General features: G+C 40.4%; 1 protein-coding gene across 2 annotated transcripts; it reads right to left on the bottom strand.

The window, feature by feature from the left end:
- Nucleotides 1–3,681: 3,681 nt before the first annotated feature.
- On the bottom strand, nucleotides 3,682–81,379 carry rbfox1 (RNA binding fox-1 homolog 1). 2 transcript variants are annotated; one of them, XM_041956313.1, is made up of 12 exons: nucleotides 81,271–81,379; nucleotides 77,006–77,299; nucleotides 61,968–62,114; nucleotides 61,714–61,767; nucleotides 59,808–59,900; nucleotides 51,639–51,699; nucleotides 49,300–49,353; nucleotides 45,648–45,780; nucleotides 32,063–32,102; nucleotides 23,635–23,699; nucleotides 13,586–13,661; nucleotides 3,682–3,771 (listed from the first exon to the last, which is right to left on the bottom strand). In XM_041956313.1, exons 1-12 carry the CDS (start codon nucleotides 81,280–81,282, stop codon nucleotides 3,709–3,711), a joined length of 1,092 nt encoding a protein of 363 aa, XP_041812247.1. In that variant the 5' UTR covers nucleotides 81,283–81,379; the 3' UTR covers nucleotides 3,682–3,708. The 2 variants fall into 2 exon arrangements, with proteins under 2 accessions (XP_041812247.1, XP_041812246.1); XM_041956312.1 differs by lacking the exon at nucleotides 3,682–3,771 and adding an exon at nucleotides 7,976–8,145.
- Nucleotides 81,380–144,179: the final 62,800 nt, after the last annotated feature.

Below are 144,179 nucleotides of genomic sequence, written 5' to 3' on the forward strand. Positions count from 1 at the left end.
ATGAACCACGAAGTGATATGTTTTCAAAGATAGGAGTCTGAGAACAGCTAGTTAAATCTCTTCTAAGAAAAGGCAATACATGCAATGGCCCAGAAAGCAAATAATTTCCACAGCTTGGTGGTTAGGTGCAACCAAATTACAGTGACCAATAGGAATCCATTAGATGACCACTTGGTTTAAGAGGCATCGGGTGTAAAAATGTGTCCTGGCAGCTGCTGCTCACAATGCTTTGACTATGTAGATCTGTGAAATCCTATCACCAGACTAAAGGGATACTGGGTAGGTAAGGGTCGCAAAGGTCTTAGTTATGGAAAAGAGTTAACATGTGGTTAATGTTAGGCAACTAAAACACTAGGTTGGGTTAGACTCGGACAAAGAGAGCTCCTGTGTGAAAGTTGCATTCACTCATTGGATGTTAACAGGTTTCAAACGACAACAACAAATCGTCCAGCATTAAAATAGATAGATAGATAGATAGATAGATAGATAGATAGATAGATAGATAGATAGATAGATAGATAGATCGGAACAGACAGCTCGGAAGGTGGACACACAAGGTCATGCAAAATAAAAACAAGAACTACTTTCAAGTAATGGCAAGAACTACTTTCAAGTGATGAAAGTAGTTCTTTCATACTAAGCTATCCAGGATAAACATCTTAACATTTTGCTATCCAGGATAAACATCTGAACATCTGGCTATACAGGATAAACATCTGTAATACAGGATCAACATTCAAGCAGTTAAATATGTATACAGTAGTGCAGTTGTGCAAAATAACAGTGTGCAGTGGCTGGTTTGTCCACACTTGGGTCCAGCATGTGGATGTGTGTGTGTGATAAAGTCCAGCATTTAGATGTGTGTGTGATGGAGTCCAGCATATGGATGTGTGTGTGATAAAGTGCGTGTGTCCATGCGTGGTGTAAGTGTGTAGTGAGTTTGGAGTTGTTGTGTTGGTTACAAAATAAATAAATACTTTTACACTTGTACTTGTCTGGGATCTGAGGAAGGTACATTTTCTTGTCAGTAAAAGCTAAGCTAAGCTAACTTTCAACCATACTCTATGTGGTGTGTGCTGGATATTTCGTGTCCGGTTTAGACTCTTTTAATACAATCAGAATCGCTTGCTGCCAGAAAAGGGACAGTACACGTAGAAAATTATTACTGCCATGTCTTTTGCCCCTTTTTTCAACATCTGTTTGTTAGCTTGTCAAATATTCCAGAATAATATCGTGAAAACTATTTTAGGAATATTATCATGACATTTGCTTTAGGTATTCGTGGTCACAGAGGATGAACTCACTTGACTCATCCTGCAGTGCCACAATTAGGAGAAAACTTTCCTGAAAGCGTAGGTCAATGGAAAGGTTTGGCCAAATTCAGGCAGGATTTCAATGGAGTAAGCTTTGGATATTTTTGTTTCCAGAGGATGATTTATCCCGATTTTTTTGAATGATAAGCCCTGGAAACAGTGAAATCTGATGGGCATGAAATTTGCTAGGACATTTACTAAGTAGATATATGCTCCCTACAAGAGTAACTCTTCATGTTGGATACTCCATCATCTTTACTGTAGCAACAGATTCAGGTCAGTCTTGTCTTGCGACTGCGGCTCAGGAGGTAGAGCGGTTGTCCACCGATCTTGGCATCCTGCATGATGAACAATCCTTGGGCAAGATACTGAACCCTGTGAATGTGTTAATGCTTTAGTGAGCAGATGGCCACTTTCCATTGTGTGGAAGTGCTCTGAGTGGTCAGAAGACTAGAAAAGTGCTGTACAAATAGAGTCCATTTACAATGTCAGCTTCACATACAAAATATGATATCAAATTTTCAGTGTCAGTAGGAATAACAAACATTTCAGTATGATGTTTATTCTGAACTTTTATTTTGTGGTTTCACCCAGTGACATCCACGCCTTATTATTAATTTAAAGACAATTTCTACCTTTATCTGTAGAGAAATTCTATTGAAAAAACTGCTTTCCTTTTGTGGTCCTATCTGTCGGTGACTCTTTGAAATGATCTAGCTGATATTTAACATCAAAATCTCGATGGTCTATGGTCACATTACAAGTCACAGATACCCATATTACTTCTCATGTGATGTAGTTCTACGTCCAGAAGATGGTGCACAAAAACCAACTAAAGACAGTTTCTGCACAGACACAATGAAGGCATGCATCACTTCAGAAAAAAAATCTCAGACCAAGAATGATTTTATGCAATATATGACTTGACTTAGTTAAAACAAGGCAAGACAAGACTTTACAGTTTCAGAGATTTAATGCATCGTCAATGTTTTACATAACACTTAAGATGACTGAAATGTTGGAAGTAAAGGGTTAGTGTTAGTGTTAGAAACCTGTTTTACCACTGGATGGGGCTATAACACTGAATATCACAACCTGCTCATGTGAGCAGTGCCAACAATAAGGATCTATCGGAGCACTGGCTCTAAATGCTGAAACAAGTACTGGCACTGAAAATTAAAACACAACATTAAAAAATGGATTCTGATGTATTTTTCAGTGACAATCTTCAATTTTTTTTTCTTCATGTATATTTTCAATTCTATTTTTTTTCACTGTTTTTCCGTTTCAACTGTCTGTCATCGTTTTGGCTTGGAGAGGAGAGGTTTGAGTGAAGGGGCAAAGGGTGTAATTTATATATCTGCAGCCTACTGAGAAAACAGCACTCCTATTTGATTTTTCAGTGGAATATTCTTCAATGCCAGTACTTGTTTCAGTGCCAATACAATTTTTTCAGTGTTACAATGACTAGGCTCCCTTTTTCAATGCCAAATTTTACTCTCTGCCAAAATGTGAAGTCACTGTTCCACCCCCGTAATGTATGAAGATGAACCCAAGGTAATAAGGTATGTATGGCATTTGCTCGATGACAGTTTGTGCACTGTGTGGAAGCAGATTCTGGCCTCGCTCCGCTCTATCCTGCCAGGTCACTGTGAGCTCGGCTACAGGTCAAAAAACGTAACCGCTGACCTCTTACTCATTTTATCCTGATGATTGGTGGAGAAAGCAGACAGAAAGAGAGGTCGCACAACTTTCAAAGAAGATTTTGACTAAATTAAAAAATATCGTTTGGTTAATTCAGTGATATAAATATAAAGTTGTCCACTGAAAACATTTTGAATGTGTTGAAAATGTTGAAACAGGCAGCGACAAAAAAACTTGAGGTCACATCTCGATTACACAAACCTTTATTTATTTATTATATTGTTACACACACATACAAACACACACACACAAACACACAGTCATTATAGGGTTGATGTAATATACTGTGTGTAATGTGTGAATGTATGAGAAACTATAATAAAGTTAAATCCCTCATCTCAGTGTCTCTGTTATCAGAGGAGGACTTCAAGAAAAAAAAAAACCTCTCTTTCTCTCAACATTTTTATCCTGAATTGCAGAATTAATAAGTAGTCTGAATTATATCTCCAACACATGTGACCTGCTATGCATTAATTATTGATCACCTGTTTCTATGCTAGCGAGACATAATTACCTTCTGTAATGTGAACCCTTCATCAAATTTAAAGATTTATATTGCTTATCTTTCTGCCTAACCCCTTGGCAGAATTTTCCTAATTACACCAATCAAATTGAGTTGGAGAGTAATTCTTCTCTTCGCTTCAATTAGAAAGCAGGATGACATGCATATTTCACTTGATCCCAAAGTACTTCACTTCCAACAAGGAGAAATGATGAATAATGATGTCCCTCCTTCGTTTCGTCTGATGGTGCGCTGCAGGTTGGGAAAGCATTTGCTCCATAAATATAGGAAAAAGGACAGCTACATGCAGCTGCATTTATATAGAAAACACATTTAAACCAACAAACGCTCTCTCTAATGTTCAAAAAAGTGAAAACATTTAACATGAACAAAGTGTTTCACAATGAAATTGTAATGAAACTGCATGTCACACCAAAAATCAATCAGTGCATTTCTTAATATTGTCACAAAAATGTCCATATTGGAGAGGACTTTAAGCATTAAAAAAAAGAGCTCTGAAAGGTGTAGCAGGTTGAGGTGAAATGATGAAATATGAAAATGTCAGCTGTGATTGTTGGTTTGAGACGAGATGAGCCTCCAGTGTATCATAGTGGTGAACCCTTTTATAAACCATCTGGACCCCCACTCTTAAGATGAACATGCTCCCAGTTCAACTCCTCAAAGGGTTAGCGTTTATATATATATAAATAAAAGGATGACCCTTCTGACGTTCTATATTCCTTACTGTCAATTTCCATGAAAAGATCCAAACTAACAATGAACTGATGCTAACAAACTGTGTGTTTATCCTTTGAAAATGAAACTATATAATCATGATCTCTCCACAGATTTTCATTTCAGTTGGGTTTTGGGCTTGTAGCTGAGAACCACAGACAGGAAGTCAGAAGACAAACTAACACGTTTTTGATTTTGACACAGCACAGTGCTGGGGTTTGCAAGGGTTTTGAGGTTTGGCTAATTAGAAAACTCTAATTGTGAATCATCTTTGAGGTTCTCATCACTCCAAAACATTTAAAAGAGGAAACGGACAAGAACATCTTGAGAAAACAAAACTTTATTGATGGTTATTGATTAGTGGAAGAACCATAGTACATGCACATACAATGACTGGGTAGGAAGCCTTGTTTTGAACCACAACACCTACTGGAAGCAGAGCTTGTATAAAGTAGTTGCGGAGTCAGACATTCAGCATAGTGAGGACTATGAGTCGTCCAAGTAGTGATCTATGGTTGTCACACGCAGCACACAGGTTTGAACCAGCGGGGCCAAGTGGCCCTGAGGCTCTCACTGCGCCCTTTTTTATGATGTGTTGCATCTGAGAGTTTTTCCTATCTAATTTTTTATAAATACAAAAAGGGAGATATTTAACAACACCACTAATTGAGAATAGTTGTAAACAGAATGTGGCACAGGAAGGGGACCGTAGGCTGGCTTGCAATGCAGCCGTAGCAGAGCTCCTGTTGCCCGTGTAGTGCTTTTAAAACACACTACAGATTTATTCTATTAACTTCTATTTACATCATAGGTTAGCCTGTTCACAAATCATTTATTTCTCATATTCATTTAGTATTATAATATTCAAACAGTTAATTCTCAAAGAGTAAAGGTTGAGTTCTAGAAAATAACAGAAAGGATGTCACAGTAAGAATGACATGAGAGGAAAGAGAAAGAATCAGAAATGATAGAACGGATGAAAAAAAGCTAAGAAAAATTACAACTACAGCACTGATATGTCTCAGGTTTATGTGAAAATTACAAGTTGCATGTGCAAAACAGCACTTGACAAATAAAATTGATGAGTGTCTACATTGTGATTACATTATCTGTAAAGAGTTAATAAAAATCTGAATGATTTGATAGAAAATGAGATAGCTCTCCCTAACAACTGATCTACTCATCTAAATCTAAAACATTATACCATTGTGTATTTCATATAAGAGAACATCTTCACTGCACAGTTCAAATATAATACATTGTTGGATTGTTATACTTTGACCCCCTTCAATTTTAGTTATGAAAGAAAACAAAATGAGGCAAAATAAAATGAACAAAAAGATAAAATAGGCACAGTGGCACTGGCCACTGCTATATATTTTTTAAATCTCTCCTGTAATATAAAAATCATCCGTTATACCAATGAATATATTGGAAGTTTATATAAAAAAACATCCACGTCTGGATGGCCAACACTACTCAGTACGGAAGAGGATTAGTGCCACAAAAGACAACTCAGCACTGAAGAGGATTAATGCCACAAAGCATTTAATCTTCGAATTCTGAGTCAGAATTCTGTGAATATGGTTTGACTTTCTTCTCCAGGATCCCGACTTTTTCCTTAGAATTCTGCAAATAATCTAATTTAACTTATTAAATATATTTTTTTAAATTCATGTGGCCCTAATTCTTTTTCATATCACAGCATGTGGACTAAGCAATTAAATGGCTGAACAGTTTTGCCATGGCAATCCTTTTTTTTTTTTTTTCTTATCTCATAATTCATATCTATGTAGAATTTGACTATACACATAAACACGCCAGATATGTCCACCAGAACCTTTGGCTTGAAGTCATGTAAGATATAACCACATTATTTAATTCATAGATCTACAGCCTGAATAATGTGCTGACTCACACCATTCTTTTAAAAACAAAGCTAAGCTACATCCCTATTATCTATGGAAGCCGGGAGCAGCTGTGATTGCTAATTTTGTAGTCGCGTTGTTTAAATTAGAGATCGTGACTTAATTACCTCGCCATTTCAACATAACCTCTGAAAGAGATGACAACGTAGAATCTTGCTATTATGAAAATGCGTTCCATTCACAAAAGGAAAAAAAAAAGAATAACTATTATGACTCAGTATCTCATGATTACAAGATGTTTACAATGATTGTAATTATGAGTATTTACTGTTTAATCAATGCAACCACGCTGTCGGAGCTGGCTCTGTAGGTTATCATGCCTGCCTGGTCAGTGAAGACGGTGTACTTTGGGCTATGTTTTGGTGCAATGTAGTAAAAGTCTATGATCATGAGTTTACACAAAACTCACAACAGCAGATGCTATGATCAGCGATCAGCCATGTAATCACATCTGGTTCAGTCACAGGGAAACGTAATCACGTCAGTTCCTGCAGTTTGCGCTGTTATACAGCAGCAACCACAATGTATGTGTCTGCAAGTTTTAACATACTACACAGATGCCCATAGCAATCATTGCTATAGTTGGCAGCTCTCAGCAACTTTGTTTCGCAAACTGAGGAGGAAATATTGAATGGATGGAGTGCCTGTGGCTCACAGTGGGCATCAATCAGCCCGTAAGCTGCCTAAACATGTAGAATATGCAGAACATCACGAGAAAAATGTTAGCTTGGGCATTATGTACACACAATATGAGTTAGTAACAAGTCAAAATATGAATATTCATTTAGTAAGGCTATATTTTGGCCTAACCCTATACTAAATGAGACCAACCATAGCTGAATTTTCAATTTTCTGTTTTTAGCTGAAACAACATACATGATAGAATAATCTGATTTGGCCCAAAATCGATGTCATGGGCGCTGTTGTTTGGTGGGTAATGCTTCTACTTGTAAAACCAATCAGATTAAGTAATTATGAGATAAAAAGTCAAAAACAATGTAAACCTCATGTTGTACTCTATGAAATTGGACTATTGTTGTCTTTGTTTGGCAGAATAATTAAGAGCATGTGATAGTAAAGTTACAGTCACAAGTAAAGAGGTTGTTCTAAAGGAAGATAAAAAAAATAAAAAAATGTGATCTCAAGATGATGGACTTGAAAAAATAGAAATCATGGCTGCCCTGCTTCTCAAACATACCCACCCTGCCACACAGGGGAAGGTTTTGTCTGTATGCATTTTTTCCAAAGCTTCTTTACTTCCTTCCAAACCAATGAAAAAAAATATATCATTGCTAAACTGACAGAGGAAGTACCAAAGGAAGCTGAGAGAAGTAAAACAACAACACTTGACTAGCATAGTCACTTTAACACTCTTACAAAACATAAAAACCCGAAAGTGTGGCTATGACCTATCTTACAGGGTTGAGATCTATACAAGCCCTAACAATTTGAATCCAATAAATATTTCCTTTGTATCCTAATCATTTCTCTACCAGCTCTCTATTAGTACCATGGAAAAAAAAATCTCTACAGCTGATAATCTATGTTTAAATCTTTAGAAATTAAAAATCCACAATATCAAAATACACAGCACAAAATATCTGAGGTATAAGATGAAAAATATCAGCTGTCATTTTATTCTTATTCTTTTTTTTTTTTACTTCTCTCTTAGGAGATGCTGAAATGATGCACAAACTGCATGTATTGCAATACCCAGGCCTCAGTAACATCTCTCCTCGATTACTCGTTCTCTCTGTCATTCTCATTCGCTCACACACTCGGTTGCACACACACTTTGTTTCTCTCCTATTGGAAGGTGGAGTATATGTTGGAGGTGTTGCTAATAGGGTGCGAAGCGGCTGTAGCCTCCCCGGTATATACTAGCTTGGAGCGAGGACAGCACTAGCCCCACGTCGTCGGCATGGCTCCGAGTTTTGGCATCTGTCAGCGGGGCGAATGCATTCTGAAACACACACATACATGCATGGACAAACACAACGCCACACACACACACACACACACACACACAGGCATAGCCAACCACAAGAAAATGCACAAACACACATATATCCATTGAAACACCAACATAAACATACAAAAACACACACATGCATGCACGCACGCACGCACACACACACACACACACACACACACACACACCTCGTTAGGCCCCCTCAGTCCTGCACAAACTACAACTAAAGTTTCATCATTACATTACCGTTATTCCAGTGCAAACCCATGGGGGATGAAAAGACCAAAGACCGGAGCAATCGTCATGCAGCAAGCACAGCGAGACGCTTCATGCCGGGGGTGCATGCCAACAGCTACGTGAAAGAAACCCAGTTAATACAACCATGAACAAGTGGAGGAAAAGATGAATCAAAGAAATCAAGTCAAAAGGTGATGCTAAGCAGAATGTGAACCAGGACAGGCTGAATCTTTTGGGTGGATCATGCTGGTTTTCACTGGGAGGAGGTGATGGAGATTGGGGCAGTTGCAGCTTTGAGTAAGAGTCATTTTAAATATGTTATGAAGTGTGCTTTGTTCCTGTGAAATTCACAGCTGAAAACCGTTTCATCTGTGTGTGTCCACATCAAACGGCATTTATCAATATTTTCACCAAGCTTTTGATCAAGCCGAAAAGTTTAACTGGCCAAACATTTTCAGTGATACGTGTTTCCTCCTCTCAAAAACGTTTCATCAACTTTAATTCTCTACAAAATGAGCCACAATTTGACTGCTCTCGGCATGGTGATGTTGACTATGTCTTCTTCATTTGACGGTTAGGGTGCTTCCAACACTGGGCAGGAGAGGTCTCTCTCTGGCACAGGTAGCGTGTGCCTTACAGACAGCGTTTACTTGCTTTGGAATACAGAGTGAGGGTACAGGTAAAGAGGTGGGTGGTCTGGCACCCTGGAACACACTGTTGAGGCTTCTCTGTGTCGAGGGCCCAACTCAACAAACTCTGTAGACTTGCTTACTGAAGACATGAGGAGAGGTGCAGGACAAGATATCCCAAATGTTTGAGAGTAAGTGGAAATTCCATGCATACATGTGTCACATCAAACTATGCTTCAACCGACACAGTGATTTTCAGCCTCGTGTGACTGAATGGAAACGACGATGGAGAATTAAAATGTGTCCTCCTCTCCCTGATAGCTCATGAAGAAAAACATCTGTCTGATTTGTGAAAAAAGTGGTTTATGGTCCTTGTGTCAACCTGACCTGTGTCAGCTGACACCGATCCACTATTTTAACTAGGTGGTGAATCAGAACAAAGGCCGCTGTCATTGATGCTTCTCACTCCTCGCTCCTGAGAGCAGAAATAAGGGAACTGGAACGTCCTTCATGATGGTGGAAGGAAATGATTTCCGGGTCAAACGAGGAGCAAGGGACAATGAAATTGACCCACTGCAGGGCCTAATGATAGCCCAGAAAATCACTTAGTATTAGTAAAGGGCTTTAATAGAAACTCAATTTGTGGCATATTCCCCCATGTGTGTTGATAAGTGTTTGTGATGTAGCCATGTACTATGATGTCATGCCTGAACTATAAGGTCAGTTTAAATAAAACTTGGTTTTATTTAGTGACACATTATAGCAGAAGGAATAACGAGTGTTTAAAATGGTGGGTGTGGCACTGATTGGTGTATTGACTGACACTTTAAACTTCATTTGATGCCAGTAATTTTCTTTAGATGTCTGTTCGGTTTGGAGCGCGTTGTTAACCACTAAGTTCTGACCATCTTTCCCTCCAGTCCGCCCGGATTCCTTACCCACTTCTTTCCTCCCTCACCTCCTCCCTGCGGCGGTGGCACCATGAGGGATTTAATTATCAAAATGACTAATTATTTCATTACCAGGGAGTGCAGGGTGAGGTGGTATCCACCAAATTAGAAATATAATAACTAACATGGATTGGGCTGCCAAGGCATGAAGACATTCATCACCTTTTACAGACTGGATTAATGTGTCATTTGGACTGCCGTTAGCAGCACAGACAAATTCAATTAAGTTTAAGTGAGGAGATGTCAGCACTTGGAAAAGCTCACGCACAGCGACTAAAGAAGAGGAGAGAGGGGCGGTGTGGAGGAGATGAAGCATGTGTGGAGGGTTCGGAATGCAGCTGGCGAAATGTAATATGTAGCTAACATTACAACTGTTTCCAGGGTATGAACCAATAGACTAATTAAAAGGTTGAGTCATTTGGACACATCTGTATACATAGGCTGCATGTTCACAGTCACAGTCATGTCTCAAGTCTTCTCTGCCTTTGTCAGAGAGGGCTGTGAAAAGCCCAAATGTTAATTGCTAATTCTTTTCAATTCTTTCTATAATGTTGATGATTTCATGCACATTAAACAAGCTTAAAAATTGCTATCAAAATGAATGCTGGTCATTATGGAGCCTACAGTCCTGCATGTGATAAAGTCAAGCTTTTTGTGTTCAACTGTAAAGTAAACCAAAGTGGTGAAAACAGGAGGGGACCTTGTCTCTATTGTTTGAGGGTTAGTTTGTTCAAGTGCATCTTAACAGCAAGGCATAATTTCCACTGGGGATAGGGGAGGGGGCCTTGACACAGACTTTGTTTTTCCATTAGTCAAAGACCAGAGCATTTTATACTAAACGTAAAAATAAAACATCTGTCAGGAAATAGAGGGTGCATATTTCTTTCACTCCTTTAGTAGACAGATCAGAACAGCTGTAGAGAGACATGAGCTCCTCATGTCTTGCTCTGTCTGGGTGGTGAACAATGTGCTGGACAGATGTACCAAAACACAGAACAAGGTATCACCACGTGTACGCTATGTGTCGCAACAAAGACAAAGATCTGCTCTCTTAAGAGCCGTCCACCCCATGAATGATGTACTTTGTACTATAATAACTATAAATATGTTGTTTTATGTTCTTACGCAAGTGGATGGTGAAGTCCACAGCAACTATAGCCACAACGACGGTGGCACGTGATATTGTTGGAATCAATTTCAGAGTGATTTGATGAACGGCAAAAACACAGACAGCCAATCAAAATCCATCCGAATTTACACAATGTCATGTTCAACATGTCAGATCACATTACAGAGACACTTTCTTTCTACACACACTATCAAGAAGAAGGACATCTGGGATGCTGTCGAACCCTGCCCTAAAGGATGGATTAACTAAACCATCTTCCTGGGCACAGGCCAAGGGGCAAACGGGTGATTTCTTTTCAGAAAAAGTGACTGAATGAATGAAGGCTTTATTTTGAACATGTAACCGACAAAACAATACTATCTTAACATGTCCAAACAGGAGCAGGAAGAAGCATAAGATTATTTAATCCTACCCCTTTTCCATCACTCAGTTATAGACAACCATTGACTTCAACACTGTCTTTAGCTGTCATATGCATATATATATATATAGTGTATATGCCTGCACACCCATAAACATAATGTACATATTTACACAAGCGCATATATAACAAATACCTATAAATACCTATAAATAAACAAATATATCATATATATATCATATATCACATATATCATCTGTGAGAACACCCCTCTCAGCCTCTTTGGGAAAGCTTATGCCAGGGTGCTGGAAAACAGACTCTGGCCAATCGTCAGATCTTTGTTTCAGAAGGACCACTGCAGGTTTCATCCTGGTTGTGGAACAGTGGACCAGGATACTGCTGGTGGAGTTTGCCTAGTCCAGTCTACTTGTGCTTTGTAGTCTTGAAGAAGATCATGTGCCCCTGAGTGTCTTGGGGGAGGGGGTTCTGCAGATTATCAGGTGCCAGGGCCATTGTTACATGCTATCTAGGCTTTGTTCTACTAAAGTGTCCACATTCTCCAAGAAAAAACACGCCTGTTCCTGGCTCTACCAGGGTTGTGCCTTGTCATTGATTCTGTTTGTGATTTTCAGGGACAGAATGGATCTAGATTGTAGTGTGGTGTTGATTGTGGGGTCCAGTGCAGACTCAAGTGAAGCAGTTTAAGTATGTTGGGAGTCTAGTTCACAAAGTGGGATAAAATAGAAAACAACTACTGCAGGCGTTGTACCACACCTCTGTTGTGAAGGGGCAGCTCAGTTTACAGGCCTACAGGGCCTATTAGGGATGCACCCGAATCCTAATCAAGCAAAGATGTTATACCAAGAGCAGATTGTTGAGGATTGTGCAGTGCACAACGCTCACAGGGTGACATTCGAGTGTAGCCACTGCGTTTCCTAGCAATGTAGCATTGTGTGTGTGCTACGTGGTGTGTAAAAACTGTGCAGCTGTGTGTGTGTTTGTGGCTGCAGCCACTGCAGACTTTATAATGTTTATAGAGCTCCGTGTTGTCTGCTTTGTTGATGTTTTATTCTGCTGTTAAAGGGGCAGTTATTTCATTTCTGTAGCCTTATATTGCTTGTTGCACCCACCATGTTTTCCACAGCTTGTTTTATTTATTGTTGGAGATTTGTGTTTAATTAGGTTTTGTCCATTTTTCTGGTTATTTGTAGTGAGGCTATTCAGATTAAGGCTGTTTTATATTTCTAATTGATAATCAGTGCTATGCACAACCTTCAAAATCTGACTATAGCCTACAATAAAATGTATTGTTGGTTTGGACATCAGGGCATCAAGAAACTTGAGCGCATCATCAGCAGGGGTTCAGACAGTTCATAAAACTTAGCTTGGTTAAAAACAAAATTTTAAAAAAGAGAGCGAGAGAGATGAAAATTATAGTATGAGAAAGTGGACATACATTTCATAATTGATTATATGTCAGTATTAAATCAATTTCATTTGATTGCTTTGAAGGCACAAGAATTGCATTGCCAATGCATATTAGATTCGAAAATAAATTATTTGCCTGATTTAACGTGACTTCCAGTATAAACCATGCCCACTTCCGGTCTTCTCTCTGAATACAGATACAGAGGCAGACGCTTTGGTTGGTTTGGCCTGCAAAACCAAGGTGAAGCATCCGATAGTACTACATTAAGGCAAGAGATTCACTTAGCTCTAAAGATATGCTGGTTGGCCCTGCAGTTTGATACAACAACCTTTCGTGTTATCATATATCTTTTTGTGCTTTTGAATGTTTTAATATAGATATGGCCACTAAACAGCTCAGTTGGCATAATAACTCATCAGGATTATGTTGCCATTGCCAAGAAGTTAGAGTTAGCCATTATCCTCACTCCACTAAAGCCTGTGAACCATGTATGGCTCTAAACTATTTAGATGCAAACAAGTAACATGCACTGCAAAACAAGAGCTCAATTACAACATGTGTTTTGGAGACATATTTTTGGAGGTTAAAAAAAAAGGTGTGATTTCAGACACATTGCATAAGAGAAATGGGATGACGCGTGACGTGAGGAGGACCAGGAATGAGAGCAGAGATGTGTGGCAGGCATGATATTCTTACCATGGCACCAACGCTGTATGTGGCTGCTGGAGTGAGTGTGTGGTTGTAAGGGTCGGCAGCATATACTCGTCCGTAACTGTACAAACATATGAAACAACAGAAGATGGTTAAGAGACGTGTTCATAGCAATGTCAAATTCATGTCAAAAAAAAGTCTCTAGAAATTCTGAATACCAAATTCATAATGATTTTGCGGAAGTCAGTGCTCTATAGCTCCTTTCAGCTGTTCAGCTGATTGAGGCTCATTGACGCTCATCATAAAACCTCACTGGTGGTTGGGGCTGCAATGTTTATTACAATTCACAATAAAAGGTGTTGGAATGAACTAACAACACACTAATTTTGCTATTCTTCATATGGTAGCTCATTTCCACAGGGAAAACCAAAAAAAAAAACATGTACAACATACAAAGCATGTATGAAGTAAAATCAAGTGAGGTTTTTGACCTTAATAATTGCGAATCAAAAAGCGAAAATTGTGACTTTCTGAGTCATAATTTTACGTTAAGATAAGTGTTTAATTTTTGTCTTAACTAACAATTCATGAATTATTTTTCAAGAAGTCCTCCACATTAAATGCCAGAACATCTAGATAGAAAACTCCCTCACAGTTTGGGTTTAAATTACTACTAGGTTAGGGGAATTTCCAGAAATGACTTTTTTAGAGTTTAAAGTGTGCTCTGAGGGTGGTTTTAGAGGAAAGCCCATTAGAGGACATTAAAAATTAACCAAACATCAGACCTCACCTGACTTTTTGGAGCATTCCACAACTTTCCCAGTCTTTTGTTTCCCCTGTCTGAATTTGTTTGAAACGTGTAGCTGGCGTCATTCTCTGAGGAACATGAACATGCTCGGCAGTTTTTATGGCAATGAGCCATTTTTATTATGAAATTTTGTGCTCAGGGTTGGCTTTATAGGAGCAAAGTCTCACCAAATGTCAAAATTGTCAATGATTCATCCTGAAGGAACATTCATCATTAAAATCATGATATTTCCTCTGTGTGCATGTAAACTCTTTGGCCCAATAGTGGCACAGGAATAAAGAAAAGGGGATCATTTAAATAATTACAGATCATTCTCTAAGGAACATTGTTACAAAAAAATTAACAAAAAATAAACAAAAACAATAAAAAATGGCAATTTGGGCAGTAGTATGGAGATGTGCGGACCAGAGCGTTGGGTGGACCAACATTTTATTTGTCATTTTGTATCCAAGTCCTGTATACAAACCCATTCAATTTAATAATCTATCTTACTGAAAAATCAAGGAAAAAGTCAAAGGGAATCAAGCAAGAAAGACGCATAAGTTCTCATAATACAGAGAAAGAACAACAAACCACAAAGCTTCAGAGAGAATAGAGAAGAGAGTTTTCTATTTTTATAAGAGACTAGACAGCAGCATGGCCGCAGCAGTAAGCGACCATGCTGTGGCCAACCAGTCCATCTCCTCTTCCTCCCCTCCATGTCCTAGCCCACTTATGATAAGGGCCAATCAGGGGCCAGGGCCTGTGCCCATAAGTGAGCTGATTTGCATAGCAGCCCAGTGGTTGAGGCGATTAGAAGTTAATCCCGATTAGTTTTGGACATTGCTATTCACCATGCAGCCCCCTCAACACCCACACTCAGCCCAGCACTGCATTTGACCTATCTTATCTCACCGCGCAGAGCCCTAACCCATCATCAGTGCATGTGTGTGTGACAGTGTGCATGTGAGAGAGTGTGCGGTAAGCTGCAACTACAACACAAATTCAAATGCAATTTGAGTGAAATGCATTTTTAAAATGACCCTGGGGTGAAAAGATAAACATGGAAACAACATTTTCAACAGCTCCACAAAATGGTTGGGAGCTTGGTCAAATGCACAAGGTTTTTGATAGAGTGAATATTAATGGAAGAAAGGAATATTTCCAAAAATGTACAGTTATAATATTATCCTCAATAATCGAAAGAAACTACATTCTAATCACCTACAACAGTTTCCTTTGTCATTTGATGGAATAATAAACAGTTCATTATTTTCAAGAAATTTCCCCTTTAGACAAGTTGAAATCTCTTAGAGAAAGATGAGAAGTCTCCTCATGTCTCTGCATTATTTACAACGCTGGAGTCACATCAACACCTCTTTGCCACAGTGGTGCTAAATTCCAACATCAACATCTTACATTCCCACCATGCATGGCTAGAAATGTGCTTGAAGACCACAATCATTAAGGCATTTTGCTTGGTTAACTGTGAATTTATAGGTGACTAACGAAGCCTATTTCAGCATGAAAAGGTTGTCCTGCAATGATGACATGCAAGACCAGAACACATGGTCTGTGAGGACGTGCCAGTAGTTTTTGTTTTTTGGTACTCATTTGTTCATTACATCTAAGGTTTCTCTGCTGTTTAAGAAGCATGCCTTGAAGAAAAAACCCAAGAAAACTTCCATTAAAGTGAGGAAGAGTTGTGCAGATTTATCTTAATCCCTTATCCTGATCCACCTTCATTCAGCGGCAGAACAAGGTCAAGGCTGGAGTTACGGTGTAATCTTTTGTACTAACAGTATGCCGGTGCAGACACATATATGTATTGGGTACTGTGGAATAGGATGTGAAGTTATGGAATACCTTATAGAATACATTATTCCTTTATAATTTTTGGGTACCTGAAAGCACTACGGGGTGCATCTGTGTTTACCTTAGAACAAAGAACCTACGGACAGTGTATTGTTATCTACTGGCCTCTAAAGACTGTGCCAGCTGTCGTTCACCTCACCAGCAAATTTACTGGACACTTTTTTATGGCTTTGCCGCTCCAATTGCCATTAGTGGACATAATTCACCCACCCTAGACATTGCTTGTCTTTCGATGTAATCATATGTTGCTGTAACACAGGTGTAATTTTAGCTAGCTTGTGTAATTATCTTGTCACTTTTATCCAATGCTACTTCATCACCACTTCACACAGTCATTTTGGATACAAACACACTGGTAGGAGGGAGCACATGTAACAAGTAAGCTTTACAAAACATAACATAACATAATATGTGAGAATATATATGAGAGATCATCATGCTATACTGCAAAGATAAACTGGATTTTGTGTTCACAGATCCACCTTTTCAAAATTGACCCCATTTTCCATGTTTTTGTGTGTAAGTGACAAATGGGGACAACAATTTTGAAATTGGTCCACTACTGAAGGAGAGTGCTGCAGCCAGCAGCCACGAACCAGGCTGCAATATAGTCCCTCCAGAGGTTTGCACACCGACAATGTACATCCACTAAACATGTTTTTTTTGTTTTTTTTTTGTTTGCCCTTAACACGCTGTGTATAGAGCCAGAAGATTTTCCCATCTAACATAACAAATTAAGGATTTATTTTGACTGATTGTTGGAACAGTGGAAAGACAAGCCAAAAACATAGTTTTCGTGAGTTTTATTTATATACATCAAAAAAGGAAATTATATATTTATTTCAGATTTACAGTATATAAAGAATTTTTTTTTTAACATAACTTCAGTTTAAGTATATTTTTATTATCATTGATTTTATAACATTTACTTGCTTTTAATTCTACTTTGTACATATTGTGCTTTTGCTTGCTTGTTGTTCTGTTTTCTTTTGGCTATATTTGCTATTTATGATACTAAAACAACTTCTGTTATTATTATTTGCACTGTCAACACTTGTGCATGTATGCAAATGATATTTCATATTTTTTTATGTAATCTGTAATCATTGTGTGTGATTGTTTATTAAAAATGCTTTAACTTTCTGATGGCCCACCCGTGGGCCAACTGAATATTACTTCTTGTTCATTGTTCCTCCCATCAACTGAAAGAAACGCTAAGCTCACATTTATACTCATTCTGTTGGAAACATTAGATTTCTGTGAATTGATTGACGCAAACCACTTCAAGATACAATCACAACATGAGGCACAATTAGCAGGCAATGTGCTCATCTTCCACTTGTCTTCTGAATTTTCTGTGTTACAACTTCCGGAAAGTCTCAGGTTTCAAATGACACCAAACTTGACCAATCAAGATCTGGTGAAGATGAAGCTGAGCATTCAGACAGGCCTATAACAGTCTGAGTTATACAAAAGTCCTCCCTCGCTTCTCATGTGTGCAGATCAAGCCATCCACAGGCGATTTTGAAGAGGACTGAAGCTTCGAAAAGCCAATGAAATTCTGAAGATGGAAATATTCCACTTCAGCTGGTTATTTACAGCTCTGGCACCTCAAACAAAGGATTTCAGTGATAATAGAGATACTAGGCACAATTTCACATGATATAGTAAATGGACTCAATACAAAGATATATAGCCATAATGTAGATATAAATACCTTAAATGTGCATATAGATGGCACAATTTTTGGACTTTATGAATATAGATATAGATATTTATGCAGTATAAACATATATTGAACTTTTTTTGAGAACGCCTAAATACACCATTAGAAAAAAACATGAAAATATTTAGTTTCTGTGGTATTCTTATCAGCTTTTATTGAACTTGGACTAGGGACTGTGTTTTCCAGGTAGTAAGTCCCAGATATTGTCATCTGCAAGCATTTGGTTGGAGTGAAAAAAAACCCTTCTAATCAGTGTTCAAACTTGTATTACTTAATGCCAGTAGCACGTTGAATCATTCTGACTACTGGGGGTAAAAGTTCTGAGTGTTACATTTTAAAAGAGACCAAAACCATGCATGTATCCCAGATGGTTCAAGAACAGCACATTTTACTTTGGGGATGCCTTGTATCGGCATTTTAGGCTCATTTTTACTGGACTATATGTACATAAACCAAATGCCCCTGTGTGACAGTTAAGTACTCTAAAATTACGAATTAAGTAATGAATGTTCCCTGTTTGTTTCTAATGAGGTAATTTTGAAATAAAATCATATTAAATTTATTAGTGATGCAGAAGTCATCTTCCCTGAAAAGTCAGACATACCCTGTAATAATAAAATAGGTACCCAGTAGTTACAAAATAACTACAGTATAAGTTCTTTATAAAATCTCGAATTTTTGGCCCCCTATACGATAACTTCACGTCTTTTCCCCCAGCACCTACGTATACTTATTATTACACTGTACTGGTACACCATTAGTACAAAAGATTACACTGTAACTCTGGAGTAATTACAGCTGTAATCAAAAGCGTTATTAGCAATTGCTATTTGGCCTACAGCTGGTGGTTTGGGCCATGAGCACTGGAGCATGTCCTCATGCTGGTGGGCATTAGTACCACATGTTCAGGGGCCCTGGGTCCCCTGTACTTTATCCCAATTGGGGTAGTCAGTTTCCAGGTATGGTTATGGTGGGGCCCTAGGTATGACTTGCTGTCTGGGAAGCTTTGTAATGGCACTGAAAAGATTATGTGTTTGGCTCTCCTTTTGCATAACTGCCAGCAAGCATATTAAGTAATCTTATTCTAACTATATGTGTATCTAAAGTGTATTTCATGAAATGTTAAAATATTCTGTTGAAGGGAAACAGAATAACATCACAGAAAAAGCTCTCATCTTCTTGGGATAAGCCAATGGAGTCAAGGCAAAATGAACAGGGTCACACAGCTTCTCGGTGTATTTCATGTCTCCGTCTCTCTTCCTCTATCCGAATTTATGCTCTCCACAAGGAGTGTTAAATATCTGGACTGACCAGGCGCTGTCCAAAGATAAGATTCACAACACTGTCAACACCAGTTTCAAATGGCAGTGTTCAAGGTGATCTGTGAATGTGTTGGCGTGTGTTTAGAACTGAGACTTGACAACTATGATCAGGAAATGTACATTTTGTTTCACAAAGCTTGAGTACATGTTGTGTATATTTTTGAGGTCCAGACACTGGGATGGCAGGGGCCGTCATTATAAAGGCACGTTAAGTTATCATGATCAAATAAATGGCCTTATTACAAAAAGTGTCGACATGAGGGTAGTACTTAATTCCTGGATTCTGAATGAGGTCCTGCTCTGGTAAAGGACCAAAAAGTCTGTCTATGTGCATGTTCGTAGTAGTTTGTGGATGCTCATAATGTGCTTGGATGAGCATATCTGCATGAGTGACTGCTTTGCATTTGTATTGGTTTGCATGCCACATGAGCCAGACTGGGTCTGGTCAGGCCTCATGAAAGCAGCTGTTGGTGCTTCCCATCTGTGACCCTTGTAGCATGAACATGACCCATATGGTGCCTGTGTGGCCCTGCACAGATGGGCACATCAAGGTTACACAGGTACACAAGCAAGCCCTTAATGCACACCACACTCACACCAGACGGAGGTGAAACATCCAAACAGTCCTGTTGTAAGCCTTTACTGACGGTGTGTTTAAAACTCCATTAATTGATTATTTGGCCACTGAACACAACATCTGATATATTGTCACAAAATCATAAAATAATTGGTGAATGTGTTCCCAAGCAACTGCTTATTTATGCAACCAGCAGACACAGATACGGTGTCCCACTTTCAAGTTGAGTGTCCCAAGACTCAACAAACAAACATTCACTGTCAAACTGTCACCTTTCCGCCACAATTAGACTGATAATTAGAATATTATACTTGTTTTCTTTTAATGTTTCATCTCATCAACTTCATTGATTTTTGTAAATGTATACTTATTCTGAATTTGATGCCGGCAACACAGGGGTGAATGAGAGTTACTATGGTTATGGGCCTCCTCACTCTAAAACGTTCTTGTTATTTCCAATAATATTTTGTCCAGTTAGTATTGCAATACAAGATCCTGAATATAATTAATTGAGACCATCCTCATGTACCCTGGTTAGATTTGGTCTCCTGATTTAGTCTATGATGTCTGGAGGTTGGCGAGCATGCTAATCCGACCATATTTATTTGTGATTGACCGTGATTATTACTTAACATGATTATTATGACCCTGACCCCTGTGATGGGTTTTCAAAACGAACCGATTTCATGGATACCAAATCTGACTCCACACTAAATTGAAAGGCGCTCACTCTTACTCCTGCCTGCCTGACCACAGCGCGGAGGAGAGGGAGAGGCTGCTGCCAGCAGAGCCGCTGACTCTCGTCCGTCCGTGTGCTGTCAGTGTCACCTTTTCGTGTCATTATAAATTTGTCTTTTCATGCATGAGAAAATGGATGTGTGGCATGAGAGTGTGTGAAAAGTAGGCTGCATGAGTCTCCCGGTCAATGTGTGAGAGTTGGCAGCCCTTTGTGACTCATCATAACAACCGAAACTTCTCAGCCCAGAAAAAGAAAAAGAAGGGAATTGGTTTAATTGACTCCTCAGTGAACTGCTTCCTTGGCGGAGAACTGAGAGCATTTTCTTGTCAAGTATCTAGTTACTATGGATTTCCTAGGTGTTTTTACGAGTCTGTTCTCACTGATATAGGCTAAAAAACAACATTCATTTTGTAAGAAAAAATAATAGGCTAATTAGGCTTGTGTGTGTGTGTGTGTGTGTGTGTGCGTGTGTGTGTGTGTATCCAGCCTCCACTGTGTCTGCTTAGAAAAATTCAGACCCTTAGACAAATCTAGTTGAGGATACCTGGTATAGGATATTACTGCATGAGCTTGGGAACATTTCATAAACCAATTGACTGTAAACACAATTTGTTTGTATGCCCCAACACTTTTGGAATGAGGGTTGTCTCTTGCACAATGAACAATTTCATATAAAGTCGTGGTAATGAAATGTAAGCTTATAAATGATTGTGAATTACTTAATCCATATGTCTCTACATATATGCACAGCCAACAAAATATATTATTTTCATTAGATTATAATGTTAGTCGTACATACAGTACAATAATCAACAATGTAATTGTACCTACTTTGTCTACTAAAATATTAGCTGCTCTATTGTCTGAGGCCAAGGCCCTCTCTATAAGAGGATGCCTGCTAGTTCTGCCATGCAGCATTGTTAATTCAAACCAAGCTCACAAAAAAAAAAAAAATGAATTTGGGGAAAGTGAGGCAGAAGATGAATAATGAATCAAAAAGGACAGACATCTGCAAGTTCCATGCAATTATAAACCGAAATTACACGCCAGTGCTTACTAATTTAACACAAATTATTCATTGTGTTATGAATATATCTATTATTAATAAAATGGTGAGGGGCATATGGGAGATAAAACACCCTCAGATATCATTTCAGCCCTAGAAACCACTATTTCAACTCCAAGCCCTTTCCCAATGTTTGTGGAGCAGATTTTCTCTAATTAACCGGATCTATGACTCTATGTTGTATTTTCTATCATTTAGATGGTGAAGTCTTATGGGAAGGGAGTCTCAAGAGACTTTAACAACTAGAACCGGCGGTGCAATCCAAGGTATAGCCCTGTGATAAACTCGGTGAGGCTTCTCATGTTATGTTTTTGTTGAGCCTTTCTCAGGAAGGTATTGATTCAGTGATTCAACTCCATTGTCTCCATGCGTTTTGAGCCTGGAGGTAAGAAAATGAAGGAAGTGAAGAAAAGAACAAACATTATTTGCTGTTCTGCGATGGTAAGCCACTCCAGTCTCCATTTGTCTAGTGTGAATCTAATTCTGGGCTGGAGCCAGGCCACATTCTTCTACATATCTTTTACCGACAGTATAATTTAATATATCCCCATATTACTGATCTGTTCCTGTTTGAATATGCCAAACAAACACAACAAACTTGTTGTCCTGTTTGTTTAGTTTATTTTGTATGTTACCTGTCTAATAATGTTTATTTTCAAAAGGATTATTACACCATGGCTACTGGAAATTCTGGATTATGACTGACTGGAGGATATGAATGAACTATTAGCAAGTGAACACAGATGTTTGCAATTATCCATTAATGCACAAGTATACTGTAGTTAAGGACGGCAACAGTGAGGCTTAGCTTAAGAACTTGGTGCAAAGGTTACTTGTGTAGCCACCCCCACCACCAACAATAATAAAAAAGATAAAAAGCAAAGCAAAGCATGTGTGATATTTGCGTCAAATCAACTCAAGGTCGGAGGAAGACTGAGAGGAAGAATGTTAGCTTTGGTGAAGCTGGAGCCTGCAGGTCTGAAGGACAGCTGCAGGGGAGGGGAGGCAGGAAATGCGACCAAAGCAGAACAGAAAACACAGAGAAGTGGAGAAGTCTCAGGTAGCAGAGAGAATGAGAGACAACAAGAGTGCAACACGTATGTGACAAGAGGGAAGAAGAAAGAAACCAGACAGTACTGTGCATGTGTCAGGTATCATCTCTTCTGCATATGACATGCACCAATGCCACATACCACATCATTTATAGCCATGGCTTAAATGAAGCTCTACTATACACAAAAATCAACAATAAAATATAAACACAACAGCACAGGACACAGACAGTGATACAAGAAAATTGCTGAGGTGTGTATAGGAGAGTTTTGGTAGTCAAAACGTAATCCAAGTCCCATCAGTCAACCTCTTACTTATAACAAGTCAAGAGCAATCACAAGACACTTGAAGCTATAGTTCAGTGTAAGTCACATCTATAGCGTTTCATTAATGTTGATTTAGTGCATCAGAAACCTTTATGTGTTTATGAGTGTAGTCATAAAGTATTATGAATGCATAACAATTCACTATGGCCTTGTAATGTACTGTACATGTGGTCTCCATAGAAAGCGTTACTGACTTGGTTAACATGAAAAAGAGGAACTTGTCTGAAGACTGGAGTTTTGTTTGATGGTTCGCACTACTCTGATTACAAGTCAGTCAACTAGCTGTTTAACTAAATTTTGCTGTAGCTCAGAGAGGTAGTTGACTGAATTCAATAGTGGCGGATGAACTGTAACCTCATTTCCTTACATCTTGGAGATAAAATATAAAGGGGCATAGATGAGTCATAAAGGACCTTCAGTTTTAACGCACAGACAGTTTGCTCTGCCGCTGATTGTCCTTGTGAATGCAGTAAAAGAGTCACTGCTGTGTAAATAAAGGCAGTGCAGCCTTGGTTAAATGACACTTGATTACTTTACTGCCTGCAGGTCATTATATCCTGTCTTGAACATAAAACATAATAATAATAAATCTCATAATGTATCAGTGACTGCTTATATCTTACCTGTCACTGTATGCAGCTGCTGTGGCAGCAGTAGGCTGGGCATATCTGTAGGCAGCGTAACCACCCTGGAAACACACACACACACACCAGAATACACACACGAGTAAAGACTGTGAATTCAACATTATGATTATTCCTCACTAACAGTTTTCTATTGTACTTAATGCCAAATACAAACACAATGAGAGAGACACACCAGCAAATAAAACTCTGTAGCGCTATAAAAATCTGGGGATCCTTTTTTTTTTTTTTTTTTTTCCAAAATCAGGGTTGTAGCAAGGAATCAAATTCAAAGCTTGAAGTCTATTTTCAGTTGGTTGTATTTCTCAAAGCCTATAAGCTGTTTCAAAGCCCTCTTAACACTGACAAAAAAGCATTCTGATGAAGAAACATTGAATCATTTATTTATTTAGCAATTTTGTGGACCTAAACGTAATTAACTTCTGCCTTTAAGACACCAACTAAGTGTACTTTTTTAAATTCTACAACGTAACTCGAATTGTTCAAGCCCCCAAATTCCCTGCAAACGTATTGAGGACATGACTTGCTCTCGGTAGCAGCTACAGCCCAGGTGAAAGAAACCAATTAGCTTCCCTGATTTCCATAAATGAACCTGTGCCTCACTGTTGAGCTGCTGAACTCACTGATCTGTAAGACAATCTGATAAGGAGAAAATAAAGTAGGGTGATTTGGGCAGCAGTAACAGGACTTGTGCTTAAAAAAATATGATCAGTAACATGTGTCAGTGTGTGTAAAACTATTGCAGAGGGGTATGAGCCAGCATGACTAAAGCACAGAAAACAATCAGCAACAATCCAGCAGACTAAATGACAAAATAAAAGCCTTGGTTTAATCTAATTCAATGCAATACAATAGCTGAATCCAACCTTTGTACATCTGGTGAGTCTATCAGATCCAGCTCTCTGACAGTGGCACTATGTTTTTGTGCTGCTGCAGGTGAATGGACAGCTGGAGACAAACTGTGGTTGTGGTTGGCAGTGAAATCAGCTGCTGGAAAAGGTGACAGCCCCACAGGCTTCCACTGCAGTTCACTGCAACTGCTGTTTGACTCGCCGTGCCCACACAAAGCAGATCAGTTCCAGTCTCGGTTTACTTTTTCATTGTCCCCACGCACAGTAGCCATGGGATTGGTTAAGATTAAGTCATATTGAAAAGTTGAAAAGTATGGTTTTGAAAATCAGAATTTATTTGAAAAGGGGGACAGCATGATATACAGGACTGCATATTTCTGGGCTTTGTTTTATTATTAGTGGTAGTGTTTTTATAAAATCTTGGTTTTTATTGAATGTCATAATCACGTTGCACAGTTGTGTTGAATTTGATTTTCACTGAACCCAAATCACAATCAAATTCAGATTGAGGTCAATGAATGAATTTGCTGTTCTAAATATGTTTGGAGGAAATCCTTTGTGAAAGATCTTTTGTTTCCACATTTTTTTTTTATTTGTTAGCAGTTGTATTTCCTGATCACCTGTTCAACTGTGTATGCTTTTGAGAGTCAAATGGAAATGAATTATGTCTTGCCTGTTTTATTTTTGAGTGAATTTGTATTTATGTTATTAATAATGAAGTATTCTTTGTAAGCCTTCTTCTTCTGTGAGTGTATGTGGGAAACTAGCTGTAATAGTGTTTGTCAGCACTATGTCACACTGTAGTGCTGACATCGTGCTGCATACTGCATGACAGTGTTGTTTAGTGTCAGCGTCAGTGCCATCTAATATACAGACCTGCCAGATCAGTTCCCTCCTCTACACGTCACAAGTACTAATTAAAACACCAACTCACACACACACACACACACACACACACACACACACACACAACATGCCACCAGCAATAATCACACACAGCAGTTCTATGTTCATCCAAATTACAGCATACACACAAATAAATAAATAAACATACAACACAAGCCTGGTGGCCTACACTATCATTATAGAGACAAGCAGCAAACATTAAAGCTGCACTAGTCAATAACTGATGTTTCTATGGACAACAGATCAAATGATTATCTGTAATGTGAAAGGTGTAAGACAGGTTAGCATCAACTCTTTCTCTCTTTTAGCTCCTTTTAGCTCACTGTTTTATTCGTCTTTACTGCTTCTACTCTCACACCATTGTTTCCAGCAGCAGCTGTTGATGTGGCTTCAATGCAAGAGATCAGAGCAACACAAGCCTTTAGCAGTCCCATGTGTTTCAATCCAGAGGACACATGTTTGCATTTTAGCCACACTACTGGCATGCTGCAACCGGACAAAAGCAAGTAAATGAATAAAGCATTACAAACATGCAGCATATGTGTGCATACAGAAACACACTACAAATAATGGAAACACAAGCCAGTGCAGAAAGATGGATACATCAGATACATCAGACGTCAAAGACAACCATTCACCAAAGATGTTGGGAAAATGTAGTAAAGGTTGTCTTTGTGTTGCCGGGGGAACGAGGGGTAAAGATTGTTTTTGCTGTGCTTCGGTATTTACATGGTTTCGTTGCGGAATTTTCCCTGCAATAGCTGTTACTTAGAGGTAACGCTCTCAATTTAAGAGCAGCTCAAGGGTCAAACACGCAAGAGCGTAGGGTCCCGTGAGAAACTAATGACTGCTGAGGGGGCTGTTTTTCCCTTTGTGCAGGAAAAATATCCCTATAAACGTCAATAAGATACAAAGCTGGTTACCTGTGTCAGCAGAAGAGATATAATTAAACCAACAGACCAAGGTTGATGATTTCGTATTCTTGCTGACTTTTGTGGATTGGTAAAACGAGTGAGGTGTGTGATACCGCCACCACGCTGAGGGCAACACTGAACAGCGAGGCAGCGTGAGTGGTGATAAAGTAAACTGATCGAATCGTATCTTAATGTATGCGGACTGTTTCATTAAACCACGGCCATTCTGCATGCTTCTGCCTTATTTCGAGGGGAGATATGTTGAGTTAGCTGCACGCTGTGTGTCGGGAGCTCATGTAAGACAAGTACATTTCCTGGTGATCTAATGTATTTTACTGTAAGACAGCCATATAAGTTGAGTGGTTTAGCAGATATGTTTATTTGTGTGTATTTTTCTCTTTTCTTTATTTAGAGAATGAGTTACTGCTGGTGTCTGTAGAATGTCTCTGGAGTTCATGAGGTTGAGTTATTTGCTTGTATACTGGAGTTGTTCATGTACTGTTGTACCCTGAGTGGCATACCTGTACCAGTGTTTATCAGCACTATCGTGAATGATTTGGAGATAAGTGTTGATATTACCTACAGGAAAAGTAGAGAAAGCTCTGTTATCACTGTGATTCTAACCACAAATTTACAAAATGAAAGCTGTTCCTCATTGAGTGCAGACAAGCAATAAAAGACCCACGAAAGGATTTAGCTCTGTGTCAGGTCCCATCATTCGTATTTAGGCCACATTTGTTTCATCTGTAAGTGTTTTTAAACCTTTAGAGTTGGAGTGTAGACACTGGAGGCAGATGGGAAAAGAGAGAGATGGGGAATGACATGCAGAAAAGTCTCAAGTTAAACCAGAGTCATTCCAATCAGAGTCATCAGAGCCTGATACCCATGGGTCACCATGGCGGTCCATTTACTTTACTAGTCACATTCCAATTGGAAATATTAGTTATACACCTAGAGTTAGGCTTTTACTAATCACTGGCATGTCCTGTCAGTTTGAATCAGAAATCTGGAAACACGTCACATGATTGTGACTTCAGTCAGACTTGAGTCATGAACATTTGATTTGGATCGAGTTGATATTGTGAAAAATGAAGACTGATGTGTTACAGAAACTAGCTGCTCATTTTCCTGACCTCAGATACAATCAGCAGCAGCCAATCACAAGCCACGATCAGGAGGGAAAGATGCACAACTACATTTAGCTACAATTAAAAGTAGACGGCGACATGCAAAACATGTTTCTCTGGAACTGCAAATAACTGATCAGACTCTGCACAAAGGCCAACCGAACCATTTGCTTTGAATTGTTATAAAGCTTATTTGAAAGTGAGAAATCCTATAAAGCATTGCTTACATTTCTATAAAAAATTCAAATAAAGGACTTGAACTTGACTGCTTGTTTGTCTTGACCTGGGCTAAGGGGGGCTAAGCTCTGTCTGTAACATTTTAAGAATACACTTTGTTTTTTGTACTATATAAACACATTCGAGCTTGCTCGTCTTTCTGTTTTTATTCATGAAATCCAGTTGACTGTCGGATGGCTGAAAACCGCTGCTTTAATTTATCATTAAACAAAAGCCATTTTTCTCTCCTCCGGGCTCAGTGACAACTCCAGCACCTCTCACATCATTTCACCTTCCACCCTTCCACGCTCTATGACTGAGACAGTGTGTCTCTCCTGACATGAGCAATGTATTATTACCACTATAAACTGTGGAGGCGAGTAAGTGATACTTAGTGCGTGTGACGATGGGTCGTGGCAGGAAGATGAACAGGTTGGCCTGTGTTAGTCACCATCCACTGTGGACTGTCACTCCTGACTGAGTGACTAATGGCTCCGTGTGCAGGCATGTATGTGTGTGTGTGTGTGTGTGTGTGTGTGCATATTGTCAAGGTCTAGCCACTCACACATAATCTCACATAGGGAATGTTCCAATCCATCACATTTGCTGATTTACTGAAGGAAAGTAAGGCCCAGCAGGACTCCCCTTCCTTTCTGTCCATCCATCCTCACTCACTTTCAATGTTTTCCGCAACGAGACTGCAGGCTTACACTCTGCTACACTGTGCCACTGCCTTCTCGCAACTAAATACAGATGCAAAATCTCAAATAAATGCATTAATTCAAATAATGGCTGGGCTGAGACTTTTAGCTACCACCAATAAACTAAGACCTGTTTCCACAAATGGCCAGGTTAAATTGAAATTGAAATGTAAAACCAGTTCCATCAGTAAGATACCAAAGCCATGTCAAAGTACAGGTGTGGGGATCCCTGTGCTGAGCTGATCCATAAAATTGGGAGCATTCAAGCTGGTTTGCAGAAAACACAATAAGAGCCTGTAGTCTGCAGCTCTAAACTAACAGCTCACTACAGGTTACACTGCGTTTGTTTTCAAATATCTGGAAGAAACAATCCACACCACTTTGGAAATGAGAAAGACAGAAGCAAAGAAGAAGAAGAAGAAGAAGAAGAAGAAAAGTGAAATTGTCCTAATTTTATAATATTACATTTAGTAAAAACATAGTTTGCGTACTGCTACATGCAAGCAAGTAATTATAGCAGGGGTTGGTGTCAGGGTGGAGGGGGGAGGAGAAAAAAATGCATGACTTCATTCATTCATTTAGTCTATAATGGAGACATGAGAGCAGATAAAAGCTTTTTCGTATGTGTTGAGAAAAGTGAACTGAGTTGTTTTTAAAATGAGAATGAAAAAAAAAAAAACCCAAAAAGATGGAGATGTTTTCTGTCCATTGGTTTTCATCCGGACAAGTCAGCCTGACTGGATCGATCGCTGCGCACCTCCTCTGTGCATTAAATCAAGCGTTCATCCTCCCAGGACACTGGACAAGGTGGAATACAGAACTGCATAGTGAAAGCAAGGCTTATAGGGAACCAGTCGAAACACCAGTGCTGTCATTAATCTGTAGTCATTACATTGTGGAATCAACACTAACTTCATAAGGATAAGTTAAAGCCAAAAGCTTTTCTACTGCCAGTTTAACAAAGCACTGATATGGTTGTGTGAGTAGAACGAGAGAGGGAGGAAGCTGGAGTCTGAATGTATGAACAGAAGTGCAGCTACGCTCAGAATCACAGAGACTCAGCCGGAGGCTCCAAAGGTACTGACAGGCTTTTAAAAACAGAGCTTTCTCTCGAGTCTCGAGCACAGATGCATGTGTAGAGCCAGGACACAGCTTGGGTTTGAGGGAGTGGTCAGCCCTGCTACCAACCAGGACCACGCCAGCCTGGCTCAACACAGTGGCTTTCATTCACTACTTCTTCTTCTTCAGTGACTCATACTTTGCTTTTTTTTTCAATCGCTGTGAAGCTACCATGAACAAATCTTAACATTTCCTGCAAACATGTGTGCAGGAAGTTGTGCTTCACTGACAGTCGCTTAAAAGTGATCTTGCATGATTCATGGATGAGGACGCTTTAAGTCTGCCTTTGCCAGGGAACAGGAATTAGAAATAAAGGCCAGTCTGCAATGTCGGCCCCTTTCAAATAACAGCCATGGTCACTAGTAAAGAATTTATGGTATTTCTATTTTTTATCCACATTTTCCAATAGAGTGAACCTCTCTGGTATGTCTGAGCTCTTTTCTCCATCAAATCAAATCTGCTATGTGAATTTTTGTCTGGACTTACTTCTAAAGTACTGCTTTTCCAATAAACATAAACACAGCATCAGGGCTCTGGATCCCTTTGCTGATGAATATTAAATGTTCTGACTGCAGCATGGCAATCAAGCAAGGAGGTCGAATGTTATGGGAGCTATCGAAGCACCTACACACACACACACACAAACACAGAGTGCATCATTAGTCTGTATCTCCCTGAAGTCTCCATCATGTGTGTGTGCTTCTGTTTCTATTGTTGACCATTGCAGTAACTATTAGTGCATGAATCTTTTTTGTATTTGTGGTAAAAGGACTAAACCTGTATTTCTGCATGTTTTTAAGCACCAATGCTGTTCTATTTTTAAACCATGTTGAGATTTCTCATTTCTTCCTTCCTTCTATCGTCCACTCAGCATCGGTTAGAACATCAGCACTAAGACTGTTGTCTATTACAGACAACATGATAAGTGTGTTTAACAAAGTGAGCTCAGTGCAAGCTCAGCAGAAATGTATTTTTGTCAGTTTGGGCTTATTTCTGTTTCATGACACATCCTGGCAGGACTCCAGTAGAATGACGGTGGTGTTTTGGTCAGCAGATTTTTTTTTGTAATCTATAATTTTGTGTCTGTTGCAACAAGAAAACATTGATACTAAATTGCTTGTCTCACATGCATGTACCTTATTGGCTTTTTGTATTTTTATGAGAGATGTAATGCTGTGAAAATGAATACATTCATCACAATGAAAAGCAAGTAGCAAAAATGTGGCTATAGAGACGTCAATATACAGATACAATAATGTTGTACTGACCTTGAGAATGAAGATATTAGAACATGCTCATGACTCTAGTTAACAAAAATGAATCTATATAGTTAACTTTTATTTTCCCTTTCCAAGAGCATGAAAGTATAGAAAAGAATAAATGATCTATTTCATCTGTTTCTTTTAACACATATTTATACATTTAACCTTTTTACATTTTTAAATGTGCCAAATAAATTCATTAGTACATATTATATAATTAATAAATTATATGATAACCAGCAAAAAATTCTAGGAGGTCAAACAATAAGTGGTAATCCGTGTTCATGAATAGCCCATGTTCAGTTTAGTATATGTTTTTTTATTTTTTTTTATTTATTACAGTCACACAATCACACAGTTTCTAAACACACAGATTAATACACAGTGTACACAGTTTATTAAACCGCACACACTGATTGATAAACTGTGTAGGGGCTGGTAAACTACACAGTCCAGGCTCCAGACTGTGCCTCTGGCATTCAGAATGAAGGCAGAGAATTATAATTCTGTCAAGTAAAGCAAGTGAGCTGACCTTGTGTTGATGCAGTGTTTGATTTTGTTCATCTGTTTATGAAATTACTATTGAGTTATCCTTCCTCTTTTTTCTCTGTGTGAGGAGATGTTACCAGGATGCTCGGCAGTCTAAGAGCTACACTGCTGTACTTATGATTGACATCATTTCATTACAGGAGCTTGTATTATGTTTTGACCTTTTTGCAGTCAACACTTTCAAATATCAAGAATGCTTTTACCAGCACACTCTTCTGCATGTGTTCAGCCAGACAGTGACCTAAAAATGGATCAAGACCAGCTTCACTGCAATGTATATTTCATATTTCAGTTCAGTAGACTAACGGCATGGTTTGGCAAACAGCACATTGGAGCAAGAGCCTGAAAATAGTGCCTCTTTCAAGTTTTTGAATCAAGAAATGAAACTAAATGAAATCATGACACTCATAATTAGCTTCCAACAGAAGTAATTTTCCCTCTTTTAAAATCTCATCATGTTCATGTTCTCACCCCTGTGCTGGTGATTGCAGTATGTGTTATTGCACCAGTTTTGTTTGCTTGGTTAGAGTGTAGCCTGTGCCTTGCTCACACTGTCTGTTGATGTTTGTAGCCTATAGCCTCTTCAATGGGGCCATAATCTGAACTGCAGGCTGTAACGTGACCAGCTATCTGCTCCCCCAGCTGAATGTGAAGCCATGAATGGGTATGGAGGGTTGGGGGCTTGCATGTGCGTAGCAACAGGGCAGAAACCACGGAGATGGCGGTGTAGCATGCGATGTCATACCAGTAAATAATACTTACATAAATATCTGCACCATAAAATCCATCCTGGTAAACAACACTGCAGAGGATGCAAACACAAACAAACAGACAAACAAACACACAATAAAACAAAAACATCCATATTAGTGCATGTTGACATGCAAGCACTGGGCTAGCTATCAACCAACCCCCATCTCCACAATCCAACCACCCCCACCTAAGCAAAAAAAAAAAAAAAAAAAAAAAGACGCAAGAGTGCCAGAGGCAAAGGGGAAAAAATACAGCAGGCACCCCCCCTGCTCTCTAATGGCTGGTAAGGAGGCTGGGAAGGTCCAAACACACTCTCTCACTGAATGTGTTTGCATGTTTACAATTATAATACAGCTGGAAGCTCAATCAACAGCTCTAGATTTAAACTGAGATCTGTTTCTAAAAAAATATTCAAGGATTTTTCTGGTATGATGACCAAATGCAAGCCACTGGGGAAAAGTAGGCAACAAAATCCTGTTTGTATTTATCTTATTTTAATAACTCAACAACAAAAACATCTGGATTTCAATTAACAATGAATTTAGTTTATTTATTTGTTCCTCAAAATGTGTAATTTTTCATATTTTGAGGATTCTAGAGGGCAGGGAGCATTTGTGTCTGAATGCAGAGTCGGCAGAGTTTGAACTTGTGTTTTTGGGTTTGTGAAGGTGAATTATGGAGGTCAGGCTTTCAGGAGACAGGAGGGTCCAGCACATTTAATTTGTAACTGGGACGACAGTGTTTTTGTTGACATGAGCAGCTTAGCTGGGGTCTCTGCTACTTATCCCAGGTTTTCTGGCATCATGAGGACGGCTCGTAGATCGCCATAGTAACTTAACCTGCACAGCGAACCTGCTTCAGAGCATCAGATCAAACAAAGATCCAACAGCAGACATGAACATTCCTCGAGGATCCTGACATGGACATAAGTACTCAGTTGAAGATAAAGTCTTGAATAACCCAACATGACTGCTGACACTGTATGTCACTAGAGTCATGTTGATGTTCCAGGCTTTCCATTTCCGCTCTGGTTTTAGAACAAATAATCACATAGACCTCATCAGGCATTAACTACTTTTCTCCTCCTCTCTCCTCTCTGCTTTGGCAGCAGAAACAGTCTTGTATTAGTCTTATATTTAAATTTTTTTATGTGCATCACATATTCATAAATATGTTATGAAAAAAGAAAAACACACTCATAGCCAAAACTGTTTACGTAGCACTCAGTGTGTTATATAATAGCTGCTATAATGTCTAGAGGCATATGGACAAACTCAGACAGAGATCTATGGCTGTGTGTGGACTTATTACAGATTAAGTGGTATGGGCCAAACTCCAAAAAACACTGGACCTACATCTTCACTTCCTGTGATGCAACTTGATAGAACCTTTGTAACCGTTAACGTTTCTGTTTTAAAGTATATAATGTTCAGTCTCCAAGCCCAAACTGTGACAACGTTGAGAACATCACATCACACACCGGCACTGTTATTCTATTGATTTGACAAAGCTTCTCCACCTCTAGAGCCACAGAAGAGATAAACAACTGTATTCATGAGCCAAACCATCAACAAGTCAACTGACCTTCATCTGAAAAGCCAAAGTTAAAAAAAAAAAGTTTCAAAAAATCAGCAGTTAGCTGAGAGCATTTTAAACACCCACGGTCCCTCAGCTGAACACTGACTGCTGGCCATGAAGCTGCTGAAACAATGCACGACAAAGACATCTGATCACAATTTCACTTCTGTGTGTGTTTCTCCACTTGTGTGCTGATCTGCAGAGGAATCCCCCGTCCACTGATGTGAAAGCACTGTTCGAGCATTAGTGCATTAGTGCTGAGATTCAAACCCTCCCTCTCTGTGCACTGTGTGCATGTTAGTGTGTGTGTGAGAGAGAGACAGCGCTCGTTCTTGAGCTTCCAATAAAATGAGCAGGTTGCTGCTCTCAGCACTGCATTATGATGGAGCTCTGTTTAACATGAAGAGCTCCTCAGAGTCCAAGCTTCAAAATTTCACTCGCCAACAGGCTGATTTCGCACGATTCGTGCTACCTCTGTTAATCACTAACTTGTCAATGTCAAGGTAGCCCAGAGAGCCGTTTGACTCATTAAGACATATTCTGTGCAGCAAACTGCAGCAAAGCTATTTGCACATATGTCAGGCCCATTTACAGACATGAAGAAACATGACACAAAGCAAACTCAGCTTCCTGGCTGTGTCGCAGGATTTATTCAGTCGGCTCATTGCCACTCGAGACAGTTTTAATAAAAATACATCACGGTGCACATTAATAATTCACCCTCTGACTGCCACCAGGGCAATTAAGCGGTGCAGAAGCATTAATGAAAGTACAATCTGCAGCACATATCTCTTTGTCAATACCATGTCCAAGAGTTTACCCAAACACCTGTATTCATAATGCTATGAGATGGTTTCTGTGCTGCTAGAGATGCTCACAGTGACAGTGTTATTAGTGGGTGAAGGCACCATTCATTCATCCATCTGAAAGTCTTTAGAGCAGAGGCAAAGCCAGACACTGTAAACATTCGTGGCACAGCCCAAACCTTGGGGGGTCTGGGGACATGATCCTCAGGGAGATTTTTTTCCTCATTTTTGGCTGCTATGTTTTCAAGCCATTTGGGATGATAGAATGCCTAAAAACCTATGCGTCATTTGGGAAAAACATGGTAGCTGTCCAGAAAAAAATCATCCTGTAGATCTTATTTTGAATCTAATCGCTCTCCAACTTAATCAGTCTGAAACCAGAACACAACAAAATGTCGAGGATGAATAATTTTCACTCCTGCAACCTGAAAGAGGCAACCTGTCTGATGTTGCTGTTGTTAAGGTAAATAACATAGGTCGAATAGGAATTTGATGAAAACATCATTCTAATCGTTCTTATACTGTGCTGCAGTGGAGATCTCAGAATCAGGGCTTGTACGTACGTGGTACAAGTACGTGCTATGAATGAAATAACCACAGAACATCGCAATATGTGTGTGAGGCAAAGACTGAAACGATGTTAAATGATGTAACACTCATCTGGATTGGAGATTTGTTTTAAAACGCCATTTTTAAATGAAGATATAGACGTAGCCAGAGCCACGTGTTTGTGTGAGGTGAGACGATGGCATCACTATTCTACTTGGTAGTTGTAGTCAATCGTGCGTTTAAAAACTTTGTCATCGACTAAACAGAGTCCATACATCTAATACAAACGGCCACAAATAAAATTAAATAAAATAAAATAACTGAATTTTCTAACAATTTTCAAGCAGTTAGTTTTGTTACAAATGCCAGACATGTTTAAATGATACAGAATACTTGGTGAAATTAAAACCACAGGGTTTCATGCAAAAAAGCCATATCTTACTTAGATAGTCATCGTAAAAGTTCTAACTAGTTCTTCCCACGACATTTCATATCACCTATAGTTTTATATTGTGCACCAATGACTGAAACAAAAACACTTCATAGATAGATACTGTATGATCAATAGGAATATGATATTGTTTGCATGTTGAGTGGAATTTACTGAGATTTCTACTGCTCATTTGAAGCGTAACATTTGGATGTTTTGGACATAAAGACAATGTTTATCTGAAAACATTTGATGTTAAGGTTTGGATGGTGCCCTGTATGCAGCATTGTCAAATGCCTGTTTAGTTGATGAACTGCACTATTTGTGGCTGTTTTTAGAGGTGGTCAACAACGTTTTATTCTTGTGCTATTCTTGTTTTTTTTGTAGCACAAGAATAAAACGTGTTATGTGTGAAAAAACAAACGTATAGCCCTGCAGAATAACAAACTGACGAATCTGCTACATTTGAATCCATGCCATAATAATCTGAGTTGCTCTCATTGCAAATCAGGGCTCCCCAGCAATGTAAATATGGTCTGCAGAAGAATGGAACTGAAGAACATTTACTCAAATTATATTAAATTTATTTTGAGAATATCAAAGTAGGATGAGCAACATGAGCATATATCATGATTTGATCTTCTCCTGATCACTCTCTGGTCTCTCACACACAGCTCCACTCTTAACTTAACTTAAAATGAAAAAAAGATTGAATGCCTATCTTATTCTCTTGCAGTACATCTGCTCTTGGCACCTCTGCATACCTCTCCATCTCTGTTATCACTCCTTTCTTCTCAACACATTTTCGTGTCTTGTCTCCCTTCACATCTCATCTCATTTCTTATTCTCTCCTTCTTTATTTTCCTCACTTTCTCTTTCTCTCCTGTGCTGCCAGTGAACAGCAGCATCAGCAGATGGTGGATCCACTGTGTCGACGGTGGCTATGGATGGAGTTGGACTCCCCATGAAAAATATTGTTATGTCCATAGAGAATAAGCTAGTTAGCCAGCTCGCTCACTGAGGTGACACAACTGAATGAAACACAACACACATTACACAACAATGACAACTAACAACAAATCCCTGTCACAATGTGGCAAACGTTTGGCTGGCGATATTTCTCCAGGAACAGAACTCTTGCACCATTGATTTGCCTGTCCAATAAGAGAGAATGGGGGGAAAAATAGAGAAAAAACATTTATTTGTGGATTTTTGTAAATGGAAATGCAAAATCAACTCAGATCTCATTCTGCGTGAAATTATACACAATGCTATTTATGTTTTCAATTTATAATTCTTTCTTAATAGTGCAACTTGTTTTATTAGTGCACTTTTATTTTAAATGTAATGAAGTAAACAAGCAAGCAAGCAAAACTTGTTTGTCTAAGATTGTCTATGTTGTTTCTCTTGGAAAAACTAAACACAAAGCACATGTGGGTGTTGGGGAAAGATTGCTGCAGCTTGTAACTTGTTGGTGGTGTCCAGCAAGTGATGTGATTTTTGTACATAATTGGCAGATGTTTTGGGGAAACCTTGGTCTCATTAAGAGAGATGGCTGCATCACATTTGGACAGAGGTTTTCTAGTGAGCCAAAAACATGACAACCCTGGTCTCGAGACCACGTAAATTAGTTCAATAAAAGAAGATGACTTATACATAAAAACTGAATTAAAAAGATAGGAGAATTAAATGTGGGCTCTTAAACATCAAGGGTCGTATTCACAAACATCTGAGAGTACTCTCTTCTTTTGATTTAGGAAAACTCTAAGAGTAACAGGAAGGGACTTAAACTTTTACCTTAGTGAGGAGGCATGGTTGACCCTGTTGCTAGGCATGACACATCATTTTAAAAGGTGTGATTGGTTGATAAAAAGACATAACATTCTTAATGATAATGGACAGTGAAATAACAGACAGTGAAATAAGACATAATTTTACAAATAATAATAATAATAATAATAATAATAATAATAATAATAATAATAATAATAATAATAATAATAGACAAATAATTATGGATATTATTTTATGTAATAAACATTTATTTTGAATATATTGTAAGCCATACTTTAAAAGTTGGCTAAAAAATGTTTGAAAACACAGGCCTACTTACACAGTAATCTGTTCACATGCTGATAGTTGTATTTATTTTTTTATGTATGTTACCTTGCTGGTAATGTTCATACATGATCTATTTCATAGGCCCATTAATGGGGAAAAATGGCTCAGCTTTCATCCGTTTCTGTGATTGTTGGACAGCCTTTATAAGTAGCTGCGTTAATAGACATAACTCTACCATAAACATAACTCTCCCATCAATAACACCAACCACACTGGAGAAGCCCGCTATGTCCATGAATGCCCTTTTGGGAGCCTGCAAGGTGCGGACATCCAGTGGAGATGAGATGAACTGCACCACGACATGAGGCGGTGAAAGTGCTGTAACCGTTTGTGTGATCTATTTGCTGATTGAAGACCTGTCAGATGCAAGTCATCACTGCTGCATTTTTCCAGCTGCCAAATATGTTCTTGTTGTGATCACTTTCATTTCTGGCAATGATCTGCAATGTTAATGCGTCGGATGGAAGATGTGAGCGAATCTCGAATGGGATCGACCACAAACATCCCTGCACGATCTAATCTGTAGCATTTCATTAACTCACTATCATTCAGCATTTCGAAAATATTTCTCCTACTTCTTTCTCTTTCCACCATTTTCTCCTTTGCTCAAGAAACTCTTATGGTCTAAGATGCTTTGTGAAAAACGTCTAATTTTACCCCGATACAGTCTTAACTTTAAGGGGAAATTCTTAGAAAATGTCAAAATTGTAAGAATTTACTCAAATTTAGCCACTGAGACCAAGTCTCTGCACTCGGACTCTTTATAAATACAGCACCAGATCTCTTTCTTCTAATGCTGCATTAGTAAATGGTTTAATATCAGATTATACTCATTAATGGAATATTGGGTTCCAGCCATTTGTGACTCAAGCATATTAATCAACCCTAAACTCTATGATTAATGTGAAAACCTTGTTCCTAGTCTTTCACACCAAACCTTGAAAGCACTACAGCCAGTTTTTTTTTGTTTTGTTTTGTTTTTGTTTTTTTTTGTTATAGTGCGCCACATTGTACTCCATATTCAGAATTTTTATCTGATGCTTTAATAAGTTTAGTCCTTAAACCAGATAAAGTAATTTTTGAAGGTGATTTAATATTCATGTTGACATTGATAATGATGGCCTTAGTACAGCAAGTTGTTTGGACATGGCATTGAAATTGAACATTTACATTTGGAACAATATTATCGAGAATCCTCTTTTATTGGACCATCATTTAACAACTTTTGAATTGTTATTACTGGACGACACACCTTTTGGCAACAGTCTTACACTAGATGTCTAACTGATGGTGCTGTAGCTAAATTCAAGGAAGTTCAGCTTTTAATTCAATTCCTTGTCTCAATGTAACAGAGGACTCCTGGGCTAGATTTAGTCCTTCTCAAACTGATCATCTTGTCTATTGTCCTGCAGATTCACTGTGTGTGACACTCGACTTGATTGCCCTCAAAGAAAGAAGACAGTGAAACAAAGGAGATTAGCTCAGTGGTAAACCCCCAAACCCCCAGGAAACACTGCAAAACAATATGGAAGACTTTTGTTTAGTCTGGGAAGACTGTCTTGAAACATATGGGAAGGCCGTCCACAATGCCAGGGTAGCCTATGACTCATTGTGAATAGAGGAAAGTAAGATACATAACTATAGTTGCTTTGAAAAATTTTCAGTCAGGATTTAGACTGCACCATAGCACAGACAGAAATTGTCAAACTTGTCTCTACTTGCTTAGTTCTACTTATCAGATCAATGCATGCTAAAGTTAGTCACAGAGTTCCACAAGGTGGACTGATACTAGTCACCCTATATATGCCCCCTTTTGCCAGTATCATCAGGAAACGGGGTGCATTTCAGAGTCCAGCCAGGGAGTGTGTGTGTGTGTGTGTGTGTGTATTGGGGGGGGGGGCAGCAGGGAGTTATAGTCCAGGTTGAGTGTTTGTGTGGAGGAGGGGGAGGGCGGGGAGAGAGTTCAGCATCCTGACAGCCTGGTGGACGAAGCTGTCCCGCAGTCTGCTGGTCTTGGCCCGCAGGCTCTGCAGTCTCCTCCCTGATGGCAGCAGGCTGAAGAGACTGTGTGACAGGTGGGTGGGGTCTCTCGCAATGCAGAGGGCTTTGCGAGTGAGGCGGGAGGTGTAGAGGTCGTGGAGAGAAGGGAGAGAAGCACCGACGATCTTCTCGGCTGCTCTCACGATGCGCTGGAGGTTCTTCCTGCAGGACGTGGAGCAGGCGCCATACCACACGGTGATGCTGCTGGTCAGGATGCTCTCGATGGTGCCTCTGTAGAAGGTGTGCATGATGGGGGCTGGGGCTCTAGCTTTCCTCAGTTTGCGGAGGAAGTAGGGGCGCTGGTTCGCTTTCTTGGCCAGCGATGTGGTGTTGGTGATCCAGGAGAAGTCCTCAGTGACATGCACACCCAGGAATTTGGTGCTGCTTACCCTCTCCACCGTAGCACCATTGATGGTAAGGTGGTCATACTGGGGGCGTCTTCTCCTGAAGTCCACAACAATCTCCTTCGTCTTCTCCACATTCAGAGAGAGATTGTTGTGTTCACACCACAAGGCCAGGCGGCTCACCTCGCTCCTGTAGTCCGCCTCTTCGTCATTGCTGATGAGACCCACCACAGTTGTGTCATCGGCGAACTTGACGAGGAGGTTGGAGCTGTGGGACAGTGTGCAGTCATGGGTCAGCAGAGTGAAGAGGAGGGGGCTCAGCACACATCCTTGGGGGGCCCCCGTGTTCAATGTGGTGGTGCTGGATGTGTTTCTGCCGACCCGAACTGCCTGAGGTCTCCCAGTCAGGAAGTCCAGCAGCCAGTTGCACATAGAGGTGTTTAATCCCAGCTGGTCCAGTTTTGTGATGAGCTGTTGTGGGATGACTGTGTTGAATGCTGAGCTGAAGTCTATGAACAGCATTCTGACGTAAGAGTCTTTTTTGTCCAGATGTGTGAGGGCTGAGTGGAGGGCAGTGGAGATGGCATCATCGGTCGAGCGGTTGGGCCGATAAGCAAACTGGAAGGGGTCCAGGGAGGGTGGGAGGACAGTCTTGATGTATTTCAACACTAGCCGTTCAAAGCACTTCATGAGGATGGGGGTGAGTGCTACCGGACGGTAGTCGTTGAAACAGGAGGGCGACGACTTCTTCGGGACAGGGATGATGGTGGTGGTTTTGAAGCATGTGGGGACAACAGCTTGGCTCAGCGAGATGTTGAAGATGTCTGTGAAGACATCCGTGAGCTCTCCGGCACAGTCCCTCAGCACGCGACCAGGAATGTTGTCAGGACCAGAAGCTTTGCGAGCGTTGATCCTGCTGAGTGTCCTCCTCACACTGTCAGGGGACAGCGACAGCACCTGTTCGCCGGGAGGGGATGGGGATTTTTGTGCAGGTGTGCTGTTGTGTGCTTCGAAGCGAGCAAAGAAGTAATTTAGCTCATTTAGCAGGGAGGTGGAGCTGTCACAGGTCTGCGGTGGGGGTTTGTAGTCCATGATGGTCTGTATCCCTCGCCACAGGCTCTATCCCTGCTGTCGCTGAAGCGATGAGCTATCCTCCTGGAGTACACCTTCTTGGCCTCTCTGATGCCGCGTGACAGGTTGGCTCTGGCTGTCCTCAGGCCCTCCTCGTCTCCTTCTCTAAAGGTCGTGTTACGGGCCTTCAGCAGCCTGTGGACCTCTCCTGTCAGCCATGGCTTTTGATTGGCCCGGACAATGATGGTCTTTGTTACTGTTACATCATCGATGCATTTGGTGATGTAAGCAGTGACGACGTCTGTGTACTCCTGGAGGTCGGTGATGTTGTTGTAGGTGGCACCCTGTTTAAATATGTCCCAGTTTGTGGTGTTAAAACAGTCCTGAAGTTCCTCCAAAGACCCTTCAGGCCACACTCGCACCTCTTTCAGAACTGGTTTGGTGACTTTAACCAGTGGTCTGTATGCTGGCATTAGCATAACAGTGATGTGGTCAGAGGCGCCGAGGTGGGGGAGGGGAAGGGCCTTGTAAGCTCCTCTCTGGGTGGTGTAAACCTGGTCCAGTGTGTTATGTCCACATGTTGGAAAGTCTATGTGTTTGTATAGCTTCGGAAACATCCTCTTTGGGTCTGCATGGTTGAAATCCCCAGCCAGGATGAGGAAGGCATCTGGGTGGGCAGTCTGCTGCTCACTGACGTGTTGGTACAGTTCATTCAATGCCTCGCTCCTGTTGTTTTCATTGGAGCTCGGAGGGATGTAAACAGCCACAAGCAGTATGGCTGTAAACTCCCTCGGGAGGTAAAAGGGTCTTCATTTTATGACCATAAACTCCACCAGTAGTGAGCAGTGCTTGCAGATCACAACAGCGTCATGACACCAGTCATTGTTGATGTAAACACAGTCTTACCTCCCTCAGCGAGAGCTCTGTCTGCTCGATAGCAGGTTAGCCGCTCGAGCTGAATGGCGTGGCCTGTTACGCTGTTGTTGAGCCAAGTTTCCGTGAAAACATACACACAGCACTCTCCCGCAGACTTCTGGGTTGTCCGTAGAAGGCGTAGGTAGTCCAGTTTGTTATCCAAAGAGCATACGTTGGCCAGCATGATGGTGGGGATAGCCGGCTTGTGTGGCCTAGCTGCTTGCCTGGCTTGGATACCTCCGCGCTTACCCCGCTTCTGCTTCCTTTGACGCCGCTTGTGTCGCCTCCACTGTGGGCGAGGTGCAGGACTGGGGGACGGTGTTGTAGTAGGCCTCCGGAGCAGACCGCAGTCTCGTAGCTCTTCCTCTTGCACAGGGTTTAGCTTGTGAAAACTGGTCCTGTCGACATTTAGTAAAAACTCCCGACTGTACGTGTGCTTGTAGACAGGTAGACGCGACAAAGACGAACAAAGACACTGTGACTCGCATGACGAAAAACACAAAAACTCTGTCACAACGAGAGAGAGAGAAGCCGCTGCGTGTGCACGCACCATCTTGTCATGACGACAATCATAAGAGATCTGGAATGTATCTTTGATCAGGATATGTCCTTTTATTCCCATGTAGCTCTGCAGTCTCCCCTCCTTTTCCCTTTTGTGCTCCTGTGTTTTTTTCCCTCCTGTTGCCTCTTGTTTGTCTCTCCCCTGTCCGTCTTGAGTAATGGTATCTCTGCAGGGTGGGGCCGACAGGTCGGTCCAGCCTCCTCGCCAATTGAGCACAGGTGTGTTCAGTGAAGCAATCAAGACCCACCTGACTACACAATATATAAGCTCTAGGAAATCATCAAGTATTCATCCAATTCTACCTACCAGTGTGCTCACAACATAGACCTCCTTATGTGTCAGTCCTCAGTTCCCTGACTTTATTTTTGTGTTTGTGCTCAGGTGAATCAAATCACCTGCTCTCGTTTGTGCCATGCCCGTCTGCCCTCCCTGAAGAAACCTTGGATCACCCGAACCCCCCCTTCGAACCTCATCAAGACCCAGTCTGTCTGCTCTCCCTGTGGAAACTCGGAACTGAAGCTTCTTGGACTTTGTACTATTAAACTCATTCATCTTTTGGACTCAACTTTCATTGAAACTATTTTACTTACTCCTATCTTCTGTCTGCTCTGTCTGAGCTTGGTGTTAACAGTTAGAGTCTATTCAACCTGTAGAATGTAACACAGTTTTAAAAACAGCCTTTTTTCACCCATGTGACATTGCAAAAGTCAGGTGCATCCTGTCTCAAAATGGTGCATAAAAAATAACCCGTACATTTGTTACTTCCAGGCTGGATTTCTGCAATTCCTTACTATCAGGTTACAATGCTAAACCCTAAATCCAGAATGCTGTGGCATGTGTTCTGACAAAAACAAGGAAAGAGATCATATTTCTTCCGTATTAGCCTCTCTGCATTGGCTCCCTCTAAAATATAGCATATAATTTCAAGTCTTTTTCTTTACCTACAAAGCTCTAAATGGTCAAACCTCAGAGGACCCTATTACCATAGTAGAACACTGCGTTCCCAGAATGCAGGCTTACTTGTGGTTCTGAAAGCTTCCATAAACTGAATGGAAGCCAGAGCCTTCAGCTATCAAGCTCCTTTCCTGTGGAACCATTTTCCTGTCTTTTTTCTGGGGGGCTGACACCCTCTCTATGTTTGAAAGCAGGCTTAAAACTTTCCTTTTTTGATAAAGCTCAAAGTTAGGGCTGGCTCAGGCTTGCCTCGGACAAGCCACTGATTATGCTGCTTCATGCTTACCCGGAGATTCCACCAGATGGGGCTGCATTGCGTTCCAGCTGTGATGCGGTTTTGTACCATCTGCCACATGGCTTGAAACCCCACTGTGAGTGTTTCAGAAGCCTGCTCAGATGACTTGTCCAGACGTTGTTGATTTGGTCATTTTTTCCTTGATGTTTGTGCTTCCACCATGGAAAAATAAGCTACGTAGTTCAATGGTGTCTTTTTAAGCCTGTTCCGATTGTGTTTATTGTTGATATATGATCTGGAGTTTGCACAGGGTGTTTTATTTATGAAATTCTCTATTTCGTTCTTGTGCCTGACTTCCTGCCTAGCTCAATCTGCTCTATGCAGCTCTATGCGGCTCTGTCAACAACAGACTAGTCGCATGTTTTCCATAGAGCAGAGTGGAGAACCGCTTCTTGGATGCCTCCGCAACATGTTATGGCTTGACTGGTGGAATTGCAAGCGTTGTCCAGAATGACCACAATCAGAAGCAGCCGTGCCCAGAGTAATTTGGGGGTTTGATTGCCGAGGGATTTTCCTTGATAGACTGAGCTCCTTTCTCCTCCGCTTCGTCTCCATCTGTGCACATTCATGTCTTATTACTGCGTGTTACTAACTCTGCGTCTGGATTGTGGATCATGGTCGCAGCTACTGCTGTGGCCCTGCTTGACACCCACTGCAACTATTATTATTATTAGTCACTATTATATACATATTACTGTTATTATATACACAAACTATCATATATGAATAGTACAAAAGTGCCTGTACTATTATGCACATACCATATAAAGATATTATCATGAACTATTTTATTGTTTGCCATTGTGTTATTGTTCCTTACTATGCCTCTCTCTCTCTCAACCCAACAGGTTGAGGCAGATGGCTGCACACCCACAGCCTGGTTCTGCTCGAGGGTTCTGCCTGTTAAAAGTGTGAAAATTTTCCTCACCGCTGTCACTAAGTGCTTGCTAATGGGAGAACTGTTGGGTATCTCTACATTAAAGAATATGGTCTAGGCATGCTCTATATGGAAAGTGTCATGAAAAATCTGAATAATATTTAAATGACTTAAACATCACACAGGCTTGTATTCCACTGAAGAGATTAAAACAGTGGCAGGTGAACACATCTGATCTCTGTGGATTGATGAGGTGATTGTTACCTGTTATACAGCAGAGAAATGTCATAATTACATCATTATTGCCACATGACTTTCCATAATTTCAACTTTGACTGGAGAAATAGCACCACCGTTTATCTCGATGTGCTCAACACCTGATATTTGCAGAAGAGTAGTTGATGAAATGCTTTTGTAAATTATGCAAAACATTGCACTTTGTTTGGCTAGAAACTTGACTAGTATGAGTAGGAGATGAAAAAATGCTAAATCCTTGAATAGACTCCCAGCCAGCCTGCTTGGTGTCCATTTGCTTGCAGTCATAAAGAGCAAAATAAATGAAAAGAACTAACAGAAATGGCAAATCAGATCTGACTGTCCATAATACACAGCTCTGCTTGGCTCGTCTCCAGATCATTCAGCCATGGAGAGTCAGCCAGAGCTGCTGCTGAGTCTGGGAAGATGTTTTTTTTTCTTCTTTAGTCTTTCTTTTTTTTGGCAACTGGGTAAATTCCAGTATAAATTGAAGTGGAGGACCTCCCATTCCACCATGAACACAGCCTCGCTCAATGACGCCACAGTACAAGGCCAAATTGACAATCATTTCCCATGAGTCCGTGCAAAGGCACATGTCTTGGAGCATGCCTGTTGGTTGATTCAGCATGCTGTGGAAATGGGGGAGTGTGTTATTGCTGTGAGGTGAGGCTGGCATGCACCGCTCTGCTGACTCTGAGCACAGAGATGCAGGACTTGCCATTGGATAAGGGAAAGAGAGAAGGAGTGAACAAAGAGGGAGAAATGGCAACAGGGCAAGAGAAAGAAAGGATGCTCACCCTCCGTAAGCTGGAATGTGGGGAGGCGGAGCAGCCGCCCTGAATGTGTTGTACACGGTTCGTCCTCGACCCCGAAGGTGGGCTCCTCTGTATGCTGCTGCTGCACTGGCTGCTGGATAGGGAAAACCTGGTACTGGAGACAGAGAACAGAAAATTACGTCCACCATCTCTGATGTGACCGTGACCAAGAAAATAATGCACAATTTCCGCTTATGGTAGGTAATTTAAGTAGTATTCAGTGCGTGGTATAGCACAAAGAGCTGTACACGTGTAATTAACATTAGCATTTGAATCCTGGAGAGAATATATAAAGTATTCCCCCATTTACCGTTGTGGGAGAAAGGTGAGGAGAAAGAAAGAATAAAGAGGGAGAGTGGCAGTGGAGTGGAGCTATTGCAGTGGTATTGTTATTAACTTATCATTAATCTTAATGGAGGACGACTGACACAAAGCTTAATTTGAGAGCTGGGGTGAGTGAAGGTTGAGAAGGAGATCGAGGTGCCATTTCCAACCCTAATTATACATCTCTTCAAAAAGGAGATCTAATAAAATGCTAATAGAAACAGTGAATCATTCATTGACCTGATGAAAAATGGAAGGTTTAAGCCAAAGGATAAGAGTTTCTCAAAGAGAGACAAGGAGAGGAGTGAAGCTGGTAATTGTTCCTATTCATCTTTTGTCACCTTGATTTTAGGACTGAGTGGCCTGCCTACCCTTAAAGTCACACTGACGACTCTTCCCAACACGACTCCACTCTGCTTAAAAGGGAAGGACTGCTTGGCATACACAGACAGACAGCAACTTAGGACTCACTAAAAAGTCAGAGAGGGGTTGTCCATATTTACTATGACTGCACCAATATATTATGTTGGAAAACTGGACACAAATTATATGTATGCGTTAGTGCCAGACCAAGTCCAAGTCATGACTTAAGTCTGTTTGTAGAAATCTCAAGTCAAGTATTAAGTCCAATAGGGAGAGTTCAAGTCAATAGAAAGGGCTTCATAGGAAAAACTGCAAGTTAAAATGCAAATCTGAATGCTGACCATATGAGCACTTTTCTTTCTAACAGAGGCTAACCTGGGTTCTCACAACAAAAACAAAAGTATTGGCTGTTTTCAAAGGCTTAAGGCCTTGGAATATAACATAGTCCTCAAATCACTGAACAATCAATCACACCAACTTTATGCACCCATTTAGTGGGAGTGGTAGTAACACAAATCAACTGATAAAAATAGAGGTGATGAATGAGATGTGAATTGAAAAACAGACGTACAAAATGAATATAACACAGGGAAAATTATGAAATATGGCTCTGTTTTCATATCACGACAATTTTAATCAAATCAGCATTAAATTAATGATATGACTTGATAATTTATCACTCCATTCACACCAGTTTTTACCCCTCTATTTTTCAATTCACATGCATTTTAATCACCTCCATTTTTATTAATTAATTTTGCTACTTCCACCCTTCATACCCAGTGGGGAGGAATGCAGAGATGAAAGAGTGGGCACGCTTTGAACTTCTTTCTAAAGCATTCTTTTGTCAACCTTCACACGACTCCTTTTGTTTGTTTGTTGAACGCTGTTGTGTGTTCAATTATCAGCATTTGCATATATGGATGAACTCTGTGAGGACTTTCACCTTCAGATGTGGTTGGAGGACAGCTTTGTCTGAAGCATGCTGAGACCTTTAAAATGACCTGTTTATGTTTTCAAGCAACCTCTTGTTGTCCTTTCTCAAAGAAAGGCAGAAGAATTGTGAGGTTAATGACTGTCTAACTTGAAGTCCACTGTTCACATCCTGTCTCCTACTAACGGGAACATTCAACTTTGTTTCTTCTGTGAACAATATTTCTTTAACTTTGACCTGAATATTATAAGGTAGAAAATGATACCAATATTAGTATTGGCTATGGACTCTGCTTCCAATATTCAACTCCAACATTTGGCAAAGTCATGTAGTAGTGGGAAACACTCTTCTCCTAGGGTTAGGGTTACAGAAAATGAGATGGTGGAATTTAACTGGTTGTTCACTTGAATAATAAACTGAAGGGACTGATAATACAAATGCACTACATAAGACAAACTAGAGCAGACTGTATCTGCTGAGCAGACAGGTCCTTTGGAGTGCAGGGAGCAGTCCTGAGGACCTTTTTTGGCTGTGGTGGCACCAGCCGTCTTGTATGGAGTGGTCTGCTGGGGCAGCGGCATCTTGACTGCTGACTGGTTAAGAAGGCCAGCCCTGTTCTGGGCTGCCCCCTCAATCCAGTGGACGTGGTGGAAGAACGGACGATGATGGCAGAGCTATCATCCCTGATGGAGAACATGCAGGACAGCACCGACAGCTCCTTCAGTGACAGACTGCTTCACCCGCAGAGTGTGTGAAGGAGAGATACTGCAGGTCCTTCCTTCCTGCTGCTGTCAGACTTTACAATCAACACTGCTCACCAGACCACATACACCGAAAACCAACAAATTCGAGTGCAATAGCAATGTATGCTAAACTGTGTAATATCAGTATTCCAGTATGTGGATAATTTCAAGAAGACTGGAGTTGAGCATCTGTAAAATTATCAGCTGGCAGTCTCTGTCTCAAGACCCACTGCTCTGCATTTGTAAATGCAAGGAGGACTAAAGGAAGGAGAACACTTTCAGGGCTATAAAAGTCAGCAAACAAAATCTGACTATGTGTTTTTTTATTTGAAAGAGTTTTGACAGTTGACAAAGAAGATTTGTTGCAGTAATTTGGTGATTCCTCGACACTGCCATGTGGATTTAAACTGCTTACTATGGAAACATCTGAACGGATTAACCACACAAACAGATCCTGGCGTCTGTCCTGAATGGCTGCAATCATAACCTATTAACAGGATATAATAGCACAAATTAGTAATACAGATGCCTGAGAAGCTCCTCGCACATGTGCACATACGAGCAAAACACACAAATGCCCCAATGGCATTTTGGGTACTTGAAGGGTGAAACAAAGGTAAATCAATACAAAGCCATTTTGTAATTAAAAGAACGTGGGGGTGAATTAGGCAAACAACTGTCTGGAGAAATTGAAAATATTGATTTTAATTTACAAAATATATTTCATACCTTTTAATGTCCTTGCAGAAATGGACAATTAGATTTCCGTCTCTCTTGTCCTTTACTTTCCTTCACTCCTCCTCTCTTATGCCACACTCTTTTATCTGTCTCTGTTCCTCTTATCACAGAATCCAGGTATTTTTCACCTTAATGGCCATGGTTAATGACCGGGTGGGGGGGTTGCGCCGAGGTTACGAGTTGGGGGAGGTGAATGCTGGGGTGACCAAGACTGAAGATGTCTTATGGGCGGCAGTGGGAGTTGCAGAATGTGTGTTTGCTTTGCAGCAGAGATGACAGTCTATTGTTGCTTTGTGCGACTCAGCAGAGTTCTCAGGATATAAACAGACTTTGCCTGGCTGCATGTTGCTTGGAGGGAAGAGGAAAAGGGATAGGTGACGAAGGTTAAAATGAAGGAAGGGGCGGGGTTGGGTGAGGAGAAGGAGAAGGAGAAAATGAAGATGTCGAAGAAACTGAAGAACAAAACGAATGAGGAGGAGGGAGATAACGACAAAGGAGATGGTGACAGATGGAGAAGGGCATGTCCTCCTACCTGCATAGAATTCTGGGCTGTAGACAGCGCTGACCACTGGATTTAGCTTCCAGCCTGAAACAAGACAGCCGAAGAGAAAGAGACAAAAATGGGGAACAGTGTTTTATTGTGATTGGTTTGTACTCCCTGTGTGTTCTGAATAAACTTCCATGTCCCTGGGAATGTATTCAGATATTTAGAACTCACTAAGGTCAAATTAACTTTTAAACAAAGACTGGCTATTTAATGGCAAAAATGGCAAAACAATGCAAAATGTTTTGGTAACTGAATTTTTGAATTATTTTACAAGATAATTATATAACTTAAAATTATTAGAATATTAATAAGTGCACAACTAATGACATTCCTATCCAGTATGTGACCTGATGATGGTGCTAGATCAAAAGTTCTAGAAAGTATTAAGAAAGTGATTCTATTTCATCCAGTGTGAAACTTGAATGTCTGAACCAAATGTCTTGGCAATCAATCCAGTAGTTGTTGATATGCTTCACTTAAGAGCATAACTAAAGCACTAAAGGAAGCACTGCGCTGGTGTAAAACCTTCAAAGAGGACATAGTCTGGGCACCTTTACATTTCCCCCTTTAATATATTAGGCAGTGGACATTAGCTGCATATGAAGGCAATTTGTAGAGGACAGTGTTGTTATTTAAAATCAGACAAACTCAGGAAAGATGAAAAACATACATTTAATTATTTTTCGATCACAAGTCAAAAATAAAATTACAGTAAGCAGGTGCTGCTGGCTTCAGCAATGACAGTGACAGACTGACAGCCTGGCAGGACCACGAGCTTGTAGCCTAAACAAGAACATACCCGCTGCTTGTGTGCTTTCCTCCTTAGCACATTGCTCAGATTCTCCACTTTTGCCCAAGTTTGGAGTTTTTGACTCGATTACTCAGCAAAAGGGGTGGTGTGGTTTTCATTGCCTAAGTAGCCTTTTTTGTAAAGTATTTTTTTAAAAGAGCACATTTATTTATCTTATCTTTATTCTTTGTGTTGCAGCTTCAGATGCTTTCATAATACACGCTTTATGGTGACATAGTTCAGCATTTTTAATGTCTTCAGTTGTGTTAATGTGTCTTTACTGTTTATGTTTTATGTTTGTGCTTCATGGTGCCTTTGTGCTAAAAGAATTGCAGGACAAGCAAGATCTGAAGAAATCTTTGAAATTTTCAGGCTCTGTTTCCCAGGGAGATGCACAATGATAATGATGATTGAGTCAGTATTTAATAGATGCACCTTTGCTGGCGATTGCAGCCTTGGTAGTAGATAGGTCTATCTCAGCTTTGCACATCTGGACACTTCAGATTTCCCTGATTCCTCTTTATAAAACTGCATACCTCTGTCAGGTTGCATCATGAGTGAACAGCCTTTTTCAATCCAGTCACAAATTCTCAACAGGTCTGTAGTCTGACTCTGCCACTCCGGGACATTAACGGTGTTGTTATTAAGATATTCACGTGTAGCTTTGGCTTCATGCTTTGCATAATTGCCTGGTGGGAAACTAATTTTCTCCCTACTTGCAGGTTTCTTGCAAAATACATCAGGTTTCTGTCAGGATTTCACTATAATAAGCTATGTTTGACTTGCTCTCAAGTTTGGTCTGATGGAGAAAAAGGGCAATGTTGCTGTCATCAGACCATTGAAGCTTCCCCCGGCTGACCCTCTTTATTCTGTACAGTAGTTCAGATGTCATGACAGGTTTTTGTAAGAGTGGCTGTCTTTGCAATCTGACCCTCTGAAGCTTTGAACTCCTTCAGAATTGTCACAGGCCTCTTGGTGTTCTCCGTCAGTAGACTCCCTCTTGCTCAATCATTAAGTTTTTGAGGATTACCTGCTCTTGGCAGATTTACAGCTGTGTCATACTCTGACATTAAATACATTTTTTAATGATTGACTTAATTGATTTAGGAAATGCTCAGTCACTTGGAACTGTTCTTGCATCCATTGCCTGACTTGTACTTTTCACTCACTTTCTTGGGAGTTGCAAAAAAGCGACAGGAACAAAAGTTGGGCCTTCCAGATAGAGCTACACAAATGATATCCCTTTAACTACTTATGTGACTTCTAAAATCCCTTGGCTGCACCAGTGGTCATCTCTTTGTGTCTTATAAAAGGGGTTGAAAACTTACAAACTTGTATTTTGTAGCTTAAATTTGTAATTCATTTAAATCACTTGGGATCTGTTTTCACTTTGACATTAAAGAGTATTTTTCTGTTGATCAGTGTCAAAAGAGTCTGAATCCACAGTGATTCAATGGTGGGAAACAATAAAAGATGAAATATTACAAGGGGGTGAGTACCTTTACATGTAATGTAAGCATTTACTTGGTCTTACCATTTGCATATGGGTTGACAGTCTTCTTATTTGTCATTACTCGGGCTGTTGCATTGTTGACCTACAGCAGATAAAGAGAAGTCCACGAGTTATGAGACTTGTTAGTATTACGTGCTATACTTACTTAAATCTGCATGCAGAGTGTCCTAATGTAAAAAACAAAGAAAGCAGTACACTGCATCATGGCAAACACCCAAATAGTTTGTGTTTTTTTTTTTCAAAACTGCATTCAGAAACACTTAAGGACACATCCAAAACAAATCAGTTTACTTAATCATTTGCATATTTTCCGTCTTATGACGTTTCCCAGCATGCTCTCCCCAATTATAGTGACATTTCAGTAACATACAGACAAAAGTAAAGAAATAACAGGTGCACTTGGCAAAATTATGTTTTGTAAATGTAGAGATGCATGCGGTGGGGAGGAGGAGGAGGAGGAGAAATAAAATACAAAGAAAATGTCATTGGGGAAGGGGAGAAGAGAATATGTTGGGAGCATTATGCAACATCAAGTCAACCTTAAAACGGGAGAACTGTTGACACGAAAGCAACACAAAGCATTCACACTCAGACAACAGCCTTTCTAATTCATTGCAAGAATAATCATTAAGATCAAAAAACAACCAAAGAAAATAGATGTACTCAAATAAACCAACCAAGTCAGTCAATCAACCAATCAAATCATTCCAAATTGTCAACAACAGCTAACAGGGTAAATTAAAATAAGGGTGCATTGTCTTATAAAATAAAATAAATTAATGAATGGGTTTCCAACAATCTCAGATAGATGTGCAAACGAATTCATATCTCAGTCAGTTTCGCTCGCACACGCAGCTTCAGGAGAACACTTAGTGAATGGACACGCACGCCGACACGCAAGAAAATATGTATGTCAATATACAGCATCAACTTAACCACAATTCAAAAGAAATGTCACGTGAGTTTTAGCGTTGCAAACGTTCCAAAGAGAGAGGAAGAGAGAGAGGAAATGCTGGCAGAATGGCTTGCTCGCCCACACTTACCATTCCCAAACCTTTGGCCCCGCCCACTTGTTTGTGTACTGTTACCGATGTAACTGTGTTGGATGGGGCCCTAAACAAGCTACCATTGGAAGGATGGTGGGGGAGGAGGGGATGAGAAAGGAATAAGCAGCATCTTACTCAGGTGGCCAAGAATACTTTGCAATCATTCCACTGCACAAACTCTCTCTTTTAGCTCTCTCTATACAAGCAGTTAGCTGGTTTCTTAAAGCATAACTCTGACCATTTTGTCCAAACAAGTTGTCTCCATCCATCAAAATGATTGATTTGGAGCAAAACACTTCACTTGCTTCACTACAGAGATAATGACATAGTGGCTTAACTCTTAAATAGAGTCCAAAAGCATCAGTAAAGACTCTGAGGGCACCCAGAGCATGTGTCATCAACATGTAATTTCACTGATCTGCAATGACACACACAAATATGTAAATAAATGTTACCTAAAATCACATTTATCTTGTAAATGTTTGATGCTACCTGGGCCGTTGCTTTAGCACTTCTTTGTGGAAGCAGTGTGGCAGTGACATAGCACTTCATTACATCGGCTTTGAGTTTTCAGCTTTGGACTGACCAAAGAAGTCAAGACTGCAAAACACAGCTGAGCCACGTTAGATTAGATAGATCAAAAATGTATTGACCCAGAAGAAAATGTTTGGTATTGCAAATGTAAGGGCACAAATCGTGCTATAAAAAGAGGGCAGAATTCATATGGTTTTGTTGTTCTGTGTCTGAGATTCCTTATATGGCAGCTGAGGCAGAAACAGTAATCGACAGTAAAGAAGCGGAAGGCTTCTTTCTGTTTCAGAATCTTGCAGTGGGACTTTGAGGGAATACCTTGAGCTGATAGTTTGGCTAAGACCCCATTTTCCCCTGGTATGAACATGTGGCCTGTGTCTCAATAATTACATCTGACTGAATCTCAATATGCAAATAAGGTAGGCACTGACACCTAGGCACTAGAACTGGCAGAGCTGTCAACAAACATGGTGAGTTGCAGGTCAAAGTTTGTTCAAACTAACTTTAGCTCTGCGGGAGAAAAAACGCAGCCTCATCATTCATTTGAATAAGGCCAGTCTGACAACACAGCAGGGGTGCCAATACAAAGGGCTCCAGCAAAAAAACTGCAGGGTTGTCTGGCTAAAAAGTCTTGCAGGACTGTAATGTCATATCATTCTGCAAGATGCTGCTGTGGCAAATCAAGTGTACATAAGCGCACATTCCTTGTAAATTACTTTGTAACAGGAACACTGTATTTGTACTGTCTCGCCTGCGATTGTAGTGATGACAGATAAAACACAGCAATGCCGTTATAAGTTTCCAAAATCGAAACTCATGGCCACCTTGGAACTCACAGATGTGTTACTCCCTCGGCCACTGGTATCTAAAGCAGCATGCCCCCACCACCACAGACCCTTGCTCTGTTTCAACACAAGATTGTTTTCGGTCTGAAAGCCCACAAAATGATGCAGCTGAAGGGTTGTAGTTTTTCCTTTGCAACGGTGTGGGTCATCTGTACCTATTTGACAGACAGCTTGAGAGAGCAGGAAAAAGCAGAGATGCAGTCTGCCCGTTCCAGATGTGCTCTGTTCAATCTGATAGCATTCCATTTTTAATGTGTTCTGTGTATCTATACAGCTTGCTTTCACATGTGTTTAACCTAATCCAGACACAGATCACATATCAATACCAGGTGGAAATGGGTTGTTAAGGTCAGATAAAGATCAGAGTTAAGACTAGCATTGTAAGTGGGAAACAAGTGTTGGCTACTGTTATAGCTAACACTTGAAAAAGTGTGAAAAAGACCAGGGAATTGGTAGATGATACCTTTGGTAAAGCAGGTGTGTCAAAAAGGTCAATGGAAAAATCAGAAAAGGACACAAGGGCAATAGGAATATATAGTAGATCCCAATGACGAGCTGATTCTCTATATTTTCTCAAGGACAACTACCATTACTACAACTACAAGAGAGGTAATCACAGCTGCCTTTGTGAGAATGTAATGGGAGTATGGGGTGGTTGGTAGGTGTTATAGACACCCGTGAAAGAGTGACATTGGTGGTGCCATTGGTGGGAAGAAAAGGAAGGCTTGAAATGAAAAGGAAAAGCACTAGACCTTGGATTAAACCAAAGAATACAGTATGTTCCTTGCTCCAATACAGTGATTCACAAAGCCTGGGCCACGGTGGGCCATGAAGGTACTGCCAGTGGACTGCGAGAGGTCATTCACAGTAAATAAATAACAATTCTCTAATTTTCAATGTAGTAATTAATTTTGAAATAGCCATAAATAGGATTAAATATTTACATTTTTAAAAAAGTCATCAGAACTTATAAAACACAGCCATAGGATTTAAATGATCTGTTGTGCTTCATTTATCTGACCTATTTTGTCAAACCGCAGTTGACGGAATACCTCATTACTGTTGATGAAAGAGTTCAAATGGAGCAGTATCCAGTGGCAAAGAAAAGCTTTCAATGAAGAATGGCCCTCAACAATCATATCACCAGAAAATCAAAATGAATCCGTGAAAACTAAAAGGAGGACCCAAAGAAAATACTCATGTGAGTTCCTATCACTGGGATTTACAAATGTGGACCAGAAGACAATCCAGTGCCTGCCTGTGAGGCCCTGAAAACTTGAAGCTCCAATATTCATCCAAGCCTCGAGAAGTTTTCAAAAACAAGGGAGGGAGGGAGGGAGAGTATCTGAGCCACAACCAGCAGCTGTATCCACATGTGTCACTGGGGTGCTACTGAGCAGCAGAGCTGAGCGTAAACACACACCATTGGTGGGATTAGATTTTACTTGTAGCCAGAGATGGTTGGGTTGATTGGTGAGGAAGCTGCCAAGCAAGTTAAGGTGATTTCTTTGCCTATAAAGTGCTGTATTGATGGTATGGCATGATAGGAGTCTGTATCAGTGACTCCTAAACAGACTCCTAAAAACCATCAAAATCCATCATGATAAGTAAATGCTTTACAAGGAAATGCTCCCAGACCTCCGGTAAAGTGCTCAAAACAAAACCCACAGTTCAGCTGCCAATGAATGAGTCCTTATCGTAGGCCATTGGTTGCAAGTCTAATTTGTTGGACAGTTCTTAAGAATAAAAGGGGAAATATGAATTTATTTGTGCTGCTGTAATAACGACTGTGCATCAGTTTGACTCTCTTCTGCATATTCTGACAGTGCTTCAAGGATTACCTCATAAAGAGTGAGCACTACTGGCTGGTGTCAATCTGGAGCTCCATCCTGTGTCACATCCTATCTTTGCTTTTCCACACTCCCAATTTCTTTCTCTTATCTAACCTTCTCAGGCCCCTGTGTTGACAAGCTAATGGATGATTGTGCCATGGTCAGATTTGTCGCATTCTCTGTAGTTACTGTATTTCTCCACAGTTATCTGATGATCTCTGCTGCTTTTATGTTTATAACAAGTCCTCCTCATGTGTTATATATATATATATATATATATATATATATATATATTTCTCTTCCCTGCCTCTCTCACCAAAGTGGTGACACATTTTACAAAATACTGAATCCTTGCTCTAAAATATGAACTTCTCATACCAATGTGATGAGAAGCTCCTGGCCTTGTGACCAAAAATTGAGACAGACACTGTTTGAGTTTTGGCTTTGTTGGTGGCTCATCCATAGCTGACAGGTCCACTGGAGTCAACGAGGCAGCAGTGGCAGTCACAGTGGATGCGATCGATGAAGAGCAGATGGGAATGGACAAACATCCTTGAGAATTTGACTGACTTTCACTTGAGTAAAACTGGAGGTCTTGTCCTTCAGTTACAGCCTCTTCTGTTCTGCCAACAGAGCCCAGGTCCTGTCATAACGAGGCGCAGACAAAAGGGTCGATTTTTCAAACAGGTTTTTTTCGGCCGTCATCTGCTTTTGAGCACCCGTGTGCAGGCCTATAGGTTTGGACTGGGCCCATGTAAAATGGCCACACATTAGATGAGCCTAATAAATGTTGACTTTTTCTTTTTAAAAAGAGAAAGTATCTTAAAAGTATTTATTAAATAGCTTTAATATTTAAAAAAAAATGTTTAGAAAATAAATGTCCTTTTGAATGTACAAGTTCTGCGAGTGTGTGGGTTCAGGCCTGTTAGGACCACCCTAAACCACAAACATGGGCTAGGCACCGAAAATACGTGGTTTGGTTAAAGAAAAGATCATGGATTGGGTTAAAATAAGTATGTTTACGTATGTGATATAAGTTACGTGCATTACGTAAATTCACTTATGTACATATAACCCTGATAGCAAAAAAGTTCGGATGCTATATAAAACAAATGAAATCAAATATGATCATTTGCTTTTTGACATACAACAGTACAAAAAAAAGTAAATGATCCTAGTTCATGTAAATTAAAATAAACTGACGCTGACTTTTGGTTTCAAACAGTCTTGCTCTTCAGCATCTAACATTACCACGGATGGGTTTACATGTTTACAGTTAGATGACAGCCTGGTGCACAGCGGTGTCACAGCGGTGTCATGGTGAGGGGCATGACAAAACGTTGGTATTTGATACCTTGTGAATGAAAACATCCTGGAAAGGCAGAATAATAGAATAGAAGAGGATAATAGAATAATTTTCTGCTTTGCCAACTTCTACCTTCACACACTACAGCGGAACTGAGCTCCGGCCTTGGTGGGGAAACTCACTGGAGTTGTGAAAAGAGTCAAAGACGTGGCTCCACTGGTTGCAGCTGTCCACTGCAGTATCCAAAGAGAGGCACTGGCCACAAAGACGATGCCTGTGGATTTAAAGACGGTTTTGGATGAAGCAGTGAGAACAGTAAATTTCATCAAATGTTGTCTACTGCAATAACACCTGTTTGCCATACTATTGGCGGTGATGGGAAGCAGCAGCTTCTCCTGCCCACTGAAGTCCGGTGGCTTTCAAGTCGAATGCTCACTCAACTTTTTGAACTGCCTGTTGAAGTGTGGCCATTTTTCATGGACTCCCGGTTTGAACTGTGAAATCAATTCTGTCACTTTAAGTGGCCTTGTAAGTTGGCATATTTGGTTGCATTTTCGACTACTTAAATGGACTCCATCTATCCCTCCAAGTAAAATCAGTGACCATGTTTCCTGTCCACTGTAAAATAGAAAACCACAATAAGGAAGTTTGAGCTGTTGGACAGAAGAGTGGTTCAGAACCACAGTCCATTGACTATCTGTGTGAGTTTCTCAAGAAAAGAGGCAACGCAGGTCTCAACCTCTTTGGCACGTGCCTTCAGAGAGCACCCACAAACTTCCCTGTGCTCACCGAGCAACACACCTGGATTCAGAATTGATTTGCACCTCATAATGAGGATGGCATTCAATTCTCAATTCCAGGGAGCTAGACAGCCTTGTGGACGTATCTTGTGAGATATCCTGCAATGTGCCAAGTGCTTCTTCACACAGAAGCACTTGGCACATTGCCGGATGCATGTTTACTCGGAAGATACTGATCTGTCCAACAAGACATTGCTGATTCTGATTCTTTTTGCTACCACTTATCTGTGTGAAACTGGATTTTCACACATACAGCATTAAAGACAAAGTACGGGAATAAACTAAATGTTGGGCAAGATCTCTGCCTACAGCTGACATCCATTCGGCCAGGAAAAAGAGTAGAGTAAAAGATCTGTGCAAGCTTCATGTGTCATTATGGAGACTGTGTGTAAGGACTTCAAGTATTCCATGTTCTTGTAGATGAGCGAGTATAAGATGAAGGTGCTGGTTTGGGGTTCTGATTAGGGTTCTTCCTGACCCTCCTTTCTTTCCATGTAGGTATTCTGGAGAGGTCCATTTGGGAGGAGACCCCAGTGAAAGACCCAGAGCAGACAAGAGGGATTATGTATCCCATCTGGCATGGAAATGCCACAGGATCCCTCAGAAAGAGCTGGAGGATGTGGCTAGTGAGAAGGACTTCTGGGCTACCTTGCTTAGTCTGCTGCCAATGTGATCAAGGTGAAGTGACTGAAAGTGGATGGATGGATGGATCTATTGATGGAGGACACTGGCTGTGGTGTCAGGGTATCATAGTATTTGTCAGGGTACAATCATAGAAATATTATTTTATAACTGTAGGTACAACAGCCAGGCAACATTGCCTGGTATGAAGGATTAGCAATGGAATATTGAAGCTGCAATGGGTTACATGGTAGCAAAATAAAAGTAAAAAACAAACAAACAAACAAACACTTTTGGGTTGAATGGTCCCAACGTGTGACTACTGTACAGTGCCATGTGTGCCCAATCCATGCCCCACAGTGCAGCCCATGTAGTAAATCCTACATGGTCCAGATTTCAGTATGGACCGTCTAAACTCCACAACGGTCCACAGTTAAAATGTGTATCTGACCTCTGTCAGGTGTTTGGTCTAAAAAGCTATCTGCACCAGTCCTGATTTAATGTATTGACATTGTTATGTTCATACTCAGGTCAAAAATGGACAGAGTTATGCTTCAAGGTTGGTGGTGTCTAGCTGAGTGGACACAAGACATTGAAATATCACTTTGGTTTTGTCATGCTACTGAATCAGGTTAGTTGTGAACCTTGAATTTCGCTGTCCAGGTGTCATGAAATTCTAAGTACTCCCTCTGCCCATAGATAAGTAAGATTTTCAGACTTTCTCTGGGGGAATGCTAATTTCTTCACTCAACATATATAAGAACTTCTTTTCTTTTGAACAGTTATGGCCAAACTCCAAAGCAACATTGCACCTTCTTAAACACAGGAGAGTGTAAAAAGTGATTGTCACTTTTAAACCTTTCATAAGATCAATTGCCTTGACAGTACAAAATAAAAACAGGAAAAATAAACAAAACAATTGAACAAACAAAAATCAAAACAAACTCTCACATACAATAATCTTGGACTAGTTATGTTGACATTTATTTGTGTCTGGGTTAATGTAACTGCACAAGGAAAGGGAAATGATGAGGCTTAGATGACTCGACAGTTTAGTTGACGTCATGAGAAAGATGGCGAGGTGGGTTGTGGCTGTAGACTGTGAAACGCTCAGACGCACAAACACACATAAATATACAAACACACACAAAGAGGAAAAGGAGGACAGGGAGAAGGAACAAGTCGAAAGAAATATTTGAGAACATGCACCTCTATTTTACGGCCTTCTACCACGGTGCCATGTAATTTCTCTCTGGCCCTGTCGGCGTCCACGCTATGCTCGAACGTTACGAACCCAAAACCCTGCATGCAGGACGGAAAGAGGCAAGAACAACATGCACATTATTTTCAAATATTATACTCTACATCACAGTAAACAACGACTTGGTTTTAATAGGAACACAGTCTATAACACCATTTTCTGCGTATACTTCAGTATTCTATATTAATCAATATCCAATAATATCACACAAGTCTGAAAAAAAAAGCAAATTTATTGATGATGAGAGAAAGCTGACCCTTTTCAAAGCCTTGCCCCTAGCATGGCATGTATTAAGTTGCATTTTAAGGTCCCTATACACAATGCACAATTCTGTTAGTACTACATTGGGTGCCTGAAGATTTCAGACAGAGGTAGGTAAAAGTTAGGTAGGCTTCACATCTTAGTTGGTGATCGATTTTGCTGGCTGATATTTAGTTTTATAAGTTGGTTGAAAACTGTCTTTAGCTGACTCCCTCTGAAATGGGAACCCTGGTAATGGATCTTAAATATGCACGTGAGGGCTACGTACATAATTGCATGCTACAAGACTGAAGCTAAAGCTCCATGTTCCAGGCAAAACATCGAGTTTGGCTGGAGTTCTTGGAGTTACATGCTCAGCAGCAGAACAGAGCTGCTATAGTTAGCCTGTACTCTGAAATAGCAGCATCCAGGACCAGCCTCCATGCAGTGGATGTTCCATTCCTGACTGGGCTTTTACTCACATGACCTGTAACACAAAATAATATACAGTAGGTAGCTAATTATGTGCTCCTTGGCCTTGGAATTAATGCAAGGTAACTACTGCAGGTACAAGAGCCCCATGTACACTGCTGTGTTGTGTTCAAAAATCCAAAGCTTGGACAATTGCTTATCGGGGGAAGGATTTATTGAATGGTTACCTGAATTCATGCAGAATACCAATTAGCTATATTTGAGTTAAGACAACTTTTTTTTTTTTTAATATGAACAATGGAAAAACTGCAATACTGTTTGTCAGACATTTTATTCACAATTGTTAGTTATTGGAATTGAAGCCCTTCACTATTTTCTCCTACACTGTCCTGGTAAATTTAGGCCTTGAGGTTTAAAAACATGCCTGGGGTTTATGACAATTGCATGCACTGTAGTTAGACATTAATCTTATACTGCAGTGTCGCCATATTGCAAGGTGGTAGGGCAAATAGATTTCTGTGATGAAGTAATAATAGAGGAAATTAAATCTACCAAAGGAATGAAGGCAAAATAAAGCCTTTGATTCTGTACGGCACTGAATCAGCAATCAGAAACAAAGACTACAGTCATAACGGGAACCATAGCACATAACCCAAAACTAAGAACACAAAAACAGCATATAATCTTAAATTAAGGCCTTTAAAAGGAACTTCGGATTTGATAAACAATAGTCTAGCTAAGTACAAAATATGTTGTAATTGATGTAGTTTATCATTTATATCATTGACTACATGTATCTTGCTGCATTGTAGCTCAGCATTTTGTTTTGTGAGATTAAAATATCAGGCCTTTCTCAATTAACATTTCTGAAGGTGTGTTCTCATGGACTCATCAGTCATGGCTCAAGTTCAGTCCCAGTTTCAAATCTGCATTTAGTCATGTCCACGGAGAAATGTTCAAATTTTTATTGATCAAATGTTATTGTATCCCCTAATTCATTCTTCTTCTTTTTTTCTGGTGAGGAACATCTGAATACGTGCTCTATTCATTTTTAGAACTCCTTGAATGTAAACTTGTGTGGCAATTGACCTGAAAACTCTGCAACCGATACTTCAAAGTTAAAATATGATAAAATAAAATTAATTTACAGACTCACTTAGAAAAAACAGAAATAAAATGTACCTTAGAACCGCGCTCGTTGAAGATGATTTCCACGTCTAAAATTTTGCCAAATTGCTGTAAAGAAACAAACAAAAAAAGAACAAATTTAGTGATTGATTTTTAATATTTTAATATTTTCTCTGTTATCGATTCAACAGAAAATTAAAACCCAATGTTTTTTCTTTCTTTCTCATTTTTGTTATCTGAAATGTTTTATATAAAAAATGACCTGCAATATTTCAGATTTCAAAAATATCAGATATTGTCGTACTTACGCCAAACATTTGCCTGAGGTCTGGGTCTCTAAACCTGAAGGGGATGTTGGAAACATGAAGTCTCTTGGGCTGGACCTTGCCGTCTGTGCTTTCAGGTACAGTCTGTGTTGATGACTGGCTGTCTGTCTGGGCGGCATCATCTGTCTGCTGGAAAACACAGAGTAAAGGACACACATGAAAGTGGTATATTTCCCTGTATATCTGACATTGAAAAGGTCAGAATGCCTAGCTATACATACGAAAAAGTAAATTGAAAGTTGTTCTTGAAATATTTGGACTACGTGAACAGTTTGGTCTGTTTTGAAATGTAACACTGAAGTTTTATTCTCATTAGTCACCATCACTAAGTGCAAATGGCATTGAGTGATAGAAGTCTGACCACAGTGACGTAGGTTGTTATTTCTGCCTGAATATTGTTTTTGAAAGAAATCAGAAATCACCCACCCACCCACCAGCCTCTCCATAACAGCAGATCAGACTGTGCTCTCTTCTTTCCACTTCACCCCCTATACATCGGACTTCTGACACAACACAGACAGCTGTCACCTCCAGAAGTTCTCCGACAATACAGCCATTGTTGGATGTGTATCACAGGGGACCAAACTGGAAGTTAGGGAAGTCATTACCAAATTTGTCAAATAGTATGAACTGGACCACCTGCACATAAATGGCAGTAGAACCAAAAAGATGGTGATAGACTTCGACAGGAAGGTCCCAAAGATTATGCATATACCTGGATGTTCACCTCAACCACAAACTGCACTGGACTAACAACTCAGATGCTTCCGGTGCAAGAAGGGCCAAAGTTGTCTCCATTCCAGACTTAGGTCCTTTACAGTGTGTATGACACTTTTGACAACATTTTATGACACTGTGGTGGCATCTGCAATTTTCTATGCTGTGGTTTGCTGTGGCTGTGGAAGCTCTGACAAGGACAGAAAAAGACTGAACAAACTGGTCAGGAGCCAGCTGACTGCTGGACTGCCCTCTGGACACCATCAAGGAGGTGGGTGGGAGAAGGATGTTAGCCAAGCTGACATCAATCACAGACAACCTCTCTCAACCCTTTCATGAGACAGTGGGGGCCTTAAGGAGCTCCTTCAGCAACAGACTGCTGCATCCAGTTGTTGTTATTGTTCTTATTCGCATCTTTATTGACCCTAATTAGTCTAGTACTATGTTAATGTTATTTCACACCAAAAATCTATGTTTTGCACAATTAGTGTTCACATTTGCTAATATCCAATACATCTGTGCAAATATTTTGTTCAATTTTACATATTTTTATGGTGCTATATATTTTACTTTTATGTGCAATTCTGAATTTTTCCTTTGAGAAACTGAGCCATCTGTTCTCAAGGCAATAGAATGCTTATACTGTTATACTGTTATTAGTTTTTTATTGTCTTTTTTGTTTTTTTTTATGTCCCTCTTTTGTTCTTGCTGTCTGGAACAACTTAATTTCCCCAGTGTGGGATCAATAAAGTTTTATTATATGTTGTCCTATCTTATAAATATCTAAATTTATACACAGGAAATCTATTTTTTTTTGGGCAACTATATTTATATTTAAGATATATCTTTATATTGAGGCCAGTTACCATGTAATTTCAAACTCTGTGTAATGTCCCTATTTGCAGTGAATTCCTTGATTTGGTTCTAAATTATCCACTGAAGGAGCATTTCCACCAGTTCAAAATTTCATTACATGACATGGAAGATCCTAATTGGTTGATTGAGGTGCCAATTAAAAGGTCAGAGTGCAGCAGCCATTTTGAGACCAACGTATCACACATGCTTACTGGAGTTATAATGGAAAAAAAACTTAGCATAGCGCTAATTTGGCGAATGCAAAAAGATAAAAGGGCTTTCTATTGATTATTATAGTGTTTTTGACTACATATTTTACTGGATGGTATCATCTGGACCTTTGCCATTATTATTTTTGTCTGAATGTCATGGATCAGTGGATTACTAGGTAACTTCATTGGTGAGTTGCCTCAATTTCATAATTTAAATAAACATAAAGTTTGTTTCTTTGTTGTTGGCCTTAATTGTACCTGCATCTTGAAATCGTTTGCATCAATCAAACCACAAGAATCTAGGCATGGATTTAAACTTTCTTAACGATCTTACAAACGGGATGTCTGAATGTTAAGGGGTGTGGAGTCAGCAATTAATTAAAAGATATATTTGTTCTTCAAAAATTGTGAATCATCACCAAGTGCATGAGCATACAGTACAGTCATAAGTGTGTACAAAAACTATTAGCTGATCAGGCAAATAGTATGCAAGATTAGCAAGAATGGAGACACACACACACAGACAGATGGACAAGCACAACCAAATGATGATCCCCTCCAGGCTAATGCCTGGTAGGGATACCAAATATTACAATCAAATGGGCATGTTGCCATGAAATATACTCTGTAGAGTGGTCCCCAGAGGATGAACCACTTTCATTCTATGCTTTTGTTCTGTAGCTTGGCACTCAAAATAAACTTAAGGAGTATCTAAACACTAAATCCACTTTTTTGAGTTTGTAAGTGTACAGTCACTTCATTATATAGACTGGACCCAGTCTATAGTAGCCATTGTAACAGCAATTTTTTTTTTCCATTCTTCCAGAGAAAATCAGTTGATTCTGTCATCTAGACCCCAAATAATACACAGAAAATCTGTGAGATTGCCTTGCACTCTTACTCATACTTATGCAACATATGTAGCTCATTCTGACTTGCACACCCTGGATTTAAAAATATTTTTTTGATTATGTGAAGAGGGCATGTTCAAGCAAAAATGGCCTGGTTGTTTCTCACGTTAATAAGTCACATTGTGAAACACATCATCAGACCTCAGGCCACAGATACTTAGAGCCTATGAATTAGAGAGAAGGTATATGGTGCATGAGACAAAATTGGACTAGAAGGAGTTAAAATATGCAAACACACAGGCACAACAGATGCTCATCATGCACATACAGAGTACCAGCAGCAGTCTGTGTTTGTCCTTTAGCTCTCAGTGTAAGTGAGATCAATGGCTGTTAAACACAAGAGAGGACTCCACAGACCCCTGTAACACAAGTGTGTGTGTGTGTGTGTGTGTGTGTGTGTGTGTGTTTACTTCTAACATATTAGAATCATAATCAGCTTTATTGGCCAAGTATGTGTATACATACAAGGAATCTGACTCTGGACTAAACATTGAACTCAATGTACTTAGATAAAAAAGAAAGGAAAAAGACATTAAAGACATTCAGACAAAAAATATAGACTGAACATTAAGCTAAGTATTATGTTAGATGGGAAGGTTTCTAGTGATTGTGCACTGGAGAATGCTGCCATACCTGTGTGTAACACACTAAAACCATGATCCTACAAGAACAACAATGTTTTCCATTCCTCCTGATTCTTTTGCTCACAAACTGTCCTAGGCTCCAAGCCAGCTAAAAATACACTGCGTGTGTGTGTGTGTGTGTGTCAGGGCGGGGGGGTGTTTGTGTGGGTGTGCTTGAAAAGAAGCAGCATAAGGCTAGCAGACTGAAAGTCTTCCACGCAACGCCTAGGTATATACTGCCACATATGGAAAAGAGTGTGCAAACACAGCAGCGACTGCCATCTGTGCTGTGCTCCTCGTCGGTGGCGACATCCGCCTACACTCGCAGTGAAGAATATAAAACAAACAAACTGTGAGACAAAGCATCTCATCTCATCCCTTTTGGCATCAGAAACTGATATGAGAGGCCAGGCCAGGCTGAATGTGGAGCAGTTTCAGACATATTGGAGATATCTAACAGAGATGATGGCTAAAATCAGGTTCTGAGAGAAGAGACAACCTTGAGGTGCCGTGACTTTTAAAAAACATATACAGTGATCCCTCGCTATAACGCAGTTTACTTTTCACGGTTTTGCTACTTCACAGATTTGCATCGTGCATTGTGTTCGGCATTCTGATTGGCTAAAAAGTCACTCCCCTTCTTCTCTACCTGTGCGTCAATAACGTTGCAGTTTAATATGTACACGTACGTAAAACAGCTTGCCAAATTTACATTACGTACGTGCAAATTCTCTTGCAATTTCGAGTTTCTCTAAAACCCATAATGTCGACAAAACGCTCTGGAACGACAAAAGCACCAAAAGGAAAAAGAAAGAAAAAAGAGCGACAACAACTGCCTATCACTATGTTCTTCTCCCGAACAAACACACCTGCACCGCAGGCTTCAAAAGAAGAAAACACTGCAGAGCGGAGTCAGGATGCAGCGGCTCAGTCTGAAGAGCAGTGAAATACACCTGAGTCACTATTTGTCCGACTGTACTTTGTATTTTTTCACAATCATTTTTAATTTTCTCCCGTTTAATCCAATTACTCGGGTCGCGGTGGGCGGTGCTAATCTCCGCAATTTGAAGCCTTCTGTTCACATCGATGATTAAAATGATTATTTCACAGTACAGTACAGAAGTTATTTGTTGAAAAAAACGTTTCTAAAGTACTTTTATTTGTGCCTGTAAAATGGTTTGTTCTTTCTTTTCAATGTATAATAGAGTATTTAATTGTATAATAATTGTTAAAAAAAAAAAAAAAAAGGTTTCTACTTCACGGATTTTGCCTATCACGGGTTCTTTTTGGAACGTAACCCCCGCGAAAAACAAGGGTATACTGTATTTCCGAAGTGCAATCCCGATTGCCAAAACGTTGGGATGCTGTGACAACATAAAGATAATCAGAATCATTTTTGACATACACTGAATTACAGTACTCAATACAGTACAGTACAAGATTCAAATGATTGCATTCTGGTTTTATTTATACCTTACACAGTGTCCCAACTTTTCTGTAACCAGGGTTGTCATTCTTTATCCTTGAACATATTCATAAACAAAAGAAAAACCAGAACACTAAGTCCAAAGCCCTACCGGAGCTATTAGGCCCTGTAAAGTTCCTTATATAGTACATACGTATATTAACATGTTTGCCAGACAATACATCATGCCAAGCTCTGGAAAAACCATAAAGACCTTGAATAAAGATTGTCTTGTCCAGCATATGTGTTGATATTTTTTGCTGATACAGCCATCGTTGGATGTGTATCACAGGGGAACAAGCTGGAATACAGGGAAGTTGTCACTAACTTTGTTGACTGGTGTGGACTACACCACCTGCACATCAACGGCAGCAAGACCAAGGAGATGGTGATAGACTTCCTCAGGAAAGCACCATAGACTACCTCCATCTACTGAGAAGACTGAGGTCCTTTGGAGTATGTAGAACATTACTAATTACTACAATTTTTATGACGTCTTATGTGGCTACATCTGCAGTCTTTTACGCAGTGGTCTGCTGGGGCTGTGGAAGTTTTGAGAGAGACAGAAAGAGACTCAACAAACTGGTCAGGAGGGCTGGCTCTGTCCTGGACTTCCCTCTGGACACCATTGAGGACGTAGCTGAGATGGGATGTTGGCAAAACTGACATCTGTAATTGACAACTCCACCCCCTGCATGACACAGTGGGGGCCCTCAGCAGCTCCTTCAGCAACAGACTGCTGCATCCACTCTGCAAGAATGAATGCTACCACAGGTCCTTCTTTCCAACAGCTGTCAGAGTGTTCAACTCCAGCATTGCTTAATTTAGCACTGGGCCCATATTAAGACTGTTTTTGCATTGATGTGTGATTTATCATACACAAATTACCTTGTACAACATTACTTTTTCACTCTCTTTAAGTACTAAACCTGTGCATATATACTGGTTACTGTGACACACATATATATTTTTTAAGTGCTATATTTATTTCATCCATACCCACCATGTGCATCAGCTGAGGCTGATGGGAATGGATGTGGGAGATGAATGAAAATGTTTTTTCCTCATTTTGCTAGCTTGTGGGTTAAATTTGAGAGAATCCGGTGATTTTTCAAATAAAAAAAAAAAAATTCAAAATAAAAGCTTGTTCAGACTCAGATAATAAATAAAATGGAAATAATTAATTATTACCAATTGGCAGTGGTTGGGGACCACTGCATTAAATGATATCTTGTTTGTCTTGTTTGAAAAGTTGATATTTTTAATTGACATTAAAATGAAAGGGCTCAGCCTTCGGGGAGTATGAATGTGTTCAGTAAATAAGCAATTGTATCCAATGGCCATCAAGACATTGAGTTCTCTCAAAAGTGGAATCATGCAGATGTATCACACCTGAAAGGGCAGAAATACATTTTTTTAGGAGAATTTCAATCTCGAACAAAGAATGAAATTACTTTCTCATTACCTTTTTTTTCCCCACACTTTGTCACCCATGTCACTTTTGTTTTCAGAAATTGGCAATTCTGTGAGTCCCGATGGAAATATATAATGCATTTTTCCATGTACATAAATAATGTGGGTTTGATTGCGGGTTTCCAAAAATCCATTTTCTCTCTCTCTTAATTACCCTCCTCTCTCTTTCACTGCTCACACTGTGGGGCTCACAGTGAGGGGGAGAAGAGGCTGACGTTGCTCTACACACAACGACCAGATGAGGTCATTCCTCCAGGATGCATACACAGCACACACACACACGCACACGCACACACGCACACACACACACGCACACACACACACTACTGTGAGAGAGCGAGGCAGAGTGATGCCAACTTCCACCTCCAGCCGCAAAATGTTATGAAAATAAGTCCATGCAGGTTTTTACAACTTGTTCTACGCTAGTATTGGGTTCACATTTTCACACTTATCAGTAAATATCTACACATTTCTGAATGTTTTTTTTTATATATATAATCTGTGTCCAAAACTATTACAGTCACTGTTATGGAGTTCCAGAAGTCACAAATCTCAATTGTACAATTGTGCATTATGAATTTGTAGTGTAATTTCCTGACATGCAATGTTTTTTTACTCTCTCTCTTTATTGAATTCACTATGAATTCAGTTGGTGAAGAGGGAATGTACATTCTTGTGTAATTCAACATTCCATTGTGAGAACAAGTCAAGAAATAGGTCCTTCATTCATCCAGCATTGCAGCAGCTCACAGGGGGGTGGCTAGAGTAGACAACAAACTTATCTTTCTCAAGCACACAGCTACGGAAGGCTTGTATTGTCATCCAAGGAGTAATGTAATAATGTCAGAGAAATATATAAAGGTGGACGAGACAGCGCTAATTGTTAGATGAGGTGCCAAGGAACCCAGTATTCACTCTCATTCTTGTAACTACACAAAAGAATAAGGTAAGGACACAAAAACCTTGTGACCTTTGAAGAATATTGTGCATTATGGGGCATTTGTACTGCATTTATAATGTTTTATGGCTACAATCATAAACACACATTATGCTTTCACATGCACTCAACTGTCAAGCATACATACAGATGTAACTTAAAATGAGTTATAACTTCAAGTGTCTTAATGCTTAATGTTAATGCTCTTGAGTAGAAATGAGAGGTTGACTGATCAGGCTTATAATACATTATGACTACCTATACTAAGTTATACACACCTCAGCAATCAACTGTACTAAGAACTCATAGTATGTTATAATACTTGATTTAGTATCTTAAGTTATCATTGTATGTGTTAAGAAAAGTCAAGTGCATATTGATGCAATGCAATACTGCATGCCTAATTATAACATTTCATTTTTGATGGTAGATGCAATGCATTTTTATGCATTTTAAAATAATCTCTGCTACATTATAAGTGATTATGTTAGGGAAATGATAAAATAATAACATAATATGGTGATACACACACACACACACACACACACACACATATATATCCAAATACGCTGCTACTCCACATCCACTACTGCTGAGCAAAACGACACTTTCTATTTTTTTTCTTTAAACTTACTGTAGCTTCTGTAAAAGTAAATTTTAGTGTGTGATAAATAAAGTCTATCTAATCTATATACTGTATATACAGTATATGGCAATGAATGAGTCGATACATAGCTTTGGGTATCTGTGGCTCTGAAGTAGCTTGTCCACTCTCAGTCTGTGAGGCTACTGCTAACTCCAGCACTGAGTAAAATACCAATTTTGAATGTCTTGATTATGTTTGAAAACTATTGATTAATTTTAAGTATGCCACTAATTTAATATTATACAAGTGTGGAGTGTGGAAAAACTGCAAATTCATATCTTCTGCATGTTTTCCAGCTTTATGTTGAATCATGCTCTTTAGCCTCTTCTTTATTGTAAGCATATTCGAATTTAAAAACAGCTGTGACCATGTAGATGTCAGATAAGTATGTTGTACATAAAATCATGATATATGATAGCTGTTATTGTCGCTGTCATGGTATTTTGGGGATAAAATTCACTGTTGGCGTAAGAAGCTCAAAAACAAGCAGGAGTGAGAGAAAGACTGAGCTCCAGACACAGAGTTGACGTGGCTGAAAAAAAGAGAGAAATGAAGCAGTGAGAGCGAGGTTTGATGATGTGGGGGAAGGAGTGCAGCAGGCAGACTGAGGGAGAGCTGATGAGACTTCCAGATGTACAGTATGCCGTCTCCTCGCTGCCAACATGCTTTCTTCCTCTCACTCTTTTTTCTCAGCAAAGAAATGATCAAACAGCCCTCTCAGCGCCCAGCACATAAACAAGACAAGATTAGGAAAGTTTTGAGAGATTAAAGGAGAGCTGGAAAAAATATTTTTCAGCTTTGCAACCCATTATTGAGGGCTGATTGAGCTGTAAACTGTAACCACTAACATTGTACTCAGCAATGGGGCTGTGGTGCTTTCAGGTGGAGTCAGGTCTTCTGGTTATCTTGTGAAGTTGTTTGTTGTAGTTGTTGTGATTTTCTTTGCTACCACTGTATCAAATCAAGACAGGGTTTGAACTCTCACAATCTTTTCTTGTTAACATGCAAATAAGGTGCGCCTGAGCAGATTTATCACACTGTGTTAACTCTCTTAACCCACCTTTTGGAATACACTCCAGGTGCCTATCATGGATGAACCTTTGGCTTTACGAATGGTGTTCATCTAATGACGAGCAAGACTCGGCTACTAACTGGGCAGAACAGGTAATTTTCGATGTGTCACTGTGTGTTGCTCAGTTTGTGGTTATTTGAATTTTGTTTGGTACTAGAGTGTAAACGATCACTCGAGTTAATCACGCAATGGGTCTAAATTTTGTAGTTTGTCCATCATATGCATCAGTTACCATAAAAAAAGTTTATTAGGTGACATTGTTAGGTCCAACAGACAGTTAGTGTTAGTGTATGGCATAAGAAGGATCTCTCTGCAGCCTTGCAGAACACACAACACACCCACTTTACTACATGACACACACATTTCACGACACCACACACCCACTGATATTGTTCCTTGAACTTAACCCTTTCAAGGGTGTATCATGTTATGCAGAATGTTCACACAGAATTATGTTATTTTATAACATCGAAAAGTCTGTAATCAATGTCATCATTATTTTAAAGTGCTAGACTGATTTAAATGTACCTGTAACGACAAAAACAGCTATTCATTTTCTTTTTTTCTTCATTGTGTCTTCAGTGTGCACCCCCAAGTTCTGAAACCAAACCTATACCCTTGACTTTAACTTTTGTCTTTGTTTTTTCTTTTGATTGGATTACTTTTGATTAAATTCAACTATACTGTCATTCGCTGGGTAGCATTAGCTGCAGCATAGCATCGAACCAGAAGTGCAAAAAACAGTAAAGTACAGAGTAATGTGCATATGTAAAATGGCTAAAATATAGGATAAATAGGGTTACATGTAAATATACTAAGATATATAAAATATCAACAGTGTTGACAGTATGAACAGTGTAATATGAGTTGATATGAGTAGATATATACAGTAGTTGCATTGGGGAAAATATGAAGTGCACACACACAGAACAGCTGGAGAAATGATAAGAACTTAGATCAGATGTGCACAGTATAGACTGTAGACTAAATATGAACACACTATCAGGCAAAGCTGCGGGGGAGGAGGAGGGTAACCAGCCTGTGGCTGGGGTGAGAGGTGTCTCTGAGAATGCTGTGTGCCCTCTGCAGACACTGCTCCTGCTGGACAGCCTCAGTGGTGGGGAGGGAGTACTGGACATGTGTTGGGCAGTTTTCACCACACTCTGCGGTGCTTTCTGGTTGGAGACAGAGCAGGTGCACATACCACACCGAGATGCAGTTGGTAAGAATGCTCTCGATGATGCAGTGATAGAAATTCACCAGAATCTGAGGAGACATGCAGACTTTCTTTGTTCTTTGCAATAAGAAGAGACACAGATGAGCTGGATCAAGCTGGTCAAGAAACCAGGAATTGAAATGTTGAGGGTTAAAACGAGGTCCTTGGAGATGTGGACAGAAGCCTAAAGCTGATGCCACGTTCAACCTCCGTCCCCTTGATATGCTGTAGGTGGGATGTGTGGTCTTCCTGAACTCCACAATGAGCTGTCTCATTGGTCATTTGGTCTCCTTGATCTTGAGGGCCAAATTGTTGTCAGGTGCTGGAACTCACCCCTGTGGGACAACTCGTCGTTGTGGTTGATAAGGTCAACCACCATTATGTCATCTGAAAACTTGATAATGATATAGGAATCATTTACAGCCACACAGTCGAAATGTAAAGAGGGAGTAAAGGAGAGGAGCTCGAGCGGATACCCCCTGTCGTGGGTTTGAAGTGCTCCTCAAAGCTTGAGCTTATCTTGAGGCTGTGGCCCCCTTGACACCCTCCTTCAGGTTAGTGCTTGATGGACTGTAAGCCTGCACATCACCTGATGAGGACATCTCTGTTTATTCATGGCATCTGATTTGGAAGCATTGTAATCCGTGTGAGGGTGGTGACTATTGATGTTCGTGTTGATATAGTCCACTACGGAGGAGAAATTCAAACCAATGAATGTGTGGGAGACCACGATGCCTCGAGTCGCAAACATTCTCCAGGCATGCCAAGTGACTAGTACTTCTTTCATGAAGACTTTAGCATTAGCATTCGGGGGGGATATATGCTGCAGTCATAACAGTCAATGCAAACTATCTGGGCAGACAAAAAGCTCTTGATTGTAGCCATGTCCATACACCAAGCTTTAAATGTACCATCCCCCACCTCTGGTTTTACTGCAGTCAGCAGCTGTTCTGTCTACCCGGAGGATGTTTTGCCCTGTTAGCTCAACAGCGCTACTGGGAATGCTGCTCTTGAGCCATGTTTCTGGGTCCATAATGTTTTTTTGATCTGCTCATCCATTTTGTTTGCTGGAGACCGTACATTGGCATGTAAAATGCTGGGTAGAAACTGCTGATGAGGCATAAGCATTAGCCTAGGCCTTAGCCTAGGCTGTTCTGAGACTGTTCTGAGTGAACAGACTTGAAACAAATACACAGATAACTTGCAATTTGTAGAATCTGGAGAGACGTTGGGCACGCACCGCCATCTTAGTCTATTCCAGTAAGTTTAAGACTAGACAATTCCGGCACCGCCGAAATTTTGACAGTGGCACGAGGGGGCTGCTGGTGTTATCTATACCACTGTTTCTCAAGCCTGGTCCTGGAGTACCACTGCCCTGCATGTTTTAGATGTAGCCCTGCTCCAGCACACCTGATTCAAATGAATGGCTCGTTATCAGGCCTCAGCAGAGCCCAGTAACGAGCTCGTTTCTTTTATACAAAGAAACTATAAAAAAATAAGAACTATAAAAAACTCTAAAAACTCTAAAAAATATACTGCACATGGATTGAAATTGCACATGGGGGGCACGGATGAATTAAGTAGTGTTTACCCTGTAGCAAATTAATACATATATATGTGTCACACTAGAATAAAAGTGCATATGCATAGGTTGAATATGTAAAGACAATGAAAATGTAGTATTGTACAAGGTATTTTGTGTATGTGATAGCAGGCTGAAGCAACCATAAATCACACATTAGTGCAAACAGTCTGAATATGGATCCAGTGCTACATTAAGCAATGCTGGAGTTGAACACTCTGACAGCTGTTGGTATAAAGGACCTACGGTAGCGTTCCTTCTTGCAAGTTTGACAAACCTGTGGTTTTGTTTACAGCCTGTCGGATTATCTGACTGCTGTTTCTTAAACAATAAAATGTAAAACAAGAATTATCCATTGAATCTTCTGAGAATGTTGACCTTGTCACAGTTTGATATAGTTCATGGACTGAACTGAACTGAAGCTCAGTATGTTTTAGTTCATTCTGTCACAGCTATGACAAGATCTGTTTGGAAAATACTGATAACCTTGTGGAAGGCATACTGTAGGTATTCAGACTTACAACCTTGTTTACAGAAAAGCTGGGATGCTGTGTTAAGCAGTATGTGATCATTTGCACCAATTTGTTCGTTGATGAAAGTTGTGGAATGCTCAAAAAATTGGTATTGTAAAAGGGATCATTTTTGTTGATCATTTAGTTATATAATTTTATTTAACGACGTGCTTGCTAATGTATTTTTGTTGTCCTTTCGCTCTCTAATCTATATGTATTTCTTTCTTAAGACATGCTTTTAAGTATCCACACAAGTCATCACGTTTACTTGTTAAGAGATGTTTCATCAGTTTGCTGTTTACTACAAACTGACTCAAACAGCTGCTGTAAAGTTGATATTTTTGTATTTACAGGGCTATGGTCAGGCCCTGCTATGGATTTGTCAGTGGAGATTAATCTTTGATTCAGACAAATACTTATTATGTAAATTAATTTTGAAAGTCCAGCCACGAAAGAGACAAAAAATGCAAATACATTATTACTATGGGAAATAATACTCATCTCTATGAGACTACGGTGCCTTAAATATTAATGAAAATGATCTGATAATATTATGACGTAAGAAATCCAGGGACCAAAAGACTATATGTCTTGTCGCCTGTGAGGCTGTATACGCAGCATTAAAAATCATATGAAATCTATTACAAGCCTGATCCCAAAAAAGGTGGGACGCTGTGTAAACATCAATAAAACAGACTGTGATAATTTGCTAAGCAGTTGAAAACAGTTCAAAGACAATATATTTAATGTTTTACATTGTCATGTTCATTGACTTTTTGTAAATATCCAGCCAGCAACATGTTTCAAACAAGTGGGGACAAGTGTGGAACGCTCTAAAAAAACCCTGTTCTGTTCCTGTTCTGTTTTTATCTATGTCTTAGGATCCCAACACAACACAAAAGGTCCTCAGGGATCACTAGCAAGTGTTGGAGTGATAATCAGATAACGCTGTAGGGTCTCTCATTACTTTCTTGCTTTCGCTATTTTTCTTACTTTCATTCCCTTATACAGGCTTGTTTGCACGATATACATTTATTTATTTGCCTCTTTTCGAAAACCGTGTTTGCTTACACCTGTGACGAGTTCAGGCACACTGGGTGCTCACCAAGTCGGGTACACACTGGTGGTGGTTAAACTGACATATTATCACTCTGTTTAGATTCCAGCATCTGCTGCGGTGGTGACCTTGAGCGACATCACCCACACTGTCATCGTGGGACTTCAACCACGACACCCCAGCACCCTCAGTAGTGGGGATTTCGATCATGTGTCCCTCTGTCCTGCCCAAACAACTGTAAGCTGTATGTAAACTGTGCAGCCAGAGCTCTTCTTCTTTCATTCTTAAGATGCAGTCGCCAGTTTCTTCCTCAAGCATCGCTACATTTTTGTTTTAATTTGATATTTTTTTCCGTTTTATTACTGAAACACTTATGACAGACTTTTCTGCTGTATACATAGCTCCAAATTTAGAAAATACACCACAGGAACTGTATGAAGCCATCAGCAGTGACATGACCGAATGGCAGTTAACAGCAAAGTTGCAGTTAGCTGAAATTTGGGGCTGTCCAGGCCACCTTGCAACTTGACAGAGACTCCACTGATCATTTTATTATTCTATTATATTGCTTTACTACAATCCTATCCTATATTATATTTTACCATATTAAACTCTGTTATTGTTACGTTATTCTATATTTATATTACATCTAAATACCATTATGTTTTACCATTACTAAATATCATTATATCCTGGAACATATAGCTCCAGGTCACTCAACTCTCTGACCCTGATCCAGTCTTACGACCCTATAACTGCAGGCTGTCATCCAGTCTGTCAGTCTTTTACCCAAGCTTGTTCGCCTTTCCACACACATTGCTATTAATATCTTGGAAGTTTGCAGTCCATTTGTAAGAACCAAATTCCTCCAAGCTGCCAAGAGGAACATCCTAACATTTGGTACAATGCGCTTATGAAACCCACAGATAGATGAGGAGATGAATATGAGTTTCATCTTTGTGTGTCCAGTACACAAACACTGCAGGTGTGCGATTGTTTACTCCAGCTTAGCATAAAGAGCAGACACATGGTGAAGCATTTATAAACATCTCAACCACATCTTTATGCCCCCATGTGGAAGGCATGAACATTTGTAGCTGCAGACTCCTAGTTGTAGTTTCAGCAAAGACACTGTGGCAGAAAACTACAAGTCCCACACTTCCACTACCAGTAGTGCATGATGCATGGAAGATCAACCACACGTAATGGCTTTCAACATACATCCCACGTTTCATGTTGCATGTATGTGCTTTTCAAAACTCATGATGGAAATATGTAAAAGGTAGATGTTGCGGTTTTAACAGTTATAGTTATATGGTTGAAGTTATCTTGAAAACAAATCTTTCCAATCTGCTTCCATCTTCAGTTACACCAAGATAGCAATACTGCTATGAATCCGAAGTGTGCTGTGCAAAAGCAACAACAGTTAAGTCTAGTATGTGTTTCTGTATCCTCCATTCTCATATTTAATTGAATCTAACTGGGTACACATAATTACCAAAGTTTTAAAAGAAAAGAAAGAGAAGAAACTGTTCCAAAACTATAATGCTTCAGTTTGATATTTCTCCATTGCACAGGTTGGATAAACAAGTTACAACATGTATATAGGACACGATCTACTTGTTTAAAATAAACCATTCTAAAAAAAAAAAAAAAAAAAAAAAAAAAGGCTCTGCACAAAAACATTAAACACTCAAACCCAGCTATCACCAACTTAAACATCCTCTCCGAAGGTGCCTTACTGTGGCTGTGCCGGTGACCGTCTGACTGCCGGAGTCTGACCCGCTTTGCTCGCCGTGGCTCTGTGAGGACTGGTACATGTTGAGTGGATGGTCGCTGACGGAGGCCTGCATCCCACTGTAGTCCTGTGGTGCTGCTGGGTGCTGGTGTGGATGTGGGTGGGAGTGTGGATGTGGATGGGGGTGTGAAGCTGTGAATTCAGCTGGGATTCCATTCTGGGGAGGGGGGGCGAACTGGGCTGATGGGTAAGCCTGGGCCATGGATGGATCAGGGGCTGCCGGTGTGTCCTGGTTACCCTGTATGGACAAAGAGATTCATTTTTTAATTTAAAGGACCACTTTCACATTCCATCAGTGGAGATTGGAGATTTGCTCACTTCCTGCATGCCCTCACTTAATATCATTTGCTTTTCAGTTGGTTGACAACCTTGGGCTAGACTGCTGGATAGATTCATGACACTGACACAGAGGAGGAATCCTGAAGACACTGGTGATCCCCTGACTGTTTCAAACATTCCTGTTCCCCTCCTCTGGTCAGGTCACTCGACCTCTAGTCGCTGTACTCACTATGATCGCAGAAGAGAAGGAAGTCTGTGACAAAGTGTAAAGAGCAACAAAGTCTGTATAAAGAGGAGGTGGGGCGGATGGGGGGATCAAACGCCGGACACAAACACTGGACTTCCACCCAGGAGACCGCTGTTTGCGTCCCGTGTGCAACCACAGCTCAACATTGCCTTGTTTTAACTTATGTAGCGTACTTATGTCATGCAACGTACATAACAGTAATGTTTTTAACTAAACCATGATGTTTTCCTAGACCTAACTAAGTGCTTTTTTTGGCTGCACCTAACAAAGTAGTTTTGGAGCCTAAATTTAATGAAACTACGGCCGTCAACATTAACTGCGTGATGCCAAAGCTCCGGTACGCTTCTTGCTGGTACTCTTCAGGGGTCACAAATACGTTGTTTTGGGAGTCACTGGCAATTGGCCTTGAGATGTTGAAAAAAAGTTCACAGGCATGAAAAAAAGTTGTTTTCAGCTTTAAAAATGTTCATAGTAGTAGTAGTAGTAGTTCATAGTAGTAGTTCATAGTAGCTCTCACTAGTCTTGTTGCAGTCAGTGACATTTGTCAGCGCACATTTATAATTTGATGAAGGTGAAGGTGTCATAGATGTCTACATTTCAAGCAAAGTCCCCAACTACTTCCCTACTTCTCCTACATTAATGCTTCTGTAATGAGACTCTAGGTTGGAGGAAATCCACTCCATTGCATCACTGCAAGCACACGGATGCACACACACACACACACACACACAGTACTCCATGTAAAGAAAACATACAGTTGTACTTGTAATAACAACCAATTTATCCATCATTGAGAGAACAGGGTTATTCACTTAATTATACATCACGGACACACAGACCGAATGACACACACGCTGATAAGATTACATCCTGAGGAAAACACAAGCTTTTGTGGCACACTAGCATGGCAAGCTGCCAAAGTATAGTTAATTATAGATTTTTTTATACAGTATATTTACCATGATGGTACTTTTTGGGAATTTGGAGGATTTGTTGGTATATATTTTCTGGATATGGAAAATAGTTGCTAATACTAGGTTTAAAAATGCATTGCAATCATATAGGACAGACCACATTTGGAGGTGGCCGGTCTCACACCATGATCAGCTTTTAGCCAAATGACCATCTGACCATCAATGACTGAAAGACCATATAACTCTGCCTCCTCCTGTCTCAGAAGAAGAAAAATACAGCAGCATCGCCTCCCTCCTCCTGGGAGGCATCGTGTTTGTTGAGAAGTCCACCAGCTCACAGAACTAATGCACAGACCTGTGATCAGATGCTATTAACCAGATACCAATCGCAGGTTAACACTGCTGACTTGGTGTATCAGGGCTCACAGAAATCAGTGCAACAGTACCTTTCCTGATGTAGCATGGAGTTACTCTTCTTAGATACAAACCCCTTAGACTAACGCAAGGACTTAAGCAAACACAGTGACATACAGAAGGGGAAAAAAAGCCAATATATGTCCCATATTTATCGTGAGAATATGTACCTGGACATTAACAAACACCAAAGATGGCGAGTTCACAGACCAAACAAAGACACAAACTTTAAAAATACCTCAGCAACGACTGTTCAGCTTGAAACACACAAAAAAGCAAGAAAGGAACCAAAAAAGGAGTCTCAGTGAGAATTAGGAGTTCTAGAAATGTAGTAGATTCAGCTGGCTGTAGCTGCAAACAGAAAGTAGTGGAGACATTGAAGGAAAAAAGAAAGCTTGTCCCCAAACACGGGGTGGTGTGTAAGTATTTGTGAGTGTGTATGTGAGAGAGGTTACTCCTGTGGGACATTTATAGCTCAGCCATTACAGAGAAAGACAAAGAGAGAGAGAGAGAGAGAGAGAGAGAGAGAGAGAGAGAGAGAGAGTGAGAGAGAGGGAGAGAGAGAGAGGTGCAGTCATATGTAGGAAAAAGAAAGAGAGGGTCAGTGAGAGACAGAGAGAGGGAAAGGGATGCAGACAGTGAGTCTTGGCTAAATGCTCTGCTGTGTAATGAGAACCACATTTAGAAGGCTGAAATATGCTTTACGTGGCAGAGCACTGAACACACACACACACACACACACACTCACAGGCGACTGAAGGAATACAATTAAAATTTTGAATAACTGCACAGAGGGAAGGAATTTCTCTCCTTCAGAATGAAAAAAAAAACATCTATGCCTCCCTGGGTGTTACTCTACTCTAGAACAATCTCACTTTTCCTGAAAAGACAATTGTCGATTCTACTCAGATTTGTGTCTTGTGTTTAAACCAAGTAACTCCTTAGCTTTCCTCCTTCAATAACTGTGTGTCTTTCTTCTGAGAGCTCCATAAAATCTATTGAGTGGCCTTCCACAGCACAGACTGTACTGTAGCCGCTTGTCAAAAGGCATTTATTCAGCATTCTCTGTGAAAGCTCAGATAACACCTTCAAAGGAAAACAACAACTTAATACAACTTGGGTTTCATTTGCATTACTCTGACCATCACTTCCATCAGCTATGACAGCATTGCAGTCACCAGTGTAATCGCTGAGATCTTGGAAATCAGAAACATCAAATAGGCCCAACTGAACAAGACGATAGCGTAAACCAACAGTGACCTGAGATGTTGTTAATCATCCCTCATTGCACAGAAAAACAGTGTGCACGCAACCACAGTAAGAACAATGAGTCAAAGCTGAAGCAGGAAGTGAGTCTGTGAGCTGTGATGGATGTTCACAATGAGCAGTTTAAGTAATAATCTTAGTGTTCACGTTTGCTTCAAATGTGATGGTATGTTTCTAATCAGCCTGGTCATTCCATCACTTGTCTTTCTGTCCCAGCACGACCAATTTTAAGGGATACAAATGATTGAGGTTTTCTTACTTCCAGAACAGACCCTGAATGTTACAGTTTCACTCTGGCTCTCTATTAGGTCCAACTGAACTCTGGGGTATTTTGTCCGCCATCCTTCACAGTGGAGTCTTGCTAGGAAAGGATCCTCTCATGGGTCATATAAAGAGGAGATTGTGTGGAAAAAGCTTCCTTGAACGACAAAAACAACATCTTCCTTTTGTCTTCAACAGGCTTTAAAAAATTGTAACCTATTTACTAAGCTAACTTGAATCACAGTACAATACACCATATCACAAATACTGTACATGTTCCCTTATAAATAAAATAAAATGAGATAAAATGAATAATAATTCTCTCTTTCTTCCACCTTCCTTCACATTCCCTTACCCTATATTCCTGTTGCTGATCAGCAAGCCTTTTTTCAGCTTGCAGGATATCTTCGTTTCATGTCCAAAAGAGAGCTGCAACACCCCCACCCCCCCTTTCTCTCTCTGTCTGTGTAATGCGTAAATTCATCAACTCTTGCTAGCTGCTACCATAGATGAGGATGAAAGAATGAGGTAGAAAGAAGGAGCTGCATGCACACATACCGATCCCCACATAAACAGAGCATGCAGACCTGCACACATATATGTAGTGCATGCGTGCACACACACACACACACACGCACACACACACACACACACACACACATACACATAAGTACCCGCACAACCAACAAAAGGCATGCAGCATGCTGCCTTCTGCAGTCACAGCACAAACAGTGTGGAGCGAGAGAGCGAGTGTAGAGGCAACAATGAGGAAAGAGAGAGAGAGAGAGGGAGAGAGAGAGAGAAAACAGTGTATATTCTCAGAAGTACCTGCTCTACCATGTTGCCTCAGCCTTCCTCCATGCACATCCAGCTGCGCTATAAAGTCCAGCCCGCCAGTGTCTGCCTACAGCTAGCATCAATTATGGATGGCTTTATGTGTGTATGTGTGTGTGTGGAGTGGGGGAACGAGCAGAAGGAGGAGGAAGAGGAGGAGGAGGTGCCACTGTGAATGAAAGCAGCATTGCCCAAAATGTTTTCACCGCTCTCTTCGCTTTCACAATCCTTCTTCTTTCCTTTATTTGTACAACTGGTCTTCCCCTGTTCACTCATTTTTGTTCTCTTTTCTTTCATTTGCACATTGAACTGGTATACTAAGTATACTGATACCCATGTCCACATATTTCAGTTTAGATTGGAAGAACTGCACAGAGCCTGTGAGCCAGGGCTCATCGCCCAGCATCAGTGGCCACAGTCAATAAAAGTGTCAGTCAAATACAGAGTTTGTGGGAACAGTGTCTGAACACCATGGTGTATGCGAACATTAACCTAATGCTCTCAGATAATAGGTCAGCTCTTGTTTGCTTTACTACTCGTATTTTCTTGTTATTGTTGAGCAAGCAAATGGTTATTGTACTCCAGATTCTTGCACACAGGCACAGTTCATATCAGTTTTGAGAAAGTGTTGCCACCAGCTTTCGCCACGAGAGAGAGTGTAACACTAGGCGAGCACTTCTGCTGGGGCTCTGTGAGGACTTCACACACATATCGTAATGCACTGTGAGACAACAATGTGCTGTTCTGTCAGTGTGTTTTTGAAAGCAGGATTAATGTATGTAATTAGCGTTTGCAACTTACAACTACGATTCCAACATTCCATGATTGCATCCTGTTTTTTTTTCTGTTTGACTTGTGGAATCAGGGTTATACAGGCAGACATTATTTTCTTGTTGTTAAATCTCCACCATCCAAACGTACAGATGTGACTCTTTGCATTTAAAAAAAAATACTGTCCATGCTCACCTCAAAAACATACATAACTGTACACAGTTTGTTGCATTTTCCTAAGATTTGCATATGTAATACAATACCTCAGAAAGAATATATTCTTCATCAAAATTTTATTTTTGATTTGCATCTCCTCTTTTAATGCTACACAAACAATTCATATGTCAAAATGTGCATAATTCTTTGCAGATAGATGCTACTGTATGTTTAACACATATAATTGTATAAAGGGTATTACTACATTGGCTTGGGAGCACTTCATAAAACCATTGTCAGTAAAGGAAGTTCACTTGCAAATGATAGTGTTCTGTTTTTCTTGGAATCTGGCCTGTAAATGCAGGGTAGGGAGGTAGAGTGGGAAGGTTGCCAGCTTTTTTCCCATTGAGATGTTGAGTTGTTTGTATTGTTAGCCAAGTTCATATAGCAGCTAAGCTAACTATTGCAGCATGTGTCAGGACCCTGTGAGAGTCTGTGTTTAGTTCCCCCTGTACTTAACTAAGAAAAGTAGCAGTGAAGAACAGGAGTTACAGTAATATTTTTTTTCAAACTGATAAGTAGCTCAAAAATGAATTTATAAAGAGACATTTTCACACATTGTAGTGCAGTACTGAGGCCAAACGCTGGACGGAAACGTGTTACCAGAAAAAGTGTGTTTGCAGAATGCACAGTAAAAAAAATAAAAATAAAATAAAATCATAATTCCCACTTGTCTTTATTCAAGTGTACTTCAGCAACTGGTCTTAATGGTTTTGTGGCTGAATGGCACCTGACCTGGAGTCAGGTCCAAAGTCAAAGAATGCAGACTTTTGAAGCTGCAGATTCATTGATTCAACGTTTATTTAAACTTGGAAATACATTCAAGTAGTGACCTCATTTACAATGTGGTTGATTTAAAAACAGCAGGACAAATTGGATGTTAGTTAGAAATGGCTTACGTAAGAATGGTGACAAATAATACAAAAAAATAAAAAGTCAAATCAGTAAAATAATAAAACCTCAGGAATAAATAAAGCAAATTAAAATTTAGAGCAGATGAAAGCTGGAAGGAAAATAAAGAGATTAAAAGTTTAAAATGCTCTGAGGATAAACATGACGTGTAAGCTTTAGATTGTTCTGCATGTTGTTCCAGGTTGCAGGTGCACAATGAGAAAACTAGGATTTCCCAGATTCAGTAAAAACAGCCGGCACCTACAACATAATCCAATCATTTGAACGTGTTTGATAAGGCCCACATTATTAGACAGGAAAGCAATGTAAGGGGATAAAAAAACAAAAAGTGCCTTAAAAATAAATAAAACCCAGCGTCTATCATACCCAATAGAGACAGAGGGCCCCGCAACCTTAGCACAGAGCTCACTATGATGATGAGTATTATAATTATCATGGTAATAAATCTTAGTGTCATATAAAGCATGAAAGGCCTTACCCTAGGCCTAACTCTAACCCTAAGACCAAAGGCGCCTCAATGAGCACTTTTCAACAATGCTGAGGGACACATTCCTACAGAAGAAACTTTTTTCCTTAATGTGCTCACCAAATTAATCACCTGATATTTAAAAGTTACCTCATCGATCCAAATTCCAAGATTTGTGTGCTCTGTGACTCTTTCAATATTTATACCATTCTTAGCAGAGATGATGAGATTATATCAATCAATATTTTTAGCTCTGGTGGAAAACCTGAATTTATGTTTTATCTGTGTTAAGAACTAATTAATAATTATTAAGTTCAACTTGTAAATTAGCAAAGCAGTGTTGAAGGGACTTAACAGAAAAAGTGTACATTATCCACAGTACTGTACAAGATTGTATCGTCAGCATAAAGAAATTCAGATTTATCATTTCCAATAGTCACACACTGATTTCTGTCCATGAGGTAACTCTGAAACCATTTATCGGAAATCAATCAGCAAAGCATGATCAATTGTATCGAATGCCTTTCAAAGATCAATAAAAAAGAGCTGCACAGTGTTTCCTTCTATTCAAAGCCAAAACAATGCCATTAGAAACAAGAGTGGCAGCAGGGTGCCTTTCTCTAAAACCTGACTGGTGCATGCTTGGAACAGCATACATTGAGAAGAAATGGGGCCATAATTTGTTATGTTTGGCTGTTCCACCACCTTTATGTATGGGAGTTACCGAGCAGTCTAACTCTTTAAATCTACAGCTAGTAATGCATTGGCCACATCACCAGAAGAGCATGGCTGGAATGTAAAACGAGGCCTTGGCATGACCTGGCCACCAGGATCAGTAGAAGAAAAAGAGAGTCCTGTATATTGCTTATCAAAAGCTACACAAATCTCTTCATGGTCTGATTTTGAATACCCTTCAGCTATGGCAAGAGGAGAATATCCACCACCTTTTTTTTTTCCTTTTGGGTTGGATTTGAATACGATCTGTTAATTAAGAACATCTAAAAAACATATTAGATTTAGCTTTTCTTATTGCAGCTGCTTGTGTCTAAGTAGCCTTAAAGGAAGCCAGTGACAGGGGTTTGTGCTAAGACTGAGAAGAGTCCAGGCTTTAGCTCTCCCTTCAAGTAATTATGAAACGTCTGCTGAGAACCAGATATTATAATGCCAATAGATTTTGAATGATATGTTCAACTATAACCTAGGACTGCAATCAGTCATCAATAATCAATAATGTCATAAATGTTTTTTTTTTTTTTTTCAAATGAATGAAATACAGTGAATGAGTACTTTAGTGGTACACCAGTGCCTTGCACCAGGCAGCCCAGGTTTATGTCCTGCATGCTTGTGGTGGTCATCTGAGCTGATATTTTTATTATTTACTGGCCTGAGTGAGTAAACACCTGCAATTCTCAAGCTACACCAAATAATTATTACTGATTTATTTGTGATATTATATTATTATATTAATGGAATGATGTCATTGCTCTATTATACCTTATTATAATTATAACAACTGCTGCCTAACTATCTGTACAACCCAATGCTTGAAGTAAAGCTGCTGTCAAAGTGGCATGCTTCTCTTCACTCTATCCATGTTTGCTTATTGAAGGTGTCAGGGGTCTGCGGTACATGGACAACACACTGTATTCACTGTGTTTTTGTCCAACAGTGGATGGACAGTCACATCTCACACCAGAGGCCACCTCTGAATAGAGACTGGGGTTATTATCGAGAGTACAACTTGTTATCACGTGACCAAGCTCCACACTTGTGATGTGTGATACAGTGATATTCATAAGATTATACCTATGTTTTTCCAATTTCACCTCACAAATGGATTAATAAAAAATGATTGGCCAAATATCTATATTAAACATGCATTCTACATCCAACATCAAGCAGAAACAAGAACCACACAAACATATTTTTGTTTCATTTTCTGTCCCTGTTAATGGTGGTGATTATTTTAGTGGCTGGTCCCCGGGCCACTCTCTGATATAATGCCAGGGTCTCTCTTTGTGAAGTGCTAGAAACATCTGTCTCAGCCTCTCTGTGGTTCTGTGGCTTTCATAGGAAAGCCTATCAGTCAACAATGAATTACAGAGCGGAGAGAGAAACAAATGAGAGAGACAGACAAAGGCATACACACAAATGACCAGGACACACACACACACACACTCACACACACAGTATCATCTATAGATCAATAGTTTGCGAAGTGTCCATGGCCTTCTAACTGTTTGATTGCCCAGACACACACACAGAGACAGGGAGTGTGCGAAAAAGGAGAAGCTGGATGACAGGATGTGGAAAGGCAAGCTCTGGCCAGATGTGTGTGTGTGTGTGTGTATGTGTCCGTGTGTGCGTGTCCTGGTCATGTAGTTGACAGATGGCTTGGGGCAATGTGAGGCAGGGTGTGACCGAAGCAACACCAATGAGCCAAGATGAACACACACACACACGCGCGCACACACACACACACACACACGCACACACAGAGAGAGAGAGAGAGAGAGAGAAAGACACACACACACATACACAGCACTGCTGGGCTGGATGGCAGTCCTGCTCAGTCACTCGAGGCCAGACGTTCATTCGGTTGTTCGTTCATTCATTCATTGAGACAGAACTTCATCTCAGTCATCCAGACTCCCACTATCAGTCATGACATGTATTTTATTTGTGATTGTTACTTTGCCCTGTGTTTATTAGAAACTTAGTCTCCATCTTTATCTCTGTGTGAGAAACCCATTGTGAAAACTACTTTTAAGGTCTACACATCTGGAACCCTGGTGGTAATCCTTTTTCCATTTAAATTTCAAGTACCATTTTTTTGGTTGACTTTTTTGCAGAGAGCAGGCACCACTGCAGTGAATTAATAAATCACAGGCAGGGGTGCCGTGTTTTTAGAGATGACTGCAGGAATCTGAGATTAAGTTATTTTTCTAGCTGCTAGCTGCAGATTTCTGTGATCTGATGATGACTGCCATGCTCCTTACTGGGGCTGTGTCTGTTTGGCTTGTAAACATGGACAGTGGATGACAGTGATTATCTTCTGATACACTGGTTAGCACTGTAAAGAAATTGCAGTAATTTGCACTTTCATTTGCAGATTTACTGGAAAGTCAGTTAAAATATGTACTAAATTGGGGCGGAAACTGACTTATTATTATGTAAACAGGTACATCTATGAAAGCAGAAATTCCATGAGTGTGTCATTGAGCGTATACCTCTGCAGCTATTTATTTTCCTAAAATATGACCTGGAATTCTCATAATTAAGGACCAGTAGATTTTTAGATGTAAGATGTAAGTCCTGGTGATGTGGTGGCAGCTGCTGTTAGTGGTGATAAAAGCAAGTGGGGCAAATCTGACTATATAGTCTATACCCCTGAATGGTGTGAATAGTGTTTTTACATTCATGGGAATTAAATTGTCCATGGAGTAGTAGGCTGATATATTTCTTTCTATAGCACTGCTGTGCTTTACATGCATTCCTTGAAAGCAATGTTGAATCAAAAAAAAAGTCCAAAATGTTACATAAACATGCTACCTGTCCATAAATGTGGGGGGAAATGCTGCTACGTGAGGTGATCCACCAGGATGGTTCACAGTTTTGTGTGTTAGCTACAAACACTTTTCTCCCACTGACAACAGCCAACAGATGGGTCTATATTACCAAGCCATCATCTATTTTCACAATCATTCATTCTCTCTCAACTGCATGTGCCAGTGTCATGGCTTTCAGTTACTACAAAGTGCAAACATTGATCCTGACAACAGAACAACATCTGTGGGCTTGTTAGGCAAATGAACAAATGTTAAACACCAGAAAAAAAGAAGCTGCTGTAACAATGACAGATGCCAGCCCTCCAAAGTTACAAAGCTATCAAACACATAGACACCGACAGCACAATACATGTATGTACAAGTTAAGGAATACACACATCCTTCCTGCGACACACCTCAAATCAACACACTCATAAAGCATTAATTATAGCCTGCAGTTCTTGTAGAAAACATAACTGGATTAATAAAGAGTTCATGGAGGGTTCTGGCTGATGGGGAGTTTATTCCAAATGTCATTTTATTTATAACATGGAACAAGAAAAGAGTTTGTTGTTCACTATGTAGCTGTGAATTAAGGTCCAAATATTCTGAAAGTCAACTTTATCTGTGTAGCATTTAAAATCATATAGGAGCAGTGTACACCAATGTGCTTAGAAACAGTGGAAAACTACAAAACAGGCCTGCTCTGTGACTGCTCGGAAGAAACAGGTCTTTATTCGAGATTTCGTTTTGTTAGTATATATAACCCATAGCGTAACTCAGAATAAGGCTGAAAGTATCTAGGTTTGCTTTTCCGTAGTGTTTTACCCAGAGCCTTCCTAGAGTGTCAAATACTGATGCTTTGTCACATTTAGCATCTGTATGAGCCGTACCAGGCTTTCAAATAACTCCACTGGACACCCATCTGCGGCAACATTAGATGCTCACAGCAAGGTGGTGCAGTATTAAGGGTAGGAAAGTGTGCAAATGGAGGGAAGTGGGCTGGTTGGGTCAAACAAGCACATGACTTTTCACGTCCCACGAGAAAGCAAAAGTGAACGATCTTTTCCTGAACATAACAACAAGTTGTTTTGGTGCTTGAACATAACCAAACAGTTATAGAACTGAGCTGCTCGCTGTTAGCATTTCGCTGTATTACCTGCCGAGGGACTTCCTGCATGTCATCGCCATAACTGGTGTTATGGCGATAACACACTGTGGTCTCACAGCTGCAGACATCGCACCCCCAGGCCTTCCTCCTCATCTCTGGAGATTTCAACCACGCTTCCCTGTCTTCAACTCTCCCCACAACCTGGTTCATCTGCAACCTACTTACATGCCTTTGGTGAGTAAAGAACGGCCAACCATTAGGTATGTGAAGACATGGTTAGAGGAGTCCTGAGGGACTGTTTGGGCACCATTGCCTGGGAAGTGTTATGCAGTCCTCATGGGGAGGACATTGACAGTTTGACAACATGCATCACAGACTACATTATTTTTTGCGTGGACAAAACTGTGCCGACCAGGAAGGTGTGGTGTTTCCCAAATAACAGTAAGTAAGTTGAAGAGGGTGCAGAGGGAGCTGAAAAGGGAGATCAGGAAAGGCGGATCAGGTTTGATTCTACCCCCGTTCCTTCCGACCAACCATCAGAGGCCAGACCAGACAGTGTTACCTCTCAGCACCCTCTCCCTAACACCAGTGCATCCCTGACACCAGCAGCTTCATCCTCACACCACTTCACCCCCCTTCAATCCACTTCACAGACCACTGACCAAGCCCCCCACCTCAGCCAACAGGAGCCACCCCCCTGGCCCCCACCAGCAGATCAGGTAAGGAAGGAGCTCAAGAGGACGAAGATGATGAAGGCTACTGGCCCTGATGGCATCAGCTCCAGACTGCTCAGGGATTGTGCAGATCAGCTCTGTTGGGTTGTACAGCACATCTTCAACATGAGCCTCAGCCTGGAGAGAGTTCCTGCCCTCTGGACAACTTCCTGTGTGGTTCCAGAAAGACTGTGCATCCCAGGGAACCCAACCACTTCAGGCCTGTAGCCTTAACTTCCCACCTGATTAAGACACTGGAGAGGATTATATTGAACCACATTTGTCACCTGGTGGGCAGCGAGCTGGACCCCCTAAAGTTCGCATACCGACCAGGCATTGGTGTGGAAGACGCTTTCATCTACCTGCTCCATCTCTCTCTTTCTCACCTGGAGAGCACTGGGAGCACAGTGAGGATCATGTTTTTTGACTTCTCCAGTGTTTTCAACATGATCCAGCCATCACTGCTGAGGGGGAAGCTGGAAGGAGCCGGAGTAGACTGCCACCTGGCTGCATGAACCATCGACTACCTCACCAACAGACCACAGTATGTGAGGTTTCGTGACTGTGTGTCAGATGTGGCAGTTTGCAGCACTGGGGCTCTGCAGGGTACTGTGCTCTCTCCTTTCCTCTTCACACTCTACACATCGGACTTCAGATACAACAGAACCAGCTGCCACCTCCAGAAGTTCACTGATGATACAGCCATCGTTGGATGTGTATTATAGGGGAACGTTTGGAATACAGGGAAGTCGCTAACTTTGTCGACTGCTGTGGACTAAACCACCTGCACATCAACACCAGCAAGACCAAGGAGATGGGGATAGAGTTCTGCAGGAAAGCACCACAGACTACAGAACTAGATCTTGGAGGAGTACAAATACTTGGGTGTCCACCTCAACAATAAACTGGACTGGTCCACCAACACTGATGCCTGGTACAGGAAGGACCAAAGTCATCTCCATCTGCTGAGAAGACTGAGGTCTTTGGAGTATGTTGGACATTACTGAGGACTCTCTATGACTCTGTGGTTGCATCTGCAGTCTTTTACGCAGTGGTCTGCTGGGGCTGTGGAAGCTCTGAGAGGGACAGAGAGAGACTCAACAAACTGGTCAGGAGAGCTGGTTCTGTCTGCAGCTCCTTCAGCAACAGACTGCTGCATCCAGAAGGAACGCTACCGCGGGTCCTTCATTCCTACAGCTGTCAGATTATTCAACTCCAGCATCACTTAACATAAGACTGTGTTGATGTTGTTTGCCAAATAATCTGTTTTTTTTTTTTTATATTGTTTTTTTTTTTTTGTCAGGTTTGGGGTTGGACAGAAATCCTTTTTTTTTTTTACTGTTTTGTATATTTTTCTTCTTCTGTGCAATAGTATTAACACTATTTATTATTATTATTAATCTGAAGCACCATACATTTTTTCCCACAGTTATCACGGCAATGCAGAATTTTTATATATTTCTTTCTACATATTTTTTTCTTTTATATAGTTGCTTGTATAATATGTACATATATATAGTCGACTTTTATTTTGTATTTTGTCTTTTGAATTTCTCTGTCACTTTTGCTATTTTCCTTTCCAACTGCTCCTACATGATGCTGTAATACCCAAATTTCCTCGGTGGGGGTTAAATAAAGTTTTATCTTATCTTAGTTCCTCTCAGCTCACACACACACACACACACACACACACACACTGTACAAGGGGCCGTGTTATGTGTGTTTGAGAGTGTATTTTTGCTGGAGTTATTTGAGGGTTTTCACCTAGCAAGTACTTGTGTGACTACTGGTCCCACTGTCCCTATTGGGGACATCACACTGTCACTCTGTGCCAAAGTGTTAATTATATGTCATTAAAGTCCAACCAAAATCACAGTGTGTCATTCTTTTATTGCAGTCAAACTGATGTCAAAGACATTTATTTGGTGGTTATTATTTTTCAATTAAGGAAGAAAATAAGTGGGCATTCCTGCGTGTGTGTTTGATTGACAGTTCAGCTGGCAGGGGCACGTAAACAAACTTGCTGATACTAAGTGTAACTAAGCCATTGAAAGACACGGTTTTCTCAGCAGTGCTGCATAAGAATAAAGGCCACACTGTTTGACACATAGGCAACACTTTATTTGAAGGGAAGTGCAAAAAGGATGACATGATACCTGTCATGAACACAAAAGAGTCTTTATGAATTTTTATGACTTAAATGCCAGTCTGTCTTTATATCATTTTTAAAATCTCAAATAATTGCCATTGTTTGACATGACTTTGTTATGACAACTCAATTCAGATTAAACATGCCATAACAGGCCTACTAATCAAACTTAATTGTGCCATGAATAATTTTCTTGACTTCAACTACAGTGGTACAAATCAGACTTGTCATTAACTATTTTAACACCAGTTTGATGACAGAGTTTCCTGATGGACAGGTAAGTTATCTTAACTGGTTGCTAAAGTAAGCTATCCACTAACTGCTGCTAACTGTAGCCTCCATTAGCTAGTTAGCTCGGTTAGCCATGCAGCTAGTGCTCCTATTAATGTTAGCTGAGTCAGCCCTTAGGCGCCAGGTGCCAAACCTTGTAAGAAAACCAGGCCAGTACTCCATTCTCTGTTGTCTAACTGACCTCTGCCAGTCTCTGTGTTTGGCTATAAATTTCCATCCTGGTCCAGCCGAGTTCACTGGAAACTAGCAGAGTGCTATTTGATTCCACAGATTACATCAGTGAACATCCAGGGTTTTGACATTGGGCGAATACAAATACCTAGGTGTTCACCTGAACAACAAACTGGACTGGACTAACAACACAGATGTCCTGTACAGGAAGGGTCAAAGTCGTTTCCATCTGCAAAGACTGAGGGCCTTTGGAGTGTGTAGGACACTGCAACAAACATTTTCTCACTCTGTGGTTGCATCTGCAATCTTCTACACAGTGGTCTGCTGGGGCTGTGGGAGCTCTGACAGGGACAGAGCTGGTTCTGTTTATCTTATCTTATCTTATCTTATCTTATCTTATCTTATCTCACTCTCTGTATGACACAGCGGGGGCCTTAAGCAGCTCCTTCAGCAACAGACTGCTGCATCCAGTGTGTAGCAAGCTACCGCAGGTCCTTCATTCCATCAGCTGTCAGGTTATTCAACTCCAGTATTACTCAACATAGCACTGCACTGATGTTTCACATCACAACATCACAAACCTACCGTTGTTTATGCCAACATCCATTACATCTATGCAAGTATCTTGTGCGATATTACATATTTTTTTAACCGTGGTATATTTTTTTTCTACTGTGTAATAGTAGAAAGCACTCTATTTATTATCCATATCTGACTCAGATGCAATTCAATATAGCACTAGTATTTTTACGGCTGTATCCTTTTTTGTTGTCTTTTTGATCTTTCTATGTCTTTCTTTTTATTCTGTGCTGTCTGTAACAATTTTAATTTCCCCGGCATTGGATTAAGTTTTATCTTATTTTATCTTCCACATATTTCTGTGTTCCCTTTAAAAACAGAAAGCGGTAGGACTTATAGTTAGCTGAAAGGACCATTGGCTTCATGGCCAGGGGATGTAACACACATTCAGCCCTATTGGCTACTGTAAACGCACAACAGCATCCTCGACAGGGAGCAGATCTGTATGCTGTAACAGAAAAAAAAAGCAAGCAGCTAATTAGTTGTTGGACTTGGACAAATTACAAATGTTGTCTAATGAAAAGAATGATGGAAATAATTGGATCCTAGCTTTGAGCTAGCTTTGAGGTTCAGAGGTGGAGGACCTTGCTGAGATTAGTCTGTGTTTCATTATAGACTGTAGTTACAGTGTATTATGGGTGGAGCACAAAATGTAGTCTATCATGTAATATCATTTTAATAATTTTACAGGATGAGCATAAATATGTAACAGAGTAAATCTACTGTACACAAGTACAAATGCGCCTCCCCCTTCCACACACACACACACACACACACACACACACACACACACACACACACACACACATATTACAGGTCCTCCAAGGACATATCAAACATTTTCTTCCTACAATGTTTCCAAGGCAACATGGAGATGAGCTTCCACTCGCTTTGCTCAAAAGCATCGTGGCCAACGCTTTAAACTGATCCAAAACCCAATTCTTCGGTGTGTGTGTGCGTGTGTGTGAGTGGGTGAGAGAGAGCAGGAGAATAAAAATAGACAAATCCAAACACTATGGGAGAAGGAGCTGAGCAGAAGAAATTGCTGCAGATACTTTAACATGAATTCCTGGAAGATCATGCAATTTAATAAACAATGTGGGGATATTGGGACATTTGGGGGAATTACATAAATGGGCTAATTACAGGAATACAGCTGAATGTATTTTTGGATATCTTTACATATTCATTACATTAGCTGATCATTGCTAATAGCACCATTATAATGAACACTACAGAAACCTTTGCAAACATTTGATAGGAAGTGACAAGATATGACAGTACTAGGTATTTCAATGATTTACCGTTAATCTGTTAAATACTTTTGACCAGTAATGCATTTCAGTCAACACATTAATTTACACACACACACACAGTGTGATGCACACAACTCCCAGGCCACCATGCAGTTGGTGTGCTGAATGATTGAGGCCAATGTGCTGCCAATCAGTGTGGCAGAGGTCGAGGCATTCAAAGATCTCGTTCTGTACCTTGAGCCAGAGTGTGATTCCATCAAGAGCTACTGAGTACACTAAATGAATTGAAAGACAGAGGAGAAGAAGGATGAGCTAAAATTCAAGATAAGCCAGAGCAGACAAGAAGGCAAGAATAACAATCAGAGCCTGTCAGAGGCAAAATCAGACACTTTGAGTGGACGTACATTGACGGTGCGCAAACACCTGGAGGGATTGCTTTGCAGCCCATTTCTGCCTGCCAGCTGCAGCGCTGTTGCTTAAAACTGGACCAGTTTCAAAAATTGTTGCCCCCATTAGTCACTTGGACAGAAAAAAAACATCAGAAACTAGGGTCTGTACACACAGATTATAGTTGACTAGAATTTCTCTAATTTCAAATCTTCAGTGATCTCTTTCCAGGCACAGTGATGGAAACCCTGACTGGGAGATGCTCCTCAGCTCTAAATTACCCAGTTAGTTACTGGGCGGTGGGTGTTGAGCTATCAAAATTCATGTCCCTTCTCAGTACAAAGTCTTAAAATAAACAGCACCCTAAACTAGACAATTGAACTGCTTGAACAAAAACTAAATCAAAATCTAGAAAACAACACATATACAGAAACTACTTCACAGAATTAGTGATGGTACAGGTACAGGAAACTGAGAAACTATAGAAACAGTCATACAAAAATAAGCCTTCTCAGTTTTCACTCTCAACTCATCTACAGAGACCCCAGAGGCTTTGTTCAGGAGGTTTCTGGACGTCAGCCTTTGGACAGTGGGTGTGAAGCCGCCCCCCCCCCAGCAAAACAGCGTGGAGGATGTGAGATTGGGACTGGACAAAAATGCAATGGCCAGTTTGTCTCTCCTCTGCTCTCTGTCTGTGTCAGTGATGTATAAAGAGCTGCAGGTCGGTGTGCCTGTTTGACCGAGGGCAGGGCTGAGCTGCACACATGCAGAGCAGAGAGGCGACAGCGGCCAGGATGAAGCACGTGCTCCGGCTGCATTCGCACGAAATCCATCAATGCAGCACCTTCCCGCAGGTTTGTGCAGAGTGTGACCATGTGACCATATTTGTGCTTCAGAACGGAACAGAAATGAACTTTTATTTCTCTGATTCACTGCTTTGTTCTCGCTAATGCTGCTTCCTCCCTTCATTCGCTATCCAGCTCACTCGATCACCACTCCTCTTCATTAAGATGTTTTTAATCTTAATCAACTATGAATCCTTACTTCATTAAGTTTAGATTTTTAATTTAAAAAAAACATTGTATTATTGTATTTATAGGTGGGATCTTTAATTTTTTTTATTTGCTTAAATATTGTAAAAGTCTCTCTGCATGGCACCTATACCCATCTTGAGAAGCCGAAGTCACTCATTAGACCGGTCTTTGTAGACTTTTCTAGCAACTTTAACGACGTACAACCTCACCTGATGGGATGAAACCTGCTCCAGATGGATGTGAACGCACACCTTTTTCTCTGGATCCTCTCATTTCTGACAGACTTCAGAGGGTCCGAGTCAGTGGTAACCAGAGTGCCACAAGGCTCTGTTATCTCACCTGTTCAGTACACATTATACACAGATGACTGTAGAAGCACTAACCCAGGTATAACATACATCAGATACTCTGATAACACTGTGATTATGAACACCACCAGCTCAGAGGGACAGTTACAGTCTGAGATGGACATTTTTGTGGTGTTGGCAAAACTGCCTTGACCTCAATTCCTCAACTCAAAGGAGTTGGTTGTTGACTTCCATAAAGGCCCCTCCAGCATCTCCACTCTGTCAGTCAACAAGCAGCCAATAGAAAGGGTCCAGTCATAGAGACACCTTGGGACAACAATTGATCATAAACCTTTCAGCCAAACAGTGAAAGTATCTTTTCCAAGTGTCAGCAGTGTGTCTTTTTCCTGAGAAAACTCAGCAGACTTCAGGTTCACCAGGCAGTCCTGACAGCTTTTTACAAATGTTTAATCGAATCAGTAATAACCTTCAATATATCAGCATGGTTTGGGTCACTATCCAACATCCACCACAATCCACTAAACAAAGTCATAGCAATGAGCAGTAAAATCATTGGATTAGAGCTGGAACCACTCATCAGCATTTACAACATAAGGACTAAATTAAAAGGAACAGAAATAGCTCCAGACACCACTCACACACTCCACAGCCAATCCAGTCTTCTACCTTCAGGTCAGAGATACAGGTCAGTCCCATTCAGGACCAAGAGAGCCACGTCGAGGTTTGTGCCTGCATCTATTAGACGTATGAACAGTTGCTCTATTTATTTATCTATTCACCTGCATATATTATACACACATATTTTTAACATCATCCTTTTACTTGCCTTTATATTATTGATCTATTTATCAATCTGTCTAATTTTGTAACAAGTCATGTGTTGTGCTTTGCTAAATTTCTTGTCTGTTTGTTTTATTCTGGTTCCCAGGATTGGTGTAATAGCTTGCTGTGGGTATTCATGATCCCCAGAGGATGATTCCTGCTAATTTTGGTGACCCTTACTCCGCCCCAAAGAACCACTATCAGGTCAAATTTACAAAGGAAATATCTACATGACAGCTTTGCACATTCATGCTCAAGGTTCACAAAGGATGAACGCGTTTCATTGTAAACACCACAGCTGCTGTCCCTCTGCTGCCACCCTCAGGATGAACTTCACATTTTTCTCCCCACGACACTGACACTTCTGAAGCGTGTTGTGTAGTGAACAGTATAGTCTTTTGGGGCTGCTGGCAGGGGTTCAGACCATCAAAACATAGAGATAATTTTAGTAACATTTAATACTCACAACACTGGTTGGTGTTACTTCTGCTATTTAATGATGTACATTATTGGGACTTGTGTTTTGTCCCCGTAAGGAAGATGAGTTCCCACAATGTGACTGTGTAAACATATTCATGTCCCCACAACATGAGTAATACGCGTTCAAACAGACGCACACACACACACACACACACTCAAAAAAAAAGCAAAAGCCTATAATCTGTGTAGGCTTATACATAACTGTAAAATGTGATGAATGTGATAAAGGGATAATGAGCCATCTTTGTGTATGTGTTTGTGTGTGTTGTTGTTGTTGTGTGTGTGTGTGTGCGGAGGGTGGGGGTGGATACAGGGTTGGGGAATACACTACAGTATTCTAATTCCACATCAGAAATTTACTTCATTTCCATCGCATCTGCTGCAGACATTAATTCTAATACTTGGCTTTGGGGCTTGTAATTGCATGATTTGCATTTTTCTCCATTATACATAATCCATGTTACACACAATGTACACATTCACACAGACGTGCATATGCAAGAAACGAGGAACATATGTATTTGTTCACACAGACACGCAGGCTTTTTTGTGCTAAAACAAACACACGTACGGAGGAAGCTGATATTCTGGCACACACTCAGCTAGCCACTGTGTAACCAGGGACTTGGTTCATTGGGATCTGCTTTGTCAACACACCACAGCTTGTCTGCAGCAGCAACACACACAAATGCACGCATACACGCAGAGACACACACGCGGAGACTTCATCTCCATGCAGTAATTTCCATAATCTACAAAAACAGGCTTTTCTCTCCACCGCAGCAACTCTCGCATGCAAACGAGGGATATTCCTTCTCTAGAACACAGAGTGTGTCAGCCTGAGCGTGTGTGTGTGTGTGTGAGAGTGTGCACCTGTGTGTGGTTGTTAGGGGCTGTGGACAATGTACCATGTACCCTTTGTGTCTTGTCTACAACATGTATGCACGTGTTTGCTTGTGTGTATACATTCATCAGGTATTCTCTGGATCCCAGTACCCACACTTGTAGTTTTGAGTGGGTAAGTGCGCATTTACGCTGACAGCGGGTTGTGCGCATGTCGGAAATGTGCCAGCACACTGCAGACTTAACCCACACTTGATGTGCACTTCTCCTTGTACTGCTACAAAGCAGAATTCAGAGCTAAGTGTATCCCACAATTCACTGCAGTCCACTGCTTCACACCAGTCCAGGCGTTAGTATCACACTCTGGCACACTCCAGTGGAGCGGCCGTCCACTTAGCAGAAGGTTGGTGGTTTGATCCTTGGCCTCGGCAGTCTACATGTCGGAGTATCCGTGGGCATGATACTGAACCCCAAATTGCTCCCGATGCTGCGCCATCAGTGTGTGTGAATGGTTAAAGCTCGTAGTGAGCATCATATGAAAGTGTGTGTGAATGGGTGTATGCAGATTGGTGTAAAAAGCACCATATAAACACAGTCCATTCACACTCAGCCTGGCAGCATGACACGAAGCACTCACTTACACCTTAACCTCCTCGAGACGTGTGAGGTGTTTTTAACGTGACACCACTGAGTGATGAAAGAAACACGGAGTGTACGAGGAGTGTAACAAGCTCACTGAGTGTCCAAAATAAACAGGGCTTATCCTCTGGGGAGGATGTGCTCAGAACGTTTCACAGCAATCTGCCTGTTTGATAAGTGTTAAGATTTGACCTGACAGTTTTGCTAGAGAACAGAGCCATTCTTTGGGGACAGTGGTTATCCACAGCAAGGTTCACGGCAATCTGGCCAACTGGCCATCCTTTTGGTAATCCACATCACTAGTGTTTCTAGGGAATTTTAGACATACGATATTTGTCCTGAACACACCAGTGACCTACGAACCAATTTATTTTGAGAAATACATTTTGGAGTAAGCATAATCGCTTCGAGGATCATGTTTACTGGCCACGTTTTTACACCGCGCCGGTAGCTCAGACCAGTTAAGTTATGTCCAAGTTCAAGCAATTTCAACATCCAGTCAAGATTGAGTCCAAGTGGGATCAAGACCGCAGAGACCGAAAACGCAAAGCAGTCCCCATTCAGTATTCGTCACGCAGTTGCCTCTCTCAGATACTGTCAGCTGTGATACGACTCTGATCACTCAGGAGAGCCTTTTGGACTGCTAATTTGTACATTCTGCCGATAAATTACAGCTGAACCTAAACTAAAGACTTAAACTGGCTTATCTCACCAGGAGGAGGACAAAATGAACAAATGCTTTGTACAGCCAAGGTAACCATGGCAACACAGTGAAAAAAAAAATGTTATCCATTAAAAATGAACAGATCAGGCACTTTATGGACTGGAAATTTTCTTTGCAGTCCCTTTGACAAGAAATAAATGCTGAACGTAAGTGATCACTTTACTACAGATTACTGCTTAACCAAATACATGCTAGAAGTCGAGCATGTGCACCGTACACTGCAGAATAACAAGATACCACCACATTTCTCATTACTCGTTTTCAAGCCAGGATTTGGGTTTTCTGCTTGCTGCCATTTTGGGGTTTTTTTTGGAGCCAGAATATACAAATGTGGATAAAGGTGGTGATGCGTGGCTGAAAGGTGGAGCTGAGGAAGTGGAGCAACACACCGTCAATCAAGGAAACACGGCCTACAGTAAGGTTATACAACTCTCCACCGATAAATAAACCATTATGAACACAGCTCGCATTGACTTTGTATCTCAGCATTGAGTTTCACATTCCACGATGGTCGTTTTACAATAAAATGTTGTGGAATGCTGCTTTAAATAATAAGACACACACACACACACACATACACACATGCACACACACACAGCATACATCTCATAGCCACAAAGCATGAGCAGACATCAGGAGGATTTGTGCTGCAGCAGAGAGCCAGCAGTGTTCGCTCCACACCGCCACAGCCCTAAAGCCACACGGGACTGGAAATGTTATGCAACGGCTGTGATGAACAGAGCCGAGCTGCACCCTCTGTGCACGCTTAACACCCACGGAAAATAGCAGGGTTCCCAAGCAGCGCAGGCAGGTTGTAAATAATGCATGTCAAGACGGGCGCACACACATAGACACGCACAGCCTCCCTGCTTTTTTAAAAAAAAATGAGTCGTCTTGGAAACAAAACCATATAATTTGGGATACAGTGCTTCAAATAGACTCTGAGAATGTGCGTAGAATGTTCTAGCAGTTTCTCTTACAACCCTGATTCCACAAAAGTTGTGATGCTGTGTTAAATATAAAACAGTATGTGATAATTAGCTAATCCTTCTTTACATCTACCCAACTAAGAACACTAAATATGCATTTAATGTAATGCTTCATTGATTTTTGTAAATATGATGCAGCAACATGTTTAAAGAAGTTTGGACAGGAGCAACTAAAGACTGGGAAAGATGTGGAATGCTCCAAAAACACCTGTTTGGATCATTCCACAGGTAAACAGGTTCGTTAGTATCATGATTGGGTATGAAAGGAGCATTCTGGAAAGGCTCAGTGGTTCACAAGTGAGGATGGAGGTTCACCACTTTGTGAACACATGACTGGATAAAGGATGTTACAACATGGGCTCAGGAACATTTTCTTTCTAAGTAAATGATTGTATTCAGTTTTTGTTCATGATACACTGTCCCTTTTTGACAATTTTTTTGGAATTGGGGTTGTACAGGCAGACTCCAGGCAAACATTATTTTGTAGTCGTTAAATCTCCACCATCCAAATGACCAATGACCCTTTTGCATTAAAAAAAAAAATACAGTGCAGGCTCGCTTGTTACTCAAAAATACAGTATAATGACACATACGTATAATTGTGTGCAGTTTCTTGCATTTTCATAAAATTTGCATATGTAATAAATTATCCCTGAAAGAATATATTGGGAAATTTAAAAGGCACTTTTGATTTGCATCTCATCTTAGAGTTTTAATGCTATATTTGTACTACAATTCATATGTGAAGTTGTGCAAAATTCTTTGTAGATAGGGTGCTACTTTATGCTTTCTTTATGATCATTTATTTACAATGGTTGTCCTTTTGAATAATAGCATTTTTAAAACATTCCCACAGACATTTATGTTATGTTATCAGTCAAGCTTTATTCTGTACCGCACAACTAATCTGTTAAAAACTGATGAAAAGTTGATGGAGATGGGCATGGCTGAATGAGTATTGAATTTAAACCTCAGTGCAGCTCTGTATTTTTAGCCTATAGCAGTGGCGTGCTGGCCATCTGGCATCTGAGACAAATCCCAGTGTGCTGGCAGGCCAGTGGACAATCAAAAAAAGTTTTTATCCTCTGTCCAGCCCAGTCTGTCTGTTTACTGTCCCTTTGTGCCATGGTGTACTACCTTCCTGGTGCACTGCTGGCATATTGCCTATGTGTTTGCATTCTGTTGCTTTGGCTGCTAGCGGTTCCTGTTCACACTGTGCACACAACTGTCACCGGGATTACTCTGATATTGAAGCCTGAATATGATGATTATGAAACAACATCTGAGGAAGTTTCAGGAGCATCAATGATTTCTAAACTGATTTATGGAACAAATGTGCAAAGCAGTTTGCAAATAAAAACTTAAAATACATCCACTTACAAAACTAAGGTGACAAGTAAAGAACTCTATATTCAGTCACACCTTTGTGACTGTACAGCAGGTAGTAGGCCTGAGCAAAGCAGGTCATACTCTGTTTCAGTTCTGTGTCAGGGGGCTCTTCAACTACTTGCATCAGTCTGAATTAAAGAAGAAAACGATTAAATAAAGGACACCCATGCAGCTTTAAATCTCTATATCTGTCTGTGGGGGTTTCATGTGCTGGCATATCTGGACATCTGAGACTCCAGTGTCAACCGCCGGCCAGAACGCTCACAAGCAAACAAGCTCACAAACTCAGAGCTGGAAATCAGTCGTCACATCGTCATCTTCAACGGGATATCCAGAATTTGGCAGCTTCCTCATTCTAAATGCAGCTGTTCATCAGCTGGACCTCAAGTGTTGAAGGTTAGAGTTCTGATGTTGGCCACACACACAGAGGAGCCTGCAGCAGAGCAGGAGAAAACAGAACAGCATGCTGTATGAACATGGTCCCATCCACACATGAGAAGTCCTCAATAGACACGCTGTCTGGAATTCAACTGTCTGTCTGTGAAGCAGTGAAGATCGTCTCTCATTATGTAATTCACCGAGCATTAGCTGCTGATAATATTGACTACGAGTGATCAGCATACAATTAGCATAACATTAGCAGAATGACCAGGTGGCAGTGTTGTCGGAGAGAGACCCACATGGAATGAGAGAGATGAAGGTAGAAACAATTCCACTAAGATTATAATACACTCACAAAAATTGGCTGTTAGAACCTCAAACTGCCTCAAAGTGCTCATAAACCTAACTCAGTGTTTTTTGTCCAGACTGTGTGACTCTGCAATACAGTGTGAAATAAAGAACAAAGGTGAAGGAATACGGTGACACCACTCAGATACATCCAATGAGGAAGTCAGACTCTGACCAACTGCATTCACTGTAGTTATGCACAATGACAGCTTTAAAATGAGATGAGGAATTATAAGGGATATTTTTATGGGTGCTCACTTTTGGGTTCTCCTTTATCACAAACTGGTCTGACTGCTCCTGTTCCTAAGCTAATTTCAGCATGTCGCTTCATTCAGAGATTTCTGCTTTTACTTTGAGTACAATTTTGCCAAATGTACAGAAACTGATTGTTCCCATTACTGATGGTCACTTATATCCATTCCATCTCTGACCTGGGATTCAGAAACTAATTTAGATATATGCTGTACTATACAACAGGTATTTACAACAGGTATGTACTGTATTTTGTCTTATGTCTTGTCTATGTTTCTACAGATTTAAAATCGAACTCATGAATTACTGAATTAAGTAACCCAATAACCAGTGTGTGTGCCGTGTGGTTTGGTGGTCTATTTACCCTATCAGACTAAATAAGACCATCATATTAGTACAACTATTATCGGCATGATTTCTGCGCTGTTGTTGCTGAATAGACACATTTACAATGCAAATGTCATTTATCATCATTAGAGCCAGTCATCAACGTAAGCAAGCAGCCAAAAACAACAACATCAAGAACTCTCCGGCTGCTTCAATTAGCTGTCATTAAGTCCAGCTTTCCCATGCAATCAGTCTCACACACGCACAAACACACCCACACACCCACATGCACACGCGCACACACATAAAGTTGTTGTACATTAGTAAATCAACATGTCCTCCAAACTAAATGACAAAATATCTTGTTTGTCATTGCCTTCCAAAACGATCAACATTAAAAACTGTCAGAGCCGTGTCTCTTTACAGCGCTGCATATTCTGTGAGCAGTGAGTCATGCACACACAGAGAGATTAAACACCAGGGGAAAACACATTTAGCAGTTATACAGATATCTGACATCAACAGAAGTTTTGCATTTAACCTCAACTTTTGGTTGAAAAGCTACTAAGGTGACGAAACAATCATTAAAAGGAAAACAGTGTTGTTGGTAGGAAACAGGAAACAAACAGCGGCCTCCAAATACACATCCATCCACCATGACCTCCTCCATATGAAGTCTCATGGCCCCACAACACCACCATGCTACATATGGCTGTTCATTTGAACTAACGACCGATTCTGTCATTTTAATGCTTTTGAAATCAGTGAAATAAAAAGAGACATCATGGAGAAGTCATGATTCTTTCACATGTACATACATTTAAAGAAGGAGAGTGTTCAGCATGTCTGCCAGCACAGAGAGCTTCACGCTCCTCCAAACACACGAGCATTTGGTCTGTGTGTGTAAGTGTGTTAAGACTGCTCCATTGTTATCTTTATCAGAGATTACTTCTCATTTGATCCACTGAACTAGGGTCAGCTCGGTCACCTCAAAGCAAGCAAGCAAACACACACACTTACTTTAATACCTATAAGGAGCTTGACGCTGTAGTCTAGTGGAGGCTATAGAGTGCTCCACCCTGCCTGGTGCTAAACTATTGTCCCTATGGATTCTTTTGTCACTTGCACACCTGTGGTTTTATTCCATGTGGTCCAGAACAGGCACATAAATGATCCACGGTTGTCTTTTATTTCTGGTATGTTTCGTATTCACACTGTGTTATCAGGAAGTGGACATATGTGGGGAGATCAAATCAAATTCTGCTGGCTGACAGCAGGTCATGCAGCACTTCACTGCGTCTGGGATGAACACGTAGAAATGAAAGCGTTGTATGCAGAGAGTGGGGGGATGGCGGGGGAGCCGCTCCCTTACAGGCAAAGCACGCTTCTGTTTCGACTCCTCCCTGAGCTCGTGCTAACACGCGTAGCATTTGTGGTACCAGGGGTTGGCTTACAGGAGAGAATGTTTTAGCAAAGCCCTGAATCATCACTGTTCATTTTTTAAAAAACTTTACTTTAATGTCAAATAAAAGATGGGACAGAACCAATGTTTTTAACAGCTGACTGAGGACAGAGACCCTTCCCCATGTACTTGGTTGGCTGAAAAGTGTTTATGTTAGTTCACAAAACAGGAAAAAACAACACAGAACTCAGAGATGATGGCTAACAATCAGTGTTTTCATCCAACGGCAGGATGTGATGCTCGGGCCAGGAGAGTTCTTGTGAACAGCTGATCTGCCCCCGAGAGCCAGGACACCAACATGAATGAAGTAATGCAAAAACAACACAGGGCAGCTGTGCTCACTCAGAACTAAACCGTAAAACCAAATTCCTAACTGGACCGTAGCGTTACAATTGGAAGCACATTGTGTGTGTGTGTGTGTGTGTGTGTGTGTGTGTGTGTGTGTGTGTGTGTCTACCTGCACATGCGGGCTGATTATAAAACGCAAAAACATGATGGCCCAACTTTGACTTGTCAGCTCAAGTGTCTTGTTTCCAGATAAAATCTAAATGTGATTTAATATCCCTGGAGCCAGATTCAGTGGAACTTCAGCAGCTATCATCATGTAGATCCTACATGGTCTACACCAGTGATAATTCAACTCAGCACTTCCTGATGACTCACACTTTGGAGGAGAAACATATTGGTTCTGAAGAGACATATTTATTTACGCCACGTCAACATCCTGCTACAATGCATCGTTAACTACCTCCTAAGGAACTGTCTCAAATGCTTCTTTGAGGCTGAATAGCCACCTAACAGATGCTAGTCTGTTCATAGCAATGCTAAGTTTGGTTTGAACGTCAGGGCTCGGTGGTGTGATGTTCCCCAAGTACTTTTACTTTTACTCAGTGTTAATGGCGTTTATTGTCATTGAGCATGACATGTCATTAAAATTTGCATTGCAACCCCCAGTTAGAAACAAGATAATAAGAAAGTTTAAAAAATAAAATGAAGATACTAGAATAAAATAAACCAACATGCAATAAAAATATTCGTAAATGTCATTAAAAAATATACCAGAAATGAAAATATACTAAGACAATAAAAATATACTAAACAATAAACAATAAAATATACCAGTGAAATGTACCAACAGCAGCTGAAATATACTAAAATGTATCTTAAACCCCTGCTTTTAATGCAACTTGCATGTTCATTGAGTCTTGACACACTGTTTTTGTGATGGTGCAATGCAAGCAGCACTCTGACAGCTTGGTATTTCCCTGACCCTGGAATCCACTTTGCCCGTCTGTGTGGTTTTTTGGTGTCCAGCAGAGAGCGCACAGTGCACAGGTGGAAGGAGTGCAACAAACAGGTGTGGGGTTCATTCAGTGCGGCTGCACAAAGTGAATCATTGGTATTTTGGTGGAAAATGTGTCTTAGATTTGCGCTGAGAATAAATGTCTCAGAATCACATCTGTCTCTGGCACAAGGGCATCAGCTGCCACCTTCGCCAGCAACAGCAAACGAATGGAGCAAATGCACAGAAAACAAATGAAATCATACTAAAATATAAAAAAGAATTGATGTAACTAATATTGTTAAAGCTGGAACGGCAGTTAATCTGCATTTATCCTTAAATTCGTGTGACTGACTGTGTGAACTGTACGAAAGGTTCCTCCTTCAGTTCATTAAAACCCTGCAGCTATCTGAAGCAGCAGGACAGATATGGTGATAAATTTGGTGCTGCTGATCGGAGAAGTGCTGCACCAGAGCGCAGTGCCATTACAAACAATGTTCATGAGTTTACCTTCATTAAATCATGTGCAAACAACACCAGGTTGCGACAAAGGAGGGAACGTACTTTAACTTTAACGTTGCGCTTCATCCGCCCTAGACAGGGCCATAACATGTGACTACATGCACTGTGAAATACAATAGAATTATGACTGAGTGTGTATATAACCTCTGGCTCCAGATTTGTTATGCTGTGTGTTCACACCGTCCCTTTCTGCACCATCCGGACAATAACATGACTTGGAGAAGCCGAATGTTCGACAGCATGTCTATGTAGTCATGCTTCACTGTAATTGGCTCAGCTATTTCAGAGTGATGAGACCAATGACGTGATTGGCTGACAGTGTATTCATTAATCGCCACACCATCTGATCTGTATTCACCTTCATCGTTTCATCGCCGTTTTGCAGTTTGCACTGCTCCACCAGGTTAGAGACATCCACACAGAAACACACAAAGACACACATTCAGAAGGGCCTCATTGTCACTGAGTCTAGTTTTTATGGTGTTTTCAAACTGCGATGTAATATTTTTTACTCATCAAAACAAAATATGTATTCCATTATTTGTTTTACATATAATAGAACTAATGGTGTTAGTCGTTCCAGTGCTGGTTGTTGATTGGATGCTGTGTAAATTCCAGTTTACCTAGATGTAATGTGAATTACCTGTTTTGGGGCATCTGTGTGCATAGATGTGACACTGATGGTCAAAAACATTTCAGAATCTGTTTTGCTGAACTAGGGCACATACGCAAACACAAATTGGCATGAACAGGTAAAGTCGGGGCAAGTTTTGGTCATGACCAATCACATGAGCCCTGAAAAGCAGCAGCCGCTAATATTGTAATGGTTTGTTATAATTTTGCAAACAATCAATAGGCTAATCAACACATTTAAACTTAAATGTCTGTAAAGTCCAATGAACATGAACAAGTGTATTTGCAAAATAGACTAAATCATTTTGCAAATGCCATAGAAAAAATAGAAATTGAACAGTACTCATACATTAAAATGAACAAAGGCATGTAACGATTTGGAGATTTCCTCATCAGCGTTAAGAAAAACGAAGGTATCCCCAGTTTGCCAGCTGTGAGTAAAGCTGTGGAGGATCATGTAGTTGGTTCTGAGCAGAAGGAAACAAAAGCAAACATAATCCACTAAAAACATCGAGGTTGTGTCTGCCTCTACAATCTGCTTGTCATTTTTATTTATTTTTATCATTTATTATCTCGTGCCATTGTGTGCCCTGACAGTATCCTGCACGCTGCACTGCGCTACTCCAGATGATTTGACTGTTGAGCTTAAAAACTGAGGAACAGCTTTCCACTCTGACACAGCACATTAATTACCTTGAGATCCAGACCGATCCCATCGCCGTGTTGGGAGATATTCATAATTAATGAAGTTGCTGCTGCTCTGCCATGCCTGTGTAAAATTACGCAGAGCCCTTCTCTCAAATCAGTGACTGTAAAGGAAACACACGTCATTGCTGCTGCTGTCAGATGACTACAGGTGTCTGATCGACTGCACAGAAAAGATCCAAGATTTTAGAAGTCGATGTTGGAAAAGGTACATCTGTGCAAGAAAATGAGGGTCATTAATATTATGAGCTTGTGAAATGATGTTCACAAATAATTTCACAGCCTGCTGTTGTATATCACATTTTGTGCGCATTTAAAAAAATGTATACTAAAATATATGTGTGTGTGTGTGTGTGTGTGCGTGTGAGAGTCTGCAGGAATATTTTGTCATACTTCCATATGATGAAAGCTTTGATGACGTATGACAGCTACAGCTTGAAAAGCTCAAAATATCAGTGACCCTTATTTGCTTCCAAACCCATCAATCAAAGCAGGTTTCAGTGCATCAAAATAGCCTAATCAGCATAAACACAGCTGCACCTCTGTTCACATGTCTGTGAGTAAATCTGTGCTCAAAGTTTCCCATTGCATGCTTCTATTGACTCAAACATAACAGCACCATATCATAACAGCTTTATAGTTGTAAGTACATACTTGCTACCGAGCATAACCACAAGCCTAACAGTAAGCTGCGACTTAATGAAGCTCCACTGTTACATGCAGTCACACACATGCACACGCAAGAAGCTTGAAAACACAGGAGTCCAGTTTGATCGAATGAAAGTGACACAGATCAATATAAAGACCATCTCTGCTGGAAATGGATCACCCGCATTGTAAAAGCCGGTGTGTGTGTGTGTGTGTGTGTGTGTGTGTGTGTGTGTCTGTGTCTGTGTCTGTGCATGTAGTAATATCAGCCTCTGCACTGGCCACATTATCCTGTAGAGAATATGTCACTTCCCATTTAGTTTAACATGATGCTGAGGAGGGCTCTCTCTCTCTCTCTCTCTCTCACACACACACACACACACACACACACACAGAGAGAGATAGATAGATAGATAGATAGATAGAGAGAGAGAGAGAGAGAGAGAGACAAACACAAAGAGAGAGACACACACACACACACACACACACACACACACACACAGAAAAACAATGCTCAGTAAATGTCTGACCAAGAGGAAGTCAGTCAGTAAACCAGTCAGTCTCTTACTACAGTTGAGGTGTGGTTAGAGTTTCACTGGTAAATGTGCAGCATTAGTTAGCATCAGTGCGCTCCGTCATGCATGAAACTACATCCTCGTCCCTGCTACAGAAAAAGAATAAACGAGCTCCTTTCTTAGATGGCTCCCTGCTTTTTGTCTCACTCATCTTCATCTTCATGCTCAGTCGCTGTCCTGTCTGTGGGTTTGTAGGATTAGGCAACAAAAGCATCCCTAACCGAGCGCGGTGGCTGTCTAAGATAGGTGTCTAGGTGTCAAGGGTACCCCACTTCTTGTTTAATCAAACTTGTGCTATATTTAAAGCACACACACAACTATAAATAGAAAGATGGAGTGCTTCATAGTTGACATATTAAAGAGGGAAATTTTCTAACTTCAAGCTGAGCTACATCTCCGCAACAAATCAGTCAGTTTGATAGTACAGCAGTCCGCCATTTGCCATCAAAGCAGTGTGCTACCACTGAAATGTGATCGTTAACCAGTGGGCCGGTCAATACGTCAGGGGTGACATGATGCGAGACAGACAGTGGGAAAAGAGAAGTAGAAAATGTTTTTGGTCTTACCTGATGCATTTATCATGTCCAGCAGAGAGAAAAAAATACATCTTTAAGCTTTTATTCATTCAACAACATGCTCTTGAATGTAACATTCATTTCAACTTCCATGTAATTCAGAGATCTTTTTCAGTATGTGGATAAGACATTACACACATTTTTAATATGTTACTGGACTGGACAGCAGAGTGTTCATTGTTATTGGATGTTTAGTGATTAAAGCATGAAGTGGATCAACTGAAACCAGTCTATTATTCCAGTATGTAAGAGCTCTCAGCCCCTCTCTCTCTCTCTGTGTGGAAGTGTATATTCATGTCCTGAGTGATGCATTGTCCCTGTCATACAGTTGTGTGCTCATGTGCCTTGTCTCAAAACACCAGTGTGTGTGTGTGTGTGTGTGTGTGTGTGTGTGTGTGTGTGTGTGTGTGTGTGTGTGTGTGGACCATGTATTCCTATATTCCTACAATATGCAGGTCCTCATAACATAAACCATTGAATTTCAGGGTGAAGACTTGGGTGAAGTTTAGGTTTAGGTTAAGCTTAGGGTTAGGCAAGTGGTTCTGATTAGAGTAAGTCTCCAGAAAATGAATATAAGTCTATGTGATGTCCCCAAAAATGAAAACCAGACTCTCTCTGTGTGTGTTTGTGCGTGTGTGTGTGTAATTGTTTTGTGTCCGTGCTTGTGTGCGTGTGTGTTTGTCAGAGCCTTCAGACACAGGAAAGACTGCATGCATTGGTCAAAAAACTGTTAACCTCAGCCTCCTCTACTGGCACTCAGCCAGAGAGAGAGAGACAGAAAGAGAGGAGGAGGAAGAGGAGCAGGGAGGGCGACACAGAGACATAGAAGATGAGAAAAAATGTAAAGATTCACAGACATGAATGGAAAGGTGGCAGTGGCATGACACAAACTTCATGGAGGAGAACTGTCCGTGGTGCCTCGTGCTGCACAGTGGTGAAAAAGTATTTTAGGAATGAATGTGTTTACTTGTGGTAAAGGCATTGTTTGTGTATGAACAAACAGTTATCCTAACGAATAAGTCGAATTAGCCATCTTTGTCATACCTTTATGCTATAAAAGCATGCCTTAATACCACACTATAAAATACTTCATTACAAGTTAAAGACCTGTTTTCACAATTTTACTAAAATAAAAGTTCAAAGTATTATGGATGCTGGTAAAATGTACAAAGGTAAAATGTACAAAGGTTAAAGTAGTTTTACTTAGACTCTCCCCTGTCAGAGTGATTGATGTATCATCAGGTAACCAGCATGTTAGTGTTTTAGGTAGCTGTGCTGAATCTAATGTTAACTTATTTGTGCACGAGTAGTTCAGTCTATAACAACGCATCATATTTTAAAAGTCAGTGAAATGTTTTGTAAGCACAAAACGGCATACTTTACATGTATTTTTATGTATGCTGGATCTTATTGTCAGCTGCTGTCCATTTCTGGGCAGAGGCAGAGGGCAGAGGCTAACAATGAATGAAGAAAGTGTAAAGTTGTTCCTCTCTGTGATGTTAAAACAGAGCTAAAACGATGCAACACACTAATAAACAGAAATAAGATGGATGAGGGTACAGACAGAGCGAACGTTTAACAATGTAGGGCTCACAGCCTAATAATGCGCTGTCTTATACACACATGTCAAAGTGTCAATTATGAAGGATGCCCTGCCCTGCCCACATACACACATACATACACTTGCAGGGTATTTAGCATAGTGTGGTGCCTGCAGCTAGCAAATTAGTCACATCTGAAACAGTCTAATTAACCCAGAGGAGCTTAACCCACTTATCACCACAACCAGAGAGCGAGAGACATAGACACACAACAGAGAGAGAGAGAGAGAGAGAGAGAGAGAGAGAGAGAGAGGAGAGTGGCGGACTTGGACTATCTCCTTCACTGATTGATTTCTCTCATCAGGTGTGCATGTGTGCGTGTGTGTGTGTGTGTGTTTACTTCACTCTTCACTCTGATTGATTGGCTTGCTCAAAACCAACCCTTCATTGTCCATTATTACGAAAACACACACATGCACACACATGCACGTGCACGTGCACAGGCAAACACACACACACACGGCAGAGAATGCAGTTTCCTTAACACGGGAAGAGTGAATGCAGACAAAGAACCCCACTTCTTGCATGTACCATGCATTCGGGTAAATGAGCGCACTCATTTGCATACAGAGTCAGCGGCTGTTAGCTGGGCGTGGCGTTGCTGCAGATGTCTGGTTGTAGTTTGACTTGTACATTGTCAGATTTATCCTCATTCCATACAGATTTACATTTATTTCATACTGCTGTTCATTTACTGATTCTTGGCAAAATGTCATCATCGTTTTTGCATGTAGTGTATGTTAACTTACAGTGTGTGTGTTTCTGTGTGTACTGTTTCCACAGCACCAACTCTGAACTAAATCTAAACGAAACAGTTCCTGCACCTGCTGTTCACATGAGTATCACTGACAGTCATTTAAGACATGAAAAAAGGCAATGGGAAGTGATTCGAGTCACAGAAACAGTAACATATCAGCTAGTGTTAGTTTGCTAACAACTACCCATTAACTAATACAATCACAGCAGTCTGTTTCTGTTGGCCAGTTATCTGCAGAAATAAACCACAGAGTACAAGGAGACACAAAGTGTGTGTTTTCCCTGTAATGACTCATACGCTTCATTTAGTGGAAATGCTGCAGAAATGACTGTTGTAATTTGAGACAAACGTGCAGCCTGAACAACCTCTGCTCCCCTCTCTGCTCTTGTTTCCCACCCTTTCAATATGTCTCCTTGATTCCTCTCGTTTCCTCTCTGTACTGCGCCTGTTTGTGTGTGTCTGTGGTCTAATGTGTTGCTGTTAGCTGCTTCTAATTTTTCTTCCTTCACACACCGAGGACATCCACCACTCAGATGCATCTCCTTCTTCAGTCTCTCTCTCTCGCTCACGCTCCGCACTGTAGTAATCAATCAGTGCAGTCCCCCCCCCTCTCTCTCTCTCTCCCTCTCTCTCCCTCTCTCCCTCTCTCTCTGTTCTTCCTTTGGGCTGACAGGTCCTATTTGTCATACTGCTTCCACAATGCTGGACTTTGCTATTCACTGGCACAGGAAAACGCACACACACACACACACACACACACACACACACACACACACACACACACACAATGCACACACATGCACAGTCCTTTTTTTTAACATGAAACTCCTACATGTAAACATAAACAATATGCAGGACTTGTAGGTGTTTTCAAACCAATTTTTACATTAATTTGGGCTTCCTGCCATTGCACAACCACCACTGTTTAAAGAAAAATGCATCTGCATTTTCCAACTGTTATTATTTATTTTTTATTTATTTAAAATATAATGTAAAAAACATGGATATTTTATGGACAACTAAACGTATGCATGTAAGTATGAGGAGTAGAAATGGCAGAAGTAAATAACTGAACTAAAATGCTGCAGTATAGATGACTGGTAACTTTAGAAGTAAGTCCTGTACAAATATGGTGGTATATTATAAACAGATACAGACTGAACTTTGAGTTACAAACATGGAAAGCACAGATGAAAACACTTGGACTACACCTGATTGAAAAGCAATGACTGAGGCTTCATGATATGGTCTAAAAATCGACATACTGAGCTCCATTATGGCAAATGTTTCTTTTGTGTAAGTCTTTTATGTTTTATTTCTAGATGGATTAATTGGATTAATGGATTATTTGAGCTGCAGTAGGTCTGATTCTGGATACTTTGGCTGAACTATGGCCAGGGTTAAGGTTTGGTTAATGTCATTTATTCATTTATTCAGAAACTGTGACAGACAGAACAGTAAAACAATGAGATTCACAATAAAGGATAATTCAGTAAATTCAGTTTGTCATCCATTTGAAACCCTGATATCCCTAATCTTATTTTATATTATTTTGTACAGAGCAAATAAAATCAGAATTAAATTGATGTACCATGTCAAAAAAGCATTAAAGCTCCTCGGGGCTCATTGTTTATAGAACAAAGCCTGAAAGTCTTCTCATGTGTTGAATTAAGCAGGATAAAAGTCCAACAGTTTTGCTGAAACATCAAATCTGTTTCTGACTGATTGACTGATTTAGTAAATCGTGCAGGCTAAAATGCTAAAAATGCTATTTTTACATTTTTTTCATTGTTTACAAATATACAGTTATTTGTCATAAATACCACAGAAAGAAAGAAAGAAAGAGGAAGGAGAGAGGAGAGAGGATGAAACACATTCATATAGAAATACAAACCGAGACAGCTGTACAACTGCATGAATGTGTGTGTGTGTGTGTGTGTGTGTGTGTGTGTGTGTGTGTGTGTGTGTGTGTGTAGTCTTGCCGAGCTCAGCATTTTTCTCCACATTATTCTTGGTCATTTGATTTGAGAGGCTCTCAGGATGAACCTGCCGATGCAAGCACTTTTGCAACAGCGGCGCCACACACATACACACACACACACACTCACACACACACACTCACGCACGCACACACACACACGTACACACACAGATCCTTATGAGACAGTCATTGTTCAACTGCAGAAAAATGATCGCTCTGTGTGTGCACACACCCATACACCTTGACAGACACACACACACACACACATAGTTACAGTGATGCACAATTGCACTCTCCTCCTCTCTGCTGTCTCCCAGCTAATGAATGCAAATGACCTGAAAATTCTCATCTGTGTGTTCACATTACAGTCGCTTTGGCAGATATGTGAGTCAGTCCTATGGAAGCCCATTACTGCCACTAAATTAAGTGTAGGAATTATTATGAATAAATATCTTATTCATCAGCAAATAGAGCTGGCTCAATTCACTGAATGAACAACTTCCATTCTGAAAAGAAAAACCCAAAAATCATACTCAAATCAGATAAACTATTATACTATTACCTATATTCCTAAAAAACATTCATTTTTTCATCCCTCGAACACATAGTAATATCCTTTATACATTCACATAAAATGAAAAGATTCTATGAAAAACAAGGATTGATAATTAATGTAAAATACCGATGGAGAATGAAATCCACTTGATAATAATTGTAAAAATAAGATTTAGAGTATGGATGAAAATAAAGACAGGCAATGCATAAAATGGAAAATTAAAAACCACTAAATAGTTGTATTAGAATACATTTAAAAATAGTGTACATCAACTGCATAAAATAAAGTAAAAGTAATTTTAAAAGAAGTGCAGCAGTGAATGTGTGAGGCAAACTGCACAAGTTTCAGGTCTGTATCAGTAAGTCAGGGCTAGTTAAAGGCTGAAGTGAAAAGATGCGTTTTTAGCTTCAGTGTGCTGCGTCCCTGAACAGGAACAAGGAGGAGACCCTTAAAATCAATTCTGAATGTTACAGGAAGCCAGTGCAGAGCAGCTGAAACTGGACTAATGTGCTCTCTCCTCTTGGTTCTGGTTCATAGTCGAGCTTCAGAGTTTTGAATAGTTTGTCACAGTAACCAGGTCGTCTTGAAATCAAGGCATGAATCAGTTATCCAGCATCTTTTTTTCAGTTTTCGTCACCTGGTTGACGTTGGATTTCAATCTTAGATTATTCAAGATTATTAAACAGCATTTCTCTTTTTGTTTTAGGTCGACTAGTAGGCTTCAGGATCAACACATGAGGTGGACGAGTTAGACTCAGTGACAGTTTGCAGAGCTCAGTTAATGTAACACGGGGGAATTTCCCCATGGTTACATCTTTTTTCACAGAGTTTGCTCAGGTCGTCTATGTTAACATTAGCAGCAGTGCTCTGATTGGGCTTATTTTGTTAAAAATTAATCCTTTCTTGCCAGACGTGTTGGTTTCAAGATCCAAGTTTTGCCTTTGCCTAAAATATAAAATGAAAACAACCAGCTCCATTTACGTTTCCCCATCCCTTTACACCAACAAGCCAGAAGTGATGAATGGTGTCATTATTTTTCTGGCAGCGTAGAAGGAGCCATAAACTGTGGCTCAAGTCAGAAATTAGAGGCTTTTGAAGACTGAAAGCTGAACCTGTGTCTTCTTCACAAATTGGACGTTCTACAGAGAGGTCACTATTGTGTCATCACAGCGTCCTGTTCCGATCCTTACAGAGACCGACGCTAATGGTTCATCAAGGTGTTTTTTGTTAAATGATAAAGTCAGAGATGCAGCCATCACTGTGCTCTGGATTTCCATTTCACGGCCCTCACTCGCTCTCCACTCACGCTGGCAGAATGCCCTTCTGCTCAGTTCTCTCCGCAGCGAATGTGCTGAATACTTGCTTTCAGCTGCATTACGCAATCTGACGCAAACTGTTTTTACAATCGTACAACTGGAGCTCACTTCATGAAGACAGAGAAGCAGAGAGCAGAAGGCCTAAAGAAAAACCAGAGATCCTGCACACATGTACACTGAGCAGCACCTCTTCCACTCCAAACAGTAACCCAGGTCAGCACCATGGACAGATGCTCTGTCCTCTCACACAGCTGAAAACCAGGACTAAGTACATGACTGCAAACAGGTCAGTAAGGACATCACTATATCACTACAACGCTCCCACATTACTAACAGGGTTTGGTACCTTTCGTGTGTAAAAATGCCTAAATGGCCAAGCACCCGACTATTACAGGTTTAATACTGGTCAATCTCAAAATTCAAAGATATGGTGTGGTACGTTTGATACGATACGATAAGATAAAACTTTATCCCCCGCTGAGGAAATTTGGATATTACAGCAGCATGTAAAAGCAGTTGGAAGAAAAATAGCGACAGAGATAAAGAAATAAAAAAGAAACACAAAATAAAAAGTCTACTATATATATGTACATATTATACAAGCAAAATTAAATTTTGACTATATAAAAGAAAAAAAATATGTAGAAAAAATCAATTAAAAAAATGCACTGGTGCAATAACTGTGGAGAAAAAAGATATATCAAATAAAACTTGACTATATACATGCACATATTATACACACGACTATATAAAAGCATAAAATATCATCAATAAATCAATCAATAAAATAGATTAAAAATATGCATTGTCGCAATAACTTTGGAAAAATAGCCATACAAATATACTGCCAGAGCACATGGATGAGTACACAATGTAAGCTGCCTTCAGCTGCCTTTAAATTCATCCTGTTTCCATCCTGTTTATAGTTTTATTGTGGTCATGCTGCATTTCTACATGCCCCTGTTTCACGTTGATTTGAATTTGAGTGCTTCAGTTTGTTTTGTGAGTATGTAGAAAGCTGTGTTGTGTATTGTGTTACGGCAAAATAAAACCAAAACCAAAGCAAGCACCACTCATCATACAGTATATGTATGGAAACAAAAGTGATGCTAGCAGGAGCAGCAGGAGGACTCAACTCATTGGCTGAATAATGCATTTCCTCTACGGAGCTTCTCACTGGGTCTCAGATGTGTACCATGTCAGGTTAATAAATCAAGCAGCTGTGTCAGGTTTATGAGAATTTAGTTTTTATGAACGGTCATTTAGTTTTTATGAGGATGTTTTGTAACACACAACAGCCTCCGTGAGACCTCACAGCCATCCCTGTGACATCACATGACACCACCCCTGCAAGAGGGTGTCTGTGGGGCAAAGACCGTGGTGTGGCAGGACGTTTAAATAAACCCAGCATGTCCATTACAAATACCACCTGACACCTGGCTCAGAAACATCAGACAATCCTCATCGGTACCTCAACATTATTCTACCTTTAGGAAGACCAGGGCCAGGTGTATAAATGACACACACACAAAAACCATGCAAACGCCATTCCCCACATATACTGTTGTTCATAAAAGCAGAATGTGGGGTGTCAATGCGTGCATCGCACACACACTTCAAGAGCAGCCGTCCAGACAGTTTTGTAGAGATGACAGCAGGTGAGGTGATGAGGTGGACATGAAATATAGGCTGAGATGTGTAACAGGAATGTAATGTAATAGGGAAACTTTGTTTAGCTAGTTTGTCAGTATCAGCGTGCTGTATAATGTCACTTCTTTCTAAACTTCATTTAAATGATTTATGAGTGCTAATTTTATCATTCTTTTTATCTACATTTGAGCCTTTACAGCATTTCCCATTTATATTAATGTTTTTTTTGTGTTCCAGTGAATTGTGAAGCACTTTGTGAAGTCAGTTTCAATACTTTGAAAGAAACATTGGTGATCCTTTCAACATTTAATCATGATGCTTGAGAGATACTGCGCGATACTGTGACGATGGTTTCGAGTTACATGTGATGAATTAGTGGTACGGCCACTATAAATAGCCACAGCCGTGTGCAACCGTCACATACAATCACAGCTCTTCCAGTGCTGTCGGAGAACACACATGCCCATGTGGCCAGTTTCATGCATAGGCATGGCTTTGTAAATCTCATGAGCATATACATATCACTGTTTTAGATTCAGTTTGATTTTTGAATCTCCTGTTTGAGTTTTCTGCATCTGGCCACAGGGGAATCAGGGAATCAGATGGAGGCCTTCATAACAGACACTTCATAACAGAGCGAGAGGGATAAGTGTGTCAGAGGGAAAGCTAGTGGAGCTAATAAATGATAACAGCGTGTAGCTGTAACGATCATTGTTACTTTCTGATCTTGTAATGTGAGGATGATTGCAATTGCACTGTAGCTAATCTGTGAAATTTCCCCTAATGGGAGTTATGCAACTCTAAATCAGTTTCTGAATCAGAAACATTCAGATTTTTTCGAGGTGTTTTCCTTTCAGTCAGGTGCAGTAATGATAACTGCAGGCCAACAGTAGCTGTTTAATGCAATGTAATATAATATATGTTTGCATACATTTCATACATTTAATCAGCAGGATTTAACTGCAGAACCAAAGCGCTAAAAAAATAAACAAGTAATTACAAAATAGTCATCTGAATAAATTGTGTGAAATGTATAAGTTAATCAATGAATTTCATAAATAATTCAATAATTAAAAAAACACACAGGTTATTATAAAATGATTCCATTTCACAAACATTTTTCAATCACACTTTTCCGTCATGTTAACATTTCTTACACTGCCCTCTCCCTTGCCCCTTGCCTCTATAGTTTGTTTGTTTTTGTGCCATTGAGTTGCATTGTAGTGCATTGTTCACAAATGATGCTACTCAAGTCCTCGTCTAGATCATCATCGATCTCATCATTCAAAGGCTCATTTCTAACAGCAAACCCGCTCTTTAATTGTTTGGTGGTAACTATTCTCTGCTCTGCTAAAAGGTTGTGTATGATATTGTCAAGAGAGTTTAACTTCAGGCTACAACGTGATGAAATGTAGGGGGAGGAGGAGGTAAGCCTCAGCCCCCTGAACGCACTATTTCGTGAAGATATCACAGATAAACACACACGTAGTGCATGCAGAGGCTGTTTTTTATTTTTAAATAATACACTACCTCTCTTTTCTCCTCATTCCCCTCGTGTGTGTGTGTGTGTGTGTGTATGTGTGTGCCTGTGTGTGTGTATGTGAGAGAGCGAGGCAGATGATCACCACATTAAAGGAAAGGCCAGAACCATATGTTAATTATGTAAATGATTGGCTTTAATCAGTCTCAGCCATGTAGCAGGTTAGCGGGGAAGGAGAATGTGTAGATCCAGCACAATCCCAATTAATATTCATCTGGAACTGTGTGTGTGTGTGTGTGTGTGTGTGTGTGTGTGTGTGTGTGTGTGTGTGTGTGTGTGTGTGTGTTGCTGTGGACTGAGTGAGGATGAATTAATAGTTTGATGAGGGATGAAAGAGCTGGAGTGGCTTGGCTCCGCTCCCCATCTGTCTTCACCTCAGCCGCCTTTGAACACGCGCACACACACACACACACACACACACACACACACACACACACACAGCCTTAGAGAGGGCATCTGTGTCCAGTGAGAGAAAAATTCCATATTTTAGCCAGACAAATGGGGTAAGTTGAATTTTAGCAAATCTAAAGCCACACAGGGAGCCACTGGAGGAGTTGCATAGAGGTTGCTGGCAACAATGCTCCATACACACACACACACACACACACACACATACGAACAGATGGATGATGGACAAAGTTGTTGCTGTTTTATTTCCATCTTTACTACAAAGAGCACTGTGCTTAACTATTTTGTCTTCGTTAATTTCTTAGTGGTGAGCGAGCGAGTCGAGCTTTTATTCAGCCCAGAGCAGTGTCTGCAGCAGTGTCTGCACCACTTTAACCAATAAGGTAGGGCAACCTGTGTGTCGCTTGAGAGGCAAAACTCAGGGCAAAAAAGTCTTAAAATAACACACTGCTGTGTTATTAAAGGGATAGGGGACAGGAATTGGATTTTTAAAAGTGAGAAGGACAAACACATTGAAAGATTTTTGCTCATCCATATATTTTTACTGGATATGGAGGTGAAAGCAGAAGGAAAGGCAGATATTTCTAAAGCTGAACTGTTAAAACCAAAACTATCTGCGTGGTTAGAAAAGATAATGACAGGAGTGAAGGATAAACATTGTATAAAAGCAGACAAATTCTGGCTTTGGATGGAGGTCGGGACTGAGTGATGGATCACACATGGATTCTACACTGGACTCGACCAGGATCCAATTCCAATAGTCAGAGTTGATTACCTTAAGGAATTTTCCACGATGACCATTTCCTTTTGGTGTCTAAACCTAACCAAGTAGTTTTTGAACCCAAGCCCAGCTAAACTGTGACCATTGCCTGAAATATTTCTCAGCAAGCTTATAAGTTTTATGTTAAGTTGACTGCAGAATGGCAGCGTGTTCATTTCACACCTAGGTGAGGCAAAAAATGACAGTGACTTGTTAAACCAGCGGGTCAGTTACATGCTTTGCCTGGCATGCTTTAAATCACGCTAAAATGATGTCTTAAACCTGCAGGGAATTTCCTCAAATTTTAGCCAAGAAGGGACCTGCAGCTATGTGATTGTTAAAATTCATCTTCAGCAGTGCCCCTGCAGGCTGGAGCAGGGATTACAACAACTCAGCCTACCAACACAACACTACTACATCCTGAAGGAAGCATTATTGTTTTTATCTATTTTTATTTTTATTTTTTTGCAAATGTAAAACATATAAAAACAATCAATCCGCCATAAGATCATTTATTTTCATTTCAGTAGCTATATTCCCCCCACAACCACTGCTCCAGTCCAAGCATGACTAAAATCCCACCCTGACACAGGCTCAAGGACTTTTTCCTTGCATCAGGAGTTATTAAGGACAAAAACTAAATTAGGCAGCCTGAAGGTGGTCCTAATTCATACTTTCCACGCCACACAGACCGTAACAGTGACATATAATAACACAGCAAAATGTGAAAAGAAGATCAAAAATAAGGTTACTGTGATACAATTGTAGAATATCATTTGGAAAAAAAAATGTGATTGAAACACACACACAGTGTCACATGATATATATTTAGTAGTGTAAGTGTATCATATTCATGCATGTAGCCAAGTAACTAATAATTTATAGTAATGGTGAATTTATTTTAATAAGAGTGGCTGTGATTATTTTCTGAATATTTGTCATGGTTTAATGTTTAAATTTTACACTGTAGCTAAATGATCAATTTTTGAAAAACCTGAAGAAAGCCTTCAGTGTTCACTGCAGACAGCTCCATTGCAGGTCCCTTCTTGCACATCGGGTTTAAAAATTTCACCACTAATTTACACTCTTTGTGGGAATATTTATGATGAGGAAGCCCTAAAAATATCCAGAACATTTGCATCTTCCCCTTCAAGCCTTGCATGATTTTCACTCCAGCGCAGTATAATAAGGCTTCTTCCCACCATTGTCACTGTGCAGGGGGTGAGACAGACTTCATCTTAGTAAAATGCATTTCAGAGCTGTTTTCATTTCACATAAGACCAACTTGCTGTGAGAGAGATCTAAACCACTGCGGGACAATACATCACCAGCAGTTCCCCAGAACAGCCACACTTGAGTCCAGCTTAGATTATGGAGCTGTTCATGCACTGATGTCCAGTCACTCTACAATCTCTGCGTATTTAAGGGGAAATAATAATAATAATAGTAATAATGATAATAATAATGTGTTAATTTATTTCTGTATAAAGTAGTTCACCATCAATAAAAGTTGAATCCTTCAGGAAATACTTCAATGTAAAAATGCTCTTAAGTAACATTCAATTCATTTTGAATTATTTAACAGTGGAATCTCAGCAAAATGTACTTTTAAGTAATAAATGTAAAAGTTTTGTAAGAAAGGCTGTGATTTTTCATGTTTATTTTGGATGTTAATAAACATATAAGTACTAATACTGCTGCAACTCTGTCAAGAATGCCCTAAAAATAAATATAAATTTGTCAGGTTTTGGCCTGACATGTATGTTTTTGATGCTGGACTGAACATACTGTTTAAACAATGAAAAGGAAAGGAGTGAAAAGGAAAAAGAAAACCTGAAATGAAAAACAAAAATAAAATACAGATCCCCAGTCACCTAGTTCAGTACCTGCTAACACACTGCGGTGTGTGTGTGTGTGTGTGTGTTATTGTGTATGTCGCGTGGGTAGACTCTGACCCAGATGGAACAGCAGATCTACATCAACCGCCTCATAATGTGACAGAACATAGGCTTTCACACACAACATGTGTGTGTGTGTGTGTGTGTGTGTGTGTGTGTGTGTGTGTGTGTGTGTGTGTGTGTGTGTTAATCCACCACACGATTAGGTAAAGGAGTACATCAAGATCAATGTGCTCTGACACAGAAAGTAGACAGAGGAATCCTGATCCCTCCACCGACTGCACAGAGAGAGAGAGAAACCTTTATAGGATTTCATTTAAATGGTCAATCTGTTCAAATAGCCCTGTCTTTCACACGAAAAGAAAGATGAGAGAAAAGGAAATGGAAGCAAAGGAAATGGAGGCATAGAAAGGGAAAAGAAGGAAGGGAAGGGAAGGGAAAAGCAAAGGAAAAAGAAACCAAATACAACAACAGAAAACAAAAGAGGGAATACTGAGATGAAATAAATAAAGGAAAAAAGAAAGTGAGGGATGAAGAAAGAAATTCATTAAAATGAAAGAGAGCTGTAAGAAAGCAGCAGAAAACGTATGGCAGCCTCAGTCATTATTCAAAGACCATAACAACATCAAATCTGCATGTTGCAATGTCAGCAGATTTGGCAGATATTGATAATTGCCTGCTGGTCTGTTTGTGTGTTTGTGTGTGTGTGTGTGTATGTGTGTGTGTGTTTGTGTGTGTGTGTGTGTGTGTGTGTGTGTGTGTGTGTGCATGCGTGTATGTGTGTATATGTGTGTCTAGGAGAGAGAAAGAGCAGGGAAAAGACAAAAGCACATGAGAATGGACATAAAAAATATTTGGTGACCATGGAGTCTTCAGCGCCACCCTCCTCATGGTGTACTTGGACTTAAATGACTGTTGAAGGTTCAGTTCTGAAGCTGCCTGCTGATGGTGGTGCTGAATATATTTTTTTTAGATTTGATTGATTCCGACTTCGATTCTGATTATTGAATCTGTTCTTATTAAATTCTACTTCCCAGTCTTGCCTTTTCCATCGTCCTGTCCCTGTTATCTGTAGAGACACTGGACGGGACTAAAATAATTATGGTGATTATTTTAGTCCATTTAGTTTTTCTAGCTATCCGACCACTCAAAGTGGTGCTGACGGACACTTCCATGTGCGACTGGAGGAGCTGGAGATTAACCACTGGTCTTCTGCTCTACCCGCTGTGTTAGCATGCTAACATTTGCTAATTAGCATTGAGCACAAAGTACAGCTGATGGAAATGCTGTATACACCGATGATATCTTGATATATGTGCCAAACTGCACAGCAGATAATTCAGTCTGGAACAAAACGGTGAACCAGTTGACCAATGCTGGATCTACAGAACTAATGTGTCTGAAAGGTGTTGCGCAAGAAGTCACAGAAATAAGGAGAGTCCCTAAACTGGATACCTAACCATGCACACTCATACATAACCTGTAAGTTCCTGCATGGATTCATGAATTTTACAAACAGTAATATATATATATATATATATATATATATATATATATATATGTATATATATATATATTGCAGTAAAGATTTCTTTCATTTTTTTAAAAACCTTTTAAGGGTTAGATTTCAGTGTTATAGCTTTTCTTTCAGCATCTCCTCTAAATTCTGATGGTTAATTACATGAAACAGTTGTACATTATGCTCTTCATGTACGGAGTGTGTCTGGCCTGCATTCAGTTAAATGTATTTATTCATATCTGTTATATCCTTGCTTGTCTGCCACACTAGTTTAGTCTGCCTTACCACCCTTCTGTCTCTGTAAGTTTCCCCTCAGATCTGTCTCCATACACCTGTAGAAGGGCCAACTGCAGGTCCTCGCCACCTTTGTAATGAGCCATCAGCTCCATTCCTGGTCCTGGTTTTGGTGCCTAAACCTAACCACGCCGTGACCATTTCAGAATGTAAACCACAAGGGTTAGAGCCCTACTGCCCACTGTAGCCATTTCACCATGCTAAATGGTGGTTACTGGATGTAACTCCAGTTCTGAGTGTAGTGCGTAGTGTAAATAAACCATAGTTTTTGTTACCAGGTGCAACAGTGTGTAATGCTTTTGTGCACACAATACAATCTCTATTCTGTTACTTTCCAGCCCTGTAGGAGGATTAGTGTAATAGTATCATGTCTGACAGACTCCCTTATCATCCCCACCATCACATTCATCAGTAACACCTACAGAGACATCAGCATTATGATTATCAACGCAACGTAAACATGAACAACTAAACAGTAACAGCATTATCTTGCCACTGTCACAAAAAGACTGTCAACAAAAACAGCAGAAGACTATTGTTTAACAGCTAAAATGCAATAAACCTCAGTGTGTGTGTGTGTGTGTGTGTGTGTGTGTGTGTGTGAGAGAGAGAGAGAGAGAGAGAGAGAGAGAGAGAGAGAGAGAGAGAGAGAGAAATATATCTCTGTACTCTATGGCTTACCCAGGTGAGGCCACAGATGGAATATTAAAGAGTTTTCAGATCGATGTCAGTGAACGCAACTCAACTGCTCCATTTGTTCAGCCGTGAGAGATATCAATACACCCATGAGGGTCATCCGTCTCTGTGATTTCCCCCAGTGTGTGTGTGTCTGTCTGTGTGTATCAGCTCACTCACAATTCTCACTCTATAGATCTCTCTCTCTCTCTCTCTCTCTCTCTGATGGAGCTGCGTGCACGCACACACACACACACACATACACACACACACAGTAGAAACACTGTACTCTCAAATCACATTACAACTACTCTACTCTGTCTCTCAGAACATTTCCAATTATTGCTTTAAGTGCTCTTCCATGACTGAATGTCAAGAATCGAGTGTCGCCCGACACACACACACACACACACACTCTGACACTGTGTGCTGTCAGCTGTGTGTGTTTGTGTAAAAAAGGATGAGTGAAACTCTGTGATGTGCATTGATCGATTGTGAAACACAGGAATTCAATTTGAAGCATGCTTCAGAGCTCCGAATTCCTTTAAAGAATATCAAGAAATGATGCGATGCTGCATTGATTTTTATTTTTCCTTCTCACAGGGAGGTCAAAGGTCACAGCGAGCTTGAAAACAGCACCCTGTAGCCGAGGGGCGTTCAACATCTTGCGCGAGCACAATATTTTGATAGCGTATGATCAGATAATGTTCACTGCACAACATCCAATTTGTGCAGTCATATTTCAGTATCAAAAGTTCCTTCTAGTAGTCGAGGCAGCATCACTTTTTTATGGTGTAGATATGTTGAAATGTAAAAAAATGTATTGTAAATTCTCAAAAAGTCAAATACTTACCTCAGTGCCAGACATAACCAGGCCTTCATTTGGAACATGTTGATGGTAAAGACAATATTTTCTAATTTCGCCTCCACACTTCCTCCGTGTTTATCTGTTGTCATAAAGAATTCAGTACTCTGTCCATTTTCGCAGCACTAACTCCATCTCTCACATTATACTCCAACTTTGCTGCTCCCACTTTTGCAAAACAGAAATGCCATTTTTCACTGACCAGTTGATTGCAGTTGAAGTTGGGAGCTGTCTCAAAAATGCAAGCAAAATGGCAAGAATGACTGATTATGCAGGTTAACTAAGCTTTTTGTTCTTAAGATAGAACTCAGTGTTTTGGAGTAGAAAACAGGCTTTAAAACAGCATCAAACTGACCTATATTTGGAACAGAGTGTACTTTCAAACGTTGTATGTGTCCTCCTGGCACACTATTAAGCAGCCAGTCCTTAGCAGTGCACTGCTACATTGGAATAAACTTCAGCTTTGCTTCCATACAAACTGCACTGACTGCAAATACATTAAATATTTGCATAAAATACAGTGAGCAGCTGCTCACTGCAGAGCTCGGCCGAGTCCAGCTCCCCTTCTACGCTCCGGTCCTATCCCACCTCTAACTCTAACCCTAACCCTAAGGATCAGCTGGGCCACCAATTTGGGTTTGCATTGAGCAAAACTTGAAAATAATTTGATCAAGGAGAGTGGAAATGACTACACTGGTGCCTCTTTGAGTGTGTGCGTGTGTGTGTGTGGGTGTGTGTGTGTGTGTATACATGTCTGTGTGTGTGTGTTTGAGAGAGAGAAAAGAGTCAGAAAAAGATAGAGCCTTACTAATTCAATTGTCTTTCCATTAGTGGAGGTCTAAGAAGCCTTTTTTCAACCTTCTCTTTCCCTCCTTTTCAGTGTTGGGGGACATTATTGAGTAATGTGTGACTGCAACCAAGAGAACATTTGGCATTTTAATGACATTTTGTTAATGAAAGTTTTCACAGTGACCATTAAATGAACTCCAGTTGAGAGTTACACATGTAACTGCAGTTCTATGAAGTCTGGATGACTGCCACGGACAGTATGTAATACCTGGATCTGTGGCTGTCAGGAAGACTGAAAGAGAAGACAATGGTATCTTTTCTATGTTGTGCCAACAGATTGTTTCTGTCCATGTTGGTCACAGACCTGCAGGTAGCAGCTGCCTTTTCATTAATCAGAACAGCAGTTTTTCCCTAACTGGAACTACAATTACAATTGTTAGAAGTTGATGTAAAAAAAAAGAAAAAAAGAAAAAGAAATCAAAATTCCTGTCTGAATTTCTCAATGGGAACACACTCCTGGAGCTAGGCTCTGAAACATCATGGACAGCCTCACCAGCTGAGCAGGGACTGTTATGGCAGCAGAGTAATGCCCATGGTTCTGGAATGGCATCCTGAAAACGCGTGGGTGTAGCTTTCGGGCGTCCACATACTTTCTTTCACTTCTCACATGCTTTTGGCCCTGCAGCGTACACGATGCTGTCAGACAGCGCAGAGTTTTTATCACCTTAAAGCTACTTAAGGGCGAAGCTGAATGTTAAGGGGCTGACACTGCAGTGCTCAGTGCTCGGGTTGACTCGCACCATACTGCCTGGTGCATGAGCACAACACTGCTACCTACACAATACATATCCTGCAAGCAACAGAGAGACACACTCACAAAATGAATGAACAAACAAACCAGCAGGCTGGTAGTGTGTGTGTGTGTGTGTGTGTGTGTGTGTGTGTGTATTTCTTCAGCCTGTAAGGCACACTGTGACCCAGATAGCATAAAGGATTTCACGCATTCGGGATCCCTCTAAATTAAAGACACTCACTTCTCTTTCTTCTCTCTCCTCTCTGTCATGGGGAGAGCGGGGCGAGGGATGTGTGAGTGGAGGATTGAAATGGTGTCATGGACGGAGGAAAGAACACATCTCCTCCTCCCCTCCTCCTCCCTTCCTCTCTTCTTACTAAATCATCAAAAGGAGTTAAAATGCCAACAGACATAATGAGGTTGTGGAGTCTACCACTCCCCCACCCCCCTTTTCTTCATCTCTATCCCGCTCCACTCCTCTGCTCTCTTTCCCACTCCTCTTCATGCATTTCCTCTATCAATAGCAGGTGGTGTGGAAGGGTAAAGTATACGTCTGGTGATATTCACCATTTTTCTTTTTTTTTCTTATGAAGTGAATTATTATATATCTCATTATTATATATCTCATTCCTCTGTGCCATAGAGCCCCACTGTTGACCAAAAACTATTAGAGGGACACAACAAGCCTCAAGTATTATATTACTATTGTAAAACTGGGGAACAAACTGAAAAAAAGAGTCAACACCTCATACACATACACCATATCGCTGGATCAAACACTCACTTGAGTGCAATATGTGGATCACTCCGCGGCTGAAAATAGTCTCCAACGAACGCACTATGCCCTCCGGTTTGAGCACTGTTTGATGAAAACTGTGGGCAGCTCTTTTCATCTAAAAATTACTGAGTCTTTTTTCCAAAATAAGTCTGAGGAATTACACTGCTACAGTCAAAATGTAGTATCATCAAAGTTTTGCACTGCTAAACATTGGTTGTTTTCATTTATTTAACAAAAAAAAGGAAAAGTGGGCCAAAAAAAAGAAGAAGAGCCTTTTGCATCTTCACAACCTGGGCAACATCCTCACTTTTTGGTTTCATTAGTCTGAGAACTGTCTTTGTGATTGTACTTGAATCAAAGTACATGTGTAGATTTCTGTCTGCAGGACTCATTTTCAACTGTTTTTGTTTAGAGGTCCAAAACATGGGAGGAGAGAATGGACATTTTTACAGAAGCTGATTAGAGAGAAGCTTTATTAAACAGATATTAAACTGCTTCGGATAGTATTAATGGAGACAAAGAAAATACGCCAGTGTCAGCAGTAATAAACACTGCACAAATGAAAAGATGCATATGAGGTCAGGTTACAGGAGCAGTGTACTCAGCACGATAACAACACAAGACGAAGGACGCCTGTCATTATGTGAGCATTATGTGTCACGGCCGGCCATCGGTCCCGCTCATTCCTCTCATTCTCCTTAACACGATATCTCAGTAGTGCCTTGAGGGAATATCTCTCAAATTTGGCGCAAACACTCACTGGACTGAAGGATGAACTGATTAGATTTTGGTGGTCAAAGGTCACTGTGACCATACAAAAGTCATTGTTTCTGCTGATACTGAGCTTCAGGTGATTGTTGCTCCATGTGATGAAGCGCTCTATCAGTCCTCTGTCCTCCTCTGTAAAAATAGTCTCTAAGTGAAGACAGCATGTTTCTCACTGGCAATCATTGATTGGAATCATACATGTCAATGTAGTGATAGCCTCAATTTCCCCCAAAACTACACATAATACCTTTTATTCAATTATAAAGTCTTTAATTCATATATTGCATGAGTCAGGACAGACATGGAATGAAACTGCAACTTAGACAAACAAATGTGAGATGCTTGTTCTAGTGTTTTATATGTTTTTCCCATGGCCTCCTGCAGTTAATGGCTCACAGTGGGATGTGACTGAAGCAGACCATCCAATACTAATGAGTAGAATTTTTTTAAATTTTGGCTACCACAGAGTTAAGCTATATAGAGCGTTTTCTTCCTCCTGCACAAAGAATGTATGGCTGTCGTTGCTCTTTTTGATTTCCACACATGCACAAGTCAAGTCAGGTCGATTTTATTTATATAGTCCAACATCACAAATTTCCCTTGGGGGGGCTCTACTATTGTACTATGTGTGACAGCCTTTCTCCTTGGAGCCTCAGTGTGGATAACAAAAAAAAAAACTTTAAGTGGAAAAAAGGAAGAGGCCTCAAGATGAGGAGGATAGTCTTTTCTTCACTTCTGTGAACATCTGACGCTACCTCATCCTCTCTGTCTGCACTCTCTCTGGTTTTGCATCAAGTAGCAAAACCATTTTTCTGCAACAAGAAACAATATAATAAGGTCAGCAAGAGCATAACAGCAGGTGTGAGTGAGTGAATGGAGGAAAAAGCATTTGTGTAGTGTTGTGTTTCAGGCTGGCAGGGGAACAACGTTCAAAAATATACCTAGCCTACCGACCCAATAATGATGATAAACTTTATTTATATAGCACAACTCATGCATTAAATGCAACACAAAAATAAAAACATATAATAATAACATGTGGGATTTAATATAATCCTACCTGACTAAGCTCATTCATTCACACGTTGTCTCCTGTTTGTATGTTGTGGTTATAGTGGGAATTCCTCACCTCAGCCTTTAAATCTGCTGCTAAAAGCTGCTAAAAAACTACGAGCGCATTCACATGATCTCATCCCGACCCCGTTCCTGAACAGCCAGGACGCCAGAGGCTGTGACCACCTAACTCACACGTTTCACTGCATGAAGCTTTTCGAGTGAAATGAATGCACATCACACGTCACTGACTGCACGTCGCGCTGGATGGAGGCCTGGCTTTATGTGATAAAAAGATAACAGTGATACATTTGAAATCCAAACTTTCTAATGCATAATATGGAAAGTAAACTACAATGTCAAAGTAATCAACACTTACAACACAGTATGTCTATTCCAATCCAGTAACACAGCAAAGTAGCAGGGTGTGTATGCATACACACACACACACACACACCATATACACACACACACACAGGAGATGTTCTGTCACATTGAGAGGAAACCCCCCTCACACATACACATGTAAATGCACAAACACACACACATACGCTTTGTGACATTATTCTTTTTACAGTTTTCATGACCACCCAGTGTGTGTGTGTGTGTGTGTGTGTGTGCATATGCTTTTTAACTCTGACCCACATTAAAAGACCTCAGGGGAGGGAGGGGGATGGGGGATATGAAGGCATCATATTTTATAAATGCAGGTAGCTGGATTTTAGGCATTAAAAAAAAAAAATACAGCTACATGGAGTACACACACACACACACACACAGACACAACATACAATAGAACAATATAATTGCAGAGGTGTGGGATAACGGTGTAGTTGCATTTAGTTTATTAAGTACATCAAGCTAAAACTAATGCTGTCTGATACAACAGTCCTGCATGAAATCATCCCTCCATTAAGGTTGTGATGTTTCTGTGTTTGAAACTGTTTTAGAGGTGTTGATTTAATGGAATGACTATTTTGAAGGATGCACTTTGTGATACTGTTGAACATTTCACAGAGGGGCGTTCCTCTTATTTAGTCCACCCTCCTATTATTTATATAGTTTTCGCAGTTTGACTTGAAATGTTCATAATGATGCACTGTGCAAAAGGATATTCAATGTTGGTTTTTGTCCTTTATGGTGAGCAGATCAATGAAAGCTACAGTTGTTATAATTGTTGTACTTACCATCATCAAGTGGAGTTGTTGTAAATATGTAAATTAATCTTGGTGTGATAAATGGATAAATATTGGCCCAGCTTGGTATGTTCCTGCCATTTAGAGCCACACAAAAGGTTAAGTTGTAATGATTTTTAAATGTTAAGTTTTTAAATAAATGTTTCCAATATGGCACAAGACCAATAAGAAACAGAATATTCAATATTTTTTACACTGCTGGTCACAGTAAGAGTTGAGGAGTTGCATGTTGGGATATAACTTGTGTCTGTAGAGTCCTCTGGATTTATTGTTATATAAAAAGAAAAGAAGAACTCAAGTAAAGTGAGGGAAACGGGTCAAAACCAAACACTGAGATAGGCTCAAAACAAGAGAGGGAAGCATGGAAGCATTTTAAGAGACTTGGGATATCCCCTGTGTCTCCTGTGCTCTCTCCCCCCCTGCCTGTGTGATTGTCTGAATGGAGAGAGGTGTGCTAAAGCCAGAGCTGAGTGCCACCAGCTGCATCCCATCCTGCAATCAAGCCTCCTGCAAAGACTCAGCTCCGCCACATCCACCTTGTCAGATAATAGACTCTGCTAGCAGCTAGTGCTGCTACGCTTCAAGTCAATTATTAACAGTTTTGCTGTTCTGGATCTTTTTTTTTTTTTCTGTAAGACTATTCCTATTTCTCCTCATCCCGCAGTTGTGATCAGGTTTAGGCTCAAAAGCTACTTTGTTAGCTTTAGGAAGAGATCATGCTTTGATGTGTGATGTGTTTCATGTTATTCATGTACATGATGTTGCATGTTACCAACAATGAGTTACATACATTAGTTACAGTTACTGTGGTTACTTTTGGTTCCACGCAGGACCAAAGCACAGGACTTTGACCCATCCAGCCAAGCCAAGCTCCTCCATGGTGGACTTTTCCTGCTCTTTAACGTGATGTGTTGGGAGTGAGAACGGGCTGTCAATAGAAGTCTATCAGACTACCCTGCAAGTGACGTCAAGGGGTCCTGACCAACCATCCGTATGTGAGGCGCTGGGAGCAACAACACGTTGGCCTACCTGCCTTCATAGACAGCGTGTGGATATGTACTGTATCTGTATTATGTATGTATTTTTGAACACGGAAGACTGAGGTTGTTTGAATTGGCCTACTTCTCCATTTGCTCTGTTTTCTAATCCACTTTCTTCATCCTTTCCTTTCACTGGTCTCTCTCTTCCCCCACTCCATTCATCCATGCAGTACTGACACGAACGCAGCCATGGACTGTGTGTGTGTGTGTGTGTGTGTGTGTGAGAGAGAGAGAGAGAGAGAGAGAGAGAGGGAGGGAGATGAAATGGCCATACACAGTGTTCAGCAAATGACACAGCACCTCACAACAGCACATACACTCATTCAGCCATATCAGTGACACATACACACATGCAGTAATTGCTACACAATTTCATTTGGCAGAATGTTGTGCATCTCTAATTAAATCTAAAATGGCTACCTGCCATTTCAGATTTCCCTGTACAAAAATCCTAATTATTTCATTTAATGTATGAAAACAGCTATTATTCTTAAAAGAAAATACCAGGCGAGATCTACCAATATGCACTATTTGTTTTCCCAATAAGACTCTAAGATGTTGTATCCTTATAAAAATGTCAATCAAATGTTTGTTTGTTTTTTTAACAAAATGGTGAAGATCCCAGAAAGTATCTATCTTTAAATAAAAACCTGCTGAGTACCACTGGAGTATTGCAGCATAGGCAGCACCTCCATTGTAGTACAGTAGTACAGTAGTACATAAGAGTACAGGGACTGCTGGTGGATATAAGGACCATAATAATTTCACCCAAGCCCTGGATTCCAAACAATAAAATGGAACATGAATTTGGCCTGATGATGTACATTCTGTCAGAAGGCACGGCTGAAACATGAATAAACACTGGGGGAGGAAAACTGGCAAATATTTGAGAAATGGTTGGAATTCAGCTAAAGAAAAGAAATCCTAAAAAGAGCAAAAATGTGCACAGAGCTTCTTTCTAGCCTCGCTGCAAATTGTAACAGACACTATCTTCCTCTCTCTTAGCCTGTGCTCTCGCTCTGTCTCTGTACAGGTCTGACGATAGTACTTTTAATCCGCTCTTTGAACAAGAGCTGCCTCTCAACAAGGGCTCACTTTCCCCTACAACACGCAGCTCTGTGAAAAGCATACACAGCCCACTTGCAGTGGAGAGACTGGTTGAAAAGCCACTTGTTCCTGAACTGGCTGGCATGCTGTGTTGAATAGTTTAAGGAAGGGGGAGAAAAAAAAAAAACATGATGAAAAAGTGCCTCAGTTAGATGCTACATCAACATACTCCAAAAACACAGAAGCAAACTAGCGGAGCAATGAAAGGAAACAAGGGACAGAGATGGAACAAAAGCCCCCGCCCGGACCTGAACCAGGGACGCCCCAGCTTCAGGGGAGTGCCACACATCCACACACCACTCAATACTAAACCATCATATACCGGACACAACTGCTGTATTAGGAACAAGTTTAAAGGGAACTGAAGCAGACCTCCCAGTTTTCCTCCATTCTCTCTGGATTTTGCAAGGATTAGTTAGTCATAATAAGCATATTGATAATAACAAGATTTAAACTCGGCCCCCTTTACCAGATGAGCTAACAATGCAGGTGTCATCTTAAAGGACTGTACCAGCCCACATGATCCTCACAACTTCCAATAATGACAACCACTTCCCAACTCATGCAAGTGGGGCTTTCATCTTTAACAACTTACCAAGAGCTCGATGATTTCAATTCATGTTGGTAAAGCTTTGAAACTTACTCAACATAGCTGATGCATCCTAATGAACCACACAAGCACACTGGCTTCCTTAAAGTTTCATAGTATTAGAGTTGTAATCGTGTTAAAATGGAGGCGTGATTTCCTGCTTGGTGGTGCATTCATGTGTTGACGTGAAGGTCTGATGACAGAGCGTCATTCAGCTGCCACATTGCCTCTCATTCATAACCTCTGATGTTTGGAAACTCAACAGGGAATACAAATAATTATTCATTTGTAAATAATAATTTACTCTTCGGACTGGAAGACTGTTTTAACAACATGACAGCACATTAATTCCTCTGTGTCAAACTCAGATATGTGCTTTCATTGGATGATAAGGACTGGAAGACCTTCATGTTGGTAGCAAAGAACTCACCAAAGTAGTGACACTTTCTGAAGTTGTTAGGCAGAGAAAATGATGATGGACAACAAAAGGACCGAGGGGCATATTCAGCCCAGCAGAACATAGCAAACCGTTTATTTAAATGGAAACGGTGATGCACTGAACCTGCTTTTGTGTAACGCAATATACATGTAGCTGCTGTAGTCTGTCCAATCAGAAACACTTTCAGGCAGGGCATTTGTCCTGCTAACCAAGCCAACAAGTATAGGACCTTCTGCCTCTCGTGGTTAATGTTGTGAAACAGTTTCTTCAGGTTTAGGCAACAAAACCACGTAGTGAGGTTTTGGAAAAGATCATGGGTTATGCTACCGTTCTATACTTGATGTAATTAACTTAAAATAAGTCGACACTGACTTTTGGTTTCAGATGGGACACAAAAAGCAGCCTCCTGGGTGAAAGTCCTGTGTATGTTTGTTCCAGCCATCCACTCCACCTTCCTCCATATGCTGACTTTCTTGCTGTTTATACTACTACTGGGATACCTCAAAAATTAGAATAATATTCACTGAAAGTGGAGTGGCGTGTACAGTCACTGCATACCCAGCATACTTGATGATGAATTACCACACAACATTGTGTCTGTGATATAAAAATAGGCAAGCTTTAATTTAAAATCAGAACAAAAACAAAAAAAAAGAGAACCACAGTGGAGACTGCAAATGAAAATGACACCCATCTTTGTTGCCATTTTAGATCTCTAAAAGGCTCTGAATGTGAAACCTCTGCAGGAAGTGTTGGGTTTCACTGACAGTATCTTCATGGGGACCCAAAAAACAGTCAAGTAGAAACAACTGGAAACACTCTGTGAAGGAAAACATCTCTGCTCAAAAGAGGAAGTGAAATTAACATGTGAGCCATTATAGTACAGGTGATTTCACCCCTCCTCATTATTTTTTATCATGCCATTATTATAGAGCAGTCTTTATTTGTTTCTTTTCGCCACCATTTATGTGTGCAGTTTCTCCTATGACACCATCACTAATATTTCAGATACGTCACAGTTCTCATGGAGTCTTCTGGTCTTTTCTCTGCTGTTCCTGAGAGCCTATACCCACAATTGATTTCCCCCAACAACATTTATGCACACAAACACACGAGCAGGGGAAGGTGGTGTGTACATCATTAAAGACTGACTCCATCGACTGTGTGCACGCAATGAACCACTCCTTCACACATGTCTGTGGTAGACTGTTGAGCTCTTTGGAAAGAACAAAAACATGTAATGCATGTGTTTAAGTAAATCGAAAAATCATCAAAGGGTGAGTCAAATCGTACATCAAAAATAATTAATGTTTGGTGCTGTCTCAAAATACACACACACACACACACACAGTGAGAGACAGAGAGAATCCCCAAATGCCTTCAGATGTATTCAAAATGTCTTACATGGCTCGACTATATATAGCTTCAAAGACCCAGATTCCCTATGTAGGCAAGACACACACACAACCACACACGCACACAAGCAGACACACACACAGACAATGCTCTGGCATAACATGGCAACACATTAGCAGGATCTGGAATACTCGAACAGTGCAATCTGGAAACAAAAGCTCTGTCACACACATACACACACTCTCCCAGTGTGTAGCGAGGGATGAAAGAGCTGGATAAAGGAATGAGACTAATGGAGGAAAGTTGCTTAATGACAAATTGTCAGATTGCAGAAGCCATTTTCTTTGGTCGTCATTTAGCTCTTTCATCCAGGAGTGCCGTTAAAATATTCCTCTGCTTCGAGCTTTTGCTCGGTCACACTTTCATTTCTTCGCGTACGTTCTCTTTCTCTCTCTGTCTCTGCTTTCCAGACGCGGCGGCAGAAGGCCCTCAATGCCGATGTGCTAAGAAACTGGGTCATAAAACCACACGACGTGCTCCCCAAATCCTTACATTCTGACTGCAAACACTGTGTCAAATAAATAAAAAGTTGAACTCATTGCAAAAACGTAATGAAGCAAATGTGGTGTTTACAGCAGCTTATAAAGTGTACTTCAATGTATTGTTTGCATGTGAGGAGGCTCAAGTTAGTATTTTATCATCATTTATTTATGGCACTACAATTCTCTGCTTGTCTGCACATCTCATAATCAAAGAGCCATTTAGATAAAATATAAAAATTTAAGATGCTGCCTTTACAAGAAGTGCACATGTGTTTGTGAAATATCTGAAAAATCCTTTGGTTTGCTTTCAATTCACTACACATGAAATGTGGTTTTAAGCACATATGTCGAAATGTAAATTAATGATGTAAGTACTAATATAAAAGTAATGATGATGCAATGGTGTTTCATGTTATTTCTTGCATTTCACATTTGAACCTTCTGATAATAATGTGCCAATATTATATATAATTTCCCACTTTTGAAATGTAAAAAAAAACAGATGTGAATTCATCTTATGTTACATTTGCTGTTTCATACTTTGGTCTATATTTTGGTATTAAGGAATTTTATACAGTGCAAATGTGATGAAATTCAGCTGCATGAAAAACATATAATAACAGCCTTTAATGTCTCTCTTCCTCTGTGCTGATGCAATGAGTCTGGTTTCTCACATTGGCCCCCTTGATACTTTAAGTCGTTTCAGTTTTTCTGGCTGATGCTGTTGTCACTCAGGCAATAACTGTTTTTCATCTGTTCAACTTTGTTAGACAGCTCATGATGCGTTGAGAGCTCACATATAAAAGTGGGAAATGTCAGAGTATTTTCATAGCGGTTTAATGACATTCAACTTCCGATGTAGCTTGAGATCCAGTGTCTGTAACACTCTATTACTAATATCTGGTACACTAGTTATTAGGTCATGTGGCTATATCTTCAGACAGGATCGCAGGAAAAACTGTTTGAAAAACTGCTTGTTGCACCCCAACTAAACAACCACTAAACTGGGAACAAACTCCCAAATATAAAACTTATCACTGCATTCAAAGACACAGTGTCAGCTCAGCTTGTCCTGAGCATCACAGAGCAGGGCTGTCACTCAGAAGTCACAAGTACCAAACAGCCATAAACGTGTAAGAGCACAAAACCACTGCTGTACAGCCACGCAGCCTCAGCCAGAGGCAGGTGTGTGGCCACATTCAGAAAGTGACCCAAACTGTCCCGACAAAAGCACCCCGAACATTCAGTTACAAATGTATATTCACAGGTAATCTGAAAACATATTAATACATATTGTATAGATCATACTGTAATTACTCATGATTTATTTTACCCTAGCTCCAAAATGTCCCACTTACAAAACACCCCCACCAAAGGCAAAGAAGCAAAAGCAGCCTAATTTACACTCAGACCTGTTTTACTACACTACATTGACATGCATGGGTGAGTACACTTGCAACAGAAAAGCCCATATAAAAGCATACGTCTGCAGTGTCTGCATCAACAACACAAAACCATGTGAAGGGAAAAAGCGGATAAGGAAATGGGAAAGCACAATCACAATGGAGGAGTCATTTAAATAAAACTATAAGCACAAGACCACAATAACTGCTTTTGGTCATTTTTAAGTTAACTGCTAAAAATCAGGAGTAGCTAAAACAAGTCCAACTATCAATTAAAATAAAGTGGGATATGTCATGTTATCACAAGTTAATACTCAGAAATGATTGGTTTTAGAGGTTTTTTTTGACAATATAGAAGTAAAGAAATTATATATCTGTGTGTGTGTGTGAGAGAGAGAGAGAGAGAGCGAGAGTGTGTGTTGGTTTTTATTTCACTGCAGTACACTACCCTTTCAGAACAAATAAAATGATCAATTGATCTAATGTCTAAGTACTATTTCATATCTTGTGTTACTGTACTGGCTCTACTCCCTGCCAGGCTCTGCGATACGTAGCATTTTTGCAGGTGTTTTAATGTAAAGGGACAGAGTTCCTGTTAAAAGTCTGATACCATATGGAACACACAGTGATGGATGTGTAACAGTGTAGCGCCATCTACTGGGACTCATCACAGCACATGATTGATCTGTGGGTTGTGTAATGATCGAGGAACATGAGGCAAGTGTACAGCAGCAGCCTGCAAGGTGTAAACACTGCTCCCACAAACATGATCATGTTTCCATTCCACAGCTTCTATATTCTGATAAATGCTGCTTGTATATTCATTGTTCTAAACACACACACACACACACACACACAAATGCTTGAAATGTGCAGCGAGAAACAGTAAACAAACTACTTTTTACTGTAGTTTAGATAAGAAGAAAGAATTAACATTCCCTATGCTTTATTTTTCGAAATATCCTCTCAGTGCAGAGCTTGTTCTGTACTCTGTGATGTTCACACCTCAAGCCAAACCTGATCCCATGTGTTCACAACAGTGTGCATGGCCAACCCTTTGTGTAACAGCAGAATGAATCCTTTCCTAAACAGTGTGGGGCTAGTTCACAACATGTAAGAAAAAGTCTCACTTGTAGTCATGCTAGTGTCTTTGATACAAGCTAGCACATGTTAACTGCCCTCTAGTGGATTTTCAGTACAATGCAGGAAGTGGAGATCCTGTATATACCAAATTCAACATGGCTGCCTCTTGGTGTGACTTACATAACTAATCTAGCTAGTCATTTTGATACTTTTTATTGTTACAGTAAGATTGAAAATTGTAAACATTATAAGCTATAATACAGATATAATAATATGAGGAAATAATATAACCATGCTGTACGGTTAACTGACATTAGAAATCACTGTCACTGTAATAACAACCAAAAAAGCTTTTCATGAGTGTTACTGTGACATTTCTGGAAAAAAATAAATAAAATAAGCCGTAAGTCAGCTTGCTCATCCTCCTGCAATATATTGTAAAAACATATAATGGGAAAATAATATGTAAATCGATAATTAAAATACAACAGAACAATATCCATTCATACATTTGTGGGGTATTCTATGCATATAATGCAAAGCATAAATAAAATCTAAAAGAAGTATGTACAAAATTGTAGAAGCCCAATTGAATTGAATAAAAAAAAAAAAAGTGTTATTAATATTGGCAGCCACAGACTTCCATACATGAACATAAAAGGTAGTGAGACCCTAACTCAAGTATTAACCTTAAAATTGGTTTATCTAACCTTACACTGAGCAGAACAGCCAAACACACAACCACTGGACTGGAAACTACACTCTGATTGGACAACAATCTAGACACCAGCTAAATAATAATAAGTTTAATAAGTTATTATGTTTTCTCGTGCTGTTAAAGGTTTGTCTACACTCTCAACACTACAGCAAAACAGCTTTGATTTTAATCAGACAAGAGAAAACAAAAACTACAAGTTTCCACATCTCAAACTTTTCCAAAAAAAATGTGTGTGGTGCCTGCTGTTAACATGGTAGAAAACGCTCAACAAAGTGTGCAGGATGGTCCTGAGCCATGGCCTCTCCAACTAACGAAGTCAGCATCACTGAACCTTTCTAGAAGTAGACTTCCACCTGCTTCATCTTCAAAGAGCTGGAGGAGAGAGCCTCAGTATCAGCTGTACAGCAAGAGGAGGATGACTGATGCTTCTGAAACTGGCTCAAACTGACAGCGTGCATTTCCAGACGCAGATGTCCACACACTCTTTGTTTCTCTTATTTTGCCCTGGAAGATATTCTGTTCCACACCGCTTCCCATGTCCAGCAGCAGCAGCAGCAGACAATGGCATGTATACAAGATGTCAATTCAGAATTTAAAATTACACACACCAGACACGCACGCATGCACAGACACGCGCGCGCGCACACACACGCACACACACTCACCTGCTGTAAATACATAAAGGTGAGGGCTGCGCAGGACAGCTGAGGACAGGCGTCCACGTTGGGTAATGCCACGCATGTTCCTCCAGGATGCTGCATGTTCCCTCCTCTATCGGACAACACAAACCCCCTCAACCCCGACAATATACAACCGTGTTCTGAGCGGCGAGGTAGAGAGAGCAGCAGGATGAACAGGGAGAGATAAAGAAAAGAAAGAAAGAAAGAACGAAAGAAAGAAAGAATGATTGGTAGAGAGTGAGCAGAGAGATGGAGCTTCAAAGGAAGCAGCAGCCGGTCCCGTACGATGGAGACCCGAGTGTTTTCTGTTCGCAAGAAGGCGGGACGAGCGCAGGCAGAGAGAGAGAGAGGGAGAGAGAGAAAGAGAGGGAGAGGGAGAGAGAGAGGGAGAGAGAGAGAGAGAGGGGAGGGGAGAGAGATGGGGAAGAGAGAGAGAGGGAGAGAGGGAGAGACAGCGAGGGAGAGAGAGGGAGAGAGGGGGGAGAGAGAGAGGGGGGGGGGTAGAGGGAGAGGGAGAGAGAGAAATAGAGAGAGAGGGAGAGAGTACCAGTGAGAGAGAGAGCGCTCTGCTGCAGTGTGTGTGACTCAGAGTGTGAGAGAGTCAGTGTGAGTCTGACTCAGATTGTGTGTGTGTGCGCGCGCGCGTACGTGGAGGCAAGCCAGCAGTCAGTGTGACTGCGATCGCTGGAGCATGAGGGAGGCAGAAAATGGTCTGTGTGTGTGTGTGTGTGTGTGTGTTTGTGTGTGTGTGTATGTGTGTGTTAGAGATACAGAGCAAGCGAGTCCAGCTGTGTGTATGTGCATGTGTTGTTTTTAGAAAAAATGCTGATCTCTCTCTCTCCCTCTCCCTCTCTCTCTCGTTCTTTTGATGAATTGAAGTTCTCTGACATGTGTTACTGGAGGCGATCGAGGATGCTGACTGCAGCCACAATACAACCCTCCCTCCTCCCTCCCTCTATCCTCGCTCTCTCACTACCCCCCCCCCTCTCTCTCTCTCCCCTCTCTCTCTGAACTGCCATCATTTACTTGCAAACTTTTTGAGTCATGCAAAATACCAAACTGAAAAAAAACAGCTCAGCTTGTCTCTGCATTATGTATAAATAAAATGAGGTTGCTATAAATAAAACCTGCTCATTGTAGTCATTGATGAATAGACAGACTCCAGAGGGTAGATAATTTTGTACCACACATCTTGTTTCTACATGAAAAGATTAAAAGAAAAAATGTTGCAGACTTTTGTTCTTGAGTCAAACTGAAGAAATCTTAACTAGTTCAATCAAAACAAATGACCGGCTTAGTACATGCGTATCTTTATTTCTCATCTCACTGTAAAATAAAAAAATGCACACGGGCGGCAAAAACATTCGATACTTTCCACCTGTGGTAAACAGCAGCATCTTTGACATGCCGCTCCACTTTGTATCACAGGCTTTCTGTTAGAAACAGGCTACACAAAGCTTTTTTAGGAAGGTACACAGGTGAGTACCAGGAGGTCATTTGGTCAGCCAGTATAAAAGCCACCTGTTTTATTGGATAGATATGAATGCGAACAATATCTTGCGCCAGATTTCTATGTGCTCATCATCAAACCTTCCAGATCTTGGAGCAACTTGGCAGAGAAAGTCCTTTCTTCTGCTCAGGTTCGGATTCAGGCATTTTTCGTAGTTGGTGGAATGCAAGAGTAGCTGCTTAGTGACTGTTTTTGTTGTTTTGTCTTTTTATCTCTTACAGTACAACTAACTAATGCTTTCTGACCCTTTCAGTCTTTCCACATTTTGCTGTTTTGTTGTTGTTGTTTTTTTTTAAATTCATTACAAACAGAAGACTGAACTATGCCATTTACATAAGTATCTGGACCCATCATGTGGTACTTGGTTAATGCACTGTTGGCAGCAATGACAGCAGCAAGTCTTCTTGGATTGAATGGTCATACAAACTTGGCGTAGCTTTCATTTGGAAGGTTTTCCCATTCTTGGAAGAATCGTTCAGGCTCAACCAGTTTGGACGGGGAGTGTTGATGCACAGCCATTTTCAGATTCTCTACTGACTTCAGGACTTTGGTTGGGCCACTCCAGGACCCTGAGCCCCTGAGGTTTTACTCAGGATTGCTCCATACGTTTCTGTGTTTTTCTGTGTTTGACTGTAGGGATGTATTAATGAGGTGATGCTCACTGGTTTCCTCCACAAAATTGATATTTTTGACCAATCATTCAATCTTTGTTTCATCAAAACAGGATTTTGCTGCTCGTGGTCTGAGAGTTGTTCAGGTGCCTTTCAGCAAACTCCCAGTGGGAAGTCACGTGCCTTTGAAGAATGTCTCCCATGTAGCCACTCTACCATAAAGGCCTGATTGCTGCACTGATGTCTGTCCTTCTGCAAGTTTCAGCCATCTACACAAAGCACCTCTGGATCTCGTTGACGGTGACCGTTGAGTTCTTGGGTACCTGTCTGACCAAGGCCCTTCGTCCTCGATGGCGCAGTTTGTCTGGGCAGTCAGATCTAGGAAGACTGCTATTGGTTATGATTTTTTTTTCCATTTGAAAATGATGGAGGCTACCGTTTCCTGGCCACTTTGAATTTTTGTTGTACCCTTCCCCAGATCTGTGCCTGTTTTCTTTGTCATTGTGGAGAAAAAAAAATGAATTGAATCCATTTCAAGGTCCTAGATAGGGTCGAAAACTGCCTGTATGCACTGTATATAAATTCTAGTTAAATCTGAACCTCTGCTATTTGAAAATTGCACTTGAATTGTGCTTTTAACATAAAAATGATTAATCATTCCAGCCAAAATCCATCTATTCCTAACTCGCTTCCAAAGAAAGGCACTGACTGGTTTCTCAGAAAGAATTTATACGTTGCCTGATGCTGCGATGATTTGGACATAGTAATTTAAAGTACTTAGGACTCTATTTTCACAGTTGCAAGCACCCTGGCTGATGCATCAGGGATGTGCCAAACACTCTGGTTGGTCTTGTGCACCTGTGGCGCACTGGGATACTTGGGTATGTTAGAAGTGGTGAAAATCATAGCCAATCACATTCATCACTTTGATCCCCAAACACAGGGCGTCTCTATTGAAATTAAAAATGCAGAGCTCCAGGCGGTGCTTTGGCTAGATTTGTAAAAAGAAGATGACATGTGCAGCCGTTACCGTGGTTACCCTGTGTTGATAGAGACAGTGGGGGAGGATTGGTAGGAAGGGATGGTACTGAGGGAGTTATTAGTTGACAACAAAGTTTGAATTCATCTATGATTTTTCATCGGACTGTGCGAACAGATGCAAATGTCTCTAACACACCTGTAATTAATCAGGCCGACAAGTTTGATATTGCAACAGTCTGGTGCTTGTTGCACAAAATTTAAACAGCTGTATGTGTAATTGTGGCTACCTGTATGCAAAACATGACTCAAATTGCAGAGTGCAGATTGAACAGATACTGCAGTCAGATGGCTGTAAAGAGAGTCACCAGAGTAAAGTATTGGATACTAAATTGTTGATTACAGAGCTACTGAGAGTAACTCAGTAATCTGTAGTCTGTCTCGCTGGCATTAATCGGATTAAAACATATTGTTTGTTTGTTTGTTTATTTTTCTGCATCCTTTCTGCATCTGTGAGAAAATAAGCACTTCTGGTATTTGGGTGAATTGGCCGTTTAAAGGGAAGCCATGCTCCTCTTATCAAACAGCAAACTGAAGTATCAATGTAGCCCTCGCTAACAGCTAGAAATACAGACACAGTGAGCACATTTTTTTATGCACTGGTGTGAGAGTTAGCTGTTGCTGTGGTGTATGATGAAATGCAAGTGTGTTTGTGTGTGTGTGTGTGAGAGAGAGAGAGAGAGAGAGGGAGAGAGAGAGAGAGAGGGAGAGACTGAACATAAAGGCAAATACAAGTAGCTTATGGGATGAAGCAGAACACTGCAACTGCATGGCTGCAGGCCAGGAGCTGCCTTTTATCTATTCGTTCAACTAAGAACACGCTCCTTTTCTTCTACTCTCTGCTTTTTCTCTTCCACCTCCATCTTTTGGGCACATCTTTGTTTTGCTACCACACACAAATGCCATTAGCCAAGCCTATAGAGCAATTGGCAGAGCTCTTATCCACACACACACTCAATAATTCCCCATTATGATGAGGCATTTTAATAAAAAATCAAAAATGAAACCTAAAATTTGAAATGAAAATGAAAATATTTTCATATATATTTTGCACAGGAGAAGAAGAAATGAAATGAAACTCAACACCGCCTACAGATGTTGCAAAAGCCTAACAAAAATGGGAGGGGTTATAACAATGAGCCACTGAAAGGCTCTTACAGTAAAACAGGAAATTGTGTACACAAAATTAGTTCAATTGACAGCAACTTAGCAATGTCAAAAAAATACAAATCGGTGACTGGGAATATAAGAGAAACTATTCTTAAAAATTATAAGATATAAGACAGACAATTTTAGAAATAAAGAATTTACTATCCTTTCACTTCACTATACATTTTTTGACATATCTATTTACACATTATTTATAGAAGTAAACAATTACAACTGCTGATGATACAAAACTCATATTCAAATTGTAGTGGTTTGCTAATCATTGCATCTAAAAAGGAGAAATAAACAAACCAATGTCTCCAATAAATGACTGGATGGTTTCCCAGTGCAAAACTGGTGTTTTGTGTTGGTTAAGTAGAAGCACAGTCCTGCAAAAGAGGAAACAGATACTTCAAGTCATGAAGAATGAGCTAACTATGGCAGCCAGTGAGTCATTATGGTTCTTTAAAACACAACCATCGGGTTTCCGTAAAATTCCCAACTGTAATCTTGAACCCTTCAGCAACAGGTTTGCCAGCGGGACACCCCCTGTGTGAGTCTCTGATCGACTCTGCTGTCTGTCTGCTGTCAGCTCTGTGAAATATTAGCTACATCTTTTAACCAATATTTGAGCCATCTGATGACCCGATGGTTTTTAGATCTTTTGATTTAAGTGCTGCCTAAGAGGATGTCGACTCCCACGACGCCATCTCTGAACTCTGAACGTGGGCCCAGGCCGGTAAGTTTCCATCCCAGTTGGATTCTTTTTATTACCATAGAGGTTTTTGCCTTGTGCTGTGCCAACATACCAGTAGTTGTCTTCATATAACAGACTGTGTCTCACATTATACCCCTTCTGAAGAGGTTGTGTCTTGTTTTCTCATCTACCGCTTGAGATTCCATTCCATCATGCCTCCACTCACCTCTCCTTTG

This window comes from Chelmon rostratus, chromosome 17 (assembly GCF_017976325.1).
Source record: "Chelmon rostratus isolate fCheRos1 chromosome 17, fCheRos1.pri, whole genome shotgun sequence".
Classification (NCBI taxonomy): Eukaryota; Metazoa; Chordata; class Actinopteri; order Chaetodontiformes; family Chaetodontidae; genus Chelmon; species Chelmon rostratus.

Coding starts and splice junctions, on each gene's coding strand:
- rbfox1 (XM_041956312.1), bottom strand. Junction 62,115..77,005: donor CGGTCACCGGCACAGCCACA/GTAAGGCACCTT, acceptor TGTGTTTTCCAG/CAGACAGATGATGCCGCCCA. Junction 32,103..45,647: donor CACATTCCAGCTTACGGAGG/GTGAGCATCCTT, acceptor CATCCTCTGCAG/TGTTGTTTACCAGGATGGAT.